This window comes from Biomphalaria glabrata, chromosome 5, assembly GCF_947242115.1.
Source record: "Biomphalaria glabrata chromosome 5, xgBioGlab47.1, whole genome shotgun sequence".
Classification (NCBI taxonomy): domain Eukaryota; kingdom Metazoa; phylum Mollusca; class Gastropoda; family Planorbidae; genus Biomphalaria; species Biomphalaria glabrata.
This window is the reverse complement of record NC_074715.1, coordinates 22,528,846-22,667,157: the sequence shown is the minus strand read 5'-3', so window position 1 is coordinate 22,667,157 and position 138,312 is coordinate 22,528,846. Positions and strand designations below refer to the sequence as shown.

Sequence of the window (138,312 nt, the reverse complement as noted above, 5' to 3'; positions counted from 1 at the left end):
AAAGTGTGTCTGTATGTCATGAGATTTGTTTCTTAGGAGTTCATTATATTTATAGTCTTCAAAGTGTGTCTGTATGTCATGAGATTTGTTTCTTAGGAGTTCATTATATTTATAGTCTTCAAAGTGTGTCTGTATGTCATGAGATTTGTTTCTTAGGAGTTCATTATATTTATAGTCTTCAAAGTGTGTCTGTATGTCATGAGATTTGTTTCTTAGGAGTTCATTATATTTATAGTCTTCAAAGTGTGTCTGTATGTCATGAGATTTGTTTCTTAGGAGTTCATTATATTTATAGTCTTTAAAGTGTGTCTGTATGTCATGAGATTTGTTTCTTAGGAGTTCATTATATTTATAGTCTTTAAAGTGTGTCTGTATGTCATGAGATTTGTTTCTTAGGAGTTCATTATATTTATAGTCTTTAAAGTGTGTCTGTATGTCATGAGATTTGTTTCTTAGGAGTTCATTATATTTATAGTCTTTAAAGTGTGTCTGTATGTCATGAGATTTGTTTCTTAGGAGTTCATTATATTTATAGTCTTTAAAGTGTGTCTGTATGTCATGAGATTTGTTTCTTAGGAGTTCATTATATTTATAGTCTTTAAAGTGTGTCTGTATGTCATGAGATTTGTTTCTTAGGAGTTCATGATATTTATAGTCTTTAAAGTGTGTCTGTATGTCATGAGATTTGTTTCTTAGGAGTTCATTATATTTATAGTCTTCAAAGTGTGTCTGTATGTCATGAGATTTGTTTCTTAGGAGTTCATTATATTTATAGTCTTCAAAGTGTGTCTGTATGTCATGAGATTTGTTTCTTAGGAGTTCATTATATTTATAGTCTTTAAAGTGTGTCTGTATGTCATGAGATTTGTTTCTTAGGAGTTCATTATATTTATAGTCTTTAAAGTGTGTCTGTATGTCATGAGATTTGTTTCTTAGGAGTTCATTATATTTATAGTCTTTAAAGTGTGTCTGTATGTCATGAGATTTGTTTCTTAGGAGTTCATTATATTTATAGTCTTCAAAGTGTGTCTGTATGTCATGAGATTTGTTTCTTAGGAGTTCATTATATTTATAGTCTTCAAAGTGTGTCTGTATGTCATGAGATTTGTTTCTTAGGAGTTCATTATATTTATAGTCTTCAAAGTGTGTCTGTATGTCATGAGATTTGTTTCTTAGGAGTTCATTATATTTATAGTCTTCAAAGTGTGTCTGTATGTCATGAGATTTGTTTCTTAGGAGTTCATTATATTTATAGTCTTTAAAGTGTGTCTGTATGTCATGAGATTTGTTTCTTAGGAGTTCATTATATTTATAGTCTTTAAAGTGTGTCTGTATGTCATGAGATTTGTTTCTTAGGAGTTCATTATATTTATAGTCTTTAAAGTGTGTCTGTATGTCATGAGATTTGTTTCTTAGGAGTTCATGATATTTATAGTCTTTAAAGTGTGTCTGTATGTCATGAGATTTGTTTCTTAGGAGTTCATTATATTTATAGTCTTCAAAGTGTGTCTGTATGTCATGAGATTTGTTTCTTAGGAGTTCATTATATTTATAGTCTTCAAAGTGTGTCTGTATGTCATGAGATTTGTTTCTTAGGAGTTCATTATATTTATAGTCTTTAAAGTGTGTCTGTATGTCATGAGATTTGTTTCTTAGGAGTTCATTATATTTATAGTCTTTAAAGTGTGTCTGTATGTCATGAGATTTGTTTCTTAGGAGTTCATGATATTTATAGTCTTTAAAGTGTGTCTGTATGTCATGAGATTTGTTTCTTAGGAGTTCATTATATTTATAGTCTTCAAAGTGTGTCTGTATGTCATGAGATTTGTTTCTTAGGAGTTCATTATATTTATAGTCTTTAAAGTGTGTCTGTATGTCATGAGATTTGTTTCTTAGGAGTTCATTATATTTATAGTCTTCAAAGTGTGTCTGTATGTCATGAGATTTGTTTCTTAGGAGTTCATGATATTTATAGTCTTTAAAGTGTGTCTGTATGTCATGAGATTTGTTTCTTAGGAGTTCATTATATTTATAGTCTTTAAAGTGTGTCTGTATGTCATGAGATTTGTTTCTTAGGAGTTCATTATATTTATAGTCTTTAAAGTGTGTCTGTATGTCATGAGATTTGTTTCTTAGGAGTTCATTATATTTATAGTCTTTAAAGTGTGTCTGTATGTCATGAGATTTGTTTCTTAGGAGTTCATTATATTTATAGTCTTTAAAGTGTGTCTGTATGTCATGAGATTTGTTTCTTAGGAGTTCATTATATTTATAGTCTTTAAAGTGTGTCTGTATGTCATGAGATTTGTTTCTTAGGAGTTCATTATATTTATAGTCTTTAAAGTGTGTCTGTATGTCATGAGATTTGTTTCTTAGGAGTTCATTATATTTATAGTCTTTAAAGTGTGTCTGTATGTCATGAGATTTGTTTCTTAGGAGTTCATTATATTTATAGTCTTTAAAGTGTGTCTGTATGTCATGAGATTTGTTTCTTAGGAGTTCATTATATTTATAGTCTTTAAAGTGTGTCTGTATGTCATGAGATTTGTTTCTTAGGAGTTCATTATATTTATAGTCTTCAAAGTGTGTCTGTATGTCATGAGATTTGTTTCTTAGGAGTTCATGATATTTATAGTCTTTAAAGTGTGTCTGTATGTCATGAGATTTGTTTCTTAGGAGTTCATTATATTTATAGTCTTTAAAGTGTGTCTGTATGTCATGAGATTTGTTTCTTAGGAGTTCATTATATTTATAGTCTTTAAAGTGTGTCTGTATGTCATGAGATTTGTTTCTTAGGAGTTCATTATATTTATAGTCTTTAAAGTGTGTCTGTATGTCATGAGATTTGTTTCTTAGGAGTTCATTATATTTATAGTCTTTAAAGTGTGTCTGTATGTCATGAGATTTGTTTCTTAGGAGTTCATTATATTTATAGTCTTTAAAGTGTGTCTGTATGTCATGAGATTTGTTTCTTAGGAGTTCATGATATTTATAGTCTTTAAAGTGTGTCTGTATGTCATGAGATTTGTTTCTTAGGAGTTCATTATATTTATAGTCTTTAAAGTGTGTCTGTATGTCATGAGATTTGTTTCTTAGGAGTTCATTATATTTATAGTCTTTAAAGTGTGTCTGTATGTCATGAGATTTGTTTCTTAGGAGTTCATTATATTTATAGTCTTCAAAGTGTGTCTGTATGTCATGAGATTTGTTTCTTAGGAGTTCATGATATTTATAGTCTTTAAAGTGTGTCTGTATGTCATGAGATTTGTTTCTTAGGAGTTCATTATATTTATAGTCTTCAAAGTGTGTCTGTATGTCATGAGATTTGTTTCTTAGGAGTTCATGATATTTATAGTCTTTAAAGTGTGTCTGTATGTCATGAGATTTGTTTCTTAGGAGTTCATTATATTTATAGTCTTCAAAGTGTGTCTGTATGTCATGAGATTTGTTTCTTAGGAGTTCATTATATTTATAGTCTTCAAAGTGTGTCTGTATGTCATGAGATTTGTTTCTTAGGAGTTCATGATATTTATAGTCTTTAAAGTGTGTCTGTATGTCATGAGATTTGTTTATTAGGAGTTCATGATATTTATAGTCTTCAAAGTGTGTCTGTATGTCATGAGATTTGTTTCTTAGGAGTTCATGATATTTATAGTCTTTAAAGTGTGTCTGTATGTCATGAGATTTGTTTCTTAGGAGTTCATTATATTTATAGTCTTTAAAGTGTGTCTGTATGTCATGAGATTTGTTTCTTAGGAGTTCATGATATTTATAGTCTTTAAAGTGTGTCTGTATGTCATGAGATTTGTTTCTTAGGAGTTCATGATATTTATAGTCTTTAAAGTGTGTCTGTATGTCATGAGATTTGTTTGCCTCAATTGTCGTACGAGAAAATGTGACAGCTTCAACTGCATTCTTCTTTTTATGACATATTTTTTTCATCACTGAAAGCAAGCCCTTTTTTAGCGGCCATCGAAAGGGGAAAAGACGCTATTAGTTTTGCGTGAAGTGTCCGTCTGTGCGTCCGTCCCGTTTAAATGTTGTAAACTAGAAAAGATAGTGAAAATCCGACATCATAATATTTTAGACCATTCAAAGTTCTTATGCAACGGCTACTTTTTCTTTTCTGAAAGCGAAAAATCTAATTTTTAAAATCACTTATGCAAGCAGTTTTTCATAAAAATATACCACTTTTACAACTATTCACTATTACTAGTAACAAACACAGGAGGCTCTTTAGTAGGGGAAACGTAGGTCCACCATACTTTTAACACATTTCTGCAAACGGTTTTAGAATTTTTGGCCAAAAATATTTTTTTTTTAAATTTGTATTGCTAAGTTAAGTAAGTTCTGTTATATTAACTACTACATTTACACAAAGAAGAAAGGTTTACTTTTTTTAAGAGAAAAAATCTATTTAATATGCATATAAGTTGGACATAATTTTAAAAAACAATTAATAAGTAGTTTTTCATAAAATTTTCTTTACCAAATGTTTTTTTTCTTGAGGAATAAGAGCTTGTCCCTTTACAAAACAATTAGAGCAATTATATAGTCATTCTAAGACATTGTTAGGCCAGGTTCAATTCTATTTTCACATTCACTTTCACCTATCCTTTGGTCTGTGGACCGCTGGGGCACCACACAAGATCCATTGCGGGGCCCTCTGCGAAACGGATTGCGCGGTGCCGCGTTTGGATAAGGATACGACTAATAAGTGAAAATTAACTTTGTATTAGAAAATAAATTCGTATTTGCATTTTATTCATTCTTTACTATGAACAGAATTACTTTAAGAGCCTTGATTGCAGCGAAGTCATACAGTATAGTATAAAAATTCTGTTTCCTACAAAGATCACGCTCAACAGCAAGAACTACCAAATGTTTCAATCTATCTTCGAGTATTGTTTACCTTCATTAATTTTGATGCGCGAGAAGCTTCTTTCACCTTCAGTGAAGTACAGTAGGGCGTCGGCGCCGTAGGCGCCATTATCCCGTTGGAGGTTAGAAAGGCTTTTATCTAACGACCACGCCTGGACATGGGGCTCTTCACCCCTGTCCTGTCTGAGGGCTCCCAGCGGTAGACAGCCATATCAATTGACTGGGCCAGACCGGGCCGTGCCGCGTACACAGCGCAGTTCCTGGGTCCCACTCGCTATAAGTGGCCGAGAACAGTGCTAACTGCGGGGAGCTTGTCTCATTTTCCTATACTGTAACTGCCACTGTTCCGTGCAAGGACCGCCACTCCAGCCACGGGTCTGATGAAGGCCCCTTTGTGGAACGGCGTGGCGGACTTTTTGGACTGGGTTCAGGGCGTTTCTTCCATCCCAAACCCGAGTGAGAAAAAAATCAAAAGCTCACCCAGGGAAGCCCGGCCGGGCCTGGTTCGCTACTCGTACTTAGCCTATCTAGTTCCACTACTAGACGTTTCCACCGGAGGCGCCACGCTGAGGCAACGGGTAGCTGGAATTCCTCCGGGCTTCTTTCACCAGATTCCACAATTACGGGTATCGGGGTATTGTATGATGCCATTTTTTTTATTGCGCGTACGATTGGCATTTTCCATATTGAATGACATCCCAAAATGCCAATTTTGTCTATATTTCGGGAGATTTTTATGAGTTTTCAAAAGATTTTAATAATTTCCGGATATTTCCATGACTTTTTCGTATATTTTGCAATTTCAGGAGATTTCCAGGAGCTCCTGGTAAATGAGGAGGCCGCGGAAAATCTGTTATAAAATGGTTTAATTTAATCATTTACACCTAGAATTAGCGCGGGACCTGTGAAAGGGCGGGGCTCACTGCTGTCGCATAGGTTGCAGTGGCCTAATGCCGGCTCTGCAAAATAGCGGCGTAAGCTACGCCCCTGGTCGACTGGTTTTTAGTTTATTTCTATGAATGAAATAAACCCTGCGTTTTGTTATGTGATAGTCATAGACATAAATAAATATAGACTGGAAGTAGGAAGTTATTTTTATTTGGGGGAAGTCAAATATGTTTTATGTACTCTATCTATGTGGAAAAAAATGGCGGCAATTGAGCTATAAATTCTTGGACTAACATTTTAGCCAATATATAATTATGATCTTTAGTTTTGAAAAGTACAAAACTGCCATATTCCCAATATTTTGCCTTTGTTTCATAATCATAGACATAGGCAAATATATATAGGTTTGTGATGTGGATCTATGTTTGTTGACACGGCTTCTTTATTAATGTATGGCGGTCGTCTTATCGATTCAAATTATTAGAATTAGTTTTTAGTCAAAAAAAATAAATGAGCAGAACGTGCTCTAATGTTCGTAGTACGATAGGCCAAGGGATAAATTCTAAAGGTGGAAAAAAAATTGAATATTATACACATTAACTTTCAGTTTCAGTAAGTCAGAATAATTCAATGTCACTGACACTGTGACTGTCACTAATTTAATATTGATAGATCTAAATCTAATAAATATGACTAATATTTGTTATAACTAGGTCTAATACTTTTCATACTTTTTACTACTATTAAACTAGTCAGTCTATCATCTATGCATGCAGACTATAGACTAGATCTAGTATAAGTATAGATTATAGATCTAGTGACAATCTTGAATCTAGTGACAATCTAGTCCTAGACTATTTATATACTAACTATAGACTATAGACTAGACAGATTACAATTATAGTTTAAAGCATAGTATAGTAGTATAGTACTAGTAGTAAGTAGTATTTTTTTATTATAGTATCTATATAGACTAGATCTAAATCTAGTATTTAAAACTATTTATAATTAAGCACGATTAGAGATATAATAATACAGAAGGGGTTCTATCAATTATATAGGTTATTTCTGAAAAAAAACAACAACTATAAATACTTTTAATTTTACACTGCTCATAACTGCTGTATAACTCATACAAACTTATGTTTTCCCAAATGTTTCCCATAATAATTTTTACTTTATCGTACAGTCTATATATCTATATATATGTCTATGGTGATAGTCCTTGCAAGATAAATAGATCCGTTTGTTTTGTTGTGCATCGTATTATTACGTTCACAGTTTCTATTGATACATGGTTTTGTTTGGTGTAATGCACAAATTGTAAGACAAATTTCCTTACGGACGATAAAGATTATATATAGATTATTATTATTATTAATACAATTTAAAAGGCAATATTGCTTTACAATAGAAATCTGATTCATTCTTAAAATTTTAATTTTATTACAATAAATACAAAATAAAAATGTTTTCTTTGTATAATTTTAAAATAATGAATTTAAAAAACATATTAGTAATATTATACTATTTTGGGCTATTCACTGTAAAAAAAAAGATTTTTTATAAAATAAAATGCTAAATTTTCTTATTAAAACACATATAGAGTTTTCAATATCGTTGTACTACGAAAATAAAAAACTGAAAGGTCATTCCTTTAAAGATAGATATTTTTATATACTGAAAAGGCGGTCAAATATTTTAATGTATTTAAGAACTACTATGATTATGAAATTTTATGGTCAAATATAGTGATTTTTGCTTTCATTTTGTTTATTTTAGGTGAGATTTTAATACTAAATCTTCACTTACCACAGCACAGCCGAGGGGGATTTGACTTAAAAACCCTCTACCAGGGGGTTTTGAGTTTTAAACCCCCTACCAGGGGGTTATGAGATTTAAAAAAACCCTATCAGGGGGGTTTGAGATACAAATCCCTCTACCAGTGGGTTTTGAGTTTAAAACCCCCTACCAGGGGCTTTGAGTTTAAAACCCCATATAAGGGGGTTTGAGTTTTAAACCCCTACCAGAGGTTTTTGCAGTTAATTCCCCCTCTTCTATAAAACAAAACAAAAAAATGCAAACAACAATCCCCAAATTCCAACAGTACAGTTAAGGAATATTTTGATTTTAAAACCCCCTCCAAAATTTACGATAAACCCCCTCTTCAATATAAAAAAAAGCAAATTACACACTCAAAATTCTATGAGCGTAGCCAAAGGGGTTTTGAGTTTAACCCCCCCCCCCCCCAGTTGGGGTTTGAAGCTAAAAAGTACCTATTCAGTATAAAAAAAGCAAATTACACACTATATAATCTATGAGCGTAGCCAAAGGGGTTTTGAGTTTAAAACCCCCTGCCAGCGGGGTTTGAAGCTAAAAAGTACCTCTTCAATAAAAAAAAAGCAAATTACACACTCAAAATGCTATGAGCGTAGCCAAAGATGTTTTGAGTTTAAATCCCCCTCCTCCAGATTTGTTTTTACTTTAAAGACCCATCCAGATGGTTTTGATTTTAAAATTCCCCTACAGAGCGTTTAGAGTTGAAAACCTCTCTCTTCAATATAATTTTAAAGCAAACTACAGTCACCAAATTCTATGATCGTAGCTAAATGGGGTTTTGAATTAAAAACAAAACAAAAAAAACTTCAGAGATTTTTGAGTTTCAAACCTCTCAGCAGATGATTTTGAGTTTCAAACCTCAACAGATGATTGGACGAAACAAATTGTCGACATAAAATCTAAAGCGAAATACAGACGTGCAATTCCAAGAGCGTAGTCAAGAAAGGTTACACATTTCTACCAGTGGCTTGGGCTCCATTAATAATTGAAAAACACTAAATGTGGCTCAACAAAGACAAAGACAGATTATAGGAGTGAGTTAGAGAGATCGGGTCTAAATCAAAGAAATCACATGCCGAACTGGGAGTCGAACCCTTAGTAAGGTTGTGACAGAGCGTCGCATGAGGTTTTGCGGGACATGTTCTCAAACAAAATGAATTACGCAAAATAAGAGTTGCGGAAACAGCTTGCCGGAAAATGCGCCGAAAGGCGCGAGAGGGTCTAAGTCAGTAAGAATAGCACATTAGGTTTTTGAAATAAACCTTTTTAATAGCAAGATAATGCACTGTAGATTCCTCAGAATATGCATTTTGTTGGCTTTCAATACCAGAAATAGTGCTCGGCGGCGGGGCTTGGCCCCGCGCTGGGGGAGTCTACAAGTTTTCCACTAATTCCAGGAAGAATCTATTCTAGGGCATAATAGACGTCTTCCAAACGGGTCAGAATGTAATAAAGAGTAATTATGTACACACACACACATATATATATATATAATTATTTTCCGCGGGGTGGGGGTGGGGTCCCTTCCAACCCCCCCCCCCCCCGAAAAAAAAATCCTGGCTACGCCCACGATAGATATATAGACTGGCCGATAAAAGATTTTTATGAAACGAAAATTTGTGACTGGCAATCCTGTGTATTTTATTATAATGCATTTATGAGCAGTATAAAAGTAAAGTATTCATATTTATTTTAGCCATAACCTATATAAATATTACAATCTTTTCACTATTATTTAAATCTCTAAGCGAGCCTATAATGTCAATTAGTCAAAATGTTCATTTTTTGTTCTAAAACTGTTTTAATTTTAACCTATTTGGACATTCTGCTGAAGAAATGCCTAATTTCACGAATTCAATGTTGAGGGCTGAATCTTTTTGATGACATCACACCTTGTGTTTCATAACCACAAAAGTAGTCTAAAACTGGGCTAGTAGGCTGCTTGAAATGAACAAGATTATAATAACAAGGGGACTAACACACAATCTATTACTCTGGAGGAGACAGTAGAATCTGTAACCAACAAGAGAAGTATTATAGTTGAGAAACTGCTGTCAAAGCAATGATCAGCAATGCTAGCAATGCATTCAGCTCAAGAGAGATTTCTTTGTCAAAAAATAAAATATATACTTAAAAATTTGCTATATGATAAATGTGGAATTGAAATATAGCTGAAAACAATTCATACTGTCATCAGAAAAGCACTATTTATTTTTTACCTTGTAAAATCCTTCACATCCTCTGTCCAGACACCAGCAGGGACATTGTGCATTGAACCCTTCCTATCTAAGAATATAGGTCGACATTGCAGTATGTCTCTCACAATATTTTTTTTATTATTTTGCTTTTTAGTGATTTGCAGATTTTCAAGTTTTATCTTAACAATTGTTTAGTGCAAAACAATTAGTCAAATATTTTTAGAGCTATAAGCAACTGCAATGCATTTTTTAGAATATAATGTAACAGCTCTTCTTAATGGAACCTTCTTATAAAATATTTTCCAGCATTGTAAATGTAAATGCATTTCCTACATTACAATTAAGATTATTATTATTATTACTGGTATTATGAAATAAAAGTAAAGAATCATATAAAAACATATTTATTTGGAAGCTCTTTAATATCATTCAATAAATGACATGTACTGGCAGAAAGGATAAAAGAGTGCAGTATATTTACTACACAGAAAGACCTTAAATCACAAAATAACTTCTTTTTTTTTGTTGTTGTTGTTTTAAAATAAAAAAATGACTTCTACATTTTTACATTACATAGCGTTATTGCCACTTGTACCTAAAAGTAATTTAACAATTATTTAATACAACAAACTTGACCACCATTTTATTTCATATAAAGTTCAACATTTTAAAGCAATATTTACAATAAAATATTCATAAAGCAAAATACTTTAGATCCATTATTGAACTTTACACAATGCTTTTAAGGACAGGTATGGTGGGATGGTTATCATATGGCATACAATTTGTGGGCCGCATTGTATAGAAATGCCACCAACCTATTCAGCCAAAAAGTTGGGATGGGGGGGGGGTACTTTTTAGACAAGCCAGTCACGAGCATCATCACTTAAAAAAAATTAAATTTGGTTGTTTTTTTTTTTTCAACACAAGGGACGTAATCAAAACTGTCCTACAAACCAAAATATTTTCTTCTGTTATTTCCCTTGCAACACATTTTTTTTTTTTTTTTTAATGAATAAAAAGTTGAAAATTTAACAAATGAGAGAATATTTTATTTGTATGATGGTCTACAAATGTAAATTCGAAATTAACGAAAGAGATCTTATTTAATGAAAAATAGACCAATAGTTTTATTAAGTCTTTTTAGGATTTAAATTCTAAAAAATTAACATAATATGTCCATTTTGCGATATGTAAATATTGACTCTTGCGACACCTAAGACCTGAGTATGTGTAAGCATGCACAAGAAAACCAAACAGTAGTCGTTGCGCCTATTCTGAAAACGATACAGGCGATGGTGAACTCGGATATCTAAAATGTCTTTAGTAAAGATCCAAAGGAGGCAGACGGGTAGACAGCACACACACAACACACACACACACACACATGGAGGTTTAGACTTTCGTTGTTGGCTACAAAGAACAGAAGGAACTTTTTTTTTTCTCTTGTCAGCCTTTATTTGAAACCTCGTTAAGACAAAATGTTCTGTAGGACTAGGTCTATTCTTAGCCCTACTAGCTTGGGTTAACATCGGCTTATTGCAACTATTTACACAGACCAAGCTTAGTAACACGTTTAAGGTGAGTACTGTCTTGGACTAATCTGAAAGTGATAACAATTTGTACTGGCTTCACTCTCCATCCCCCTACGAGTGACCCAGACAAATAGTGCAGGCGTCAAGTAGCAGACGACACGCGATGTCTGTGTTTTGGTATCGCGAGTCTCTCCCACTGGTCGGATAGAAGTGATAGGCAATAAAACTTGGGCATAATTTGTCAAGATGAGACCAAGGAACGCATTTTCGAAGGCCTGAACAATCTCGTCTGCGCCGATCCGATATGGCCTGGGCGATAGCGCATTTTGAATGACATTCCGGGCTGCTCAGATCCGAAATCCGAGAACTCAAAACGTCAAAAGTTGGAAGATGGCCATCGGCCATCGCAACAGAAAGCCTCAGTCTTCTTATCAAAAGTCAGACAAGAGACTTGGCCAGAGAGAGCTGATCTAGGGTTTAGTTTTCGTGAGTTCGTGATCTTGTGCCAGTTGGTCTGTGGCAAAGTTTACATTCTAGACTTTATTTTCTTTTTTTTTTTTTGGTTCTAACATTCAAGTGTAGTCATTATCAATCATCTGGCTTTTAGTTCCTTGGTTTTTGTTTTCTTCGGCTTTAAGTCACTTGTGTGCTACTATTGTTTGTATAAGTCACATACTTCCTTCCCTCTCATACTCACTTCTCTCTCATACTCACTTCTCTCTCATACTCACTTCTCTCTCATACTCACTTCTCTCTCATACTCACTTTTCTCTCATACTCACTTCTCTCTCATACTCACTTCTCTCTCATACTCACTTCTCTCTCATACTCACTTTTCTCTCATACTCACTTCTCTCTCTCATGCTCACTTCTCTCTCATACTCACTTCTCTCTCATGCTCACTTCTCTCTCATACTCACTTCTCTCTCATACTCACTTTTCTCTCATACTCACTTTTCTCTCATACTCATTTTGCGTGAGTAGCCAGCTCTAAGATGCGGACAGTCAAGTATTTGACCTTGTGAGTAAAGTTCCCCTTTCGGAGCTTGCGATCTATGGGGCGGACGATGTGAAGGTCATCTGTTTCATTTGGCCAACGGTTATCGAGAAGCCCAACGGCCAACCGCAATCGCTTACCCCAACTAAAGTCAGGTACCCGTTAGGGTTGGCTGGACTAAGGGGCGCCCCCGAATTTCAAACTAGAATGTACACATTGTTCCTTCCGAACTGCCATGACGAGCCTTGCTAGTTGACTCTGTCCTTGTTGGTTTTTATGAATTAAATTCTGCGTTTCTATATAAGCCATGTCATAGGACTTGCAAACATTATGTGTATAATTTTTTGAATGAGTAACTGCTAGAGATAGAGATTGCCGTTTGTCTATTTAAATCAATAAAATAGTAAAAGTAATAATTGTTTAAAATACAAACGTACTGCATTCCTAAAATCTAACATTTTATTACAAAAAATGAAAAAAAAAAATTTTTTTCTTGTAAAATTTTTGTAACGATTAATTTAAAAAACCTTTTAGTAATATTATGTCATTTGAACTATTTACTGAAACAAAACTTGTATCATCAAATGAAATGCAAACACCTATAGAGTTCTCTATGTCATTGTACTACCAAAATAAAAAACCGAAAGGTCATCCCTTCAAAGGTAGGTCACCATTGGAAAGGATGTCATCTATTTTTTTATTTATTAAAGTATTATTCAATTTAGAATTATTAACGTCAGATATAGTGTTAGCATGAAATGTAGGCCTACTCTTTCTTTTGACTACTAATGTTTTAAAGCATATCAAATGTTTTAATTCAAATAAGGTTCCACATTTTAAAGCGATATTTACAAAACACTAAATTCAAAATTGTAGATTTCTCTTTCAGGGTCACATTTCATTCAAAGGACGTAAAAGTAATTTCGTTGACTTTCATTGTATTGTGGCACGGAAATAGAATGTTGGCCTTTCATACCAAAGGTACAGTGTTCGATTCTCTGAAACGGATTTTTCTTACATTATTTTTTCTTCTTATTTTTAATTAATAAATAACTAAAAAATTGCAATAGATTGTGCTTACCTATTTTATCTTTTTTTTTTTTTTTTTTTTACTATTTTTATCATCATCTGTCTCTTAAAGGTTATAGTAACAAAATGTCTTCCCAATTAGAATCTATACTGAGAAGACATCAAGACAAATGCAGGTATATGGTTTGACTCTTCCCAATCAGAATCTCTCCTGAGCAGACATCAAGACAAATGCAGGTATATGGTTTGACTCTTCCCAATTAGAATCTCTCCTGAGCAGACATTAAGACAAAGACAGGTTTAGGGTTTGACTCTTCCCAATCAGAATCTCTCCTGAGCAGACATCAAGACAAATGCAGGTTTATGGTTTGACTCTTCCTAATCAGAATCTCTCCTGAGCAGACATCAAGACAAAGACAGGTTTAGGGTTTGATGTTGATCATCTAGCTTCTCTATGTCATTTTATGACTTTTGTACCTTTTCAAATTGATGATTTGGACATCAAGTCATGTCAAACAAAATGACAGAACCAGCTTTGAATGCCTTGAAGTTGAATGTCAAGTACATGTATGTGTTAATGTATCTGGTAGCAGAATTTTCATAACAACAGATTCACCATTCCAGGTGTTATACTTTATTCTTTTAGTAATTGTGTTTATTAGGTAGATTCAACATCATCTAATAAATTATTCATATAACAAACTACTTTCGATACATTATTACACCTTACACAATGCTTTTAAGGACAGGTATGATGGGATGCCCATCATATGGCTTACAATTTGTGGGCCGCATTGGACAGAAATGCCCGGGACGATTTTGACACCCAGTCCGTCCATGTCCCTCTCTATCTCACTCTGCCCTCCTCTCTCCCACTCTCTCTCATTCTGTCCTCCTCTCTCCCACTCTCTCTCACTCTGTCCCTCTCTCTCTCAATCTGTCCTCCTCTCTCTCTCTCTGTCCTCCTCTCTCCCACTCTCTCTCACTCTGTCCTCCTCTCTCCCACTCTCTCTCACACTCTGTCCTCCTCTCTCTCACTCTGTCCTCCTCTCTCTCACTCTGTCCTCCTCTCTCTCACTCTGTCCTCTCTCTATCACTCTGTCCTCCTCTCTCTCACTGTCCTCTCTCTCTCACTCTCTCTCTCACTCTGTCCTCTCTCTCTCACTCTGTCCTCCTCTCTCTCACTCTGTCCTCTCTCTCACTCTGTCCTTTCTCTCTCTCTCACTCTCTCTCACTCTGTCCTCCTCTCTCTCTCTCTCACTCTGTCCTCTCTCTCTCTCACTCTGTCCTCCTCTCTCTCACTCTCTCTCACTCTGTCCTTCTCTCTCTCACTCTGTCCTCCTCTCTCTCACTCTGTCCTCTCTCTCTCACTCTGTCCTCCTCTCTCTCACTCTGTCCACCTCTCTCCCACTCTCTCTCACTCTGTCCTCCTCTCTCCCACTCTCTCTCACTCTCTCTCTTTGTCCTCCTCTCTCCCACTCTCTCTCACTCTGTCCTCCTCTCTCTCACTCTGTCCTCTCTCTCTCACTGTCCTCTCTCTCTCACTCTGTACCCCTCTCTCTCACTCTGTACTCCTCTCTCCCACTCTCTCTCACTCTGTTCTCCTCTCTCCCACTCTCTCTCTCACTCTGTCCTCCTCTCTCTCACTCTCTCTCACTCTGTCCTTCTCTCTCTCACTCTGTCCTCCTCTCTCTCACTCTGTCCTCTCTCTCTCACTCTGTCCTCCTCTCTCTCACTCTGTCCACCTCTCTCCCACTCTCTCTCACTCTGTCCTCCTCTCTTCCACTCTCTCTCACTCTCTCTTACTTTGTCCTCCTCTCTCCCACTCTCTCTCACTCTGTCCTCCTCTCTCTCACTCTGTCCTCTCTCTCTCTCTCACTGTCCTCTCTCTCTCACTCTGTACCCCTCTCTCTCACTCTGTACTCCTCTCTCTCACTCTGTCCTCCTCTCTCTCACTCTGTCCTCCTCTCTCTCACTCTCTCTCTCACTCTGTCCTCCTCTCTCCCACTCTGTCCTCTCTCTCTCACTCTGTCCTCTCTCTCTCTCACTCTCTTACTCTGTCCTCCTCTCTCTCACTCTCTCTCACTCTGTCCTTCTCTCTCTCACTCTGTCCTCCTCTCTCTCACTCTGTCCTCTCTCTCTCACTCTGTCCTCTCTCTCTCACTCTGTCCTCCTCTCTCTCACTCTGTCCTCCTCTCTCTCACTCTGTCCTCTCTCTCTCACTCTGTCCTCTCTCTCTCACTCTGTCCTCTTCTCTCCCACTCTCTCTCACTCTGTCCTCCTCTCTCTCACTCTCTCACACTTCGTCCTCCTCTCTCTCACTCTGTCCTCCTCTCTCTCACTCTGTCCCTCTCACTCTGTCCTCCTCTCTCCCACTCTCTCTCACTCTGTCCTCCTCTCACTCTCTCTCTCCCTGTCCTCTCTCTCTCACTCTGTACCCCTCTCTCTCACTCTGTCCTCCTCTCTCTCTCTCCCACTCTGTCCTTCTCTCTCTCACTCTGTCCCTCTCTCTCTCACTCTGACCTTCTCTCTCTCTCACTCTGTCCTCCTCTCTCTCACTCTGTCCTCTCTCTCTCACTGTCCTCCTCTCTCTCACTCTGTCCTCCTCTCTCTCTCTCTCACTCTGTCCTCCTCTCTCTCTCTCACTCTGTCCTCTCTCTCTCACTCTGTCCTCTCTCTCTCACTCTGTCCTCTCTCTCTCACTCTGTCCTCTCTCTCTCACTCTGTCCCCCTCTCTCTCACTCTGTCCTCCTCTCTCTCTCTCTCACTCTGTCCTCCTCTCTCTCACTCTCTCTTTATTTTAATTGCAAATGTTATATACAGTTTCTAAGTCTTGAGGTTGAAAAATTAAAACTTGATTTCCTCGGAAACTGGAATATCAAATTTGGAATAATGTTATAAAAACAAAACTAGATTCCCTTATCAACAGGAATATCGCACAGATAGCCGGAGAGTCAAACTGCGCACAGATAGCCGGAGAGTCAATCTGCGCACAGATAGCCGGAGAGTCAATCTGCGCACAGATAGCCGGAGAGTCAAACTGCGCACAGATAGCCGGAGAGTCAATCTGCGCACAGATAGCCGGAGAGTCAATCTGCGCACAGATAGCCGGAGAGTCAATCTGATCTCAATAAGAACTGACTGCTTAGTTGAAAAAGTTTAGATCTTTATGTCATTGGTTTAAATACACCATGCTGTCTGCTTCCCTAAGGATTGATCGGACTCTCTTGTTAAAAGTCAATAGTTTTTAAACATGTAGCTTACAACATAGTTGTCACTTTCTATTTAGAGATTTAATATAACAGTGTTTCCCAAACTGTGTTCCGCGGAACCCTAGTGTTCTGCTAGGGGATTCCGAGAGGCCTGAGTAGGTGTTCCACGAACTACTGTACAAATTAACTAATAGTCCACCACGGGAATTAAAATCTCAATAACAAAAATAAGCAAGTATTCCGCTAAATACTTAGAATCTGCGAAGTGTTGGGTTGCGGAAAAAGTTTGGGAATCACTGCACTAGAACCTATCTGCTGTTAAATGTCTAAGTTCTATATTCTTTGAGTACTAAAAAAAAGTAATCTGTGTCAAGCCATCTCAGCTCTAGGTCTGTGAAATCTACTGAAACTGTCCAAGTTCCTTTCTTATTTCAGACTCTCAATTGGTCTTGATCACATTGAACAAACGGAATGGGGAGGTGCTGGACGGAGATAGCAGTTAGTGGCTGGATGTTGTCCAGTGCCCCGGGGCACAGAGATTCCTGCAGACACTAGGGACATTGTAAGTTGAGACCTGGAACAGACGCAGCGGAAACAAGCAGAAGTGGGTGTCTGTATGCAGCCCAATGAGTTACCTGCCTGCCACTAAGTGTAGCCCCACATTCAGTTGTCTTCTATGGGCCACTCTCAACTGTCAAGAAAACAAAAAAGAGATGTATACTTCAGTCCCAGCAGTCTTGATGATGTTTTTATTCACTCCACCACCATTGTAGACAACAGAAATGTTAGACTTCCGGCACGCCCATTGTAATGTTCTAATAGAAATACTCTCCAAAACAAAAATACTTTACATCTCGGAATATGTCTTCAAACGTTCAAAGTCTATTTTTAGTTGGTATTTTCGCACCAAAAGAAAAACAGTAATCTGTTCTTTGTTTACTCTTTAATTTTTAAGATCCCGTTAAGTTTTTTCAACCAATAAAGTTAACGAAAACAAAAGAAAGCAGTAAGAAGAAATATAGTGGCGATATAATGCAACCTATACAGAAAAACTTAAGAAGAGGAAGACCGGGAGATATTTTTGAAATAAGTAAAAAGAAATTAAATAATGTCAAGGACGCCATATTGACAGATCATTATTCCCAACTCAATACTCAAAATGAGTTTGTGCCACAAGCGAAACGGCTCAGAAATTTGATTATAGTTTTATTTTATTCTACATCTACTTAGCTTAAGACATTTTTGTCTAGATAAATTCCGAAAAGAAATTTTAGAATAGATCTACTTCATTAAGAAATTTTTGTTTTCACTATTTGAAAATGTTTAACTCATTAGAAGATATATTTTAGTTTTGAGAAGATATATTTTAGTTTTGACTATTTGAAAATGTTTAACTCATTAGAAGATATATTTTATTTTTGAGAAGATATATTTTAGTTTTTTCTATTTGAAAATGTTTAACTCATTAGAGGATATTTTAGTTTTGACTATTTGAAAATGTTTAACTCATTAGAAGATATTTTAGTTTTGACTATTTGAAAATGTTTAACTCATTAGAAAATATATTTTAGTTTTGACTATTTGAAAATGTTTAACTCATTAGAAAATATATTTTAGTTTTGAGAAGATATATTTTTAGTTTTGACTATTTGAAAATGTTTAACTCATTAGAGGATATTTTAGTTTTAACTATTTGAAAATGTTTAACTCATTAGAAGATATATTTTAGTTTTGACTATTTGAAAATGTTTAACTCATTAGAAAATATATTTTAGTTTTGACTATTTGAAAATGTTTAACTCATTAGAAGATATTTTAGTTTTGACTATTGGAAAATGTTTAACTCATTAGAAAATATATTTTAGTTTTGAGAAGATATATTTTTAGTTTTGACTATTTGAAAATGTTTAACTCATTAGAAGATATATTTTAGTTTTGACTATTTGAAAATGTTTAACTCATTAGAAGATATATTTTAGTTTTGACTATTTCAAAATGTTTAACTCATTAGAAGATATATTTTAGTTTTGACTATTTCAAAATGTTTAACTCATTAGAAGATATATTTTAGTTTTGACTATTTGAAAATGTTTAACTCATTAGAAATTATATTTTAGTTTTGACTATTTGAAAATGTTTAACTCATTAGAAAATATATTTTAGTTTTGACTATTTGAAAATGTTTAACTCATTAGAAAATATATTTTAGTTTTGACTATTTCAAAATGTTTAACTCATTAGAAGATATTTTAGTTTTTACTATTTCAAAATGTTTAACTCATTAGAAGATATATTTTAGTTTTGACTATTTGAAAATGTTTAACTCATTAGAAAATATATTTTAGTTTTGACTATTTCAAAATGTTTAACTCATTAGAAGATATATTTTAGTTTTGACTATTTGAAAATGTTTAACTCATTAGAAATTATATTTTAGTTTTGACTATTTCAAAATGTTTAACTCATTAGAAAATATATTTTAGTTTTGACTATTTGAAAATGTTTAACTCATTAGAAGATATATTTTAGTTTTGACTATTTCAAAATGTTTAACTCATGAGAAGATATATTTTAGTTTTGACTATTTGAAAATGTTTAACTCATTAGAAGATATATTTTAGTTTTGACTTTTTGAAAATGTTTAACTCATTAGAAGATATTTTAGTTTTTACTATTTGAAAATGTTTAACTCATTAGAAGATATATTTTAGTTTTGACTATTTCAAAATGTTTAACTCATTAGAAGATATTTTAGTTTTGACTATTTGAAAATGTTTAACTCATTAGAAAATATATTTTAGTTTTGACTATTTGAAAATGTTTAACTCATTAGAAAATATATTTTAGTTTTGACTATTTCAAAATGTTTAACTCATTAGAAGATATTTTAGTTTTTACTATTTCAAAATGTTTAACTCATTAGAAGATATATTTTAGTTTTGACTATTTGAAAATGTTTAACTCATTAGAAAATATATTTTAGTTTTGACTATTTCAAAATGTTTAACTCATTAGAAGATATATTTTAGTTTTGACTATTTGAAAATGTTTAACTCATTAGAAATTATATTTTAGTTTTGACTATTTCAAAATGTTTAACTCATTAGAAAATATATTTTAGTTTTGACTATTTGAAAATGTTTAACTCATTAGAAAATATATTTTAGTTTTGACTATTTCAAAATGTTTAACTCATTAGAAGATATTTTAGTTTTGACTATTTGAAAATGTTTAACTCATTAGAAAATATATTTTAGTTTTGACTATTTGAAAATGTTTAACTCATTAGAAAATATATTTTCATACTTGTTGAAAAATTTGAATACGTTTTCCTGTTTTCTTGTATCTGAAAGTGACAAACTTATTGGATCTCATGTATAACATCAATCACAACAGCAAACACAAGTTGATTGAACAAAATGAATTCAGATTTATTCTATACCACATATAATATACCCTTGTCAAACTGCCAAAAGAGCAATGCACGGATTTGACCTTTCCACCTCACTTACAAGCGCAGTTCGCCACACAAGCTGATCAAACTGCAACCTAAAGTCTGCCTTGACTAAAAGTCTTTGCACTACATTTAGAAATAAAAAGTTGGAAGGAACAAGTTTATAGCCAAAATATTAAGATGGAGAAGCGAAGGAATTCCTTTAGGGCACCGTCCAACAGTTCTGCGTCTGTTAGAAATTTGAAGAGGGGCGAGCGGTAAGTTCCTTCCAGATCACATCGCCCAACTGTAGGACTACCTACTCTGAACTGTACTAACAAGCCATCAAAGCTGGAACGTTCAGCAACCGGAGCAGACGTACACCGGAAATGATCAATGTCAAACCAACAATGTTTTAGAGTTAGCCCCCTTTGTTCCCGCTTTATTTCCAGACACGGATCAGGCGTAGTGCGAGTGTGTATAGTAGAATTAATCTTATTTTCTTTTGCCTCCCTGCTCCCCCCTCGTCTCTACTCACTCCACCCAACCAGAGCCACAAGTTCTTAGCGCCCCCCCCCTTGTTCCGCTCCCCGCCCTCCTATCATTCCTGAGAAACTGGAGACAGAGAAGGGCGTGCTATGTTTAATTCCGGTAATGGGAGAAACATGAAGGCCAAATGATTTATTTTCTCCTCTACAGTGGAGTTATGAAGATAATAGGCGGCATATAGGTCGCTGTGGTCATGTGGTTCAAGTAAGAATAGTAAATAATGTTCCTCTTCTGGTTGTAGTTTGCGCCTTTATTTTCAAACATTACAAAGTCTTAAACGTAAATTCATTGGCGCGGTCAATTTTTATCTAGGCTATATAAAAGAAGTGAATGGTACCAGCTATAAAAAAAAATATCTTGTGTTGGTATCTGAGCATTGTCAATAGTAAAAAAAAAAAAAAAATGTATCGTTCACATATCAATATAGATCCATTAATTGACTACTGATTCGGTTTTAAAATATTTTTTTATCGCTAAAGTGATCAATACATATGGGCTTTAACAATCGATTACTGCTACCTCGAAATAGTTTTTCTTATATCAAACTGCCACCTCTATGAGGACATCCATGTCAAGGGTCCACAAAAATCAGTGCCACATCAACCACAGCAAACACACCATTCTTTTGCCACATCAACCACATTAAACACACCACACAGCATTTCTTTGCCACATTAATCCACCGAGTTCTACACCTACAAAATGATGTAGACTTCTGCACTGACCAAGGCGTCAAGAAAATTTGAATTGCTATTTTTATTCCTTTCTTCTGGTTTCACTTGAACGTTTTGACACAGTCCAAGAGTCCAATAAACTGGATTCATGTGTCCTTCTTGAAGCCGGTGACTGAGCCCAGCCATAAAGCTCCCTGCAGGTAGAATTGAGCTTTTCTCTCAGTTCTGTCCCACTCACTAGCAGGGCGTTGATGGACAAACAAGTTAAGCTAAACATCTCACTAACAACTAGACGAGATCAAGACGAGAAGTAGGTGAGAAGGAGCTTCACTGGAAAATAACCACGGCTCGCCATCACAGTCAGGTCCCTAGCATGTGGTCCACAGATTGAACTAAAGGCTAAACAAAGCCCTGATCGTGGGGCTTGGGGAGAAAAGCACCTGTACCCGGTAAATGTCTTGCAAAACATAGGCGGAAGGGGAGTGCAATGTACAGAGTTGTTGAATTCAAGAGATTGGGTTAAATGTCGAGATGGTTGTTTTTGTGTCCAGACGAGTTCATGATAGAAACATTAGAAGTGAAACAAGTACCCACGCCTGCTCAACTGAAATATCGAAATCTGGAGCTAATGGTGGGCACAAAGCCAATGTTGGAATCGATTCTATTGTATACGAATTATAATTGATTCCAATACTCTGCGAAGTTTCACTTAAGTTCGTAATTTCGTTAAATGTCGTAAATTTGTTGAAACAGCTTTTGTTGCTTTATTTAACAATATCAGGTGACCGAGCCTCGCTCGGATGAATAATTTGTTAAGGAAGGATATATACCCGAAGTCATTTTGAGAATATTTTTGTACCAGGTGGCCGAACCTCGCTCTGTTAAATAATTTCGGAAGGTTATATACCCGAAGTCATTTTGGGAATATTCTTGTAATTACGAAAATGAACGATCGGATAAAGACTACTAATCTGAAGAGTTGTTTTAGTGTTCTGTTAGTTCTAATTGTAGGCCTAATTGTACATGTCGATTAAATTTAAAGTCTTTTAAGTCCTCCTACAGTCTAGACAAACTACAGCTCACGTCCGTCTTATAGTTTTACAATCTATCTTTTGCGTAAAACTATTGTAGGCTTACTATTATTGGCTTGGAAGAAAGTCTTTGCAATGTAACTTCTCTACGTTATAGGGTAAAACATGCACTTAGTGACAAAGTAAAATGGCGCATTTTTTCTTATTAGACTTAAATCATGGCATTAGTTTTCTAAAGAAACGTTTCCGTGGGGCACCTCTGTTACGCCAAACAATATGCTCGTTACCCATACGGGATACGTGCCCTGCCCAGCCTGACAGTCGGACTATAGGAAGTTCATACCGGCTTTTGCCATCCATCCATCCTTGTGGTACTATGGCCTGCTTTTACACATCCATCCATTCAGATCTCTCCTGGCCCTAACTCCAAGCTTTTTACCGAGGTTTATAGTTAAATCAAAAGAGGCTGCAGTGTACTCAAACTCGTTGACCGCTAGATGGATATCATGTTTAGTGTGAGCAAGTAAGGCGTAGAGAAGCTGTGTTATGACCAGTTCCTTTGTTTTGGTACAGGAGAGGTAGACACTGAAGCATGAACACATGGTAATAATTCACCAGCAAAATAATAATAATAATAAGGCTTGTCTTAGAGTCCGAAAATTAATGAGGATTGCAGCTGTGACCTACATATCTTGCCACATCCAGGGCAAGCATAACCATTGTCCGCGATGCTCGATTAAGATTTTCTTTTAGCGTCTGCGTCTGTCCTCGGCAGCAAATTTTCTTTTGGTCTCAAATGTGTATCCGCGGCCTTTGTATAGAGGGAATTCTTTAAGTCCGACAGTTACGCTGGACAGAGCAGTATCCTATATGGGAGACGAATCTTAGACGAACGCATGCCAAAGGCAGTGTTTTTTTTGGTGAGCTAAAAAGTGGTTGACGTAACACCGAAACCCTTAAAAGACCAGCTTATGGCGCAAACTTGACTTAGCTGACATAGAAGAGAGCACATGGTTGCATGCAACCTCAGAACGAGACAGCTGGAGGTCACCAGCAAAATAAACAACAAAGTAAAAGGTATCTACACCGCTCTACACAATTAAAGTGTAAACAACTTATTAAGCACTTAAAACACAATAACTAATCATATATCGGCACATTTAATTTCATTACTTTTCTTTCATAGTTCTATAATAAATCAATCTACATTAAGATGGTGCGCAAATGTTTCATTAGGTCTATTGATTCTTTAGAACTCGTTATTGTTTGCAAAGAAATATTTTAGTGTACTGCGGTAAGCCTAGTGACGTAAGCAGCGTTTTTCCCGTTTACGTCATGGAAAATTTTCATTCATAAAACATTCTAGCCAAAACTAATTTTTCGATAATGAGGCATTTTCAAACCGATATAACGGTCGACCTCGAGTTTTCCCGATGTGGCCAATGAGTTGAGAATTTTTTTCTCACTATTATGCACATACCATGAACTTTTAAAGAAAATCGTTAGAGCCGTTTTCGAAATAAAATTTATATATATATATAAATATAAATATATATACATACATACATACAAGAATTGCTCGCTTAAGAGTATAGGATAGAGAAACATCTTGACACAATTAGTTGAAGAAAACCTGTTAAAATAGCATCAATTTTCATTTTTATAATAATCATCTATTTGATCAACAAATAATTGAGATCAGATCTGTGTTTTCATGATGTCACTACTGGCTGGCTGAAATAAACTATTTGTGCTTTTTAAAATGTCTTCATTTGCAATAGTTTCAGACCCGCTGTCAGCAAACACGTACTGTCTTTTATTTAGTCATTTTCTATATCACTGGGTTGGGCAAATTACTATATAAGTTTGGATCAGTCATGTAATTAAATTTGTGATAGATTTAGACATACAAGAATAAATCTTAAGAAATATTTTTACCAATTGTCTTTGTTTAGCACAATTTCATGATTTTGGCTTTCTCAATACGCTATGTTCCTTTGGCTTTCTCAACACGCTATGTTCCTTTGGCTTTCTCAACACGCTATGTTCCTTTGGCTTTCTCAACACGCTATGTTCCTTTGGCTTTCTCAACACGCTATGTTCCTTTGGCTTTCTCAACACGCTAAGTTCCTTTGGCTTTCTCAACACGCTATGTTCCTTTGGCTTTCTCAACACGCTATGTTCCTTTGGCTTTCTCAACACGCTATGTTCCTTTGGCTTTCTCAACACGCTATGTTCCTTTGGCTTTCTCAACACGCTATGTTCCTTTGGCTTTCTCAATACGCTATGTTCCTTTCGTTTTCTCAATTTCCTATCCCTTGTTTGGACCAGAAAGGGAAGGGCGAATGTTACCATGATCCTATTTGAAATGCATTAAAAAAAAATGTTGTACGACTTGAATTCGAACTCGAGGGATCTAGCCTCCTCAAGCCAACACGGTAACCACTGTGCCAGCGAAATGCTTCTGAAAAAAGAAGGTTTTATGGTCACCTTATGTTAGCGACGACCTAATTCTCTACACAAGGTTTAAAGGTGACTAATTCAACCTATACCACCACATCAGTCAAGTAGAATTTCTTTCCGTTGTTCGATACCAAATAAATAAAAATACCAATTATATTAATTAACTAGTTGATTAATTTTTAAATTGATTCTTGTTTTGTCAGCTACAAGAAATACTTGTGCGAAATTTAAAATTGATCCGAGAGTGTAAGAGAAAAAACGTGTACAAACTCTACTCTAGAACAGGGTGACAGACAGACAGAGTGAGTTTAAGTTTTGTACAAAATGAATTCAACAAGTTTAGACTATTTCATGTTTTATTCTCTCTTTCTACACAAGCAAGGACTACAGTCTACAAGGACAATACACAAATGTTAGCAACTAGCTTCATGGACATTCAACGTTTCTTCAAAATACTTTTAACATAGAGACGAATCTATTTAAACACGGCAAAATGTCCAATGTATCAACCGATGTTTCAATCAGCACGATTTTTAAATATTCATAACAGAATTCTTTAACTCAAAAAAAAAAGTAACTTTTAGAGATAGATTATTGTCAATGTTCAAAATAATTAAGTGGATAAATAATTCTTTAAGACAACACAGTATGGGGTATCTCAAAAAAATCTACAACTGATTACTTCAACAGTTGCTTTGCCGCGACACACGTATTAATCATCCGATGAATTTGAGAATTTGTTTCCTTTGATGATTGTTGACAGTTTGCATACATTCAAAATGAATGTTTTTTTGTGTTTTTTCTGTTAACCAATGGCATGCTTAATAATGATTCCAACTTTTTTAGACTAAAATCTATAATATATGTATTTTTCTTTTTAAAAATAGTTGAGTGATCTAGAAAATAGTTTCATGGTTGAGTGATCTAGAAAATAGTTCCATGTTTGAGTGATCTAGAAAATAGTTCCATGGTTGAGTGATCTAGAAAATAGTTCCATGGTTGAGTGATCTAGAAAATAGTTCCATGGTTGAGTGATCTAGAAAATAGTTCCATGGTTGAGTGATCTAGAAAATAGTTCCATGGTTGAGTGATCTAGAAAATAGTTCCATGGTTGAGTGATCTAGAAAATAGTTCCATGGTTGAGTGATCTAGAAAATAGTTCCATGGTTGAGTGATCTAGAAAATAGTTCCATGGTTGAGTGATCTAGAAAATGCGAAAAAAAAGAGAACTTTTGACGTATAATTTACGCTAACACAGTAACACAATAAAAATAATGACAGATGTTGAAAAAACAAATTGAATGGTCTGTGGTAACTAGTAAGCCAAAGCAATAATTGTTATATCGTTTGGTTCATATTCATTTATTTCCATCATTGGCTTTTTAATAAAAATCACTGGGCAGACAACAAATGTTTCCTGATTAAATATCTCTATCACTAAGTGTTCAGAATTAGTTGTAATATGTCTCGTCATGTGTCACTGTTCAGAATGAGTTGTCAATATGTCACTGATCAGAATGAGCTGTCAATATGTCACTGTTCATAATGAAATTTTAATATGTCACTGTTCATAATGAAATTTTAATATGTCACTGTTCAGAATGAGCTGTCAATATGTCACTGTTTAGAATGAACTGTCAATATGTCACTGTTTAGAATAAGCTGTCAATATGTCACGTTCAGAATGAGCTGTCAATATGTCACTGTTTAGAATGAGCTTTTAATATGTCACTGTTCAAAATGAGTTGTCAATATATCACTGTTAAAATATTTTCCCTACAAATCACTATTCTGAATCAGCTGCCAATTTGTCACGTTCTGCTCATGATAGCCTCTACGGAAAATTTCAAAAGTGAAGTTTTGTGCTTGGACCTTTGAGGATCACCTGTAATAGTCTTTTTGTCAGGGTCACATTGACCAACAGTTGTTCTATGATTGACAGGAAGATTTGGGGCGTCGCTTTCAACGTCACTTCCTTCGCTGAAAGATCTGTAAGTTTTACAATTTAACATGGCGTTATTCAAGTTCTGCCTAACATATTTTGGCTTCGGTGTGTTAATCTCATCCACTGGACCAGAAGGTGGGGAGGATTCGAACGCTTGATAAGTGGCAGACTTTTCTGTCGATGATGTTGACGGTGAAACCGCGGGTCGTGTCTCATCCGCAATGCAGAGGTCACTGGAGGTTTCATCGTCAGATTCTGTTGTGTGGCTTTCATTTCTGCTTGGTACAGCAGACGTGAGAAAATAACTTGGGAAAATGAATGGGTACATATTGAATAGTTTGGACATGTTGACCGTAGGGTTTGCAAAATACGTCGGTGGGGCTGGCGGTGGTGTGGTTTGGGATGGTGCAAAGTGTGCCGGAGAGGGTACATGCTGCTGCTGTACTGAGCCAGAAAGAACCCAGGACGTGATGCCCGAAGCAAGTTGCTCTATCGCCCTTTCCAACTGGCCACCACATCCTTGCCATACGAGTTCAAGGACACTTGGGTTGTGGTTCGGGAAAACCCTCTGTAGCAGCTCTCTGGGGTTCATGTTGTCTATCAACATTCTAGGTTCGTTCATCTTCAGAGGAGTCAGCGTTTGCTGTGGTGTCCTGGCCAGCAAGCTGTTGGGATGTGTAGTGTGGTAGGTCATCTCTGCTCGCCTCTCTCGCTCTAACATCACCATCTCAAGCTCTTTGTCCGCGAAGCAGCGACGTTTCCTCATACGTTCGTTGACAAATGGAGACATAGATTTGACCACTTCCGGTGGAGGCAAAGCATGGAGCCGAGAACGATAGTCTAGAAACAGACACAAATATTTTAGTTAGTCTCATGAATGTTTTTACCTTTTTTGAACACTCACTAATTATGTGTATACTTACTATAGACATTGCAATTGAAAACAAAAAACTTGTATTAGTACTTTTGTATACTCCACTGAGTTGAATGTGAATTTATTTTAATGAACTAAACTCCAATATTTGCATCTTTAGCAATGACAGTGGTGTTGCAACCATGGAGCGAAGGGGTTCATTGCGCTCTAGTCCATGTCAAATGGAGTCCCAAATTAATTTAATGAATTGAAATGTCTCAAGTCTCACAGAATTTCACTTGAACCCATTGTATATCTATTGCTATAAAATCATATTACATGTATGTATACAGCGAAATAGCAAATCAATGGAAACCTTTTACTGTAGCCTGATGGTCATTAATGGGAGATGACTCTTAGATTGTTACCACATCGTTACAGAAAATATACAACAAAATGAACATAAAAAAATAATAAATTACCAAATATTTATTATCTAATTGATTAACTGTTCAATTGATTCATGTAATGTCATCCACTATAAATAATTATGCTCAAGTTCAACTTGATCCGAGAATGGGAAGTGGAAGAAAAAACATGTACGAAACGTAATATGGGGAATAACTCCACACATACAATCACATCTATCAATAAGTAGCATTTCCCTTTATCGATACCAAACAAAATAATTAATTACCAATAATTATGAAACATGACTTTAAAGCAATACTTTACAAAAAAACACGCGCATGTTTTCAGTGACAACTCTTTTGTACAGCCATGCCATGTCACAGGCAATAAAACTTCACAGGCCCTGAAAAGTCACAGGCCATGCCATGTCACAGGCAATAAAATTTCACAGGCCCTGAAAAGTCACAGGCCATGCCATGTCACAGGCAATAAAACTTCACAGGCCCTGAAAAGTCACAGGCCATGCCATGTCACAGGCAATAAAACTTCACAGGCCCTGAAAAGTCACAGGCCATGCCATGTCACAGGCAATAAAACTTCACAGGCCCTGAAACGTCACAGGCCATGCCATGTCACAGCCATGAAACGTCACAGGTCATGAAAAGTTACAGGCCATGCCATGTCACAGCCATGAAACGTCACAGGTCATGAAAAGTTACAGGCCATGCCATGTCACAGCCATGAAACGTCACAGGTCATGAAAAGTTACAGGCCATGCCATGTCACAGCCATGAAACGTCACAGGTCATGAAAAGTTACAGGCCATGCCATGTCACAGCCATGAAACGTCACAGGTCATGAAAAGTTACAGGCCATGCCATGTCACAGCCATGAAACGTCACAGGTCATGAAAAGTTACAGGCCATGCCATGTCACAGCCATGAAACGTCACAGGTCATGAAAAGTTACAGGCCATCCTCCGGATTAATGATTTTTTTCCTGATGACCTAATCTTACTTGACTACTAACTTGTACAAATATGACTTGACTGTTAATTTAACAATATTGCTGTGTGTTTCTAATAATAATTTAAGTAATATATTTTAATCGATACATACTCTATAGAATCAAAAAACCTATCCCTTTAGTGGATACTTACTGGATAGAATCTCCCTGGAAAAAGAATGTTGCTGAAGGCTTCTTAGATTTCTCTGCAGCATCTTTCTCTGTTGCAGCAATGTGGCTGCTGATTTGACTTTAGCTTTAAGAGCACTTGTCATCTCACTGGCTTGATGTCTGGACGAGAAACCAAAATGGCATGTAGAAGAATGTTCAATATATTTTTAATAATAGTTTACTGGCATATGCATATATGTCTGATACATGCATGCAAGTGAGACACACATACAAGTTAATTTTTGCTTTTACAACAGGGATTAGCAGCACGCTAAGGTCAGACGACTTATGGCCGCCGAGCCAAGTATCCAACCTCATTTGTCATTTATAATTTTTCTTTTCACTTTTTTTTTACTAATAAGGCAGTCCTATCACAATATAAGAAAATATAAATAATTATATGCTTCTTATATTCTTTACTGAACAGAAACGTTTAACATATACACCGTTTACGCGAGACGCATCTCTAACAATATTGATTCAAAACCTTTTGAAAATCAAAATTTCTCCGCCAACGCGATTCTTCTTGCCTTTCTTTTGCCAGAATGGTTACATTTTTCCCGCATGTCGTACATTGACTAGACTAAATGGACTCGCTTTACTGAACATCAAATTAAATTCCAAACATTTTAATGTTATAAAAAGAAAACCCGGAAAACTATACGTTCCTTTTTCATTACATTCTTAAAAACCCTCTCGAACCCACTGTGGGAGCCTGCAACGCTCTCCTAGACCCCATCTAACTAGAAGCAGAGGGGCAAAAGAATGTATTTGGGCTAAGGGGCTCCATTAATAAAAGTCTGAGGAATATTGACGTACACTATTGGGAGGTGTGAGAAGGCGCCTGCAGTATATTGTTGCCCGGGTGCCTAGAACCCTCGCTACGCCACTGCTAGACATTCATTTTATAATAATAAATTATGTATTAATGAAATATTATATATATATATATATATCAGTTGTAGTAACATAGAAGTCTAGTTCAGAGAGTAGTTTAAGTTACGCGACATGAGACCAATAGACCTGTGACGTGGCAACGAGCTATTGGTCACCACTGCCCACAGGATGCGAAGTCGGAGGTCAGTGTTTAGGCCTTCTACAACGATGGGTCTGGCGAGACATTTTAATTGGTCAATCAATTAGTCGGTAGCCACTAAAGAATTCAATCTATAGTTTATATGGCCAAATGAAACAAATGTGTCGATCTTATCTGCAAATCTCTGGTGGATTTTAATGGATGATTTAAATTTGTCTAAGAAAAAAGGAATGCATAAAAACCTGCAGTTTAATCTATACCACAATTAGATCTAGTTGTAATTTTCTTATAATTTTGGACAAATGTAGACATACCAGTCACATTGTTTATTTTGTCATTTTCTGATGGACTTTCATTAAAAGTCGCCGTTGTTACAATTGAAAAGACTGATTGACTTGCCCTGGTACTAAAAACAAGTAGTATTTCCTCCACCATAAGATAGAGAACTAGTGATGATAGTTCATACATGTATAAGATTTATGCTGGAAAATAAATGTTTACGAATTTGAATGTCCAATCTTTAAGAACAAAATAAATTTAAATCTGCAGCTTTCTTCTGACATCACAATGCTGCACATGCCTGACATCTTACACCGCAATGCTGCACATGCCTGACATCTTACACCGCAATGCTGCACATGCCTGACATCTTACACCGCAATGCTGCACATGCCTGACATCTTACACCGCAATGCTGCACATGCCTGACATCTTACACCACAATGATCTACATGTCTGACATCTTACATCACAATGCTGTACATGTCTGACATGTCTGACATCTTACATCACAATGCTGCACATGTCTGACATCTTACATCACAATGCTGCACATGCCTGACATCTTACACCGCAATGCTGTACATGTCTGACATCTTACATCACAATGCTGTATATGTCTGACATCTTACACCACAATACTGTATATGTCTGACATCTTACACCACAATACTGTATATGTCTGACATCTTACACCACAATACTGTATATGTCTGACATCTTACACCGCAATGCTGTACATGTCTGACATCTTACATCACAATGCTGTACATGTCTGCACAATGCTGCACATGCCTGACATCTTACACCGCAATGCTGTACATGTCTGACATCTTACATCACAATGCTATACATGTCTGACATCTTACATCACAATGCAGTACATGTCTGACATCTTACATCACAAAGCTGTATATGTCTGACATCTTACACCACAATACTGTATATGTCTGACATCTTACACCACAATACTGTATATGTCTGACATCTTACAACACAATGCTATACATGTCTGACATCTTACATCACAATGCTATGCATGTCTGACATCTTACATCACAATGCTATACATGTCTGACATCTTACATCACAATGCAGTACATGTCTGACATCTTACATCACAAAGCTGTATATGTCTGACATCTTACAACACAATACTGTACATGTCTGACATCTTACAACACAATACTGTACATGTCTGACATCTTACACCACAATAGTGTACATGTCTGACATCTTACACCACAATAGTGTACATGTCTGACATCTTACACCACAATAGTGTACATGTCTGACATCTTACATCACAATAGTGTACATGTCTGACATCTTACAACACAATGCTGCACATGTCTGACATCTTACAACACAATAGTGTACATGTCTGACATCTTACACCACAATACTGTATATGTCTGACATCTTACACCACAATACTGTATATGTCTGACATCTTACATCACAATGCTGCACATGTCTGACATCTTACAACACAATGCTGCACATGTCTGACATCTTACAACACAATAGTGTACATGTCTGACATCTTACACCACAATACTGTATATGTCTGACATCTTACATCACAATACTGTATATGTCTGACATCTTACACCACAATACTGTATATGTCTGACATCTTACACCACAATACTGTATATGTCTGACATCTTACACCACAATACTGTATATGTCTGACATCTTACACCACAATACTGTATATGTCTGACATCTTACACCACAATACTGTATATGTCTGACATCTTACACCACAATACTGTATATGTCTGACATCTTACACCACAATACTGTACATGTCTGACATCTTACACCACAATACTGTACATGTCTGACATCTTACACCACAATACTGTATATGTCTGACATCTTACACCACAATACTGTATATGTCTGACATCTTACACCACAATACTGTATATGTCTGACATCTTACACCCAAATAATGTTGACATATTGATCACAAACATTAATGTAACACCATTAAAATAATACATTCCAGAGAAAAGGGGGAGGGACAGTTTCGCCAACGCCGCGATTTACTCCCCCTTAAATCTTGTAAAAACGTTTCCTGGTCCAAATGTCACTTCTGATCGTCTAGTTGTCAAATGTTTCTCTTATTTCTTGCTGCTCCTAACACTGGAGATATTTCAAAGGTGATATCTCTATCGCTATGACGTTAATGAGTTGGCGTCTAACTGAAAAAAGGAGATATCTTTATATCTGATAAAGCTAGTTTGCGCCGCAATCAAAAGCTACCTGGCAATTTAAAACAGAGAGAGAAAGAGAGAGAGAAGGCGAGAGTGAGAACTACCAAGACCTTCAAGCTGATATCCTAATCTTACAAGACCGTTATCTGCTGGAACAGAACTAATTAATGACAATTTACAATATGCAACTATCTGCGAAAGTTCACGTGAAACGATCATTTATGTTCCATTAGTAGTGGCCCTAACAGTGCGTTCTGAAGTTGTGGCGACTTCCCATGGGAAGGTAACTCTAAATAGAGAAGATAAGACAAAACAGAAATTTATGGAGTTATAGGCCTGACTTCTTTCCCGCACGTGCATTGCAGAACTAGTTTTGTTTTTCTTGTTCGTATGTAGTGTAAAGTCACGTGACTGAACTATCAAAATATTGAATTACACTTTAAATAATGAATTTTAGAGTTCATCATCTTACACAAGGCACGCCTGCAGTGATATAGTCAGTTTACATGTGATATCTACAGTGATATAGTCAGTTTACATGTGATATCTACAGTGATATATTATTTAGAATATAGATGTAGTTAATATAGAGATACGGTCACTATGCATAGGCATATATATATATATATATATATATATATATATATATATATATATATATATAGAGAGAGAGAGAGAGAGAGAGAGAGAGAGAGAGAGAGAGAGAGAGAGAGAGTTTATGGTACCAGGTCATACCTAGAGTGACAATAGCATGTATTCGCAAGTCAATGTCACTATAACACTATTACAAAGCTGGAGAGTTACTAATTGCAGCAAATCAAAACGGAAGTGTCAGTCCTTAGCAGAGTTATCCTACGTTATTATTCATGTTATAGATAAGATATGATAAGATAAGATAAGATGTCTTCGACTATGGTATTACCTTCGATAAATAGCAATAATAAAAATAGTTGAGCTTTATTGTCACATTTTAATGACTAATTTAAAACCATTCAGAAATATCGTTTTCAAAATAAATGTAATTACATTAAATATTTCAAAAATGAGTGTTTTTTTTTTTTTTGTTTTTTTTTTTTTTGAAGTTTCTATCCGTTAGGAACTTCCGCGTTGTCGAATGCAAACAAACCCAAATGGAGGTAACACTTAACAAACTGTAGAATTCACTAACACCGGCCAAAGGCCGAACAATCCATAGAAGTTAGTCGACGCTGATGTTGAATATCAAACAAGATTAATAGCAATGAAGGGAACCATCGAATGTCAGCTACGTTTCTAACGTGCGACTTATTTCTACAATGATGAAGACCGTCTGCTTTTGTCGACTTCTATTTCGTTCTGTCAAAAACAAAAAATAACCTTTTTCCATATTTGAAGACACGTGATTGTCACTAAGTCAAAACTTTCCCTATTTCCGAAACAAAGAATTCATTCCTAATCCATGGCCCTAACAATCCACGAATGAACTACTACGTTTCCCGTTCTTGTAGGATCTAAAACAAATGAGCTCCGCCGCCCTGCTGCTCAAACCCGTTCTTGTATGATCTAAAACAAATGAGCTCCGCCGCCCTGCTGCTCAAACCCGTTCTTGTATGATCTAAAACAAATGAGCTCCGCCGCCCTGCTGCTCAAACCCGTTCTTGTATGATCTAAAACAAATGAGCTCCGCCGCCCTGCTGCTCAAACCCGTTCTTGTATGATCTAAAACAAATGAGCTCCGCCGCCCTGTTGCTCAAACCCGTTCTTGTATGATCTAAAACAAATGAGCTCCGCCGCCCTGCTGCTCAAACCCGTTCTTGTATGATCTAAAACAAATGAGCTCCGCCGCCCTGCTGCTCAAACCCGTTCTTGTATGATCTAAAACAAATGAGCTCCGCCGCCCTGCTGCTCAAACCCGTTCTTGTATGATCTAAAACAAATGAGCTCCGCCGCCCTGCTGCTCAAACGATTTGTACTCTTACACAAACATTCTTCTTAGAGCTTCTTTTTACGCGAACACAAAGTATAACCTCAAAGTTCAGCCTATTTGTTTCAGTACTAGTTAGTCTAAAATATAACAAGGTCTGAATCTAAACTGACTATTGTAGATTCTCGGTTGAGTTCAAAGGATTAAATCAGAGCTGTCAAAAAGAACAAAAAACGTCTGTGTTGTAAGATAGGCTAAGTTTTATTATGGTAAAAACAAAATATAATTGATTTTTCTCCATTATTAAATTTGTAAGAATTGTATGCAGGTTGCTATCACTGTGTTTTTTTGTATCCGCCCCATGTTTGGACACATTGGACACATTGGATAAAGTAGTTTTACAATGGGCTAGTGTCTAGATCATCATGAGTTGTTCTGTAAAATATGACACCGTATTTGAAGCATGAAACGAGATCTAAACAGTAACACCAGATTGAATGAAGTATAGTATATGTATATGAAATGTGTTCATAAGTCATCGATAATTATTGCTAGATGGACTCAGTGGTCTCTTTCTACATAGCAATTTAAATACTTTAAAGTAGACCTACACTTAATGAATTAGCGACTATAACACAATGGAGAATATTCAGGAGCAATAACATAAGAGTCAGCTGCTGAGTAAGAAGCGCAACTCCAGCAAGTTATTTCTTGACTCATGGCTCCATACAAGGCTCATCAATTCAGTTGCTACTAAATGTTTGGCCCAACACTAATGAGGACGAATATACAATTGTACTTTCGAAATCTGGTTTCTGGTCTATGAGATGCAGGAATATTTCTATTCGCTACTAGATCGAAGCCAGGTTAAGATTTCTGGGATGGAATTTGGAATAATGCAAGACGTATGTAGACCTACATCCTACATGCACTGACTTACAGTAACACAATAGTTGTATTCACACTACAAGAACCTGAGACATTTAACTCACAGTAAGTACACACAAGTAGGTAGGAATTAGAAGAAAAAAAAGTTTGTTGGAATTAAGAGTCAGTAACAGTAAGTAAAACTAAAGAAGAATAGCATTTACCTTCTCAGAGCGACTTGTGCCGCCATGATCCGCTGTCTCTCTACAACCAACAGACAATTAGCACATTGACAATCGCGCCATCTGCAGTATCTTTTGTGTCCTTTCAAACAGGAGACAACTCCATGGTTACGGCATCGTGCACATTTAGGCGTCCTAAGTAGCCGCTTGTTACCACTATTAGCTTTTGTCTGTTTTTCTCTATCTGTAGGGTTCAAAGGAAGTTCTTGACCATTGATCCGGTTACCTAGAGGTGAATAATCTAGTCCGACTGTTTGTTCTTTTTCTAAGGAATCGTCAATGTCCAGGATGGCATCATCTTCACATTCCATGTCATCGTCACTCATTTCAGATGACGTCATTTCATTCACCTGCAACAGTGATTGTCGATGACCTGTCATAACATATGGAACCTCGTTGTGTCAAGACTGAAATCATTTCACAGGAAGTTAGTAACGTCCAAACATTATAACAATCAAAGGAACTCACTTTCTACTTTTGGGTCTACAGTTTCTTTCGAAATTTGAAATAAACTTTTAGGGAAAGAAAAGTTTCCTAAACTGAGAGAGCTAATGACAACATGGATGCATTCAAAAACAAAACTTCAACCGTCTGAGTAGAAAAAAACAACTCATGTCATTTTTAGCCGGTGAAAAGCAGCTATTCGTTTTGTGCAAAAAAGTCCGTCTGTCTGTCCGTCCGTCTGTAATGTTTTAAATCTCAGAATCTAGACTAGCTATTGAAAATCCTATTTTGTGTTATTTTGTAGTTCTAGAGCAGTGGTCGCCATCTTTTGACTCCTTGGGTGCAGCTGTACAGAAAAGAGACAAAGTTTTAGAAAGCAACAATAAACAGAAACATGTTTAGCATTGTCTATGTTGAATTGCTGCATTTTGGAGGGCATCAATTCGACAGACGTTGGAATTGGCGATTTCTACGTGTCTTTTTGCCTTCACTAAACATCCTATAGAGGAAACTTTGGTACTCTTGTTACTCCAACGGAAAACGCGTGGATTATAGATAATAAATGTTGTATTGGTTGCTTCTAACATCAAAATTTATTTGAAAAACATGTTTTGATTGAACTGATTAGGCGAAATTATATCAGGTCCAAGAAATTAGTTTGTCGCTTTTTTTTTAAAGAAAACATTAAACACCAGATACTTCCCAACCATGGTATAATGAATCAGAAAGTACTATGTGTGCAGACATTTCCTGAAGCCTTTTCTCATTACCATCGCCCATTTCTAATTGAGGTAGAGAGTAAGCAGATCCTGTACAGAACAAGTTTTGTTGGTTATCGCGAGAAGACATTTTAAAACATCCTGCAAAGATAGCGAACGATCTGAGGATCTAGACATTTTATTTCATGATGAAGATTACTTCTGTCTAAATAAGCTTAAAATCGAAAGCTACAATAAAAGGAAAACTCGATTTTATTTTCTAGGAAAAAATATTTTCATACGAAAATAAATAGTTGCTTTTTTTTTTTTTTTTGCCAAAGATTTTGATAGATAAACTCTAACTTTCCAAACTTATTGAAATATTGTCAAGAAAATAATTAATACATTGACATTTGCTATATCAAAACAACACAATTAAATATGAAGGAAGCTTTACACAGTAGGCTCAAAGACTTTAGAAACAGAAAAACGACGTTAGCTTTTGTTTTAAAGAAATAAAGAATGATACAGTAACAACAAGAATTTGTTCGTCCTTTCATATTGATATTGGCAGCTTAAAAACGCAGTTGCTGAGTTTTTTAAAAAAAAAAAAAAAAAAAATTTGAAAGAATTGTGAAGTTCTAAATTCGATCGTCCTTATGACTATTTCGATTCATTTAGAACTATTGGTAAAGTGGCATTAACGTTGGTCTGCTGCTTTATTTTAGTGGAGAATTAGTGGTTGTTGTTTTTCAAGGTTAGTTTTTTATATTATTTAGCTTTAAATTTTTTAAAATAAATATTATTTTTATATGAGTATGATTATATCAATTAGTATTTAGTGTAGATCTACCATTAGATAAATTGTTACATATTTAGCAAAGGAGAGATCGAGGTTGTACTGTTAATCCTAATTTACATTAAAAAATATCTTCCCTCTCCAGATTTTTTAGCGGCCCCCGAAAGGTGAAAAGACGCTATTAGTTTTGTGTGAAATGTCTGTCCGTCCGTCCGTCCGTTTAGATCTCGTAAACTAGAAAAGATACTGAAAATCCGACATCATAATATTTTAGTCCATTCAAAGTTCTGATGCAACGGCTACTTTTTCTTTTCTAAAAGCAAAAAATCTAATTTTTTAAATCATTTATGCTAGCAGTTTTTTCATAAAAAATACACCCCTTTTACAACTATTCACTATTAATAATAACAAACACTGGAGGCTCTTTAGTAGGGGGGATCGCACTCAGCAATATTTTAACGCATGTATGCAAAGGGTTTTAGATTATTTTTTTTTACATTTGTATTGCTAAGTTAAGTAAGTTCTGTTATACTATTTACTAGATTTACACGAAAAATAATTTTTACTATTTTTTTAAAGAGAAAATATCTATTTAGTATGCATATAAGTGGGACATAAATTAAAACAACAATTAATATGTAATTTTTCATATTATCGCATGAGCTGCAATGTCACACAGATGATACAGAACACTCAATTAAAGGATATTTTTGATGAATTAGAGATTGACCATTTACAAAGCAATTAGATTAATTAGATATTCATTATAAGATATCAGTTAGGCCAGGTTCACATTTAAATTCACATTCACTTTGACCTATCCTTTGGTTTGCTGGACCTCTGGGGCACCACACAGGATCTGTCAACCTGTCTTTTCCATTCTTCTCTGTCATTTGTCTTTAATCGAATTTAATTCTTATGTTCTTTCTGAAAATATTGATACCTGCCTTTTTACCTGATGGGTGGACCACTTGGGGGGCCGATTTTTAAGTTTTTTGTTTCCACACAAACTGTCTTAGTAACCTTGTTTAAAATTGCTCTTTGAATAAACTTAATTTTTTTTATTTGGCTCTTTTAGATGACAAGTTAGCCGACCTCAGCTCTAGAGAAATGAACTATTACAGGCAACATTAATTAGGAAATAGAAAGCAAGAAAGTAATAACAGTAGCACTAGTCTAACACAAGTAGTCATAAACCTAAGGGCTTACCTTCGATCAAGTCCAGTAGGGAATCGGCACCGAAGGCATCATAATCCCATTAATCGTTGGATAGGCTTTTATACAACGACCAGGCTTGGACTAGGAGATCTCCCCCTCCCTTAAGGAGTTACAGTCCTAGGGAGCGTTAACCCTAGGGAGTCACAATCTTACGGGGTCACAACCATAGGGAGTCAAAAACCATGGGCGCCACTCGATTGGATGACATATTTCTGGTACGATTCAGTTTTCAGGAGTATTTTTTTGTCTTTAAGTTGACAGTTGAATACTTTAAGCCAGTGATGCCCAAAATACGGCCAGCGGGCCAGATCTGGCCCGCGACGTGGTTCCATCAGGCCCGCCGAAACGGAGGCACAAAGTGTAGAAATCTCCCTTCCAAAAAAAGGTTGAAAAAATGTATCTTTACCTACATTTAGGCCCTCATTTTTTCTCCGATGGATTGGTATTGTGATCTTTAACATTTGTGTGTTTATGAATTGGAACTCAGAATGTAGACTCTACCAGGAAAAGTGAACCTGTCTGTACTTTTTTTGTTGAACATGATAATAAGCCGACATATTTATTTGATCAAGAAAGTGTCTGGACTGTTTAATAAAACGACAACATAAAAACGGCACTATAAGATAAATATGGCGGCATTATTGGTTTGAGTCGCAAATAAAAGATTGTTTAACTACGCCTAGAAATTGGAGGATCCATGTGAATATTTACCAAAAAGAGACCAAAAAATTTAGTCGGTTGTAAAGCTATCTACACTGTTTCTCACATTTTAAGTAGAGAAATAAAGCTGTTTTCTGACGCTTAAAAAAATATGTCAAATAACCTATTAATTAAGTATTAAATTCACAATTTCTACCAAAATAGTTTCAGAACAATTTCATTTCGTTTTTGAAACTTATCGGTCATGTGGCCCGCGAGACGAGTGTCGGAAATTAAAACGGCCCGTTGGTCGAATTAGGTTGGGCATCACTGCTTTAAGCGGTGGTAAGAGTCCTTCGCCCCAGCAATAATGAGAGGAATTAACTAGATATGTCTCTCTCTCTTTTTTTTGTTCAGACTATAGAATCCACTGACTGATATTTCTTAAAAGCAACACCCTAAACAATGAAGTATCAGTTTACCTGGACATTTGAGGTAATGGCAACTGTTTGTTCCTTTATTCTGTTTTCTGCGTTGTTTCCTTTTTTTTTTTTTAGCTGCACTTCGCAGGAGAAAAAAAAATCTATGTTTTTTTTTTTATTTTAGTAGTTTGTCTGTCCATCTGTATGTCACGTTTAAATTTCAAAAACTAAAAGCTCTATTCAAATCATATTCTGTGACGAGTTATAAACAAGTGCAACGACTAATTTTGTTTTCTGAAAGCGAGTCATTTGGTTTTATAATTAAATATGCCAAAATATATCGCATTAAAACAATATTCAAAAGGACTACCTGCCAGGGGACTAGTACACCATTAAGACTCTAATGAAATCTACAGACTTCAGTTAATGAACCTAGATGGAAGACATTGAAAGACTTTTTTCTTTCTACTTAACTTTCAGGACAGTGACGCTAACATTAGGTTCATGAAACTCTCTATTTGCTAAATCTACACTGAATGTCATATGACATCGCGTCGAACAAATAAATGACTCGACACTCAATGTCACTTGACATCGTGTCAAACAAACTAATGACTCTACTGAGTGTCACATGACATCGCTTCAAACAAACTAATGATTCTATTGAATGTCATATGACATCACGTCAAACAAAAAAATAACTCAACTCTGAATGTCACATGACATCGCGCCAAACAAAAAAAAGACTCAACACTGAATGACACATGACATCGCGTCCAACAAACGAATGAGTGCCAAGTTTCAGGCGATCCTACAGAAATAAAGATTACGTCCTAGCAAGGGATGGGCGGGGGCACAAACCTTTGACTAAGATAACCATAGTCTGAAATGACCAGCCAGCCATGCTATGATTGTCTGCTTCAGTTGGTAGAAGTCATGAAGTCTAACTAAGTAGTTCTAGACATTAGTTCATGCTTCAATTAAACGACCGACTTACTGAAATTCTAAATATTGCGACGTCTTTTATTGCAACAAGTTCACTCTTCTGTGATGCAGGTATCAGCAGCCACCAAGAGGATGAAAAATCCCCTTAAACCTTTAATCTAATAAACATCTCTTGAATGACAAGCATGTGAACTAATGTTGTTGGACTGGCTCTTTCAGTTCGTGTAGTTCTAATAATACCTCAGAAACGAGTGCACGTATCATGTGTGAGGGCAAAGTGAATACATTATTCCAAAAGATCTTATGAAATGTAACATTTCTGTATTTAAAAACTGCAACTCTCAAGTGAGATTGAAAATATGAAATGGCAAATATAAGTGAAACAAAACTCCAAGGTTCAGAGGAAGTGAAGTTGAAACCAAGTCCGCTATGAAATGTGATGAGGACAAGTGTTTATATTTCACAATCTTATCTTGTCCCTTCCATTCATACTTTTGAATGGTGCAACTAGTTGCACGTGCTGGACGCTCAAGTTGAAGACGACAACGTAGATTGGTCAAACCAAACGTCATGTCAGCCACGCCTACCTCTTGGCTCAACCAATCCTTGACAGTTCATTTATCGGTTTTCCACGCGAGTAACATTTGGTGAGCAGACGAACATTTTTGTTTGGGGGGAGGAAGTCCCCCCCCCCTCTTTCTCTGCCATATTATCATGTTTTTACTTATGCCGTAGCGTGGATGAAGAAACAAAAGCTTTTTTCTTTAAAAAAAAATCTCTAAAAGTTCTTTTGATCTGTGGTATTAGAAAGCCGTTGAATATACAAGACCATTTAGATCATCGCCTGAATAAGGTCTTAATGCTAAAGTAAATATCAGGAGGAGGGGGGAACACATAAATACAAGAGTGGGAGCACTTCCTGGTCTAAGACCTGAGAGACTCTAGGATATTGTGTAAATGATGATGGCTGGCATGGGCGTACCCTGCGATAAAGCTCTTTGACATTCAATAAAAATAAATTCAACAAAATTCATAGCAACAAAATCCTTCCAGCCTCACAGGCAGCCTTACCCAAAGCCTCACAGCCTCTAATTACGAGCGGCGCTTTTCTAATTAAACTGAAGTAGTCGGAGTCTGAGTAAGGAATACCATGTTCTTGCATATTTCTGAAAGCACAAACAAGTAACATAAAAACGAGTTTTAAAACCGACAGTTCCTCCTCTGCGTAATACAGAGCAGAACAAAAATGCTGTTAGTTTACTCTTACTAACTAATGAATGACAGATTTTTACCCCCTCCCCCACCCCATCGCCATCCTGGTTAAACTAATGTATAACTCTACTCAGAGTATATACCATTCTAATGCTAAGCCATGCGTAGGCCCATAGAGAGATGCTCCATGATCCAGACTCAAAGACGATTTGGAAAATGTTCCTGAACTTGTGTTTCCAGTTCACTCTTTACTGAAGACAAGCGGGAATACCCGGAGTCCCTAGACCAAGTTTACTTTGAGAAGAGAATGTTTGGAAAAAATATGACGGTCAAACTAGAGTTTTTCCATTGTGGCCAGTGAGCTAATAATTCTTTTCCCAAATATATGCATCAACTGTCAAATTTTTAGGAAAAGCCTTGGGGCCGTTTTCGAGAACCGCATTCGGGTTTTTTTTTTTTTTTTTTTTTTGCTTTGTTTTTTTCCAGTGAAGAATTTGAACGTTGGGAAAAGGAATTGTAAGCAAGAACATTGTTTTTTAAGTTGTTTATTTGTCAACTCTCAAATTTCTATGAAAATCGTTAGGGCCGTTTTAGACAACTGTGTCTAGGCAGGCTATCTATGTAATCACCCACCCATAAAGAGTTTGCAAGCTGAAAAGAGGAAATGTAAAAAATGTTATATGTTAGGTGGAATAAAAATCATTACATTTTGTTTGGTTAATTTATGAAATAGAAAAATAAATCAGATTATATTTTGTTTAGCAATTTTAGTAATTAACGATTAGATTTGAAAACACTTTTGTTTGACAATTTACTATTTAGTACGTAAGAATGTCAAATAGGTTGTCTTGACAAAAATTTAGTTACAATACAATTTGAGTACATTTTGTGTCCACTTTAGACTAGCTCCTGCTACTCAGCACTACAATGTGTCGCCTCTTGTCTCCACACATAGACTGTCTTAGTGGAAACTGAATGTCGATCTACTTCCTCCCTTGAATGGTTTATTGAACTAAGCTACTGATGCCTGGAATGACAAGCAGGTGAGACAGCAGCCTTCAGTGTTGTGAGGTCCATTAGACAAAGGTTTACTGAGTAGACTTAACATAGGAGATGACTAACATACCTTAGTGAATAGAAGCTGTTGATGATTTCGCATCTGTTCTTTATTTCCTAGACTTGATCAAATAGAGAGACAGGGGGTGCAGGTGGTTTACACTGTATTCTAGTATCAACAAATAGGTGCTTGTGTTTGGCGGCTTGCTGTTTGTTTTATCAATTTAATTTGCCAAAATGGTTTGTGTGTAGGGTTGAGAGAGAAAAAAAACTTTACGTTTTTAGATGGTCGCAAAACAAATTCTTTTAACTACGAAATGCCATTTTATTGTTTGTTTGATTGCCTAACTTTGAGTAGGCTACTAAAGTTTGAACGGAAATAGAGATGCGTTCTGTCATGTGACATCACATCAACATATACCTTTTTTCATAAGCCCTATAGTTATAGATCTACTGTTGGGTACTGGTAGGTTACAATTTGTTTGTTTCGCTAAATGTTGTAGCTCATTCCAATTTTTTAAGTAAGTCTATAGATCAGCTACAATCTATAGAGAGAACAAAATCAGAATTAGGAAATGTAACAATCTCTCTCTCTCTCTCTCTCTCTCTCTCTCTCTCTCTCACACACACACACACACATATATATATATATATATATATATATATATATATATATATATATATATATATTTCATTGCTTTAAATTATATATTGTGTGCATCAAAGTGGAGGGAAAATAGGAGAACAAAGCCCTACAAAGGATAATATAGTGTAGGTGGACAAAATAAGCTATAAAAACAAACTATACAAAAAAAATCAAAGGCTGTAACTAGATTGAGATTCGTATTTCTTAGACACAGCCAGATAGTTCTAAGTGATTTTGTTCAAACAAATCTTGATAATAAGAACCCTCGTTCAAATAAAATAACATCTTTCTGAGAAATGCATTGTGTGCTATGAAGGAATGAGAGTCCCAATGATGAAATAGACTAGTGAAGTAAACCACAAAGTAAGAACTGTTGAACAATTGTGGTGAAGGTTTACTGGGCACCATCCCAAAAAGGAGGACACATCCTCCTTTTCTGAACGTCAGGTAACACACGCCAATAATGTACTACTAAATAATCACTAAGTAATCACTAATAACTTCAGAGTGGATTGATTTTTTTGTTGTTTTGTTGAGAATTCATTATGTTCTTAGTGTAAGGCGACCTTAGCAGTGAGCGGGGCCCTGGGCGTGGTCATATTACTCATATTAGGGCTATGAATTTTTCTACGATCGGCTGACGGTGACAGAAAGATTCTCTTTATTGCCCCCCCCCCAATCCTTTTTTATGGCTCGGAGCCTGGGCCCCCACTCGTAAATCCCTTAGGTTCCTCTGACTCTTGAGTGCTGCCGCGAACCAGTGAACTTTTTTAAAATAAAGTGTTAGGCTCCAATGACATAACCCTTGTGACAGTGACATTTGTTTTCAGATATCACAGCCAGTGTTGGTTTTTGTGGCATGATACTATGTGTCTATATCTGAGTGAGATTTCGTTTTATAGGATTTTTGTCTTTACTTTAGAAAGGAAGATTTTTTGTTGCATTTGCATTTACTCACAAAAAAAAAAAAAAAAGATTCGATTAGTAAGTATTGTGTCGCCTCTCTCTCCCTCTCTCTCTCCCCTTCTCTCTCTCTCTCTCTCGCTATTGCATTGAACCTCCAATGAACGCTTCTAGAAGTTGACTGCTGATGAGATACACACGAAGATAAAACACGTCCCGCCCTAGAGACTTTAGGGACCTGACATTTCGTACATGCTACAAGTCACACCTTCTCCTACTTCCGGTTTGTTTCTGCAATGATCTTTTCTCCTGCAGAGGAGAGCGTCTGACACTAAGTGTGCTTTTAAAACAAATTAATAAACACGTGGTTAGACACGTGACCTTTACAGAAACCTAAAATACAGCGAGTTAATTGGAGAGATAGTGTTTACTACCGCCATCACTAGTCACAATAACTCACTAGAGCCGAGTTAAATGGGAAAATCTTTATTGTGGGATTTTTCTAATTACCTATGTCATACCAGTTTTACATATATCTTATTTATTTGATACACTCAAATATCACGTGATAATTTATAGTGTTGTTTGTTTTAGCCTGTACAGCACGATATACAGATAGTAGTAATTTAAAAGAGATCCCATTTATTTATTTTTGGACATGTTGAAATCGAACAAATTCATCTTTGAAATAAAGTAGGCAAAAAATAATAAACCTAGTAGTTGACCAATGCAGCTCGGTACAGAGAACGTTATTACTAGATGTATATTAAGATCAGTGTGAACTAGAGAACCTGTAATGTCTGCGTTTATAATCTTCCTAATGTGTCAAGTTTTGTTCCGCATCAGTTGGACCTCCACAATTTGCGTTGGCTCGCTTCTGGATTCACCACGTGATCATGTAAACTACACGCTCATCTTTCACTTCACGTGCATATATTGAAGAAGTTCGTCAAGACTAAATGTTGTGACTCTTGTTTTCTCTATTTAAACTTCCCAGTATGAAAAGACATTTTTTTTTTGTTTGTGCCGTCTGTCTGTCCATCTGTTTGTCTCGCTTATATTTCAAAAAAATAAAAAAAAGGAGCGAATGAAATTGTCATTCCGCTATCCTTTCATGGTCTTCGAAATAAATTTAATCTGCACATGGAATGAAATAATAAGAAAATAAACTTTCTGAAATAGAACCGGCCTGAAGGAATTCTGATACTTATACAACCAACAAACAAATATATAGACTTTGATGAGAACTGTTGAGATATTTAATCAATTAAATAATTTGGGAAAGCATAATGTATTCAAGAAAAAAAATGCTCCGATGTGTGGATTTTATTTTCAACTGAGCACTAACATAAAAACTATCTCGACATCTGGCTCTGCTCCAGTGTTCATGTTCAGGGTCTGTGGGTCACTTCTTGTCTTCCTGTTGTAAAGAATTGTGTCGAGATATTGATATAGGGAGGGGGCGCGGTGGCTGAGTGATAAAGCGCTTGGCTTCCGAACCTGGTGTCCTGGGTTCGAATTTCAGTGAAGTCTTGAATTTTGAATTTCATTTTTTTTAGGGCGCCCCTTAGTCCACCCAAATCTAATGGGTACCTGACTTGAGTTGGGGAAAGTAAAGGCGGTTGGTCGTTGTGTGGCCACAAGACACCCTGCACGTTAACCGTTAGCCAAAGAAACAGATGACTTTAAAATTATCTGCCCTATAGATCACAAGGTCTGACATTGGGAACTTTTTTTTTTTACTTCTTACTATAGGTCTAGCTCACGACGGGCTCACGTGGTCTTCAAACTTTTAAACATCCACTGACGTCCCTCCCCTCCTGGACAAATACTTGTTGTCACAACATGCAGATGTTACAATGTGTGTTGTGGTGCCGGGGATTTTACTTGAATTAAAATAGTTGAATAAATGACGATCTAGGATGCATAATAAAAGATTCTTTGTAAAAACACAACTCTGGAACTTTATTGAAATATAAAACGTAAGTACAGCTTATGTACAAGTTACAGATCAATCAACACAAAATATCACAAAGGCTTTTAAATTAGAGCTCTTAGAAGACCGACTGACTACTAGGAAATTATTTCATCGACTGGCCTTCTTTTTCCCTCGTCAATTCTCTGGCGCTAACTCTTTTAAAAAAATGTCTTTATTTAATTTCAAATCAACCAATAGATTTGCAACATCATAATTACGTCTTGGGTAAAACCTGAGGCGCTGTTAAGGATTTAGATTTGTGGGGTAATTCCTGAGGCTCAGTCAAGGGTTTATATTTCTATTTACACATAAGCTTTTTGAATGTGAAATATACAAATAAATTTATAATGGCATCTGTGACACTTGTATAGAAAGGTGAGAAGACAAATGTAAGTCATCTATTTATATATACCATTTATTGATTGATGTTCACACTGTCACTAACAGATTGTTCAATTTAAACTTATTTTTTTAATTATGACGTAATAGATTTAATGTCTCAATAAAAGGGACAATGATTAGATATGAATACATAAAGGTCAATTTTATTTTTTTATTTTATTTTTTTTTTTTTTGCAGTCACAGATTCAATTCATTCAGTTGGTTCAGATGCCCCCATTTAAAAAAAAAAATTTTAAGTCATAGCAAACAGAGGAATCTTCCTGTTTCTAAAAGAAAAAAATTCCAAAATTGTACTGTATAATAAAGGCTCAACATGTAGTTTGTTAGTTATTCGTTTGTTGAAAGACGCGCGCATTCATGGCATTGGTTTGTATTTTATTTACAGTTTTTATAATGAGATTTTAAGTCGAATGAATGTTTGGGCTAAAATTGCTAGCAACAAGAAATAGCCTGTGAATCCTACGAGTGATTATACATAGTTTTGAATTTTCTTTCTTTAAATAATATATGGAGCGTCCAACTATTAATGGTGCCCCCCCCCCCCCCTCCGTTTTCATTAGCGCCACAGTGTATTGGTATTTCAATATTTAAGAAAAATGTTACTAAAGTAACAATAGAGTTACCTAAGAGAGTTACTTTGTGTGACAGAAAAGTGTTTCCGAAACAAAATAAACGAATCACTAACATGATGGACATATCATACATAAATAATTAACATCAAATTGAACTCATCCATTTGTAAAGAAAATTGAGTCGTTTGAAGTTTCCTTATAAGTTGTTTCTTCACATCACTGGACATTTCATTAATCTATCTTTGAACCAAAGTGTCACATATTGATAATACTTTTAGAAGCTCGTTGGAATCTTGATGCTTCATTGTGGGCGTTTTCGCCCCCGTTGAAGACCATTGGTCTACGTCTATAGGTCTATGGTGTATAGGTCTACGTCTATAGGTCTATGGTCTATAGGTCTATGGTCTATAGGTCTACGTCTATAGGTCTATGGTCTATAGGTTTACGTCTATAGGTCTATGGTCTATGGTCTATAGGTCTATGGTCTATAGGTCTAAGTCTATAGGTCTATGGTCTATAGGTTTACGTCTATAGGTCTATGGTCTATAGGTCTATATTCACTTTTTTTTCAATGAGTTCCCAGGGCTTATACGGAAAATTAAAGATAGATCTAAATCATGTAATATAATAATTCAACCATCACTATGGTAACGATTAAGACTTTGAAAAGGGGGGGGGGTGATTAGTGGTGAGGCAAAAGGTAAATACGGCACGTCTACATTGTACAAAAAGTTAGGGAGACGCCCTTGTTTAGTCACTTCATCAACATAGACTAGAGAGCAGATTTTTTTCTAAGTTGACCAAATCTTTTTTTCCCTAAACTGTATTCTAGTCAAGTGTATTGACACTAGCAAGACTGTATATCAACAGTTTGGTTGGAAAACCCAAGTAAGAGCATCATCATCATTGTTTTAACACGTCCTAGTACCCAGAGGCAGCTACTCGTTGCAATTAATCCCAGCAAATTCCCTTGGGTCAAGAGGTCACAATGAAATCTAGCCTGCAGCAATATCTCTAGTTTATTTCCATAAAATGCAATTGGATATGTCTGGAGTTATAAGCTAAACAGAAGCAAGGGAGACAAGTTATCGTACTACTCGCTTTAGGGTAAGAGCCGCAGTTACCTTCTCTTGAACCCCAGCTCTCTCCTCATGTGTATTTTTTGTCTCGCCAGGAGACCGATGTGCTTCCCTATCATGGCGATGTCTGGAACAAGCTTCATATCTCTTTTCTCTTTCTGAAAAACACAAGCATAGGCTGTGATTTAGAGAAAAAAACTTAACATAGATCTAGTAATTCAGGGGGGAAAAAACGCATGGTTATGGTATTTTATATAGATCAAGCTTTTCTATAGTATATGAAACACACGTTATATAGTAGGATAAAACAAACTGTTTGGACCACAATTTATATAGTAGGATAAACCAAACTGTTTGGACCACAATTTTTATAGCCTGGACCATCGATAAATCTGAACGACAGTCCAGCGCGCAAACCGCACGACCAGGCAACCATGTCTGCAATGTATATAATGTCTTTCATGTGTATGTGATGACGTGTTTCCATTCGTGCTAAAAAACTTTCTAATGTCTTAATTTTAAACTAACTTTTAAATAATTGTCAAACTACGGCCTTGATGCGCAATTCCTCTACGTTCTCGAAATACACCAGTGACTAAAAAAAACAATTTTATTTTTTAAACATATGACGCGTAGGCTTACATTATGTGACACTTATCACTGTACAATTAGAGTTTGTAGGACACATCACTACTCTTATACTTTATATGACACATCACTGTGTTCTTACAGTTTGTAGGACAAGCTACTTACTCTAATGGCACTAGCAAAGAAAGATGGCCGATAACTATCGCTGACTTTTCCTTGGATTCATCAGCTGCGCGCTCGGAGGTGGGGGGGTGAGGGGGGAGGGTACTGCTGTGCGGAGTCAACGTTCCTACCTTAGATTCTAGTCACTGTTTGTCATTCTACAACAATATGAGCCAAACAGAAAGTCTCGTTTTCTTGCGTTCTGATCTACGAGATTTCCTTCCCCTGGCGTCTACAACGCAATTTTCTCATAATAAGAAGAGCGCATTTCAAGAAAGGTTAAGTTTTTTTTTAAAGTTGGACGTGACGATATTGAAGAGTTTTCTTGAAATCAGAGCTGAGAAATGCATTTTCCTGGCGTCCAAAGCGTATAATTTATCATATTTTTAAAACAATACGCAGGTCAAATTATGTTTTAAAAAGAAGGTCAGATACTTTTTCCCTTGAAAAATAAATTCTCTTCGCGCATTGTTTAAGAAACAATGTGCTGGTTGAATGTTTCTTTTCTTAATTTGAACCTTTTCAGTCAACTCGAGTTACTTGTCGCTCTGAAGTCTTGGGGCTGTTTACGACATTTGTGGCGCAAGTAAACAATTACGACAATCATCGCCTACGTAAACAATGTCATTCTAGACGATTTGTTCTCTTCTCATCTCGTGTAAGCTTAGAAGAAATTTCCTTCAAGGTGTCTCGCCCGCCCGCCCCCGCATGCCAATGGCGTCTCGGGGTACTTGTGAAGTTCCTGACTAAACCATCTGCCCTTGAGTGGTGATGGTCATTGAGAAATGGCTAATGGTGAAAACACCGCTGCCGGCCAAATAGAACGACGCCAGGTCCCGCCACGACGTGGGTGATCCCCCCTGCTAGATACATTAACTTAGGGTGCAAACTGTTCAAGCTAGTACAGCAGCAACAGCTTACTTCGGTGCAGATTTCTAGACTTAAGGCTACAGAGATCATTGGATTACCTCCCGTAACACATCATCAACTACATGCTCTGTGAAGGAGCAGAAGTAACTCGTACCACCTCTTCTCCCCCCCCCCCCCACACACACCAATGTTCTAAAATCTAAAAAGGGAAACAATTCATACAATGTTTCATACCGATAAATTAAAGGAGACTTCGGGATTGATTTAATGCAGTGAAAGGATTTATTTAAAGTGGCCATTTCGCTTCGGGAACTTAGGTTTTTAAAATGTAGACCTAGGTTTTCTATTATAATTGTGTCCAAAGTACCAAACAACTAAAAAAGTAGGTGCATTTAAGGTGCTTTAAATAATTCAGAATTAAATTTTATTTTCTGTAGGAATTTCCCCGTACTACTAACCACTCCGATATTCAGAAACAGCAAGAAGTCTTATTTTGATAAGCTGTCGCATAGAAAAATAGTCCGACAATTGTTTGACATACATGGTTCAACTGCAGCCACTGATTGTTTACACACGTAAGGGTCAGAGTGCATAGGTGTGAGTGTTCGCGCGTCCATGTTTGTGTGTACAAATACAAATGGAGAGAAGGAAGAAGAGAAGAAGTTAGAGAGTTGAAGCACAAAAATGGAGAATGATGAAAAAGGAAATAGCACTTCTATGTTGTTTGGTTTCAGATCTCTTAAAGAATTCCTTTCTTTAATTGTCGGCACAGCTTTCTAGAACATCTGAACACTTTTCTAGACTGATAGAACAACTTCTTCCCATGTTAAGTAGTCTGCATGTGTTACAGGTCAGGTTGGGAAAGCAAAAGGCCAGTGGTCACACTCGGGGAGATAGAGGTGATGGTGAGATTTCCAAAATGGGAGAAGAAAAGGCAAGATCTAATGTCTCCTGGGACATTCAGAGAAATGGGCACCCGTTCTCCCCAGCCTGGTATTTGTGTAAACTCCACCCACCCAATCCAGGTACACTCATTCTGATAGCACCTTTTTTTTTCCCCGTTATTGCATGGATTTTGTTTGGATCTCAAATGTGTTTCCCGGCGACCTTCCTGAGGAATCTCCAGCTGTCTCTTTCAGAGACCGTTCAGTTTGAGAGTATGAGTTTTTCCAAAAATCACTATTGCCTGCTTATCCTTAATGACATTGAAGGAATTTCAAACTTGTCATCATCCTTGACAATATACCCTAACATTAAGTTTTAGTCAGCCTTGAGATGCCATATGTAGTGTACAAAATAAATCCCCAAATGTTTGGCTGGTTGTTTGTTTCTGCCAATGTTCCTTCTAACGATTTGTGTTTGTGGTGTCTTGTATAGAGACGCATGCTTGACATGGACATCATCTGCCAAAGTCGAGAAGTGACTAAATGTGGCTCAACAAAAATGGCAAATACAGATTTTAGGAGTCATTTATAGATCTAGGTTCTCAAACAAAGAAATCCTATGCCAAACTTGGACTTGACCACTTAACTTGAGACAGAGCGTCGCATGAGGTTTGTGGGACATGCCCTCCGACAGAATGAACTACGCATATCAAGAGTTGCGATGACATAGAGGCTAATACAATGAAAGTACAAACAGGGAGGTCCTAGTATAACTTGGCGCCACATTTTCATGGAGACCTCAGAGTAGTGTTCACCAGATGGATAGAGGCTTCAGACATTGCCAGTGACAGATCTTTATGGACACAGCTTGCTGCCCAATGCTTCAAAAGGCGCGGGAGTATCTAAGTCTAAGCAAGTCTAAGTCTTGGTTTGAAGCATATCTTTTCTCAGGAATGGATCGTACTTCAATTTTAATTAGATCAACTTCAAGACAGTACCTTGTCATTGGAATTCTTGTTCAAGTCATAAGCTTTTCTATTTATGGATGCCATGTTCTGACAATTACTTCTGACGGTTGCCCCTGGCTCCTGATTGGCCTCTTGTCTATGCTACAATACTTCAGGCTTCTGTGTTTACATTTGTCTCAGATCTCTGTTTCTACTTTTGTGGTCTGTGTTTCTACATTTGTCTCTTGATATGTTTCTACGTTTTTCTCTACCTGAAGGATGCAATGCCTCTAGCCTCTCATTTTTCTTTGAATGCTTGACCAGTTAAATGGATAGCGTACATTTGAAAGTTTCAATGTGCATCTATTTCTTCCTTGTTTCTGAATGCTTGACCACTCGAATAGAGTAACGTACATTTGAAATGGTCACCGTAATTTTATTTCTCCTAAATTTGTCAATGTTTGACTACTTAAATGGGTAAGGTACATTCAAAGGTGCCAGTCTGTAAATCTTCTTCCTTCTTCATTAAAGGCTTACAAGTTTACAACAGGATTAGCTAGACCCACTAGATAAGGTGGTGGCTAACCGAGTCAGTGTAATGTGGCACACTCCCATCGTGCACTCAAAAATTGACATTCAATGTCTTCTTTCTTTTTTGTTGAAAATCTAGATGAGGCATCAGCTCATCACTCTACTGACACCATGTTATTGTAATAAATGCACGGTGTCTTCTTTGCTTTCACACATCAACTCTATTGAAGAGACTCGAACGTATTATAACAGCAACTCATTTTATTAATAAACTACAAACTTTTCATATAAAATAAAACATTTATTGGTCCAAACAACTTGAAATTCAGTTTAACTACCTTAGTATTACACCTCAAAGTCTACATGATTCTAAGACATTACTAATCTTTATATATAAACGTAAAATGCCAAAGACTCACTGATTCTTTGGAGGCGCGGTAACTGATCGGTAAAGAGCTTGGCTTCCTAACCGGAAATCCCGGGTTCGAATCCTGCTGAAGACTGGGATTTCTTATTTCGGGATCTAATGGGTACCTGACATTAGTTGTGGAAAAGTAAAGGCGGTTGATAGTTGTGGTGGCCAAATGACACCCTTGTTGACCGTAGGCCACGGAAATAGATGGCCATTACATCATCTGCCCTATAAACCACAATGTCTGAAAGGGGAATTGTATTTACACTGATTCATTGATCAAGAAATCTCTTAAACTGGCGTATGGATCCGCGTGAAATTTCGTACACAGGTTCCTATTACGACTTTTTCCTCACTAAGAACCGGATGTGACATACTCGCAACTTGAGGACTGCTACTCGCGAAAAACCGCTAACTTCCTATCAAAACCTTTGTAATCTATTTTCGGTATTTCCCCAAAAGGTCGCAGTTTACATATAAAGCATTTTAAAAATATCACATATTCCGTATTTTTAAAGCATTTTTTTTCATTTCCCTTAAGTCTGATTATTTTTAATATGCCTTACGTCATTTCTGCTTCCCTTTAGACGCGGTCTAACCTAAATAAAAAAAAAACTAATCGTTATAGCATTAAAGAGATGGATCTTTTTCTTTTTTTTTTTTTCGAGAGAGAGAGAGAGAGAGCAAGTAATGGTACTTTATAACACTGTCAAAAAAAAAAAAACAACTAAAATCCCAATAGCATTGAAAAGATAAATCTAGATCTATTGTAATTCGATTGTACATTCAAAAAGGGTCCAAAAAAACAAAACAATTACAATTAATATAACCTATTTGATAATTTATTTTTTTTTATTTAGAGAACAAAATACCACGAGAAATGGAGAAAGGGGAATGGGAATGTGTGCGAAGTTTGCGAAGGACTCACTTTTTGTTGTTGGCGGGAGGGAGGGAGAGAAGGGGGAGGAAGCGGATAAATAAAAGTGTGACTAAAATTAACGGGCCCAAACTATGAGTGCTTGTATGTGTCGGGGGCCCATTATGGAGCGGGTCTTTCCAAATCAAGTCATAAGTCTATGTGGAAGAAATTATAATGCGCAGGTAAGAAAAAAAAATGGGGGTTCCTGAGATCGAGAGAGAGAGAGAGAGAAGGCAACAGAGAATGATTTTTGTTGGCAGACGGAGCGACCTATGACTGCCTACCATCATTAGTGCTGTTATCCTTACGCAGACTGTGTTCTGCGTCTCTAGACTTTAGATAAAGTGACACATCGTTGGACACTCTGCTGCCCAGGTACGTTAAGTGGTCGACGACATTAAGGAAGTGGCCATTCACATTGATTAGTGGAGCTGAGTTAGTTCCTTTGGGGGCACTTCTGGAGTATGCCTACGTTTGATTAGTGGAACTGAGTTAGTTCCTTTGGGGGCACTTCTGGAGTATGCCTACGTTTTACTGAGGTTGATACACTGACCAGGCAAAGCAGCAGTAAGTCTGAGGATACATTCATAGTCTCTACCTCTGAAACTCTTCTATATTTTATTCTTCTAGTTTTTCTTTTTTACTACTATATTGTGTCCAGACTGACCTTTGACCCGGATCTACTCACCTTATACCTGGCTGTACAAAGATTAAAAGATCAATGGAATGATGGGATACTGTATATGGTGAAGTGGCCATCGAGTTAGATGGTATGCGGAAGGGGAGGGGTAACAATCATCAGGTGGAGAACGTCTTGAATATGAGATCATCGCCCCTACCCCATCCCCCTCCTGCCCTGTTTGTCTACACCTTCCTCCAGTCAGCTCCTCAGGACTCACGCCCTTGCATTTTGTTCTCACCTCAAGGGGGAAAGATCAGAAACAGGGTCGGATTTCATCAGTGCCACTATTAGATCGTTGTCTCAGGCGCTTGTGTTTTCTTTATAGACTCTTTGCTTTCTGACTGTCTTTTCTATACACTCTTAACTACTGAAAAATACAATATACAAAGACTTTATGTGTTATTGTATTTGTCAGTCCATGAGTGAGAGAATCAAAGACGAGTGACCTAGCCTGGGCTGGACAAGGGCAATCACCGCGACGGCTAAGCTGATCCCTTGAAGCTGATACCTCAGCTGAAGTGGGGAATACAGAGATGTGTTGCTGTGAATGTAGACATGTGTTTACTTATACTTCTTAATAAACACGTGGCTGCTTGGCCTGCACACGTGATAATGAATTCAGCCAAGGGCAGTCCTATAGGTAGGGTTTACTTTGTACTTTTGTTGGTGCTATAACATTGTACGATACTGGGAAAATAGACAGAGGAACTTGTTAAGGGCATAGTTGCCAAAGGGAAGTAACACTAACATAACTAAGCATATCTTTCAGAGTTATGATTGTATGACTGGGGCTATTTCCCTTTACGTATTCTCATTTAGCAAAAAGTATTATTTTGTAATAGTTCACAAATATTACATACAGAAAAGTATGTCTTGATCTTGTTCAAATGGGTTGTAGTTGCAAACCCATATTTTATCTAAGAGCACAGTTCTAAATAAGGGAGGTAATCATGCATGATGATGCTTCACGTTTACATTAAGCAATTTAACAAAATGTTAGCAAGAATATCGGTAGTTTTTTTTTGTTTTTTTTTTTAAATATATATTTGCAATAGCTTTCCTGGGTGATGTTTTTTTTTTTAAATCAAATTTATGTTCTAATCAATTGCAAGAGATTTTTTATTTTATTTTAAATGGATTCTGACTTGAACAATTTTACCAGGCCATTCTGAACTTAGGTGACATCGATAGAGCGAGTGTGCCTTAGGAAACATCGATAGAGCGAGTGTGCCTTAGGAAACATCGATAGAGCGAGTGTGACTTAGGAAACATTGATAGAGCGAGTGTGACTTAAGAAACATCGATAGAGCGAGTGTGACTTAGGAAACATCGATAGAGCGAGTGTGCCTTAGGAAACATCGATAGAGCGAGTGTGACTTAGGAAACATCGATAGAGCGAGTGTGCCTTAGGAAACATCGATAGAGCGAGTGTGACTTAGGAAACATCGATAGAGCGAGTGTGACTTAGGAAACATCGATAGAGCGAGTGTGACTTAGGAAACATCGATAGAGCGAGTGTAATACCGAGAACCAAACGACGTCTAGACTGTAGATTGATGAGAGAAAGGGTATGGTGGTGGTGTCACCCAACCACCCTGTCCCCGCTAGACTCACCCAATCAGACCAACTCCTCCACTAGATGTAACTTCCTGGTCGTGCGGTATGTGAGCTGGACTGTCTCAATAGTTCAAACCCTGCCCGCTGCCATCCCTTGTCGTACTGAGGGAGGTTTGAACTAGTATGTACATAAATTTCAACTCTGAAGGAACATCCCAAACATTTCACAAACATACATATCTTAAAGGCCATTCTCATTCACACTATGTGATGCTTGAAACTGATCAATAGCAGCCAGTTGAAGGATTGATAAAGCAAGCTAGTAGTGGGCAGTCAGCGCATGGACTTAAAAAAAAATTTTTTTTTTAATTATTATGAACCCAGGAACTGGACTTCAAATTAACCAAATAAGGACAAAACAAAAAGGAAAAATCCCAAACAATGAGGTAATTCCAATGAAATAGTTTGTTCACTGTATGTGAGTTCAGTTGAGCTGAGTTCCACTGCATGACAATGGATTCTATCTGAAATAATATTTTGAATGATCATTTGTATAAATGTGTCCCCCCTAGGTTCAGTCAAGGACAACAATGAAAGAATGCACCACAAATCTCAAGTAAAAAGTGGGTTTAAGTCCAAGGTCCACATTTGGGGGAATAAATCCAGTCCAAAGAAACTCAAAGTCACGGGTTGGAAACAAATTTGTACAAACTTATACAGCATTTTTACAAACATAGTCACTAACTCAATTTAGAACACAAAGTGTACTTTCTACAGCCAACAGCAATGACTTCAATTGATCTAGTCAGCAAAACAAAAGGCAGACTTTTTTTTATTGGCGGTTGAACTCAAGTTTTAAACTATTTAGCATGGTCACATTTTTGTTAGTATCTTTAAGAAACATTCAAGTTGTACAAGTTTACATATACACACATCCAAATATATCAACTTGATCATAACACTGTTTGAACTTTGAACTGAACATTGCTTTTGTCTATCAGGTAACTGTATTGAACAACTAAGCCAATGTGATACTGAATTAGATTTGGGGAAAAGGCAGTAACAGACATAGTCTCTCCTTAACTTCACAGTCTTCAGTTTCAAAGAGGCTCAACAGAGATTAAGATAAACCACACAAGGTCACTGATTACACATCTCCTACTCAAGTTCAGTATGTTAGGCTATTTGGACATTTCAAAAAGGTGTGTTGGCCATATAATGAGTAAAAAAAATGATTTTGCTGTAACCAGATTCCATGGTATACCAATGTAAATAAACCTAAAGAAGACTGGTGATACATTAAATACAGTTTGAATGTAAACTAAGTCTCCATGATATAGAGGAAATATTGTCAAGATCTGATAAACCATTTCAATAAACCAATCAATGACAATGGTATCAATAACCAATATACTTTTTTTTTTCCACAGACTGAACACAATTATTTAAAAGAAAACAGATGTCAACTCCCACTGGTACTCAAATAAATTAAGATGGTATCAATGGTATAACATTACTTGCACAAATTAAGATCTCTTCATTTAGCAAAGTAAAATTGTATAACATTTTTAATGCTAGAATGTTACCATGAATTTCTAATGCCCATCAAATTCAATGAATTCAGATAATTGCTTTGAGGATATTTTAAATTTAATTATATTGAGTAAACAAAAAATGCAGCAATAAAAATCAATAATAAGTCAATATTACCCTGCTAGTCCTTACTTTTGATGAAATACATCAAATGTTGATACAAACCTGATGTTTAATAAAACCCAGACTAGAACACAATAGGTTGACTTTTATAGTTTCCATTTAAAGAACTATTACACATAGTGACAAAGTTTGACATTAAACATTTTCCAATCTAACATCATGTTCACAAATGACAGGACAGACTACAGTTATACCAATCTCAAGCATTTCAGCACAATATTGAGACAATTTAACGAGAATATCAGAGTGATACATTCGCTATTCAGGAATTCATTTTGACTTATATAACTATCAATATGATAGCCTCTTCTAATGACTGTTGGCAAACTTATGACTAAATGTCTGCTCCAGATAGTGAATAACATTTTCAGCTTGAGATTTCTCCTCAACACAAATAGGCAGTCCATGTTCTGGCTCATTCTGTCTAATTGTAGATTCAAAAGATGGGTCCAGAAATCTTTTCACTGACTGCAACATCTGATGCAAAATAAAAATATCATCAATATACTCAAATAAAATGCTTCAGATTGTTAATAATGTTGTAATTCAACAGTTAGTACTAAAAAATCTTAACTTTGAATGATCTTTGAAACATCATGAATAGATTGGTCAAAACCACTAACACACCACTAGAGAAAATGACTTCAGCATTTTTCTATGTTTAGAAAACTTGAAATGTTTTAAGTTATTCATTCACTTGTTTTGAATTTTAATATTGAAAATGCAACAATAACATGGGACATAAACACATGAAACATGTAGACAAGTTTGGAAAGTGAATTTCTAGCTAGAAGATAAAGTATGAAAAATATATTTTGAATGTTTTTACTCATTTAAAAAGTTTTGTTTCTTTTATCTACAAACTGTTGAAGTTTCCAATCAGTATATCAAATATTTTTTTTTTTGTTTTTAAATCACAACACACCAAGATTTAAACTAAGGACCACTGGTTTAACAGACAAGCATTTTACCACATCACTAAAGAAAGAGTAGTTAAAGGAAGTAATTGACCAAGTCTAACCTACTTTTATATTGCATAATATTTACTGTAACAATTTAGATTTGTTTAAACAAACACTGGTTAAAGAGCTTTTCTGTAGGAAACATTGTGTCAATACTGAACATGTAACATTTTTTATTTCTTACAGTTTTATAATACAACTGTACAATGTATTGACTAAGAGTTCAAACTAATGTATATCTTCATCACAAGACATTTTATGTTTTTTTTTTAATTTGTACTAAATTGATGTTAGTATAAAACAGTGATGCCCAAACTACGGCCCGCGGGCCAGATTCGGCCCGCGATGTGGCTTTATCCGGCCCGCCTAAACATGTTTACAATCACTTCATTGAGTAGACAAACGTTTCACTAATATAACAAATGAAACCGATCTTACATAATAGCCATACGTGTTTACGTAGGCCAAATAGTGCTACGGGTTTCTAATAAAACTATTTAAAATGGTTTATTCTCTATTTCTTTTTTTTTTTATATCTATTCGATGATGTGGCCCGCGACATGAGTCTCGGAAATTAAACTGGCCCGCCGGCCGAAAATGGTTGGGCATCACTGGTATAAAAGAAGCAAAATTTTATTTTTGTAATAAATGTGATGAAAGCCATTTTATGCCAAATGAGATTGAACAGTAAAATCATCTAACAGGTTTGTTGTTCATTGTTCTTTTCATGGCCATTTTGTGACATATACTTTACTTTTGAAAGACAAGTTATTCCCACACATATAACTTATATATACTTTACTTTTAAAGACAAGTTATTCCCACACATATAACTTATCTAGAGACATATACTTTACTTTTGAAAGACAAGTTATTCCCACACATACAACTTATTTAGAGACATATACTTTACTTTTGAAAGACAAGTTATTCCCAGAGATGATTTATACAGACAAGACAGTTTCACTCGGTTGACATAACTGGAATATTTTTCAGCCAGTTCATTGGCAGGACCAAGTATCTCAGTGATACTGTTTCTGTATACAACTGTGTAGTCAAACTTGTAGGGTAAATCTGAAGGAAAAATATTTGGAAGCATGATGCATGCCAAAACAAATTAATAAAAAATGTCTATTTATCAACAAGGCATTTACATCACTGCACTGTAACTATTCAATCTAAAAATAAACTTGTGCAATAGCTGCTTTACATTTCGTGGCATTTGAAGTCATAACATACTATTTAAACAAAGTGTGTATTAACTTACTGCATGAATAATCCTTGCTGTGAGTGTCACTGATAGTCAAACAATTAATGTCTGAACAGACTGAGACAGATGTACTATTATAAGGACTTATGATAACACCAACAAAGTGATTCCCACCTTTTGAAAACCAATACTGAAAATGAGAACATGATAAAGAAATTAATAAAAGTGTAAATGGGGAGACTTTGAATCATTGAATGACTAGTTATAGAGAAATGCTTATATATTTTAAATATCGTTATCAGTCATGTTTCTGACAATATTGATAAAGAAAAACATTATTACTGTATTATTATAGTGACAACCAAAATATTTTTTTTTGTATACCAATATTTCAACAATTATTAGCAGGAACAGAGTTATAGGAAACAAATAGCAATGTTAGTTTATTCATTGGCAGAATAAAGAAAATTCACAACAAAAGTCAGGAGAGCTGGTAAACATAAATCACGGATCATTTTTCCCAGTAAGATAAAACTTACTTTAAACCAATAGCTTCTATTTATGGTTAGGAAAAACATTTTTCATGCCCTATTAACAAGACTAGAAGAAATCTTTTATTTAAAAAGTTTAAAGCAAATGTATTGAAAAGGGGATTTTAGCTAATGGGTTAACACAGATGTAGTCACCCCAGCTGGGAGCAGTTTAAAAGTTAAAGGCATTAGACTTACAATTCTCAGAAACATTTTGGATTGGTAAACATTTCTGTGGAATATTAACATTCTCCAGTTACTAGCTCAGTTGTCTGGACATTAAATTTGCTAAAGATATTCCATGATAACTATTACACAGAGATATTAAAAAGGCTTTCATAGCAATTATGTATAGTTATATATCACATATTTCAAATGTTTGATACATTCTTGATAAAAAACAAACAAACATTTACTTGAAATTTTTGTTGTGTTTCAATATCTCTGACAGATGGGTCTGGGCTAAAGGTTGGATGTGAGTGGTACCAGCCCACAACTGACATTCCCATATCTTCTATTTTATCACTGGCTAGTGTTTGGGAAACTGGGGAGGATATCATTTAGAAGACAAATGTAATATTAATATCTAGTCACAAAATGTAATAAACACACAATTTAGAAACAATCAATAATAATTTTAGTTTCAATGCATATCACTTGAGAATGAAAACAATAATAGAAGAAGAAATCTTCTTTTTATCTTATATATTGCAGACGTTACTTCAAAAAGGAAGATAATTATGTCCTACGCATTTCATTTGTCAATCTAGTCATGTATGTTAATCAATGATTTAAACTCTGCTAAGTCAATTTTTCCTGGCTGATTCAGGCAACCCATTCCATTCTCTAATGGCACTAGGGAAGAAGTAACACTTGTATGAATTTGTTCCAGTGTATGGAATAAGAAATGTGCCTCTATCTTTGTGTCTTTCTGAGTATTTCATTAGGTTTTGTTTTTCTATTTGTAAATTATGGTTTAGTGTTTTATGTATTATCTTAGTACAATGTACAATAATAAATAAATGTATAGTCTCAGATAGTACACTGCACACTAATACATGCAAATAAATAAATAAATATTTTTTGATAATTTCCTCAATCTCTTATATATTATATTAATCTATTATCTGTTTGACCAGTTGTTCAACTCACCAGGATCCATTTCACACTGCATTCCAGTGCTCATACTTTTACATGGTATAGCCATACTGATAGTTAACAATCCTGTCTTAGAACAGAAACTACCACCAAGCATGCCTATAACTTCTGTTTTAGATATATGAGCATGGATGTCCATTATAGCCAAGGCTGTATTAAACATTTCGATTGTACAAGGGGCCTGACAGAAACAAATACAAAATTGTACAATGATTGTTAAAAAAATTCTAATAAGTTTAAAATATACAGAATAAAAATTACAAATACATTCATGAAATGTAAACAAATATTTAAAATAAAAAAATAATTCTTTGTTTCTGTTTTTTTTTTTAAGAAAAGATTTTTAATTTCATGAATTCATTGTTTAAATGTTAAAAGTGGAACAATAAAGAAAAAAAGAATGTCTGTGTAAAAACAAAAAAAAGAAAAGCTTTAAAACAAAAAAAAACTTTTTAAAAATACTTTAAAAAAAAAAAACAAAAAAAACAACTAAGCTTATATTAAGTGTAATTGCATCAATTAGTTTGGATCAGTCATGTAATTACAGCTGAGACTCAGACATAATAAATCTGTGCAATTAGAAATATTTTTACCAATAGTTTTTATTTAGCTCTTATCTTTCTCAATGCCTTTCACTTGTCTGGACCAGTTGGAAAGGGGGAGGGAAGAAGGGGGTATTCTGGTGAATGTTTACATGATCCTTTTTTAAACGCATAAAAAAAAATTTTCACTAAGGGTTCAAGAGTCCTCATGGGGACTAATTTAGCTTATACCAGCACATGTCAAGTACAATATCGTTCCCTTGTTCAAGATACCAAACAAAAAATTAATTACCTATAGTTAATTAGCTAATTGATTAATTTTAATTTTTTTTTTATTCTTGTGTTGTCAGGTAAAAGAAATAATTGTTCAAAATTTCAGCTTAATCCAAGATTGGGTATGGGAGAAATAACATATACCAACTTTTTCCAGACAGAGTGAGTTGATATAAGTTTTGTAAAAAGATAATCATAATGATGAAATGTATAAAAAAAAATCTTACTGGTTTCTCCTCACTAAACTTTAGGCAAGGCACCAATTTGAAAGGGTTATAGGTTACTTTGGAAACTCTTGGTACTTTAGCTTTTTTTTCTACCTTCTCATTATTGTGCTAAATAAATGAAATGCCAAATTTAAATTTGTACAAAGGATAAATAATTTTCATATAATTAAAATATTTTAAAAAAATAAAACAATACCTAAACTTTTAAGAAGCATTAACCTGATGCTTACATTAATAGTTTTCCCTTCCAGTTCTTTTTCATCTACCCAAAGACCAGAGTCATTTCTGATTCTCCTCTTTCTAGAGCGCTGTGAACATAATTAAACATGTTATAGGCTACTATTGCATTTAAAGAAAATCTTTGCTTTATAAAGGATTGAATATTTTCTAAACCCATTCCATTCTAAATTTGTCATAAATTTTACACCGTCAAATCATCGTAAAAAGGGATGACTCTTCAAGAAAAATAGGTGGGTTTGGACAAAAAAATTGACACTGCTGCAATTGTTAAATTGTGTGTCTTTTCCAATAATGTTTTGTATAAAAACAACAAATATTAGACAAAAAAAAATGTTTCAATAGGTTTGTGTTTATTTTATTTTTTGTGTGTTATAAAATAAGATTTATTGGGAAAGGTTCTTTGTAAAAGTTACAATCAATTGATATATCTACAGGCCTATTTGTTCTGGGTTTATTTTGTATGAATTGTTTAAAAATCAGTCTGCCTGTGTAAGTCACCATAGCCTCATCTATAGACATTTCCCACTCATTGTTCAAAGTGGTTCTTCAAATGATGGGTGGACTTTCAAAAGAGGATACTAGTCCACCTCCCCTCACAGAATAAATTTGGTGGGGTCATTCAGATAAAAATACATCAACATAAAAATAGCTTCATTTATGAACATGACTACTGCAGGAATACTTAAATTTTAAACAAAATAAATCAATAAATAATCAAATGCAAAGAATATTTCCTCTGAATTTAAATAATTCCTGGACCCCAATGATTGTGTGAATTCAATTGTGCACAATTGAAAAATACTTATTCATGGATTTTCAAAATCACATTATTCTTGTATCAAAGTGATTGTAGAATCATAAATATTGACATCTAAATCTAGATCAAGTTTTCTATTATTTCAAACTCGACATTGGTATGGGTTCCTCCAGGAGATTTGGGTTGCCCCTTAGAGCGAGCAGTGAAAAACAGTCCAGACATGAACATTGAACTATGAATCAATTGACAGAGAAGAGAATTCAACCACTCGCTCGTATGGGCAGGGTTTAAAGTGGAGTGAGGCAGGAGACCTTTTTTTAAAGCCACCAGTTTAGGGCCCGCAAATTTTGATGGCTTGACCCTCCACTAGTCTCCAGAGCGGCAGCTGATCAGTTCAGCATTAGCTAAAGCCCCAACAGACACAAATCCCTACACCAAACGAGCGTGCAGGGGTTAAGTCGATCAGAGCTTAGCATTACCCAGACCTCATCAACAGAACTCTGCACCAGGAGAGCACAATTGCAGACTCTTTGGCCCACCAGGGAGGGCAAATTCCACCCACTGATCAGGCTGTAAGCTTTCATCAAGCCCTGGCTATAATACAAAAAACAGAAATGGAAAAGTGGTTTGAGTGCTGGGACAAGTCCCAAAAAGGCCGTGGAGTCTGGGAGCGCATGAGGCGCCCTGACCGCACTTCCCCGTGGTGGAGGCTGTCCAGGCCTGAGCAAGCTATTATAGCACAGTGCAGGACAGGCCACTGTCCTGTTGGCTCATATTTCTCGAGGATATGGCCAAATTTTGATTCACGGTGCCCCCGCTACAGGGAAGAAGAGGAAACAGTGCCTCATATTCTGTTTGACTTCCCCAGACTTGCTGATCTCCATCTCGATAGGTCTGGGAAACCCAAAATTCTCGACCTGTATGGCGACATTTATGCACTACGCAAGACAGCAGGGTTTCTGTCCAGGGCTTTTGCAAGAGAGGATTTGAGCCTCTCAAGCCCTCACTCTAATGGAGTTTGATGATGATGATTATTTCAAACTCAATAAATTTAGATCCTCAAAATTATTATCTTCATCTGAATAAGATGACCCAGCGTTGTTATTTATGAGGTTTTTCAGAAAATGAAGGCCATTGTTTTATTGATTTTTTTTTCAAGCATTAAAATTTGATCAAATATGAAAAGCTCATTGGTCTCTCATATTTACAAATCCAGAAAAGCTACTAATACATTTTTATAAAGCCATTTATAGACCAAATGTTGCATGTCATTTTCTGCCCTACTGACATTGAATAGGTAGCATCTAGAATAAACTACTATGTTTTGAATGAGTGATATATAAATTGTACTTACTGTAACCTCAGATTTTAAGATTGGGAAAGATGATGTGACAAGATCTTTACTGGGCCCTTTGACTTTTCCATTGGTTCCTACAGGCAGAGATTTGTGAGGGTTGCGATGAGCTACTTGTTCTGTATTGATTCAAAGAAAACTATATGAAACAAAAGAATTTTTAGTAGTAAGAATTCACAATAAGGGATTTAAATATGCTAAAGCATTCCAAAGGAATTGGAAAATCCCTTCAACATCGCTAAGACAAAAATTCTTCTTGGTCTGAAAGAGAAAGTTGTTTTTTTTACTTTCATACTAGCTAAGAGAACATGATGTTCACTTTATACAAATAGTTGTTTGAATACAGCAAATAACAACAAAGCTTACCACAACCAAAGTTAATGGCACCTATACATTCTAGATAAGAGTGAATACGGCCGATACAATTCACATCCCCACAATTCTTAAGCCCTGGCCTAATGCAGGTTTTGTTAAGGTAATTAGGCTTGCATTTTAACCTGAAAAAAAAAAGAAAAAGATATTTTCAGACAATATATATCGCTATTTTCTTTTATTATATACATTCATCTATATATTCTTTTATTGCCAGTAAAATTAAGAAATTTTAAATACAGTTGACTCTTCATAATCAGACACTTTTCAATCCAACACACTCAATAATCTGATGAGGTATTAATGAATACATTGGTGGCTACAGTGGCTACAAATGCATGTTTTAATGTTGAAAGACATTCAAGAAAGTTGTCATGATAGATTGTTTGCTAAACAAAAGATTATTAAAAGATCTTTTAATACATGAGTATAAATTCATACAATACATGTACTATATTATGTATATTTTTAGAATGTAGATTGTGATTTAGTACAGGAAGTGAAAGCTAAAATCTTATGTAATAATAATTTTTAGGTTAATAAATTGTTCTTTTTCATCTATTCTTTGTTTTATACCCTTGAAAAAAATATCTTATTACACCATAAATAAATCTAGATATTTCTTGAATATACTTCAAAGTAAAGCCTGTCTCTGACAATGTGACATTTTCGGTAATCCAACACCCCCCCACCCCATCTCGTAAACACCAGACTATCAAGAGTCAACTCTATACAGAAATTACAATTTACAGTAGGATACCATTTTAATGTCCTAACATACCAATAGTCTATAATATAACTTCTTATCTTCAAGTATCTTTCAGGTGTTTTTGGTGGCCTGCCATCAAAGAAGTCTGCATGAATTGTCTTCTCTTCTTCAGATATGAAAGTAGGAGCTAGAATTTTCTCTTCTTGTGGGATATCAAACTCAACTACCTCACCTGATGATGTCACTAATCCATTCACTAATACAAGTGAAGAAAAGAATGAAATGAACATTCAATACTATGCAACTAGTCACTCCATTGTTAACTAACTTTGTTCTATGTAACTACTTACCAATAGTCTCTGTTTTAACACAATGTTCTACTTCTTCTTCATAGGTTTTGTCCTTGCTGCTATCATCAGACAGTGAGTCTAACTTGTTGAAAGTTTCATTACTAGAACTCTCCTCCTCTGTCTTTGCCACAAGGTCTGGATCCTTTGTGTCACCCAGACAAACTTTATCTGCACATTCTTCCCCTTGGTGGCTGCTGGGTTTCTTAGGAGTCACACTTTTAGTGTTTGTTTCTTTCCCAGAGTTTTCTTTCACAATGTAAGCAGACTTCAACAGTTGTTCATAGACTGAACTAGGGGAGGCAGAACGACTTTGTAAAATTGGATTCTCATCATCATCATTTTCAATATCAACATCAAGTTCATCATCTTCTTCCTCTGATAACTTTGACTCTTTAGTGAAACTGGAGTTACTAATGTCACTATTGCCATTCAATCCAGACAAACCATCTGAAGTGGAACATATACTACTACATACACTGCCTTTTTTGTGAGATCTGCTACTTATGATAGTGACAGAGTCACAAGTTTTGATTGCCTCTAAGTTTTCTAATGTACACAGTTGTTCATTCTTAGATGAGTTTTTCTTGGATTTGTTTCCCTTCGCTCCCTTGTTTTTCACCTTTTTAACAGAAACTGTGACTTTCTTCGCCTGCTTGTTGGGCTTGAAACACTGTTTACTTGGAGACCCTAAGTGAACAGCACCACTTGAACTCAACTTGGGTTTGGAGTTGGTAGTAATTGTAGGTTGCCCAGTTGTGACACTAGCTACTGTTGCAGCTAGTGAGGAGTTAACATAAAGTGGTGATTCTGTCATGGATTTGAAAGTTTCTAATTCCAGCTTCTCCACTTCTGCCTTCTTTTTGGCCTACAAATAGTTTGGAAAATGGTGTTAGCATAAAATGTTAAAATGTAGAGAAAAGATTGTATAGATATGTGACAATATAAGAAAATAATTTAAAAAAAAAAAAAAAGACATTTACTAAACAAAAAACTTTAGTCTACAAATATCTAGAATAAAAAAAACTTACTAAATTTTTCATGTACTGTTGAGCATAATTTTTGACTTGCAGACTAGTTCTAGTTGGAATTAAACTGGCTATTTTACTCCAGCTTCTTCCAAATATTCCCTAAGAATGTCATAAAGTAGTCAGAGAAATATTGATACAAGAGTTATGCTAAATAGTAATAATAAGACTTATTTCCCATGCTTAATAGAGCTACAATGAAACTATTAGTTCAAATACATACATTAATAACAAGACAATTACTCATGATCTATAGAGAAATAATGAAACAATTTCTCATGTTAGTAGAATATACGATTAAATAAACCTTCACTTACCAGACCCTGTAAAAAAGTATTTTTTTCTTCCGGAGTCCATGGACTTCTATTAGGTGTGTTCATCTTACTACTGCCTGCTGTCACCAGGAGAACATTTTTTTGAATGCTGAGATATCTGGAGGTTTTACGCCCACACATATACTGTCTAGATAGTTGAGGAAAAAATACACTCATCTACTCTAATTAATATTTGAAAACATTTTGATACACTTAACCAAGGCTGGATAAGTACAATATGATACCCAACATAACACACACACATACATACACAATGTTTAGAGTTTGATTTTCATTATTAGTGTGTTTATGACCACAAAACAATTTAAAAGAAATATTAAAAAAAAAAAGAGTTAACAAAAAAATTATTTATTTACTAGAAATTAAAAACAAAATTACCAAGTAAACAAGAAACAAATAGTTATGTTAAATATAATTAAGTGCTGAAGATTTGTTTTTAAAGGATACTGTTCTTCTAGCAACATTTTTTCAATGGTAGCTTTTGATTTTTCATCCATACAACTATCTAGAGACCAGCCCTATGAAAAAGAAAAGGAAACAATGAGAATAATTATTTACAACTTAACTATGTTCAAGCAATAAATACATGAATATAAAATTTGTTTAATGTAGGCACACTTTTGAAATATATGCAGGTAGGAAAGACAATGTCTGAACAGTGTGCCTTTAGCTGATGGTACATAGATAGTTTGTAATGCACAGTCATCAACAATCAATTAAATTTGAATTTATAAAATACATTTTTTTTTTTAAATATTGTAATGGAGCAGATATTTTCTGATTGAGTTTTTTTTTTTGTCTTCAACACAGTTTTATTCAACACAGAGTTTTGAGATTCAGTTGAAAAATGGAAGCATTATGTTACTCTACCTGGAAGCATTATGTTACTCTACCTGGAAGCATTATGTTACTCTACCTGGAAGCATTATGTTTCTCTACCTGGAAGCATTATGTTACTCTACCTGTTCTAGCATCCAGGCAGGACTGGTAAATTCTGGGAGAAGATTTGCACTTTTAGAAGGCAATTCATTGGTGTCATAAAACTCTTCGCCAAGTCTAAGAAGAATGAAATAGTAATGAGAGGAAATGAAAAGCTAATAAAGCAGTGACTTTTATATAACAAATTTATATTTATAATGCTTTTTTTTTACATTTTTGAAAGATATATTTGGGTGTATCTTCTATCTAGAGTTATAATCAAATAGATTTAGAAAAAGAAAATATTTTAGAACTTGTGAGGAATCAAAATAAGGAAATATAGCCTACAAATGGTCTATTACAAAAACTTATTGACAATCGTGTATATTCGTGCCAATTCACATTTAGCTAATAAGCATTTCACCAGAAAACTGAAAATAGCCTTGTATGCTATTCCTATATAATAATAAGAGCTCACCTAGTAAAACTGCCAGAAATTCAAACAAAAATTTGTATGAATTTGACATCAAATTTAATTTCTATACCAGCAAAGTTTTTTTTGTAAAATTTATTAGAGGATACTTTTTTTTTTATTTAAGCTCAATGTCTATATGTGACTTTCGTTACACACTGCGTCAACAAAGAATGTTTTCTTTTATTGTTTTTTTTTTATTTAAAAGTGTTCATTCACAGCTGGAAAAGGATTATTTAATAAATTTTTTTTTTGTTGTTAACATTTTCTTTAATTTTTTAGCAAAATTTAAATAATTGTTTTAAATAAGTCTGTGATTGCTTGAAAATATTGCTACTACAGATTCAGAATATATTTGAACAGCGCAGTTAGTAATAACTTAAAAAGTTCTAAAATTATCAAGTAAGATTAAAATCGGGACAGTTCTTAGAAAAGTTCTATAAAGTGTAGTTCAGTCTATTTCTCTAATTCTAGCCTAATATCTTTACTTAAGTCTAAGCATCTTAAGATCTCCAAAGTTTTAATCTGTACTATATTAATATCTTCATTATACATCTAAGATATAAATATAGCAATATAAATTCATCAATTTTGACTTTTTTTTTTCTTTCACTGATAGTAAGGACATCTAGTCATCTTTTTGCTACTTTTATATCATGGAAAATGGATGCTTTTCTCATCTACTCTATATATATAATATACAGAATATATATATAACATATATATATATATATATATATATATATATATATATATATATATATATATATATATATATATATATATATATAACAGGAGAACTATAATTATCATAGTAGCTACACACTACTCTTCTGGTAACTGTAGTGTACAAGTTTCACTGACTTTTACACCATAGAGATATTATGGCGGAAAACAGATTCTCTATTGAAAATGCATTTTTCGAGTTCAATATTCATTATCTCTGAATATAGACCATCTGTGGTATATTTGCTTTTACTGATGGATAGATCTATGTTTCTGGAAGCTTCATTAGCAAAATTTTTTTGAAATTCGTTTTTATATGGAATTTGTGCATTTGTGAATATCATGAAGTATTGCCAAAAAGACAGACAACATTTACTTCTGGATTTATGTGATCCCATTTCAAAAGGTAAGAAACATATTTTAGAAATATAACTCATGTATAAAATACATACTTAGTATTTAAAAATGATTGTTATACACCATAAAGAAAAAAAAAAGTAAATAAAAAGCTTCTTTTGTCTTAATTTTGAAAAAAAATAGCCTCGATGCAATTTTTGAAGTTGTGATGTCGCCAAACAATGTGTACATTTTTTTAAAAATATAAATTACATTTTGCCGATTTTCGTTTCAAAACACTTATTTTTGTATTTCTATCATCATAATTAATTTTTTTTTTTATTTTTGGTTATTTAAAATAAAAAAATATTTATAAAATCTCGTTTTTTTAAACACCAATCAGAATGGAGGTCGCCGGAATTGACTTCATGACCTCCCGTTCAAAGTGCTTTTTTTTTGTGTCATTCGCTCAGAAATATTCGAAGCGATAATTCTAGCAAAGGTAATTATAGACAGAATCTATTACAGATAATTCAGTTCATAATATCAACTGCTTAGTTAATTATTCTGCTTTAATAATAGGATGTCGTTTTCTTCAATAATTAACTTCAAGGACGGGAACACGGGTATCTATCTTTAGCCAGGCGCGCGCGATAAAAACAAACAAACACACGTTTTGACTTAGTCAACCTGAAGGCGCACCTCTGAATTGAGATCTTAGTCTGTAAAAGCTAAAAACTTATAATTTTAAATTAATATCGACTATTACGGCAATTATTTTACTTTAATATTGGTGCATTGCATGCGTCATAAAATCGGCCCGGCAATGCGATGTTTCAGCGCGAGGGGGGGGGGCACATTTTGAACTTAGATTTTAGATCTAAATTAATCTATCTCTAGATCTATAATAGTTTCTACAGATCTAGATCTATAAAGACTAGATCTTAACCATATTTTAAAATCAATCTAGCGAAATGCTTTTAGATTAGTTAGACATAGATCGATCTCTAGGTCTAGGACTAGATCTAGGTCACTGGACTTAGACTCTGAGATTAGATTTAGATTAGTCTAGATCTAGTCATTAGAGTTAATAAGCGTGAAATTATTTAAATATTTACTGATCTAGATCTAAATTCTCTTATCAGGATAGATTAGATCTAGAACTAGATGATTTAGATCTATATTTATATATAGTCATTTCTAGTAGATAGTCAAGTAGCGATGTACACACGTGGATCAAGAATCAAGACCGTAGTGATCTAGTTTCTAGTCTAAGTCTAAATGTAGACTCTAGGTCTTAGATCTATATAATTTATATAGCCTTATATCTACGTCTAAATATAATTCATAGTAAGACTTAGGACTAGATTTTAACATGGAAAAAAATCTGAGATCTAAATCTACTATCTAGTCATTTCTAGATCTAGTAACTAGTACTACTAGTAGATAGTCAATTAGCGATGTACACGTGTGGATCTAGGAATCTAAATGTAGATTAGATCTAAGATTTTATATATCTAAATCTAATTCATAGGATCTTATAAACTAAGTAGGGTTAAATTAGATCTGATCTCTAGATCTACATCTTAAATTACTTAAAGTTAAAGTGGAAAAAATCTAGATCTAGTCAATTATAAACAAGAGTAGAAGAGATTCAATAGACATAGTGACATAGTTAAAAATAACAACAAACACATATTAACCAAATTATAAAAGTTGTTTTTATTTCTTTTCTCAGCAACAGTTACTACAGATACAAAGATTGAGATTATTTGAGATAGTAAACAGAATAGTCAATAGATAGATATAGATCATGCACCATGCAAGTTAAGCTTTATTAGGTCTAACTCTAAGTAGAGTACTCTAGACCTAGATCTAAAAAGTGATCAAGAACTAGAATAGATCTAAATCTTGATAATATTTCATTTAATATTAGATCTTTTCTAGTCTAAAATTATACATATCTATAACCTTTATCTAAAATTGATATAAATAGTATCATGTTAAAACATGAAGATAAGAGAAAAAAAAAAGACTTTTTATTGGTAGGGTGGGCCGAAGAGGGGGCTTATTTATTAATTATAAATACTTTTTAAGGTGGTTGTTTTTTTTTTCAAATGTTATATAAATATACTTTACTTTGTGACATAGTTTTAAGCAAATAATATTGTGAATTTGTGAAATTCATGGATTATTGGACATATCTTCTGTGAATTATGGATTTTTCATTATTAGGGGTAAGTGTGTTTGACCTCATTTTTTTATGTTAAATACTTGTCTGATGATAATGAATTTACTTTTTTTGGATTCCTCTCTTCTTGGGCATTAAAATTGATACATAATATGTCTAAACTGATTATGTTTTTGTTATTTAGGATAATGATAAAGTATAATTTGCAACCTAATTTTTTTTACGGAGGGGGTGGGGTCTGGGGTGGCTCAATTAATTTGCATAAATGACTTAAAAAACTTGTTTTTATATTTTTGTCAAATGTTCTATAAATATACTTTACTTTGGGATATATTTTTCTATAAATAATATTGTGAATTTGTGAAATTCATGGATTATGGGACATATCTTCTGTGAGTGATGAATTTTTCATTATTAGGGGTAAGTGTGTTTGACCTCATTTTTTTAAGTTAAATAATTGTCTGTTGCTTCTGATTTTATTTTTTTTTGAATTCCTCTATTCTTGGGCAATAAATTTGATATATAATATGTCAATAAAAGTAATTTTGAAATTGGTCAAAAAAATGGTCCTTAAAGTAGAATGTTGAGAGCTCAATCTGTTTTCCGCCTTATCTTCTTTTAATTATTATCATTAGGGTTACCAGATACTGCACAACCATAGAAAGACAGAAAAGAGGACAAAGCCTTACAAAGGGAAAAAAAAAAGACTACAAAGAGAACTTTTTTAAAAACTAGGCAGCTTACATTTTAAAATATTTTTCTCTGACAAAACAATTTTTTCTAAAGATTGTTCTGAAATTTCCTAAAAATGCCCCGAAGTCAATGTGTCTAGTTTATTTTACTCTTTTGTCCACCGTTGATCAGCAAAAAAAACTTTAAAAAAAGAAATATTCAGAGATTTGAAGCACCCTGAGTAACATGTTTCACATTTAATAACAATAAACAAACATGACTGTTCAAAAGATGGTTGTGAAAACTCATCTTTCTGTCCCACAAATGATTTCAAGTTGCAATACTGATTATAACAACTAAACAGAGCTGTAATTGACTTTTTTGTGTTTAAACTATTTGAAGTTCAATTGATTTCAATTGTTGGATAATATGACATTGGCAAGCATTGGCATTGCAGTAAACAATCTAAAAGCCCAGTGAAAGACATTTTCAGATCAAGTAGACTTGGGACATTGTCACTTGACAACTTGATTTAGGAGTCATCAGAGCTTACCAAGATCTAGATCTACTATGAAACTAAATTCTAATCTTATTCTGAAGAACTATATAGTATATAGTTAATATAGACGAGTATTTTATACTCATTGACTTCCAACTCTTTTTTTTTTAACTTTTAAGCTTTCTAAAAAAAAAGTTTCTCTGTTCTAGATCTAGATCTACTTAAAATTAAAGAATCTAGTAGTAGATCTCTATTTCAAAGTATTTCTATTTTTACTAAATTTTAGACTGAACTAAAGTTAAAGAATTAGCTCAGATGTAGATACTACTTAGTCTACTAGTACTAAGACTGACTAAGTCAAGTAGTACTACTGAGTACATCTAGACTGACATCTAGTACATTTTAGACTGAACTAAAGTTAAAGAATTAGCTCAGATGTAGATACTACTTAATCTACTAGTACTAAGTCAAGTAGTACTACTGAGTACATCTAGTCTCTCTCTCTCCAGGTTCCAAAGAAAATGTCTGGCCTGAAGTGAAGTTGAAGGGAATTCGTTATTTGAATCATGGAAATGCATCTAGATATCTAGTAATCTAGTCATAGAAAAAAAATATAAAAAAATTATCATTGATTGATTGAATCATGAATGAATTATAAAGTAGATTCTAAATCTAATTATAAATTGAAATTTGAATGAATACATTCCGACGACTCGCATTCATTAGGAATTAGATTATATATCTAAAATAATTCGACATTATGGACAACGAAGATTTAGATCTAAATGAAGACAACTTGTTTCAACTTATTATTAAAAAGTATCACACCAAAATAAGACAAAATCTAATTATGATAAACATACTCTGTTTTTAAGTCAAATTCGCCTTCTACGTCAATATCATCGTCCGCCATTTTGATGCTAGTTTAGAGTCAAACAGAAACTTCCGTTTTAGGAGTAGTCTCCCGTTTCCCTTATTTCATTTGTACTGGATTTATTTATCCTATACTCTTAAGCGAGCAATTCTTGTATGTATGTATATATATTTATATATATATATAATATCAGGTGACCGAGCCTCGCTCGGATGAATAATTTGTTAAGGAAGGATATATACCCGAAGTCATTTTGAGAATATGTTTGTACCAGGTGGCCGAACCTCGCTCTGTTAAATAATTTCGGAAGGTTATATATCCGAAGTCATTTTGGGAATATTCTTGTCATTACGAAAATGAACGATCGGATAAAGACTATAATACTAATCTGAAGAGAGGTTTTAGTGTTCTCTTAGTTCTAATTGTAGGCCTAATTGTACATGTCGATTAAATTTAAAGTCTTTTAAGTCCTCCTACAGTCTAGACAAACTACAGCTCAAGTCCGTCTTATAATTTTACAATCCATCTTTTGCGTAAAACTATTGTGGGCTTACTATTATTGGCTTGGAAGAAAGTCTTTGCAGTGTAACTTCTCTACGTTATAGGGTAAAACATGCACTTAGTGACAAAGTAAAATGGCGCATTTTTTCTTATTAGACTTAAATCATTGCATTAGTTTTCTAAAGAAACGTTTCCGTAGGGCACCTCTGTTACGCCGAATAATATGCTCGTTACCCATACAGGATACGTGCCCTGCCCAGCCTGACTGTCGGACTATAAGAAGTTCATACCGGCTTTTGCCATAAATCCTTCCCAGTGGTGTTATGACCTGCTTTTACACATCCTTCCATTCAGATCTCTCCTGGGCTTTTTACCGAGGTTTATAGTTAAATCAAAAGAGGCTGCAGCGTACGCAAACTCGTTGACCGCTAGATGGATATCATGTTTAGTGTGAGCAAGTAAGGCGTAGAGAAGCTGTGTTATGACCATTTCCTTTGTTTTGGTACAGGACAAAAGACACCGAAGCATGAACACATGGTAATAATTCACCAGCAAAATAAAAATAATAATGTCAGCTAAGTCAAGTTTGCGCCATAAGCGTAACTATCGGACTTAAAGAATTCCCTCTATACAAAGGCCGCGGATACACATTTGAGACCAAAAGAAAATTTGCTGCCGAGGACAAACGCAGACGCTAAAAGAAAATCTTAATCGAGCACCGCGGACAATGGTTATGCTTGCCCTGGATGTGGCAAGATATGTAGGTCACAGCTGCAATCCTCATTAATTTTCGGACTCTAAGACAAGCCTTATTATTATTATTATTTTGCTGGTGAATTATTACCATGTGTTCATGCTTCAGTGTCTACCTCTCCTGTACCAAAACAAAGGAAATGGTCATAACACAGCTTCTTTACGCCTTACTTGCTCACACTAAACATGATATCCATCTAGCGGTCAACGAGTTTGCGTACACTGCAGCCTCTTTTGATTTAACTATAAACTTCGGTAAAAAGCTTGGAGTTAGGGCCAGGAGAGATCTGAATGGATGGATGTGTAAAAGCAGGCCATAGCACCACTAGGATGGATGGATGGTAAAAGCCGGTATGAACTTCCTATAGTCCGACAGTCAGGCTGGGCAGGGCACGTATCCCGTATGGGTAACGAGCATATTGTTGGCGTAACAGAGGTGCCCCACGGAAACGTTTCTTTAGAAAACTAATGCCATGATTTAAGTCTAATAAGAAAAAAATGCGCCATTTTACTTTGTCACTAAGTGCAGGTTTTACCCTATAACGTAGAGAAGTTACATTGCAAAGACTTTCTTCCAAGCCAATAATAGTAAGCCTACAATAGTTTTACGCAAAAGATGGATTGTAAAACTATAAGACGGACGTGAGCTGTAGTTTGTCTAGACTGTAGGAGGACTTAAAAGACTTTAAATTTAATCGACATGTACAATTAGGCCTACAATTAGAACTAACAGAACAGATTAGTAGTCTTTATCCGATCGTTCATTTTCGTAATTACAAGAATATTCCCAAAATGATTTCGGGTATATAACCTTCCAAAATTATTTAACAGAGCGAGGTTCGGCCACCTGGTACAAAAATATTCTCAAAATGACTTCGGTTATATATCCTTCCTTAACAAATTATTCATCCGAGCGAGGCTCGGTCACCTGATATTAGGCTATTACATATCTATCCAGAATTCAAGATCACCACTACCGAGCAACGATCGGTTCCTCGATTAGGCCTCATTGTGATTTCGCACTTTGTTATTACAATGACAGCCCTGAGAGAGAGAAGGAAAGAGAGCGGGCTGTTTCATTTCATTTGACAATTTCTCAGTAAAAACTATACAATGTACATCCATGAACAAAAAAAAAAAAAATTTTTTTGGTTCTTCGTTATATCTCCTATATATTCTTTCTTAACTTCAAAGTAACCTGTAAACTCTAGCGTGAATCAAATTTACTAGGTTCGTTAAAATCTCTGAAGAAAACACACTTACACACTTTCTTCTGAGGCACATAGTACTTGTTGTTTGATCATTGTTCAATGCAATAGTTTTATATGAGGGACAAAGCTATGATGTTTTTTTTTTATTTCTAATTAGTTAATTGTAATACTGTAATGCAACCTTAGAAGCAGCCAAAGGAATCACCAGAACATTTGGTTCTTCCGGTTAATGCCGAACGCGAGAAAATTCTAAGAAACTGGATATGTTAGTCGTCCAAAGAAAAAAAAAGAATTCTTATTCTGCTTCCTCTGCATACTCTTCTCAACAAGATCCAATCTTATGTCTGCATTTCAATCCAAGGATGGACTCAATGAATGGTGGAGGTTTATCGTTGAAACGTTCACATTCAGTCATCACTTGCATGGAGCTTGAAGTTTGTGAGTAAGGGTACAGTATTGACATCAACACTTAAGTAAACAAGAGGGGAAACTTTATATGGAGCTACTATCTGATAAACTCTTTTGTACATCCTTCATTTTCTCTCAAAGCAGAATCTGGCACTGCGGGGGTTGAAGAAGAATTGGATGGACAAAAATCAAAGCAATATCAAGTACGATCCACTCCGGAGAGAACATGTATTTTAAACTAGCTTAATTCAAAACCGAATACTTTCATGTCCCCACAGATACAAAACGAATTTATTTTAGTATTTGATGATCACGAAAACGATATCATGAAGCAAGTTATTGAGTCAAATATTTTACGATCATTATCGACTTGACATCTGAAAGCTGAATTAAACTTCCAAAATTGTACGATACGTTGTTCTGGATAATGACGGGTTTTTTTTTACCAGACAAACAGACAAACAGGGTGAGTTGATATAAGCTTTGTAATAAGATAAGATAAGACAAGTTAAGAACTTAATTTAAGTACTGGCAGAGAGGAAATATATTCTATGGGCGTAGCCAGGGGGGGGGTGGAGTTCAAACCTCCTCCCCACCCCCGAAAAGTATCGGTGGGGGGTCGGAATTTAGTGACTGATTTTGTTTATTTTAGGTGAGATTTTAATACTAAACCATCACTTACCTAGCGCAGCCAAGGGGGGTTTGAGTTTAAAACCCCTACCAGGGGATTTTGCAGTTAAATCCCCCTCTTGTATAAAACAAAACAAAAAAATTGAAACGACAATCCCCAAATTCCAAGAGCACAGCTAAGGAAGATCTTAATTTTAAAACCCCCTCCGAAATTAACGATCAGCCCCCTTTTCAATATAAAAAAGCAAACTACACACTCAAAATTCTATGAGCTCAGCCAAAGGGGTTTTGAGTTGAAACCCCCTTCAGCGGGATTTGAGGCTAAAAAATATCTCAATATACAAAAAAAAAGCTAATTACACACTAAAATTCTTTGAGCGCAGCCAAGCCCATGGGGGATTTTGAGTTTAAACCCCCTTCCTCCTACAGATAGCTTTTTAAAGATTAAAACCCCTCCAGATGGTTTTGAGAAGATCCCTCCCCAATATCACCCCCTCCCCGAAAAAAAATCCTGGCTACGCCCATGTAACTTCTAACACTTGTGATGAGTGCCTACCTGATATAACATCAAGAACAAAAACGATATTGAAGTAGAAACGATGACGTTCTAAAGAAATCATTTAATTGGAAGTTTAAATTCTTCGTTTTGTTTTGTTTTTAATTTTCTATTATTAAAAATGTTAAAAATTTGAGACAGAGACCTATAGATATATATATTATCTCAGTTTTTCTATATTTTGTTTTACTGGATCTCTCCATGAAATTAGTGACAAGTATTATTTTCGAAATTTTAGCTTTTAAGTTAAAAAAAATGATGAATGCACAAAATTAGAGGGGGCGAAGGCGCCTTGGAGCCACATCACACCAAAGACACAAACCATATACTCGCCTATGTACTTAGCATTGAACCATGCTTTTTTTTTTCATTGAGAATATTTCAACCAAAGCAAGCTCGAGTTTCAGTTTATCCAGAAAGATCAACTTTTAATGCATGCGATTTGTCAATTATAACATTAACATTTCTTTCCAAATGAACATTACACCATACTTTTGTTTTTAAAGAATATATGTTATTGTAGAATCTAACTGTTTATTATTTCGACAACCCAAGAAAATTGGACGACTTCATGTTTCAGTATATCTGAAATCTCTGAACTACCAGAAACACCAAAGTGAACACTGCTATATCTATCATGTGCTAAACGTGTCCTTGTAATTATTATATCATTGACCGAATGACGTCATCAAGTTTTTCTTTCTTTTTTTTTTGGCAAGCACTCACTCCAGCAGCGTTCCTAATACAATTTTCTCAAACCCAAAACTGATAAATTGCCCGCGGGATCAGCGACCGCTGAGAAAAGCCAGCCAATAAATGAGAGGCGTTTGGAGCACTTGTCTGTCTGTCCCCTTCCAAACTCCAAAAGTGATTTGTAACTCTCTTCTTAGTTACCGCTATTGATCCGTCCCCCTAGCCATTTCGGATCTGCACACCCCATCACTCTTGGCTCACAGGACGTCTTCATTTTTATTAATTCTTTCCAGCCACGGCTTAACACGAGGCTACATCTTTGTTGGGAATATTATTTTGGAGTTCAGATATTGACGCGCCATTGGTTGTGTACTAGTATTGTCAAGAAAGTAAGGGATTTAGAAGCGATATTGACTCGGCTCTATTTTATGTCATTTCTCAAATATAATTTAAATAAAGAGGGTTTAAAAAGTAAATTTAAAAGTAATTTAAAGACTTGCAGTAGCTGTATTACTATAATCTAATGTAGGCCTACATTAGAAGAACACATACTAGATTGGGAGCCAAACAATTTTGCTCATGTTAGTCTTACAGAACAAATATGTTTATGTTACTAAACAGTGTTCGACATTTCTGTTTTGAGGAAAAATTTTCATTTAAAAGATTTTAAGGATTTAACTTTGTAGGTGGTGTTTGTTTATTTCGTTCAATGGATTCAAGATTATTCCAGGACAGTCTGGGAAGTCTCCCGCCTGGCTACCACGAAAATAATAAACAAGAGATGTACTCTCATTCACTGGCATCTTCCAAAGATTCCAGACACTCCGACTTCAGGTAAAAAAATTATATTTGATAGGGTATAGTGAGATGTATGAGAGTTGTTCAAAGGATGGGGAGTGTCATAGTACTAACAAATTATCTTACATACAAAATTACATTTAGATTACATAAAGGATGAGGACTGAGTATCCAATTTCCTCTTGTTAGAAAAATTATTTTTTTTTTATAAAGGCCTAGGTCATAGTCTATGACCGATGTATGTCCCTTTTAATATGTATGCTTAGTTGTTGTTCTTGTTTGTTTGTTGTTGTTTTGTGTTGTTTTTTTTTACAATACTTCAAATCGTAGCTTTGTGGAAACTTTTTAAAATTCTACCTAAAACCTGGTTAAGGCTAAAGGAATATTGCACAATTGGTTGTGGTACAAGTAGTCAAGGTTGTACTGTTTTATTATTTTAAAAATGTAAACATATATATATATATATATATGCCGAGGACAAATGCAGACGGCGAAAAGAAAATCTAAATCGACCGCCTGCGGACAATGGTTATGCTTGCCCTGGATGTGGCAAAATATGTAGGTCACAGCTGGGGCTGCGCAACCACGGGAAATACTGCACTCCTCACTAATCTTCGGACTTGAAGACAAGCCTTATTATTATATATATATATATATATATATATATATATATATATATATATATATATATCTTTTCATTTATCTTTTACCAAACATATAATATATATGGGCTTAGCCGGTGGTGGTGGTGGTGGTTCTGGGCTCAACCCGAATCGGGAAATGACCCCCCCCTCCATATAGCGCCAGATCCCCTGGCTGGCAAGGTCGTGGTGTATGTCTTTCCACTCATTTCTAGGGGACAATAAACGTCCTTCAAAAGAATGAAGAGATACTCACACGAAAAAAGTCCTGTCTACACCTATGTCGCAAATACGTTTTGTCCGTTCAAGATAAATATTTTCCAGTTTTCTAGCCAAATGTAATTTTTTTTTATCTTTTCATACCTTAAAAAATGATAACGGTCAAACCAGAGTTTTCTTAGTGAGGAGTCAGTCAATGCAGCAACTATTACATTTTTAGGAAAATCATTAGATACGATTTCGAGATCCATGTCCAGGTTCCACCCGGGAAGGTTCCATGAAGGTACGAGTTGAATAGAGGTATTGTAAAAAAGTTCACATATTAAAAGAACAACATACTCCAACATAGATGAAAAATAGACAAGGTTCAAAACATTGGTCTAAGGATAATGACAGGAGCAATCAAAACAACACCCATAAGAGCTATGGAGGAAACCGCTGCCCTGATCTCTCTGGATGAAAGAAGAGAAATAAAAATCCTTTCCCAATTCACAAAATTGGAAACCTTGGAGAGGCACCCACTCAGAACAAAAATCCACAAAACTGGCACAAAAAACCGTCTCAAAAGGACCAATTTCATACAGGAATCTCTAAACCTAAAAAAGAAACACCAACTTGAAAAAATTACTCTGGAATCCTCGATATACTATAATGAATCTCCACCCTGGGACGAAAGCCCTCTTCCTATTATAAGGGACCATATTGAAAACATAAAAAGAAAATCTGATTACAGACCAACAGAGCTCAAGGAAATAGTGAACTGTTTTCTACATACCAATTACCCTAGCAATCAGTGGATCAGAGTTTACACGGATGGCTCATCCCATAAAGCCACCACAAATGGAGGAGCTGGAATACTTATCGAATGGCCAGATGGAGGAAAACTAGAAAAATCCTTTGCAACTGGAGAGCTCTCTGACAGTCACAGAGCAGAAAGGGAAGCACTAGCACTAGCTGCTACCATGCTAGCAAATCATCCAAGTTCCCCTCACAGTCAGATTGTCTTTCTAACAGACGCAAAAACAACCCTCCAAAGCCTGCAAAACTCTGATTCCCCTTATATTAAAAACCTCAGAACAGCACTCACAAAGCTCAACCACAACAGCAAAAAAACTGTCATTCAATGGATACCAGCTCACATACAACTAGCAGGAAATGAGAAGGCTGACACACTCGCCAAGAGTGGGAGAACAAACTCACAAGTAAACTCTGCTCTCTATCCAGAAGAAATGAAGAAATTAATTGTAGATAAAATAAATGAGAAATGGACGAGCTCCCATCCAAATCACAAGAAAGATGATGCTTACTATAAGCTATCCCGACAAGACCAACGTCTAATCTTTCGACTCAGGACCGGACACAACAGAATGCGACAACACATGTTCCGGAAGCTCAAAATTGGAACCAGTGAAATCTGCCCATGTGGAGTATCACCAGAAAATGCCGACCACGTCCTCCAAAACTGCTCTCTCTACCAAGAGGCCCGTATAAGACATTGGCCCCAAATCACCCCAATAGAAAGAAAACTATATGGAGAGCTCCCTGATTTGGAAACCACTGCGCAGTTCATCTCATGTATTGGTCTAGTCATATGAACACTCCAACATAACAATGAGAACGATGAAGAAGAAGAAGAAAAAAAGAACAAAAGCGTTCGCGATTAGGAAAACTAAAAAATAGACGTGGCACTATATTGAGCGCAGTGGCTGAGCGGTAAAGCGCTTGGCTTCCGAACCGGGACCGGGGTTCGAATCCTGGTGAAGACTGGGATTTTTAATTTTGGGATCTTCGGGCGCCTCTGAGTCCACCCAGCTCTAATGGGTACCTGACATTAGTTAGGGAAAAGTAAAGGCGGTTGGTCGTTGTGCTGGCCACATGTCAACCTTGTTAACCGTAGGCCACAGAAACAGATGACCTTTACATCATCTGCCCTGAAAATGGAATTTAACTTAACTATATTGAGCACTATAAAGGTAATGGTGAAATCAGACATTATTTCGGTTATAGTTCTTACATCTAAAACAGATGGACGGACGGACTGCAAAAAAACAAACAATAATGGCTTTTTCCCTGCGGGGAAGTTAGAATAAACTTTAAGAATCAAATTTTCGTTTGGTAATTCGGTAGTTCTGTTTCTGCACAGAAATATAATAATGGAGACTAATAAACACAACGCTGAATACAAGCAATGTCATAGTTAGTAAGAGTAGACATTAAAGTTCATTTTGTTACAGAATATCAGTTCAAGTTTTTTGTTCACCAAACGACCACACACAAAATTAAGGAACAAAAATGTTATATATCTACCGAGATTTCTACAATAACAAAAAAGAAAAACAACTGCTAATTTATAACGTTAGATTTGTAGGGAAAGAAATATTCCACATATTTGAAAGATTGTTACAATGTATAATCTGAAATGTATTTTTTTTAGTACTGTAATCCTATAGTAAGAGAATTCGCTTTCGAGTTTCTCCCAAAGAAATGCAACGTAGTATTCTTAAGTACGCGAACAATGCAGTGCTGCATCCATAAGTAAAACTTAGTTTTCCATTACTACAGGATATTATAAAATGGATGTAGCGACAAGTGCTAAATTTCTTTTAATTCGAATCTGTTCATAGACGTAATAGATAAGCCAATTTAAAAATGTCGATTTAGAATATTTATAGCAAAGTTAGAGAGTGCACATTGAAAGTTTTTAAACAGGAGTTTATACGAAGGACTCCAAAGTTGACATATGCTTTCATCTCCGTTATTTCTATTTAGCTCAATGCATCTATTCATTGGAATCCATGTCGGTACACAGGGGATATGTTTCTATATGCTGAAGTTAAATATTTCTGAAAATCATGCGGCTATCAGAGAACTATTTTATGCATAATGTAAATTCTACTTTTTTTTCCCCACTATATTGCGGTATTTTGCTTTGGGTTGATTGGAATGATTAAGCCTAATCTTATGACCAATTTATATAACAACAATCAAATATTAATAGGTCAAATTTTATTGGGTCAATATGAATTTTTCGATAAATAGTTCAACCTTGCCAGATCTTTTTAGAAATTTCTTGAACCCAATGAGGACTGAAGCATGAGCTTCGAAATTTTTGTTGTTAAACAAAAGCCAGTTTTATATAATAACGTTTTTAGTAAAATGTATATATGTATGCAAAGCAACTTATATTTGGATCTCCATTTCAGTGATCAAGACAGCAGCGACGAGGAACCAATCAAAAGGAGGCTAGTCGACGGTCATAGCGGCAGGGATTTATCTGGACAAACTGGAAGTTTCCAGGACCAAGATTGTTCGTCTGACAGGGACGTCTTACAGACAAATTACCACGGTGGAGATGATGGAAAGTCTAGATCAAAAAAGTCCAACAACGGCCAGAAACATGTACGTCTGAACATCAACTCTCGCGAGAGAAGACGTATGCATGATCTCAACGACGCTCTGGACGAGCTGCGATCGGTTATCCCTTACGCTCACAGTCCTTCTGTGAGAAAACTCAGCAAGATAGCCACTCTGCTGCTTGCCAAGAACTACATTTTGATGCAAGCCCATGCTCTAGAAGAAATGCGACGCATTATCGCATATTTAAATCATCATTCATCACTGGGCTCCATCGAAGCGTTATCATTTCAGCACATGCCCCAATCTAGCCCAGTCTCTAGCCGTAGCAGTAGTCGCTCATCTGACAGAGAGCACCACTAGGGATTTGCTGGATTCTCAAAGAGTTGGCTTTAATACTAGATCTAGAGACCATCTGATTTATTTGAAAATCTTCATTCACTTTGGAAAAATACTTGTCTACGAACTTCGGAGAATGCATGCATGTATATCATTTAATTATTTATGTAAGCGTACTATTCATTTGTAGAATAATTGATCCAGTTTATACAACAGCTATTTCTCTTTAGTTCGCTGAAACTGTATAGATCTAGTTGTGGTGAGATATTTTACAGTAAACAATGCCGTTTGTTTTTAAATATGCACGAGAAAGCATTCAAATGTTCATGTTAATGATCAATTATATAAAGGACAACAACAATAAATAGATCTCATCATTGATCTATTACTACTGCAATACATAGAATCATATAATCTTCATTAACTCTTTCTCTCCGTAATTATTTACCACATTCTGGTGGAATCAACGTAGGTATCGTCAGTTAGGAGAGAAAGAGTTAATGAAATCTCTTACCACAGCAATACATAGATCTCTTCAGTAATCTCTTACCACAGCAATACATAAATCTCTTCAGTAATATTATCACAGCAATACATAGATCTCTTCAGTAATCTCTTACCACAGCAATACATAAATCTCTTCAGTAATCTCTTACCACAGCAATACACAGATCTCTTCAGTAATCTCTTACCACAGCAATACATAAATCTCTTCAGTAATCTCTTACCACAGCAATACATAAATCTCTTCAGTAATCTCTTACCACAGCAATACATAAATCTCTTCAGTAATCTCTTACCACAGCAATACATAGATCTCTTCAGTAATCTCTTACCACAGCAATACATAAATCTCTTCATTTGAATACAATTAGACTATTTTAATATGTCACATAAGTTATACTTGGTCGAGTTGCCTGTTCATCTACTTTCAGAAAGAAAAGAGGCTCTTTAATTAAGATGAAACTATACACTACTGGCAAGCATATTAATTCTTCTATCGAACATGATATTACTCAACTGGTTAGAGCATGGTTAATAGACATTTTCATAACAAAGGTTATTTAAATTAAAATTGAATTTTTATTTGATTCTAAAGTACAAAAAAAATGCAAAGAAATAATATTAAAACATCCATTTTCTTTGTATTTGTCGTGTCTCAATGTGTGCGATGCATAAGAATCATTTTGTTTTATTGTTATGTCTTTGAATCTGTGTGTTGCATAATTGCACTTTTTTTTGTTGTTGATAAATATAGAACTACACGAAACAGCACATTTAAGGGTTATAAAAAAAATTGAGAAAAAAAGTATTTGATCAAAGCTTTTAGAAAAAAAATTGACGGGCAGAGGCTAGTAGGCCCTACAGTCTCTGCATGCCTCCCCCTCTCTCTTTCTCTCTCTCTCACAAACACACGTACGCACGCACACATAGTGACATACACACACAAACTCTGGGCAGAGGTTATAAAAAAAAATGTAGGCCTACTTTAAATTTTAAAAGAATTATGGGTAATGCTGCTCACAATGATCACTAGGCAGGTTTGGTAACCAACAGTGTCAAGTTTGATGTCATTTATATAGGCGTCCTTTGACATCGTCTTTTTTGTTGATTTCAGAATATGTTCATTTTCTTACTTTTTTTTTATGGGCCATTATATCACTCCTACATTTCTGTATATCTCTTTTTAAAATCTCTTTTTGTACCAGTATTTTATTGTTTAAAAAATGTATAACGGATCTTAGAAATCAAAACGTGATTACCATAAGTATGAAAATCCCTTTTACAGAAGATAGGCCTACATTCTAGGCTTGATTGCCTGCGATCTCAACCAATCCAGGACCTGTGAACATAATGCTTGTCGCCTGCCTGAATACGGCCAGCGTGAAACTGATAAGATTTTTTCATGTAGACATCGAGATTTAATTTCACTACTGCATTAGGCAAGTTAGCTTACACTATTAACTAACAGGAATTGGCGCATACATTTTGTTTTACCATCTGTGAATGTATGCTTATAATGAGTTTTTGTTCAAACAAGAAAATACACTTTCTTTTAGGTAAACTCAAAGTAGTTTATGCACATAAAAACACGTGTATAACTTTTATTTAAAATTATTTTATTATTTAACTAATAACATTTTTTTATTCAAATTTAAATTTAAAAAAAAATCCTTCCTCACAGTTACAGTGCATACTTCTAATTACACTGCCCGGTAGGCCTACAATTATCTGCCTGCCCTATTTACTATATGTAGGCCTATACGTTTTTCAAGTCTTTTCATTTAAAATGGTGTGAATGTATTTTAATGTAAATTTAAAAAAAACAAACAAGAAAATACAAAAAATACTTTCAACAAATAAAAAACAAAGCTTATATTAACCGTAATTGTATCAATTAGTTTGGATCAGACTAACAAGAATAAATTTATGCGATTAGAAATATTTTAACAATTGTTTTGTTTAGCGCAATTTCATGCTTTTAGCTTTGCAACACGCTATTATCCTATCAATTGTCTGGACCAGTTGGGAAAAAAGGGAGGGGGGAGAAAGAAGGGGGTTGGCCTACTTATAAGAATATTACAGTGATCGCTTTTGAAATTCATTTATAAAGAAAAAGAGAGAAAATGTTGAACGACCTGGATTCGAACTCGAGGGCTCTAGCCTCCTCAAGCCAACACATTAACCACTGTTCCAGTGAAATGTTTATGAAAATAGAAGATGTTATAGTTACCTGTTGTTAGCTTCAAACTTTAAAGCAAAGTATAAAAGAGACTAATTCAACCGTTACCCCCACATCAGTCAAGTACTTTTTCTTTCTCCTGTTCGAGATAATAATCAAAATAATTAATTACCAATAGATAATTAACTATTTTTTTATTCTTGTTTTGTCAGGAAAAGGGCACACGGTGGCTGAGTTGTTAAGCGCTTGGTTTCCGAACATGGGGGTCCTAGGTTCGAATCTCAGTGAAGACTGGGATTTTGAATTTCGGGATTTTTACGGCGCCCCTGAGTTTACCCAACTCTAATGGGTACCTGACTTTACTGGGGAAAAGTAAAGGCGGTTGGTCGTTGTGCTAGCCACATGACACCCTGCTCTTTAAATGTTGTTCAAAGAAACAGATGACATTAGCATCATCTGCCCTATTGATCGCAAGGTCTGAAAGGGGAAACTTTACTTTACTTTGAAAATTAAAAGAAATAAGTGTGCACGATTTCAGCTTGCTCCGAGATTGGGTGTACGAGAAATAACGTGTCCGTGTACAGTGAGTTGATAGAGATTCTAACCTTTGTAAAAACACACTTGCCTATTTAAACAAAAAAACTGTTCACTTTTAGAAAACATAAAAGTAGCAAACGTACTCCCTTCTTAGCAGAAACATGACTGGAATAACAGTGAGATCAAATGTTTGCTCAAATTGTGGTGCTATTAACCGTAGGCCTATTAACGCAGAAAACAAGGAGCAAGGCACTCTGTTGTTGTTGTTGTTTCATAGCTTTAACATCCTACACACTCACACACTTAAGTTTTATATTTTTAAAAAGTCAATGTAAATATTCAGTTATCACAAGAGTTGCGGGCCTTCTCGTCCAATGGATGTCTGGCTCCTACTTTGCATTACCAAAGGCTTATTATGAAGCACTCTTTACTCAGCCAACTGGAGCGACATGAATAAACGTGTTATGTTGGCCTACGTCTCAGGGGAAAGTACACACAGCTCACTTACTAGTTTGGAATATTTGCTTCATAGAAACTCTTAACGTAACAGAAGCATATTTAAAAAAAAAAAAGGGGGGGGAGAAAAAGCTAAAAGTGAATTATGAGAAACAGACCTACAATTGATCAAATATGTTGAATGCATGAATTAAGAATATTTGTAAGAATTGATTTTCTAAACGATACTTTAAAAGTATTTGAAAAGTCAAAATGTATATTCTCTAAATAATGTTAAATGATAATGATTTTCTCATATCAAACAAGAGAACATGCCTCCTGAGATAATAATTGTGTTTTGATGAAATGATCGCTGTTTAGGCACACACTGAGGCAAACTGACACAATTGGATGCTAGAAAAGTTTTGAAGTAAAACTTTAACGCGTGTGATTCCTGAAGATGAATTTTTCAACTTGAGAAGCTATGTTTACTTAATCTAATCTTTGTATTGGATTCTGAGAGCCAACACCCTTGGGGTGGATGACAAGGGCTGTTATTATTTTATTGATTGAAACATCACCCCCCCAAATCCCGTCGTTTTCAACTTGAGCCAATTTGTTTGGAGATGAGCCGTCTACCAACATTTGGCCTCTTGGTAGCCCCATGGCAGGACGATGGGAAATCAATAATCTTGGCGAGTGTTTAACGTTCCACTTCCAGACAGAGACACAGTTGAACATTGAAAGTGTTGTTTAATGTTCCACTAGCAGACAGAGACACAGTTGAACATTGAAAGTGTTGTTTAACTTTTATTAGTAGACACAGTTGAACATTGAAAGTGTTGTTTAACTTTTATTAGTAGACACAGTTGAACATTGAAAGTGTTGTTTAACTTTTATTAGTAGACACAGTTGAACATTGAAAGTGTTGTATTCTTTACGATTGAAAGTTGCGAAGATTGATGCTAGTTTTTTTTTTTTTTTTAATTAAAGATTAGCTGCATCATACATATACATCATATAGTGACCAGATTGTGACAAGATGGACTGTCCAGTTAGAAAATATGATTTACGTCCACCTCCTCTTAGCCCACCTAAACTGAAAACTGATATGTCAGTCTCGTATTTCAATCATGTTTGTTTTTCATTGAAACCTAGTACAATCATTTGGATACTGAACTAGAACAAATGCCAATCAAGCTAATTTAGGCTACACAAGTCGTGCCCTATTTGCATTGTTGTGTCAGAACTTTAAAAATATCACAGGCCACACAAGTATTGCACTATTAGATCGATCTTTTCAATGTACTCTTCGTTCACCCCAGTGTTGCAATGTAGCCTACGATCAGTCTTCATATGAAAACTCGAGGCAGCGAACTGTGCAGTATCTGATTAAGACAATGGGACGTTTTCTTTGTCCCCGCCTTCGAGTTCCTCTGTACAGATGGGCCGCTATTGAGATGTCATGCTTCTCTTTATAACTCAAACACACACACTCATACATTCTGAATGTCTCGCCTCACGAGAAGTCCTCGCGCAGGGCCATATCCCTAGTCTGTCACCCGACAGCTCTCTTTTCTTCCATTGTACGGTCACGGTGAACCATTTTTTTTTCTTTCGGACGTCGCTTGTTGTTAGTCAAATATCCTCATTGTTAAAGGTAGTTCAAGGAGCAATATGGCCCACCGGAAACTACTTGGCACTACTGTGAATGCCTTTAATAGCACGTGACTTTGTCCACTTGTGTTGAATGAGTTTGTTTTGTTGTTTTTTTTTGTCCATAAATAAAAGCTTATCTGAAATCCAGACCATGGAAACGTGCATGTGCTGTCACTTATTAATTCACATTTATGTTTAGTTTGTACTTTTCACTAAATGCCGAAACAGCGGCTTAATAATTATTTTCAGTTTACTGGCAAAGAAGTCAGTGAAGTGTGTAGTCTAGTAACAGCTTTTTAATTAATGGGTTTTAGTTTATCTTATTTTATATATATGATACTTTTTTTTTAAACAAACCTCTTACTTCAAGAACATAATTTCAAAATTAATTTTATTTCTATTGTGTACTTCTTCCTTCTTATAATGTATTGTTTGAAACGGGGATTGAAATAAAGACTTGAGGCAACTTAGTGATAGGTGAGGGGTGAGTGAATCACGGCCCTTGCGGTTCTATAAATAGGATAAAGCTGGATACATCTTTATGAAGTCATGCCTGTTTCACTGTATGGAGACAATAACTAGAATATAAAATGTAAATTCTGTAAAAAAAAAAAAAAAAGATAATAAGAAACACTAGATCTAGATCTACATGAAGACTAGAATAAAACATTCAAAGAATGTTCCCAGTGAATGTGAGGGCCTATTAAATGTACACCCTATTTGTGGATGTGCGTGTGTGTTGAGGAGGACAATTAAATGTACACCCTATGTGTGGGTATGTTGAGGGGGGGGTTCTATTAAATGTAGATTTTATGTGTGTGTGTGTGTATTGAGGGGCGGGGGGCAATTAAATGTACACCCTATATGTGTATGTGTGTGTGTGTTTAGGGGGGCCAATTAATGTACACCCTATATGTGGATGTGTGTATATTTAGGGGGCCAATTAAATGTACACCCTATATGTGTGTGTATTAAGGGGGGCCAATTAAATGTACACCCTTTGTGTGTGTGTGTATTAAGGGGGGCCAATTAAATGTACACCCTATGTGTGTGTATGTGTTGAGGGGGGCCAATTATTGTAGACCCTATATGTGGATGTGTGTGTATTGAGGGGGGCCAATTAAATGTACACCCTATGTGTGTGTGTGTGTGTGTGTTGAGGGGGGTTCTATTAAATGTAGATCTTATGTGTGTGTGTTGAGGGGGGGGGTTCTATTAAATGTAGATCTTGTGTGTGTGTGTGTTGAGGGGATTCTGATAAATGTAGATCTTATGTGTGTGTGTGTTGAGGGGGGGTTCTATTAAATGTAGATCTTATGTGTGTGTGTGTTGAGGGGGGTTCTATTAAATGTAGATCTTATGTGTGTGTGTGTGTTGAGGGGGGTTCTATTAAATGTAGATCTTATGTGTGTGTGTGTTGAAGGGGGTTCTATAAAATGTAGATCTTATGTGTGTGTGTGTTGAGGGGGTTCTATTAAATGTAGATCTTGTGTGTGTGTGTTGAGGGGGGTTCTAATAAATGTAGATCGTATGTATGTTTGTGTGTTGAGGGGAAGGTTCTATGTCGATCTTATGTGTGTGTGTGTGTTGAGGGGGGGTTCTATTAATGTAGATCTTATGTGTGTGTGTGTGGAGGGAGGAATTTTACAATTCCTCTATTGAGCTTGTACATTTTTCCTGGGAAACAAAAACCTGCCTGGACACAATTGTCGAAAACGGACATAAAGACTTTCCTGCAGATTTTACAGTTCATCTTTGGTATAAGCTGATAGGCCACAATGGGAAAACTCTGGTTTGACAGTTATAATTTTTTGAAGTATAATAATCTAATAGTTAAATTTGGTGTGGAGGTTTAGCCAATCTTTATCTTGAATATACATACGTGGAGAGGGGGGAACTGTTATGTAGGTGATATCGTTCGAACCATAGCTAATGCCTGGGCATTCATCTCATTTTTCTTCAATGTATGAGAGAAATTGTGAGATTGCTGCGTAATATGCCACTCCAGTATACAACAGAGTATAAGCAGGACATTTTCACAATTCTGCCCAACGGAGGACATAACTCTCCTTTTGAAGGACGTCTGGTGTAATCTTTTTTGAGGGTGGTAACCCTGTGCAGATGCACTTTATGCCTTGCCCTCTAATATCCGGCCCTGGTGGCATTGCCTCCTTAAGGGGGTCGCTAAAATGATTCCTAGATTGCTGGTGATTTTCAGATTAAAGATCTTAATTTTAAAATATTTTAAATAAATCATTTGTATTTACCTATTTTAAATTAATTGATTGACTCTTATCATTTATCTTTATTAAGCAAAGAGAAAGGCCAAACCATTATTATTAGCAAGGTGACCAGATATTTGGGGAGTCAAAGCGAGTCACATGTCGATCATGGGACGTAAAATAACAGACTTTTCGAGCAATATTTTTTACAGCAATTTAAACGTTAGTACAATAGATTCCAATGTACACACACGCACAATTGATACCCAATGTACACACACGCACACACACAATAAAAACATAATGTGATATCCATCTGAAAGCGTTAACCTGTCGAGTAGGCCGCTTCTCTCTCTGAATTTTTCGGTGCTCGGCAAAATTTTCATATAAGTTTACGATTGTCGCTGCTACATCTCTTTTTCTAACCAAATCGCGTCATCCGTGTATACTTCGTTGAGGAGGAACCTTTCAAGTTTTCATGCTTCGATCCGTGCATTTCTAAACCAATTCGTCAATGGCAGAAACAGTGGCGTAGCAAGGTACCCGTGGGCCCGGGTTCAAGAATATGTTAATGGGCCCCCCCCCTCCTCCCCCCCCTCCAGTATGACAAATATTTGTGTGGCGAAGAAATCCAGTAATTTGTATGTATCGGTACATTTACCGACATTCCAATGCAAGTTCATGAGCACAGCTTACAGAATCATTTAAGACCATGTTTAAGTACTGTATAAAACAGTGAAATTAATGCGCAAGTGGCTGCTTTTGTTGAAACACTACCTGAAGGCTACCCTACAGTCCGCTCATATTGGAAAATCATCATTGCCTTGGCATCGTAAGTAATTTAAATAAAGATGGTGATATTTTATTACTTAAGAGTACTTGTTCAGTCAATCCTGCAAACTTCTGCTTCTCACAAATATGAAAACCTACAAATGACAGGTTCGTCATCGGAGTTCACAAAACATTTTCAGAAAAAAAAAATGAATTGTGAAATTTTTAAAATTGTCTTTGAGAGCTTTCAACCATGATAAAGAAAAATTGCGCAGATTGGATCTCCTTTAGTATTTTATCTAAAATTGCATTGCCCAACAAGTCTATAATTTTGAATCTGTGAGTCGAGGTAAAGGCTTGTGTTTTTTTTTAAAGAATTCATGGACTGCTAAGACAGTGTCATTGTTATTTATATCACCTAAACAATAATCTTGCGATGACCACTAAATGAAAGGTTGTTGCACTTTTAAGTTCAAACTAACATTCACTATTCGATGAATTACTTTCCGTCACTAATTATCAACTTCTTCAATGTGCTCCTTGTTTACATCATCCGCCGTTCTCAGTCGTTCATGGTGTCTGGAGCTTTGGCAAGTTTGTTGATAAAGTCATTAGTAGTCCTATCTTTTGTTTTTGACGATACAGTTGGAAAACAAACAACATTGGTCCTGTGTCAGGGTATAAACCCGAGACCATCGAGACTAACTGAAAGACTTTCCAGTGCACATACCAGACGGCAAGGTAGTCATTCAAGTGAAAGACACTGATTCACAATAAATGTAATGTAACCCATGGGCGTAGCCAGGATTTTTTTTCGGGGAGGGTTTGGGGGGGGGATTCCCCCCTGACCCCCCCCCCCCCCCGCGGAAAAAAATTATATATATATATATGTGTGTGTGTGTGTGTGTACATAATTAATCTTTATTACATTCTGACCCTTTCGGAAGACGTTTATTGTTTATTGTAGACTCCCCGCCCTTGCAAGGGGGTCTGGGGGAGTTCGCAGCGCTCCCACAGCGCGGGGCGAAGCCCCGCCGCCGAGCACTATTTCTGGTATTGAAAGCCAACAAAATGCATATTCTGAGGTATCTACAGTGCATTATCTTGCTATTAAAAAGTTTTATTTCAAAAACCTAATGTGCTATTCTTGCTGATTTAAACCCTCTCGCGCCTTTCGGCGCATTTTCCGGCAAGCTGTTTCCGACACTCTTATTTTGCGTAATCATTTTGTGTGAGAACATGTCCCGCAAAACCTCATGCGACGCTCTGTCACAACCTTACTAAGGATTCGACTCCCAGTTCGGCATATGATTTCTTTGATTTAGACCCGATCTCTATGACTGACTCCTAAAATCTATCTTAGTCATCTTTGTTGAGACACATTTAATGATTTTCAATTTCGGCAGAAGACTATTCACACTTTATTAATGGAGCCCAAGCCACTGGTAGAAATTTGTAACCTTTCTTGAATACGCTCTTGGAATTACGTGCCTGTATTTCGCTTTAGATTTTATATCGAAAAGGAAAGTTTTTTTCGTCAAATCATCTGTTGAGGGGTTTTAAGCTAAGAAATCTCTGGAGTTTTTTTGTTTTGTTTTTAATTCAAAACTCTATTTAGCTACGATCATAGAATTTGGTGACTGTAGTTTGCTTTAAAATAATATTGAAGAGAGAGGTTTTCAACTCTAAACGCTCTGTAGGGGAATTTTAAACTCAAAACCATCTGGAGGGGTTTTAAACTTTAAAGAAAAAGCCATCTGGAGGAGGGGGATTTAAACTCAAAACCCCTTTGGCTACGCTCATAGATTTTATAGTGTGTAATTTGCTTTTTCTTTTTATATTGAAGAGGTACTTTTTAGCTTCAAACCTCAACTGGAGGGGAGGGGGGTTTAAACTCAAAACCCCTTTGGCTACGCTCATAGAATTTTGAGTGTGTAATTTGCTTTTTTTATATTGAAGATGGGGTTTATCGTAAATTTTGGAGGGGGTTTTAAAATCAAAATCTTCCTCAACTGTGCTGTTGGAATTTGGGGATTGTTGTTTGCATTTTTTTTGGTTTTGTTTTATAGAAGAGGGGGCTTTAACTGCAAAAACCTCTGTTAGGGGGTTTAAAATTCAAAACCCCCTGTAGGGGGTTTTAAACTCAAAGCCCCCTGGTAGAAGGATTTGTATCTCAAAACCCCCTGATAGGTGTTTTTTAAATCTCAAAACCCCCTGGTAGGGGGATTTAAACTCAAAACCCCCCTGGTAGAGGGTTTTTAACTCAAAACTGCCTCGGCTGTGCTGTGTTAAGTGATGATTTAGTATTAAAATCTCACCTAAAATAAACAAAATGAAAGTAAAAATCAGTCACTTAATTCCGTCCCCCCCCCCGCGGGGGGGGGATTTCATTTCGGGGGGGGGGGGTTTGAACTCCAAGAACCCCCCCCCCCTGGCTACGCCCATGCTGATTTGTAACCCTAACCCACTATCTTAAATTTTTTTGTTATAAACCTCCTCCCCAATTCAGTCACGCCAAGTTTCCCTAAGTAACAAACAGAATATGTTGTTTCTTTTGCTTGTTTAATATCTAATTTTAAGTCTAAATCTAGATTTCTAGTCATAGAAAAATGGAAAAAAAAAACACGATGCTTTCTTTAAAAAAAACATCCAAAAAGCCAATCATAGCAACTGTTTAATTAACACAGCGGGGAAAAAAACAAAAGAAAGAATGGGAGAATTGGACCCAAACGTCACCACCAACGCACAGTCACCATATTAAAATAAACCTGATGAAAGCAGTTCCTTTCACTGATTCTAGGTGAAAACACGGGTTAATGTTTTAAAGTTAATTTAAAGTTTGATATGACGTTTAGGACACTTTAACGAAAATTTTCAATGTTTTAACCATTTTTTATTTTTTTTTTACAAAATTGCATGGTAGGGTAGGCCACAATTGGTCATTAGTCATGGGACAAGGCGATATGAAACCCCTACGCGCCATGCAATGCCTTATTTAGAGTTGAAAAGGCCTTTAGCTATTTGAGATATGGGGGGCCCCATATAAGTCCAGATATTGTATGTAACTACTAAATATTTCTTGGAGGCCCTAAGTAAGAGCTTATCTTATCTTCTTATCTTATATAATACAGACGTTACTTCAAAAAAGAAGATGATTACGTCCTACGCGTCATGCATTTAGTCATGCATATTAACCAATAACTTAAATTCTGCCAAGTCACTGGTTTTCCTGGCTAGCTCAGGCAACCCATTCCATGCTCTAATAGCACTAGGGAAGAAGGAGTATTTGTACAAATTTGTCCTAGCATATGGGACGAGGAATGTGCCTTTATCTTTGTGTCTTTCAGAGTATTTTATTAAATTTTGTTTTTGTATTTGAAGATTATGGTTCAGTGTTTTATGTATGATTGCTACTTTACTTTTGAGCCTTCTGTCCTGAAGGCTTTCTAAATTTAGTGATTTTAATAAAGGCGTTACTCTAGTCAAATGTGAATATTCGTTTGTTATGAATCTCACTGCTCTATTTTGTGTCTGTTCCAGTTTCTTAATGTTTTCTTGAGTTGAGGGGTCCCAAACGGAGGATGCATATTCTATTATTAGTCTAACCAAGGTTAAATAACATTTTAGTTTTATGTTCTTATTTGATTTATAGAAATTTCTTTTAATAAATCCTAATGCTTTGTTTGATTTTTTTGTAGTTTCATCAATATGTGGATTCCATGACAGTTTTTCATTTATTATAACACCTAGGTATTTTGCGTTTATAGTCTGTGTTACTGGTTTGCCATGAATAAGATAAGTGGAATTAATTTGTTTTAGTTTTTTTGTTACTCTTAACAACTGACATTTTTCTGGGTGGAAAGACATGCTCCAATTTGATTCCCATTTCTGTAATTCATCGAATTCTCTTTGTAAAATATCTGTGTCTTGTGTTGTTTTTATTGTTCTATATATTATGCAATCGTCTGCAAATAATCTGACTTTGTTCCCGAAGTAATGCAATTTGGTAAATCATTTATGTAAATTAAAATAGTAGTGGACCCAAGACTGTTCCTTGAGGTCCACTACTATTGTTGCATAGAGGTAAATCCGGCCCCGACCCAATGGTTGTTACACCATCGGGTGTGGGCCCCTAAATGGTCGTGGGCCCGGGTTCATTGAACTTCTTCGCGCCATGGATGCTAAGCCACAGGGCAGAATACTTCAAGAGCACTAACATTTTGTCCCTTGATAAACAGAATTTCTGCAAGGAATATTATCGCAATATTGTGTACAAATGAGACCACAGCTTTTGATAATGTTGGGACACTTCTCTTGTGAAAAGAAATATGATTTCAAAGCAGGATACACTTTGAATAGTCTCCGCCAAACGCTTCAGGGTTAACCACCTGCTCTTTTCATAGCCCGAAATTCTCCTTTATTCTAAATCGACGAATTTGCTTTTTTTAAAAAAGATTTCCCGAGATGGGTGTAACACAGAACTGTATCTTCAAAGAAAACAATTTCAATTTATTTTGGGCGAAGCATCTGTGAACGCTGTCAAAAAATGGCATCACTAACCTGCTTCTTTATTTTGTTCATTATTATAGGGACCAAACCTTTAGTAACGATTGCTTAACATTTGCTTCTTGCACATTTTTATTTTGAATTTGGGTCATACATTTTGAAGCAATTTAAAAGTGCAGTCCATTGATCCAAAACTATTAAGCTATTATGGAAACTGTATGGTAGGCTAAAGTAGGCCTACATATAGTGGCTACAAATTGATATCGTACCAATAATTAGGCCTACATGTTAAATTAAATGTAGGATACCTTAATGGGGCTTACTGGGAGCTACCAATCGAAAATTACGATCTACAATCAGCTGTTTGGTTTTATCCACGTGTGCAAAAGAAAAATGTCATCGACATTTCTATCATCATACTTCACTGTGGTTGTTGATTTTTCTTGTCCTCTTTCTAAACGCGAACTCTGTAAGTCCCTGCGAACTTTGATGTTTTTGTGTACGACACCCTGTCATCGACTTGAACAGAAAGGAAAGCAATGTAAAGGAATACTGTATGCTGGAATTGATTAAAAGAATCAGCGAGAACCATGCTGAACAACAACGCTCCTAGAGTCGACAGGAAACGTGCTGAGGTTAGTTTCTGAGAAGAAAGTAGGACGCTGCAAAGTAAAAGCACCACACATGCATGCCTTTAACACTAGAGTTTTTAAAGCAGTGAATAAAAAAGGACCAAGAAGAAAACGCCGAAATGTGGTAACTTTAAAGTTATAAGTTAAAAGACTAAGAAAGATTTTAAAATGAAAGCGTGACAATGATCAGCTTTTTATGAAAGCGGGACATTGGCCATCCCGCCCGGACATTTTATGAAAACGTGACAGAAATTTCTATAAATCAAATAAGAACATAAAACTAAAATGGTTTTAACCTTGGTAAGGCCAATAATAGAATATGCATCCTCTGTTTTGGGACCCCTCAACTCAAGAAAACATTACGAAACTGGAACAAACACTAAATAGAGCAGTGAGATTCATAAAAAAACGAATATTCATATTTGACTAGAGTAACACCTTTTAAATTTAGAAAGCCTTCAGGAGAGAAGACACAAAAGTAAAGTAGCAGTTATACATAAAACACTGCACCATTATCTTCTAATACAAAATCTAATAAAATACTCAGAAACACAAAGATAGAAGATGCAAATCCTCGTTCCATATGCTAGAACAAATTTGTACAAATGCTCTTTCTTCCCTAGTGCTATTAGAGCATAGAATGGGTTGCCTGAGCCAGTTATGAAAACCATTTAAGTCATTGGTTAATATGCATGACGCATAGGACGTAGGCCTAATCATTTTCTTTTTGAATTAGGCTAACGTCTGTATTAAACAATTATATAAGATAAAAGATGGTCCAAACCGGGACTGTCATGCCTAAGTCGGAACGTCTTGTCATCTTATTGTTAGGCAAATGGACAGCCAAAAGAACACAGAGCAAATGATACGGCCCTACTCTGCTAAATTATGCCCAACCTACTCTGAGACCGATAGGACTACAGATCCTTTTTTTTTTTTTTAAGGTGAACATATAGCAGCCATCTTCATTTTCGTAAAATCAGCGCCTTTTTTTTTTGTTTGTTTGACTTTTCTTGAAAGTAAAAGATTTTCTTAGATCTGCAATCCAAAGCGCATAATTTCCTATTATTTCTATATTATCTAAGACAAGACTGGGATTGCTGTCTTATTTAATTATTCTAATAGCGTTCTCAGCAACACTCTTCTATAGAAAGTTAAAGAAAAACGTTTTCTTTTCTACCCAATTGCCAGTGAAAAAAATGTTGTTTATAGATCTATATTATACATACATTGGAGTTCACAAAAATTAGCATTTTATGTTTCGGTTAAAAGCCTCTCAAAATATTAAAAATCTCTGTATTTAAAAACTTTAATTTTGTTTATTTTATTTTGCACTGAATCATAACAGAAAGTTCTTAAATCTCGATGAATATAGTTGAAAACAGAAAATTTGATAAAACCTGGTTAAGTTTAGAAAAGGATAAAAATAACTAGATCTATATAGATTATAGAGGGCAGGTGCAGACAAAATGGCCGACATTATTAATCCTTTAAACATAATGATGATAATCTGCTCTGTGAAAATTATCTGTATGATCGGTGCATACTTATTTTAAGCTTTTATTAAATAAATTTAAAAAAAGAACAATTCATCTACTTTTTTAACGTGTTATTACACACAGCTCATCTGTGGTCAGTAAATCTAACAACTTTTTACTCAATTTGATCATTTTGATGAATTTACTTTTAGTTTTAGACTCTAGACTACAGTCTAGACCACTCTAGTAGTGATTTTAGTGTTTTACTTTTAGTTTCTAAATTTAAATCTAGATCTAGAATAGATCTAGATCTAGATTCTAGTTAGTTTAAGTTTGTAAGTTAGCCTTTTACTTTTATTATGTATAGATCTAAATTTAAACTTATCTTATTTGAGTTATAGTTATAATAATAATAATATTATAATTATGACTTAATAGTAGATCCTAGATGAGATCTAGAGTCCCTAGACCAATCTATACTTATACTCAGTCTATATAATATAGTCAATAGTCTATACTATAAATAATACTGCCTTGCAAGCCAACTACTAAACTTAAAACTAGTCTAGACTGTGACTCCAGTCACACTCTAGAGTGACTAGTCTCTATGACTCTACTATCTCTAGATCTATACTAGATTATTCTAGATCTAGTGATTCTAGTCCATCTAGAAATCTAGATCCAGATAAGGCAGATTCTACTAAATTCTAGATGATTAGTTTTATTAGGTAACTAGTCTAGATTCTAGATCTAGAATTCTAGATTATGCTAGATCTAATACTAGAGATCTATTCATGATATAATTATGATATTCATTGATATTGAACTAATTCTAAGCCATGATTTTTAAATTTTGATTCAGATGATGATCATGAGATATAATCATATAGATCTATATTATTAATCTATATTCATTATATTATTATATATATTCATATGATTACATGATTCTAGATCAGACAATCATCTAGAGATTTACTTGAGTCTTGACTGGTCTTGACTTGAGTCTTGATTACTCTTGATCTAGATCTATAGATCTATATAGATCTAGTCAATCTAGTCTTCTATAATAATAATGTGTAAATGTCATGATAGACTTGAGATGATCATGATGATCATAATCATATCATTAGACTAGTCATTATAAATGATTTATTTAGTTAGTAATTTAGTCTAAACAGTTGTTCATGAAATATAATAATAATTTAAATACAGACCATATATATTATGATATATATATATACAGATTATACACTGATTAGTAAATTAAAGTTAAGTTACAGTATTACTATTTATTATAATACTATTACAGATTATCATTTAAAATTTAAAAATTTAAATCATGATCTAATCTAGATTCTAGAAATATAGAATAGATTTAGACATACATAATAGGTGTATTAGTGTATTGATTTCTAGACATAGATCTAGATTCTAGCTAGGTCTAATCATCTCTCTAAATATATAAATAACTATACTAGACTATAAATACTATATATATATATATATATATATTGTTATAAACCTGGTGGTGGCACAGATGGGGGTAGTGGTGTGTGTGTGTAGTCAGCCGACGCAAATCGCCCCAGGCCAGCGCTAGACGAGCGGTCAACCATGACGAGTTACGACGATCAGCCGAGACGAGTGTCAACATGATGGTTCTTCGGGAAGGATCGACGTCGTGAACAGAGCTCAGGAGTGTCACGAGGGATGTAGTCATCTGACCACCCAGAATGGTCGAGCGACGTTCTGTCCGGTTCTAGAAGGCCAGCAGGGACCCTATATAAAGAGCGAAGGTATCAGAGACCAGTCAGTCACAACTTCCCGATCTACAGTTCGTTACAACGGCTCAGTACAAGTCCGAGACGAGACAGAGAGACCAGTGCAAGAGTTGATACGGTGGAGAGATATTTGTACAGTCTTGTGTTACGTGCTGCCAATTGTACAGTATTGGCTGGTTTTTTATTGACATTAAACTATTACGTTATTTTCAAGCCCAGAGTTGTCAAGTTCTTTAAGTTGGTGGTGTCGTTTGGTGCAATTAGCAGAGAGCCTGGATAGGGAGATTCGTAACAATATATATATATATATATATTACAATTATACTAGATTATATTATAGTCTAAAAATGACTAGATTATCATAGTCATAACATTAACTTATAGATTAATCTATCTAGATTCTAGAATTCTAGATCTTTAATAATTTTCTAAATTAGTTAATTAGTTGATCTCTATGTATTATGTCTAGAATTAAGATTATTCTAGGTCTAGGGTTAATAAAGCAGACTCTTGAGTTTATACTCTTCATCTATATATATTAACAATAGTAATAAGTATTGTTACAATTTTCTCTATCACTGCTAACACAACACAGCACATTGAATACAAGAACTTCAATAAACAATGTGGCGTTTTAATTACAATTACATCGACAGCCAATTCAACACAATTGGCTACACTAACTTCAAATGCTTTCTTGTACTTAACAGAACTGCCTAACTAATCACTACAAGTCTCTCTAGCTCATACAGCTACATTCTCGAGGACTCACAGTATCACATTGTCCTTATTGCCTTGCTGTCATGAACTCAACTGTCCTTTCTTACACACTGTCTCTCGACCATGAAGGCTTTTGGGCGCATGACCATAATACTGGTCATATTTGCATGAACTAGCAGTACTGTCCCTTGTCTATCGACAGCTGTTGACCTGTGTGATTGGCCTGAGTCTTGTGTATCAGTAGGCTGCACACACATTAACCCTTTCAGTCCGCCACTGGAGTTACAACAGTATATATTCGTAGATCTAGATCTAAAATATATATAGCACTAGTGACTAGATCTAGTCTAAGTCTAGACAGTCTAAGGCTAGTCTCTAGATAATAGTTTTTTTTTAATATTAGATTAGAATTTAGATCTTGATCTACTTGTCTTTTAGTTCTAGTGGTTAAAGGGTAACTCTGATTCCAATCATATTCCAATGGTTTTTCAAATTTGAATTACTGTCATATAGATCTAGAATTTAGATGCAGTTGAATGAAATCATTTATATTTTTTAAATTAATCTAATGTTTCATTTTATTATACCATTTTTTGATTTATCAATTGATAAGTATTGAAATGACATTAACTTTTGACTGTTTTTCATATTAGTAAATGTAAAATAATTTCCATTTTTATTTAAACCTGATTTTTTTTTGTTTAATTAACAGGAGGTCAATTATCATCACAGGGCTTCAGGGCCATTGATTCATACTGAAAATGTATGACACGCCAATGAGCCTTCAGAGCTGCTGTGTAGATTTCATTTGTGATAATCTGACTGCTTTGTGTGAGGTGCAGCCTGCTGCCCACTCTGATTTTAAACAGACTAAGATGGTTTTTAAGGATCCAGAAACATGTTTCCATGCCAATCTTTCTGATCAACTCTTATCAACCTTGAGTGAAAAAGGAAAACTAAATGACGAGTCTCTTTCTCTGTTCGATCCCAGTGTCACTGCTCTGCGGCACGTAAATATTCATAATGCCCCAGTCACTAGTCGAGGCTTGCGAATTCTAAAAGGTCACAGGGTGTCACAGTTAGAAATAACTGGCATTAAAGAGGTGACAGTCAATGATATCATTGGTTGTTTGGGGGAGTGGACTCTGTCTAATCTCAGGTTATTAAATGTGAGTAGAAACACTTTTCTAAATAACTCAAAGTTCTGTGTGGTTGTCTCCCTTTCCAAGTTAAGGAATCTGCATACATTAAATGTCAGTTCTACTGAATTCAATCGGCATGGACTTGAAATTATAGCTGAGGATTTACCTTGTCTTGAAGTCCTAGACATTTCATCCACAGAAATTAATGATATATCTCCACTTAAGAAGTGCAAGAATCGATTGAAATCATTGAGTATGTACAATTTACAGCTACACAGAAACTCTGATCCAATAGGAGTTGTAAGTGAACTGATTCATTTAGTGCATTTAGATGTGTCCAATGAGGCCACCAGGGAATCTATTATCACTTCTGTGGCCACTGAGCGTTTCCAAGTGCCAGAATATTTATCTAGATGTGATGCTAATCCAAATTTAGTCTCTTTGGATATATCTGGATCAGCTGATGTTGCCCCCTGTGTTGTGGAGTAAGTTGTTTTTTTTTTTGTCTTAATAAAAATTTAAAATATTTAGTAGTATGTGTCAACTAAATTAGAAAAAAAAAAATTCTTTAAAGGTCTTGATTTTAGAAAACATTCGCTCTGTTCTTTAGATCATTTTTAGATCGGCACAAAAAGTTGAATTTCCTTGGCTTGGCATTAACATCAATATCTGAATATGAAATGTTTCAACCAGAGAGCAGCTGGTTACGCAATCGACCAGATTTAAAGGTAACATCAACAAATTTTGTTCAACTTGTTTGCCATTCAAAACTTTTTTTTATCTATCAATTCAGTTTATCAAAATTTCTTAATATTGAATTATTAAAAAAATAAGCTTATTAATTATTTTTTTTATGCATATATGTTCTTTTATTGAAAAAAAACATGTTTTATTAGAACATATTTGAACATAAAAAATTAAAATTCTTAAACATTGCCAGTAATTTCATAAACATAAAAACAAGACCCCATCTATTTCTGTTTGAAAAGACCATTCTATAATAAAGTAATTCAAGATGTTCAACATTTAAAAAGCACTATTTTTAATATATATATATATCCTATATACTGTGATATTTGATTCTTTAAGAAAAATAATTTTTTGTTAGTTTGCTTGAAATCACATTATGTATTTGCCCATGGGATGATAGTAAAATATGAAAAGGAGAATTTCCTGTTTCAATGTAACTTCAATCCTAGACTCAAGTCATTAGGTGTAAATTATTCAAATTAAATTTGATATTTTATCGTTATTAGTTTTTGAGAAATGAATTGATAAAGAGTTCATTTTTGAGAATACATTAGGGATAAAAAATGATATTGTGCATTAACATTTATCTCTCCTTGTATTAAAGTTTGCAGTCCAATTTTTAGAATCATTGGTAACATTCAAAGAAGATATTGAAACTTATTTGTTCCTCTCTTGGGTGCAGTTTTGAAAAGATGACAATGAAACTTAAGGTGGTAAAGGAAATTTCATTAGCTTAAAAATATCACGAGCAGTTGTTTGTTTTTTTCTGAATACAATGCTTCAATGTAATAAAATATTTATTGACAGATATAGAGTACATTAGTTTTTTTTTACTTTTTGATATTTTCTACAATGATTCATAAGGTTCTTACTTATGTATATAATTTATTTTATATGACCAAAGATCTTATAATTATCCTCTAGATTTCAGGAGAGTACACAGAGTCTCAGATAATAGAATCCTTACGTCGTTATTTGCCAAGAAGTGCATACATGCAGAAAGCATTGTTCAAACTTTTTAACTTATCACAAGGTACAGAAGAACCACGAGAAGACATTATAAAGGTAAGAGGCGTTATACATAAACATAGTGGATTCTATTTAGTTTGTGTTAGAGCTTACATGAACATAGTGGATTCTATTTAGTTTGTGTTAAAGCTTACATGAACATAGTGGATTCTATTTAGTTTGTGTTAGAGCTTACATGAACATAGTGGATTCTATTTAGTTTGTGTTAGAGCTTACATGAACATAGTGGATTCTATTTAGTTTGTGTTAGAGCTTACATTAAATGCTGTTTGTTTGTTTCACATTTTATTGGCATCATCTCACTTTTTCTCCAGCTTGTCTTGCCAGCAATGAAAAGTCATCCCAAATTGCTTTCTGTCCAAATGGCTGCCACTGCTTGCCTGTATAACTTAACCAGAGGAGATGTTGGGATCAAGATTCATTCAGTTCTATTATCTAAATGTGTAGACCTCACATTGACAGCCATGGAAAATTTTCCTAATCACCAGCAGGTCTGTCACTCAGTTTGTCCTCAATGAAAGTCAATGTATGTGTTGATGTATACAAAACTGAGCTATTTTCTAACTAAATGTCTTGTTCTATTGCATTTCAGCTACAAAAAAATGCTCTACTGACAATTTGCAGTGACAGGATATTACAAGAAGTGGTAACATTTTTGACACAAAGTTTAGTCCTCAATTTGAAAATAAAACTATTGAAAGGATCACTTGGTTGTACTAATATTCATCTTTTTTTTTTCCTGCAGAACTTTGACCGGTTCAGATGCTCAAGATTAGTCATGGAATGTATGTGTCAGTTTGATGATGCTTCAATGAATCGGATGTCAGTAGCCATCTGTTCTATACTAGCTGCAAAGGTGGCCTGTTATTTCAAACTTAAAATAGTTATGAAATAAATATCCCATATACATTTTTTTTTTCACTAATATTTATTAATGATTTTCAACAAATATTTTATTAGATTTCAACGGAACAGACAACAATTCTTGGTGCCAAAGCTCGCTATATGAAGAAATTATTAATGTTGGTAGAAGAAAGGCTTGTGATAAGGGAGCTTGATATTACTCTGAGGTTTACACTTAGTGCTCTGTGGAATCTTACAGGTAAATTACACAAGAATTAATTATATCAATTACCTTTACCTATCCCTTAGTCTGTTGGACCATTGGGGCACCAAGCAAGACGTTTTTCTCTATTCCTACCTGTTTTTTGCCTTGTTTAAAACCTTTTTCAATGGTAGGCCCGTCCATTCTTTTATGTTGTTCTCCCATCGCTTTCTCTGTCTGCCTCTTCTTCTTTTTCCTGGTACTGTACCCTGAAGGAAGATCTATGCAAGCCCCGCAGATCTTATAATATGGCCATAGATTTTAAGCTTGCGTTTTTTTTACAATAGTTAGCAGGTCATCATGGGGTCCGATCGCTGCAGTGACCCTGTCTCTAATCTATCAATAATTTTGTACAATTCAGGAGTCACTTGAAATAATTTCTCTAAATGCTAGAATTAAATATTTTATATTTTTTTTTACAGTAATGTCTCTTATTTATAATTGAGTATCACTATTATACAACAATTGCTGACACAAATAGTTCTTATTATAATTTATGATTATGAGACCAAAATAAACAGATATACAGATCATACATCTAGTTGGTCCTAACTTATGGTTTGATTGTTTTTATATGTAATCATAACACATTTCTAATTAGAGTCAAGAAAGCAGCCTAAGCCTTAATCTTAATTTTACTGGTAATATTGACCTATATTGTCACTGGGTTGGTTGTCAGATGAAGCACCATCCACATGTAACGTGTTCTTGACAGAAGGAGGACTGGAATTGTTTATTAAACTTCTACAACTAACTGATGGAGAAGAAACAGAAAGTCATGTTCAAGTGGAAACCAAAATTCTTGGTTTGTTGGTAAGTCAGTTGATAGAATTGTTTGATCATGGTGTTATATTTTGAAGCCATATTATGATAAAATATCATTATTTTTATAGTATCATTTATGTAAGCTCTTTTCAAAAGTTGTCTTATATTTTTTTTGTGTGTCCAGAACAACATTGCTGAAGTCAAAGCACTAAGATATAAATTAATGAGAGAAGATTTCATAATGTTAATAAAGTAAGTTTCTGCGTTATCTTATTCAAATTCCTAATTACTCAATCAGACCTGCCTACCGTTACGCAAAATGCATATTCGTTACGCAAAATCTCCCAAAAATGACAGTCAGTATGCAAATCGCATTTAACCCGTAGCGTTACGCATTTCGTATCCTTTTTTTTTTTCCCCCCTCTCTTGACTACGAGCGGTCACGGAGGTCACGCTAAGCCGTCCTGTTGGGCGGAAGGGGGGGGGAACAGAAAAGTTGGGGGAACACATTGTGTCCAGATCTATACGTTGATTGGTTCTTAATAGCAATTAGATTTAGTCTAAAAATGAAGAACGCGAGAGTGAGGGAGTGGCGGGTTGGTACCGTCAGTTAGCTGATACACACGGTGACCAACGTGACTTTTTTTTTTTTTTTTTTTTTTTTGTAAGTTCATTAGTAGAAATTAACGTATTCATTTGTATAGAAAAAAATATCGAAGTGCTATTGATTCAAAACACATTGAGTGACATTGTAGATATCGAGTCTATATCTAGATCTGGATTCTAGATCTAGATAACTTGTTATACAGAAATAGATCCACGGCATCGGTAACACTTGAGCCCAGATCTAGAGTAGATTAGTAGATTATATTCATTATAAATTATATAGACATAGATCTAGATCCAGATCTAGTCTAGATATCATCTCTATAGTATTGTATTGTCGTATTGATCTAGATTTAGATTGTAGATCTAATCATGACATCGAGATCTAATATTTTATATATATATATATATATATATATATATATATATATATATATATGACAAAATAGTGGATCGCGTAAGTGTTACGCATTCTGGTGCCAAAATACGCATTTTGACCATCAGCGTTACGCATTTGGATATATATATATATATATATGACAAAATAGTGGATCGCGTAAGTGTTACGCATTCTGGTGCCAAAATACGCATTTTGACCATCAGCGTTACGCATTTGGACTTTTTTTGGTAGGCAGGTCTGCTCAATTAACTACTAGCTGATGATTTTTACTTGAATTGTGTTTAAAAAAAAAAGAACTAAAACTTACTGATATATGATAAAACAATCTGTATTAGACTAGCATGAAATTTAAGCAGAATAACAATGAAATAAAAGGATTTGGGGAAAGTTGATCATTGTGGGCACTTAGCAACATTTAAGTAGTCAGGGCTCCTAAATATAGGTTACATTTTTAAAAACTTCAGTTGTCACTACAAGATATGTGTTAGGATGTCATCCAAATTAGTTGATTGTCATTGATTGAGTTGAATGCTTCTTTACTTCCAGGCACATGTTACATGGGGAACACATAGATGTCAGTTATTTTGCAGCTGGAATACTAGCTCACTTATGTAGTGATGGAGATGAAGCTTGGAGAAGTATAGCAGGTCTTGACAGATATGATATTCTAGAGGAATTGGTAGGATACATTTTTTTTTAAGGAAAATTTTATTTTTAGTTGAAATGTGTAGCATGTATTATGTCCATTGAAAAAAATATTTGATGGTGAAAATAATTTCATTCACTGACATTTTTCTTTCACGCATTCAGAAAACTGTTGTATCTAGTTGGGATCAGCCTAAAGCAGAAATGGTGGCTTATAGGTTAGTTTTATTTCATCACTTCTTTTAAGTACCAGTGTTGGACTGTTCCATTACCAAAAAAGTTTCTATTAAATAAAAAGATTTGTTTAATTACTGTATTTTTTTATTTATTACTAATGTAAATTCAATAAGCAGAAGAAGTAATAGTTTCCTAATACTCTAGCCAGGAATGTTCAGTGAGAAGTCTTCTTATTGAAAACATTTATAATACCATCTCAGAAACAGTCCATGGTATTTATAAGAATTTTCTACTGATTCTTATAATCTATTACTTTCTTTTGTCAAATGATTTGCATTTTCTTTTGAGTTTAGGTCTTTCAGTCCATTTTTTCCTCTTCTACAAAGTGAAGACACTCCAATACAGTTGTGGGCTGTCTGGGCCATTCACCATGTTTGTTCCAAAAATGGTAGGCTTTTTTTTATTAATATCATTTTTTAATGTCTAGATCAAAATATTCTGAATAAGAAAATGTGTATTATTATTATTTGTGGAAATTACTAAGGAATATTGTTATATAAAGGCATTAACATAACAAATATTGTAACAATGAAATTTACATTAAGTAGAGAATATCAGGTAACCGAGCCTCGCTCGGATGAATAATTTGTTAAGGAAGGATATATACCCGAAGTTATTTTGGGAATATTGTTGTAATTACAAAAATTAACGATCGGGTAAAGGCTATCAATCCGAGGAGTTGTTTTTTCGTTCTGTCAGTTCTCAATGTAATTGTACATGGCGATTAGAATAGAAAGTCCCCCCAACAGTAGGCCTATAGAAAACCACAGCTTACGTCTTAACGTTTTACATTGCTTCTTTCGCGTAAAACTATTGGGCTTTTATAGGCTTGGAAGAAAGTCTTTGCAGTGTAACTTCTAAAATGGTTACTTTCTGACATTTAATATTGCAATTAATATATTCATTATGGCTCTAAGACATGGACACTTTACAGAAAACAACTAAGACTTCTTGAGTGCTTTCACCAAAGATGCTTGCGCTCCATCATGGACATACGGTGGCAGGACCACACTACAAACAACTATGTCCTTGTTAATGCCAGTATGGACAGTATAGAGGGACTTCTTATGGTCCGACAGTTGCACGTATCCCGTATGGGAGACGAACATATGCCAAAGGCAGTCTTTTTTTGGTGAGCTAAAAGGTGGTCGACGTAAAAGAGGCGCCCCACTGAAACGCTTCTAAGACCAGCTTAGGCATCAACTTTCCTTGGCTGACATAGAAGAGAGCACCTGGTTGTATGCTGCCTCCGAATAAGACAGCTGGAGATCACTCACGAAGGCCGCGGGATACACATTTGAGACCAAAAGAAAATCTGCTGCCGAGGACAAACACAGATGGCGAAAAGAAAATCTAAATCAACCACCTGCGGACAATGGTTATGCTTGCTCTGGATGTGGCAGCCACTGGAAATACTGCATTCCTCGCTAATCTTCGGACTTGAAGACAAGCCTTATTATTATGGCTTTAGTAAGAATCATCAAGTGATGCAAAATTTCTACGTTATAGTGTAAAACATGCACCTAGTAACAAAGTAAAATCGCACATTTTTTCCTAAGAGACAAAAAAAATCGCGTAAGTATTCTAAAGAAGCGTTATTGTGAGGCATCTCTTTTACTCTGATAACTTTTCAGCTTATTAAAAAAAAAGATTGCCAAAAATATGTTTGTCCCCCATACGGAATAAGTGCCCTGCAGAGCGTGACTGTCAGATTATAAGAAGTTCATACCATTTTGCAAGAATATCGCTGATTGTATTGCTGTCTTTGGTGAAGTCGTTCAAGAAGTCTTAGTTGCTTTCTATAAAGTACTCATGTCTCAGATCCACATAGAGAAGTTGAGAGAATCATTGGTTGACACTGATTTTGGTAGACAGGCGTAGAGATTTATCTCGCCAAACTCTCGCTTGGAGGCGTCCAAAAGCACGACTATCCCTGATCAACCTCTCTTTAAAGCAATGCGTCATTTGATACTATGCTTTCCAGATAATGTGAAGTTATCTACCACTTTAAGAGATGTCTATGCGTGGTGATCTTTGGGCGTTTTATTGGGTGACTTCTGGAACATGACTTCTGTTTTACTGAGGTTTATAGGTTAAGCAAAAAAAGCAGCAGCGTGATGAAAATTTGTTGACCGCGAGCTGGATATCATGCTGCCGCAGTGGACACCGAAGGTTCAAAAGCCCCACGCTAATTCTAGGTGTAAATTATTAAATTAAACCATTATAATTTATTATAGGGTTCACGTGGTCTCCTTGTTTTCGAGGAGCTCCTGGAAATCTCCTGAAACTCATAAAAATGTCCTTAAAAAGACAAAATTGTCATTTTGGGGTGTCAATCAATATGGTATATGCCAGTCCTACGGGTGATATAAAAAAAACGGCATCGTCAGCTTTCATTTAATAAAAATGTAATGCAAATATGAATTTATTTTCTAATACAAAATCTTAATTTTCACTTATTATCCTTATCCCTACCCTTACTGGTCCGCGCGCAATCCATTTCACATACGGCCCCGCAAATGTTAGGGCCTCCCTGGTTGTGCAAGTAAGGCATAGATAGCTGTGTTACGACCATTTCCTATGTTTTGGTATGGGACAGTAGACTTCGAAGCTTAAACACATTGCAATAATTCACCAGCAAAATAATAACAAAGTAAAAGCTACCTACGGTTGTGCGCAATTAAAGTGTAAACAATTTTTAAAGCCTTTAAAACACAATATTTAATCATACATAAAGATATTTAATTTCATTATTTTTCTTCCATAGTTTCATAATGGATCAATGTACAATAAGATGGTGCGCAAATGTTTAATTACGCCAATTGAATCTTTAAAACTTTTTCTTGTTTGCGAAGAAATGTCTTAGTGTACTGCTGTGAGCCTAGTGACTAAGCAGTGTCAAGTTTTTTTTCCCATTGACGTCATATAGAAAATTTCATTCATAAAACATTCTAGCCAAAATTAATTTTTCGATAATGAGCCATTTTCAAACCGATGTAACGGTCGACTTCGAGTTTTCCCGATGTGGCCAATGAGTTGAGAATTTTTTTCTCACTTTTATGCACATACCGTGAAATTTTAAAGAAAATCGTTAGAGCCTTTTTGGAAATAAAATTAATATATATAAATATATATACATACATACATACAAGAATTGCTCGCTTAAGAGTGTAGGATTTCCATCAGTGGGAGATCAATAGCTAGTTTTTTGGTGTATCCAGTGTACATCACAGAGAGGAAGTGTGGAGATACATTTTGTATTTCAAAAGTTGAAACATAATTTTGTATAAACTTGTTAGCACCATCAAATTGAGTTTTAAATCTCTTTTGCTTGGTCTGTTTAGTTCAAAATCTCCCCCAATCCTCTTCTCTTTATTTTCATATGGGTTTTTATTATATTGCCTCTACAGTGCATTTTGTTTTTTTTATTTGCTTAAAAAAAAAACAACTTAAACGTAGAGAAGATGCTGTGTTCAAAATGTACCTCCACTATAAAATCTCACTTAAACACTACAACTGGAGCTTACCTGAGGAAGTTGGCTTTTATTCTATAATGAAATAGCTAAAGGAACCAAAAAGTCTTGCCTGTTTTTGTGATGGGTGAATTGTATCTTCTCTGTGATGGTAAAAGGATAAAAGTCATGCCCCAAAGGCCATTATCATTAAAAACCTTTTCTTTTTTTTTTTTCATCATTACATATTTCCATTTGTAAGAGTGAATGTTCTAAGATTTAGAATTGGATGCTTTGTATTTTGCCAGGTAAGCGTTATCTGACCTTGTTAAGTAATGAAGGTGGTCATGAACACATTCAGAGACTTATGACATCTAGAACAGTTGACCCCAAGGTAATGACCATCTGTCAAGAAATTATGGATAAGCTTGAAGAATGCAAGGGCAAACCAGTAAGATACTGTCAAGAAATGGAGTTTTGAATGTTCTTATTTTAGCATTTAATGAGAGACTACTTTGTTAACTCATGTTTGATTGTCAAATCAGAAATATTTTATTGGACATAATGTAGTGCATGCTCTGTTTATTTAGCATAAACATTTATCAATAAACACATGCTCTGTTTATTTAACATAAACATCTATCAATAAACACATGCTCTGTTTATTTAACATTAAATATTGTTCCAAAGAGCTATTACTTTTTCTGTTTTTATTTAAATTTTTTTTTATTTTGTATTTGTATATTATTTCTCTCAAAATAAATATTTAAAAAAAAAAAATTTCACTATAAGATGAGAGATGGACACTAAATGATAACTACATTTTGTGTTCAATAGATTGATATTCATGAAATCTCAAAATGTAACTTTTTTTTCCTGAAGTTTGTGGTGTTGCAAGAATCAAGTACTAAGATAAATAAATGTAATGTTTGCTGTAGACTTTGAGGGTTTTGTCAGACAGTGTACAAGGAAAGACTGCCTACAGGAGGAATTATTTCTTATGACTAATTTTATTACATTCAAATGTATATAAACTGTCAGAGTTGGGGCCCACTTTAATTTTTTTTTTTTTTTTTTGTGGTTTTCAAGAAAATATTTTTTTTTTTTGAAAGGAGTATTTTGTCTCCAGCTTTTGTTCTTCTCTACTTCTAGCCATCCAAATGTAGAGAAACAAGAATGTTCTTTCTTGTGGAATATTTGGTAGTGTCATTCTAGCCATCCAAATGTAGAGAAACAAGAATGCTCTTTCTTGTGGAATATTTGGTAGTGTCATTCTAGCCATCCAAATGTAGAAAAACAAGAATGTTCTTTCTTGTGGAATATTTGGTAGTGTCATTCTAGCCATCCAAATGTAGAGAAACAAGAATGTTCTTTCTTGTGGAATATTTGGTAGTGCAGAAATGTTTTGAAGTCTTCATTTGAATCTTGTATTGGGAGATTGTGCTGATAAATAGAATGATTTACTGATATAAATGAACTTAGGTAGGAAACTCTCATTAGACTAAATAACATTGCTATGTTTAAGCCAGTTGAGTAAATATTTTTAAGGACTTTTGATAAAAAACAAACTTCTTGACAGTTGGAGTTTGAAATGTGTATGCACAAGTCCTGTAGATACATGAAGTGAAGCAATAAACCAAATTAGTTTTGTGACTTGATGTAATTTTGCTGTGGTTTGAAAAATATAAACTGTATAATTTATTTTCATGCAAAATAAAAAATGGCACCAGTGAGAGTTGGTATGAATGTTCTCACTTGTATAATAGATGTATAATCGATGTATAGTCTTCTTTGGAGAAACTTTATTTCCTGACCATAATCTACTCACAACACCAAGCCCTTCAAAACTTGTGTACCTCCTACTTAAAATGTGAGGAAATATGGTGTTTCACTGTTAACATTAGTCCTAAGATAAAGTCATCCAGCATAACTAGAGAGACATGTGATGTGCAATTTTTATAATATTTTTTTTTTCATTCATAACTATTATAATATCATCATTCAAAACATGGAACAGTGTGGCAAAACAAATTTTATAACAGGGTAATGGTGAATGTAATTGTTTCCTGTGTACATAATTAAAAGCCTAAAAACAGAAAGTGGTTTAACTACCAAATGAACTTGTATAGCTCAAGAATTGTCTTGTAAATAGAGCTATCTAGATTTGTTCAACTTTTTTTACTTTGGTTTCTTAACTTCATTGTAGTGGTATCAGTAGTCACATGAATAATCAATCCTTTTTTTTTTAATTTGGCTCTGTCATCATTGTTAGGAGTTCAGTTCCAGAGTACACCTGTGATCTTTTGGAATAACAAGATAGTTCAAGGTCATCTTGTTTCTGTTTAGGTATTGCAATGTTCCACTCTTACATATCTTTTCATTATTCTAAATGTAAATTGTAATCATGTTCTAATGGTTTCAAAGTTTTAATTGATTTTATTTAGTTCAAGAAAATTGTATTTGTTTTTAAACTATTATTGTACAAATATTTGTAAGAATCCATTTCTTGATGAAGGCATCAATTAGTCTGTGATTTCTTTGTCCAACAACTGTATATGATGTGTACACTCAAATAAATATCTTTGTCATTTGACCAATGCTTCAGTGACTTCATTCTTACTAGATTTTACAGCAGTTCTACATAGTCTTAATGGTATGCAGCTAGCATACTTTAATTTTGTTTTTTGATTAGACACTATTCCTACTGTAAATATTTTCACATTTATGTAATTTGAATCACAAATCATGACACCATGTTTCTCAAATATTGAAAACATTGTTTAGAAATAAACTCCCTTCAAATGAGGCATTTAAATAGTCCTCTATAAATTTAGTGTATACCAAAGCGACTAATTTTGTTAGTGTCCTTCAAAGGGGAAAAGCCACTATTAGTTTTGTGTGGTTTTGTCATGTTTGGACCTCAACAACTAGAAAGATTGAATATCCAATTTCATTTTGCAGTTTCTTTTTTAAATGAAATATTCAAGCCACTTTTTTTTTCATAAAGATACATTTTTAAAACGTGTTTATAGAAAAATGGTGGAAGGAGGGGGGGTTAATAAAGAAAAAGAGATGATTTTGTATAATAAGGCTTGTCTTTAAGTCTGAAGAACAATGAAGAATGAAGTATTTTCTGTGGCTATGCGAAACAGTTACAAATAAAAACATGTATATAGATTACCAAACGATATCTTCTGCTACTTACAATTTACCAAATACCCTTATTACAATTCCAGCTCTTACTTTGCAAACTCATAGGTCATGTGTGGACCGAAACGATCTAAAGATTTTCCTTGAAATTTGACATTTTATATGTATCTTTGAGAAAAAAAAACACTACCATTTTGGCCACACATGGAAGACTACGGTTTGACCACTATAATTTTTCAAAATATACCCACTAATCATCTTAAAATTAAATTTGATTTACATCTTTTATTACACATGTTTCACCTGGAATCACCCTACATGACTGAGATATTTCATTTTATTCAATAATAAAGTTGGATTAATAAATAGATGTACATTTTGTGCACTGTCTTATGAAGAAACCAATAATTGGACTGATAATAGAACTTGATTGTGTAATGCTCACTGAAAGGACTCGTTACAATGTTGAAGCACTACATACAAGATAAATAGAAAGAGAAATGATAGACCACCTTCATCTTTATAAAGGAGGAATTGATTTATTTAAAAAAGTGTTAATAGGCAGTTTTTACTGGTATTTATTGGTAGTGTACTTCAGTCCATGAAGACCAAATATCTAAAGTAAGGACTCTTACCAAGGCCATGAATCCTTTGGGTCAACCACCAATTAATATATTTAAACACATTCCTTAGACCAGGCTAACTATATCTTCATAACAATCAGTTCATTGAATACTGTGAATATTAACAATGTAATAATGATGTAAGCCAACCTAACAAACCAATCGTGTGAGAAACGCTTTCATCCTGCACATGCCAATTTGTAAGGAGAGAGAAAGAGAGGTAGGATTGAAGTTGTACTTAATAGCATCTGATTTTCTGCTAAAAATATTGAAACTTGCCTCTTTGTCCAGCAAACAGATGACCCATGGGTGAACCCTTTGTGTTTGAAAATCTTGTTTATAGTACGGGTATGTTCAGCAAATTAAAAAAAAAAAGAAACTAACAAAATACAGTTACATGTATAACAGCTTAAGGGCACTTTTTATTGAATAAACTATGCCGAAGATGCAGTAATTAACCCAGCCTTCTTGTGCACTTTTCAAAGATCCACAGCTTCAAACATTCTAAGAAACTGAGCTAGTGTTCATCTACAACTACATAGGAGCTTAATTTAGTAGAGGCAGAATCCAGTTTGTTTTCAGACTAATTTTGAAATGTTAATTTTTTTAAAGTACATTTACACAAGTTCATGTGAAGTACTAGTGGTATCTTGGTTGGCATCATGCAGGATACAGATTTATAATTGTACTTTTATTCCATTGTTTTTAATTACCTTTTTTTAATAACTTAACAAATCTAATGAATATTAAAAAAAAACAACCTTTTAACATAGTATTTACTTTTTGATAACATGGGATTTAGATTTAATCTTGACTTAAGTTAATATTCTATAAATATTTCCAGATTATTCAATAATCTTGACATTTTAACAGAGAGCTTAATAATAAGACACTATTTTAAAAACAGGTTTTTGGCAGAACATGTTAGTTGTACTGTAAACATAATTTATATCTAACAAATTTTAAATCTAGAATAAAACCAAAGCAACTTTTAGCTGACCATTAAAGAAAGTTATAGATCTAGTACATGGAAACTGACAAAAACATAATCAAACAAATTTTTTTTTGGGAAATTAAGACATTTTAATACAAGATCTACAAAAATATGTTCATAGGTAATAATTTTAAATTACATATTTAATTTCAAGACAGTCTCTATTTCTTGTCTTCACTTTTATCTTTAGTGCCTTCATCATCAGCTGTGAAGTAGAGAAGTCCAAAATTAAGCCAAATATTTAATTAAAAAAAAAAATGTGTTAACTGCTGCTCATGCCCTTTACTACAAAGCCAAAAATAATAAATAAATAAAAACTAGTCAATTAACAAAGTTTGAACATTGACCTTTGTGTCAAAGTAATGTTAAAATTCAGCTAGTCAACCCAGAGGCAAACAAATGATTAAAGACCAAAGAATACCAACCATTTGCTGAAGGAGCTGGAGATTTCGATTGTGTAGCTGGAGAGACTCTCCCTGTTGTTTTGGTAGCTGGGGAACAGTTCAAATAAGTATTTGTAAATATATACTTAACGAGTACTTTACGAGCCTTGCGTATAAACAGTACCGGGTATATCATACAAATTCTGTTTCCTACATAGATCACGCTTAAAAGCAAGAGTTATCAAATGTTTCAATCTATCTTCAAGAATTGTTGACCTCAAATAATTCATTAGTTTAACGCGCGAGAAGCTTCTTTCACCAGATTCCAGTTACGGGTATTGTATAATGCCGTTTTTTTTAATTGCGTGTAGGATTGGCGTTTTCCATATTGAATGACACCCCAAAATGACAACTTTGTCTGTTTCAGATTTTTATGAGTTTTCAAAAGATTTTAATAATTTACGGAGATTTCCAGGACTTTTTCGTATATTTTGCACTTTCAGGAGATTTCCAGGAGCTCCTGGTAAATCAGGAAACGGCAGGAAATCTGTTAAAAAGTCTTAAAATGGTTTAATTTAATAATTTACACCTAGAATTAGCGCGTATCATATGAAAGTGCAGGCCCACTGCAGTCGCATAGGTTGCAGTGTCAAAAGGCTGGCCCAGCTAAATTTTGGCGCATGCTATGCAGCGGGTCGACTAGTAACAATTAAATCAACTGGAAGTAAATGGACTCAATTTATCTGTTATAAAATCACACTAATTGAATGACTTTTGAGTTCCCTAGCATTAAGTGTGAGGGGAAAGCAAAAGATTTAAAACTTAAAATATCAGACACTCATATTAGAAGAGCTTAAAAATTTACATTTACTAATGTAAAAAGGCCAAAGCCCACTTAACTCAAGTACCTGACAGAGCTGGATTGATTAATGCTGGACTAGCTGTACGTGAGGCTGATGATTGCTGTGTATTTAACTGCTGATTTTGCAACTGTTGTTGCTGAACTAAGTTAGCTCCAGGAATGACACTAGGGGTAACAAGTCTATTTAGTATGTTTCTCTCAGACATCTGTAACCTCTGTGTTACAGGTGGTACTCTAGCCAGGGTAGCTGGCAGACGAGAGACATCTTGCTTCATGTCACTCAAAAGCTCCTCCAATTGGTTCAACACTGAACAAAAGAAAAAGACAGTCATTTCAAAACATTATAAACTTTATTTTTGCTTTTCTTCACCCATGAAAACTGAGACATTACACAACTTAGAACTAACCTTTATGTAGTACAGCATTTGCTGGTTTATTTCCTCCTAGAGATTCTTTACTCAAATGTTGGTGACTCTCTGCCAAACATTCTAATTCAGCAAACCTTAAGTTGATAAATGAAATGATCAAGAGTATTACAAACAGAATAAATTTAATATAGCACTTCTAGTATGTTATCTAAATGTTGAACACTCAAGTTACCTGGCATTGAGAGCCATAGCTGGGTGAGCATGATCTTGAGTTAGATTTAAATATGCTGCTCGTCGCAACTGTTCTTCAATAACTAAAGCTTGCTCTAACAACTGTAAAATAGAAATGAGCCAACTGGGTAGATAGTTGTTATCAATCATTAATTGGACTGGTGTAATTCATCTTCAAAAAGCTCCACAAATAAAAAAAAACCAACAAACCTTGAATCTTCTGGCTAGAAATTTATTTTTTATTTCCAGAAAGTTTCCTTTCCCTTGTTCAGATATGAAAGGCTCATTGATAATTTGAAACCGTGGGTCATTCTGAATATCTTGCCAGCGGCCATAACCATGTCTAGTGTAAGTTAAGAAGTTTTTGTATTTAGCATAAAAACTATCAGCTATTTGTTTTTTGTTAGACAATACATAGAGTCACAGCAATTTGTTCTTTGGTACAAAAGACATGATTCAAAGGGATTATCATATGGAGAACCTAACAGAATTTTTTTTTTAATTATAATGTCACAATATGACTAGAAATAAAATAACTTTTAGTTTTCTTTTAATTCAAAATCTGTGTCGGAAATACTTTGTAGGTAAAAAAATAATGTTAACGAAAAAAAAAGTCTACTCTTTTAAGACAAAATATACAGCTGGCTCAAGAAATGACAATCTTGAGAAATTTCAGTTTACATATGATTGCTGTACATTATTTTGCTAATAGTTAGAAATCTTCTATGCCAACTTTTATGTTGGCCTTCATCACAAATTTAAGGATACGTTATAATTCCAGCTAGCAACCAATAGTCATGACGACGATGCCAGACTTCATGCTCTCTTCCTTTGGTTAAAGCTCTTTGTTCATTGGACCACAAGGTATGAAGCTCAGTAAATCCTCCATCAGCAATGTTAAACATAAACTTCTGAAACTGTTCATCCTGTTTTCTAGACTCTTCTGTTTCTTTCTTGTCATCATCTTTGTCTTCTGAGTTATCCCCCTTATCTTCCTCAGATTTTTTATCTTCTTCTTTTTTGGGTTCATCGTCCTTCTCTGGAAATAAAAATAGTTTTATATCATGAGATGTGTACAATGGTGATAGTTTTATATCATGATATGTGTACAATGGTGACTTAAAACGTGGGAGATCAACTCCATTCCAGCTACTGGAATTAGAGCTAAGAGATACTCAATGTTGCTATAGAAAAAAATTAATGATTTTGAAGCAAAAGTTCAAGGTCACTCACTGTCATCTGTAGTTTTCTTTTCCTCAGCTTCTTGATTTATTACAGTATCTGAAAGAAAATGGCCAATATCAAATTAGATTTTTCTACTACTTATGGTTTGTAGATTGTATGTGAATCCTAAAAATAAGGCCTTTGTGTAATTACCTTTTTCTTGTTTAGGATTCTCTGTTTCCATTTTTTCTTCTTCACTTTCTTTCTTCTCTTCTTTCTTCTCTCCAACTTTGTCATCATCTTTTTTAAGTTCTTGCTGTTCATCCACCTCCATGCTTTCATCTTTCTTTATGTCAGAAGGATCTTTCTTCTCATCAGCTACTTCCTCACCCTAAACAACAATGGACAAGAAAAACTTTCATTTTGTGCAGACAATATTGACCTCCTATTGAGCAGGTACTCCATGCAAAATTGATTGTCACTTCGTAGTTACATGACAAGCAGACTAGCTTAAGAAACAAAATGAAGGAAAAACATTCATCCTCATTTATAAAAAAAAAATAAAAAAATATGAAAAGAAATGCTGCCCATCTCTGATACCTATCATGAATCTTTGTACATTTTCACTCAGCTAAATGAGTTTTTGGAGTTTCTAGTCCAACACAATGAAAAGATGTCAACAGCATGTAAAAAATCACAACTAGCAATGCAACTCATTGCAATTGCAAATCAAGCAAATTTATGCCCCAACTTAAACCACCATTTCAAAGTGAAGACTGGACTGTAAAGTGACCACAATTCAATAGACATATTACCAATGTTTCAGGACACAATACAGATGCTAAGCATGTTCAGATGTTGCTCTATTGTATCTGCATTTAAGCATTTTTTTTTTTTTACAATTCCAATTGACCTTAATCTTGAAGCATTTCATTTAGATATAAAAAAGATAAAGTACCTATATCAGAGAATTTTACTTTTTTTTTTTCTTCATTAAAAATCTACTATTAGGATCATACTCATATAACAGAGCCATTGGAGCTCAGGAGAGTTTGTAATTTAAAGTTTAATTTGCACATATCAATCCAGACAAGTTACACTTACTTTGACTTTTTCAACTTCCCCTTCTCTTTTTTTTTCTTCACTTTCTTCTTCCTTCTCTTTACTTTTTCCTTCCTCTATCTTCTCTTTATCTTCTTTTAAAGCATCTTTCTCTGCCTTTTCTGCCTCTGCTTCAGTTTTCAGTTTTTCAATAGCTTCCCCAGCTTTGACATAAGGCATACTGTGTGTGCCATTGATAAGTTCAAACTCTTGAACCTGCAAAGACAAAACTAACTTCAAACTTTTTGTTCAAACCAACTTTAACTATCACAATTGTTATGAGAAATGAGTGCAAAGCATATTATATGATTAAGACAATGAAATGACCAAATATAGCTTTAAATACATTTTACTAAAAAAAATAAAAAATCCAAGACAGCATTCAAATAATTTGTGTAGTTCTTATGCACCAACCTTTTTTCTAACCAGAGACATGATTCCAATTCTTGTGAGGACATGCTGACGAGATAAACCTTCTCGAGGGACACCATCTGCAAAAGACTCAGCATTGTCTGCACCTGGTTCACAAAGATGGCGCATAAACAGTGATACATAAGCCCTGAAAACTTTTTCTGTTTTTCCTCGAAGATCTCTTACCAACCTAATAATGAGAGAAAAGATACAAATTATAAGGAATCTTTTTTTTTTTCCTTGAGTAGATATTTTCAAGCTTGACGATAATTGTTTTTTTAAACGTACCACTGAGAGTTAAATGCGTCTTGAGGAGGCATTCCCCATCTCATGACAGCATTAAGGAAAGCTTTTCTTTGACGAGCATTGAATCCCAAAACCTAAGGATAATGAAAACACTTTTGAAAAAAACACAACAGTGAAATGCAGCTTGTTAATAATAGTTTGTAAAATTGTTAATTGTACAGCTGAGCCTTTAGACAAAACAGTGACTTGCTGTTAAGTTTCATTATCAGCTAATAGTTTATGTTTGTCCAATTGTACAGAGTTTATCACTACCTTCACATTGACAACTCTAGTGATGGACACATTAAAAATTAATCAACACTACAGTGATTTGATTAGTGTGCTTTTCTTAACATTATCAATGAACAAAAAAATGCCAAGCCAAATGTAAAACAGAATAAAAGATTCATTATGTACTACACTTAGATATTTACCTCTATCTGTCCATTTACTCTAGCTAATAGTGGAGGCAAAGGTTTGTCTTTCTCATTTCGTCTTCTACTGCGAGCTGAAAATAGTCATTGGGTTTAAAATATATCAAAGTGTAAGAAATGTCCAAAAAATTTAATAAATTATACTATAATGTTTGTTTGGTAATGCACAAATTGTAAGACAAATTTCCTTACGGATAATAAAGATTATTATTATTATTATATTTATTATATATCTATTTCTTTAAAAAAAAAATTGTGTGAAAATTTTTCAAAATGTGAAATGATAAATAGTATATGTTTAAATTTTGAAACATTGTTTACTTGTGGCTTGTCCTTCTTGTTTGTCATCAAAATCATCATCATCCTCTTCATTCACTGGAATGATCAAAATGAGGTAAACAAAACAAAAAATGAATATAATGAGATGTTATGTACAGTAACCAATAAATCTTCCTACATCTTCAACTTACCTTGACTGAAATCAGAGTCATAATCTGAAATATTTTCTTTCCATGCTTCTTCATCGTGGCCACTCATAGCATCATTATAATTGACTTGTTTCCTGATACGTTTACCCTTTCCTAAAGTTCTGGCCAGATCTTCTTGTTGTTGTTCATAGTGGTGACGTAACAATTTTTCCCAATATGCAGGATCAGCATGCTCTGCTTCTTGTTTCAAAACTTCAGTCTCTGGTTCTTCCTACAAAATGTCAGCACATAAAAATCTAAGACATCTACAATGACAAGGTAAGTCAATGATAACTATTTAAAAAAACAATAACCACTTACTTCTTCCTCTCCTTCTTTAATTGTGTAATTAGCAACTTTAAAGGAGCTCAAATACTCATTCATTGCCATTTCTTTTTCTTCCTGACCAGCTTGAGTTCTGTCCAGTAGTTTTCTAATAGCCTCCATGTCATAGACAATCCTGTCTTCAGATCCTGTGAAAAATAATACAAACAAATGTTTGAGAACCATGCTTCTATAGTGCATTTCTGGACGACTTATGTTACTATTACACTCACCTTCTTTAGCTCCTTCATCATCTTTAAACAGTTCCTCTGTTCCAAACTTTAAAATATCATCTAATTCTTTTTTACTCATGGCGCCTCCTTTGTTGCCTAGACCAGGTCTGACAACCAAATGTGTCAACATCATCTTCCTCTTGGCTACTTGTGTGATACGTTCTTCCACAGAATTACGGGTAACAAACCGATAGATCATGACTTTATTAGCCTGGCCAATTCTGTGAGCTCTACTAAAAGCCTGCAAAATAAAATAAAGTTTGTAATAAATTAAAAGCTTACCATACAGATAAATTGTACATTAAATTCTAAGATAATCAACTATACTTATACCAACCTGGATATCATTGTGAGGATTCCAATCAGAATCATAAATTATGACAGTATCAGCTGTGGCTAAATTGATACCCAGCCCTCCAGCTCTAGTAGACAACAAAAATACAAAAGCTGGAGCTTCTTTAGCTGTTGGAAAGAAAAATATGCTCATAACTAAATATTGATATATAATTACCATGCAAAAGCCTGCAAAATGTTATTAAAATAAAAAAGTTTGATTGTAATAAATTAAATGTTTACAATACCGATATATTGTATGGTAACAGCCAAAACTAAAATACTTACAATTAAATCTGTCAATGGCATCTTGTCTCATATTTCCTGTTATACCACCATCTATTCTCTCATACCTGTAGTTCTCTGCCTCCATAAAATCCTCCAACAAATCCAACATTTTGGTCATCTAAACATAGAAAAAAGTAACTTTTTTTTTTTCAGTACCATTAGTTGTTCTACTCCTTGAGGTATTATTCTAAATCTGATATTTAATCATGGAGCACATCTATATCAGCATATACAAACTAAAGAGGAAAGATAACTGTCAGTGACAACACAAACCTGAGAAAATATAAGAACTCTATGGCCTGTAGAGTAGAGTTCTCTTAACATTTTGGACAGAAGTTCTAACTTGCCACAAGCTTTAATCAAAGCAGTTCCTTCAAATGCATTGTTGTGAGTTCTAGGAGCTTCCTGTTCAATAAAGTCAATGAAGTTGCTTAGCTTTGACATAAAACATCCAATGAGAAAGACTTATTGTTAGAAATATTTGACTACCTGAGCAGCAATAGGAAACAGGTAGGGGTGGTTGCAACATTTCTTTAGATCCATCATGATGTTGAGAAGTGAAGTCTGGTTACTGCCTCCTTTTATGTTTAAAGCTTCATAGTTACGAGCTAAAATGTACTTGTAATATTTCCTTTTGAAAAAAAAAAAAAAAAGAATTTTGTAACTGGGCAATAAAAAGGGTATCTGTCAAGGATTATACCATCATTCTTATTACAAAGTCAATGAAATAAAAATTTTTAATAAAAACTAGTTTTTAGGATTTTTTACAAATTTTTTTTCTCCTTAAATATTTTATAATCTGTATCCTATTAAAAAAAAAACCCATCCTCTTGACCATTTCATTGTTTGTTTGTTTTTTAACATCTATGACAGCTCACTTAGCAGAGCTCAAATTTTACAATAGCAAAATATTACAAAACCTTTAAATAATTATAATTTTTTTTTATTTCACACTAAGTTATTCCCAAATTTCTTCTCCCAAATGTTGATTCCCTAACCCATTTTACAAGATCAACAAGGACCCATTAACCAGAGTGTCAGGGTAAGCACAAAATATTGTTCATACAATTACTCAGTCCTAGTTCAAACATTGCAAGCCAAAAGAAAAGGCTAAATGGTTTGGTTATAAACTTACTTTTGTAATGGTGACAGCTCAACTCTAATAATAAACTCAGACTTGGAAGGCATTCCTTTCAAAACATCAGCTTTTAATCTTCTTAAGAGATGTGGTCCCAACATATCATGAAGTTTTTTCACTTGGTCTTCTTTGGAAATATCAGCAAACTCATCCAGAAATCCTTGAAGATCACTTTAAAAAAGAAAATATTTTAACTAGACCACTAATGTATTTTTTGTAAAGTGAAGACAAAAAGAAAGATCTTTAATATACATACCTAAAGTTGTCTGGTGTAAGAAAATTGAGGAGGTGAAATAGTTCCTCCAAATTATTCTGTAGGGGTGTACCAGTTAACAGGAGTTTATAACCCAGTTTGTAATTGGTTAAAATTCTGAAAAACTAAAAATAAAATTGCTATGCTTAAAACAAATAATTAACCATGTAAAAAACATTTATTTCAACAAATCAATACTTTTTAATCTAAGTTAAAAAAAAAGTGGGGGGGGGGGGGGGGGGGATGTAGTGATATTCATTGTTTGTTTTTTCCTAGCTATGTCCTTTAAAAAATATCAGCTTGATTTAATGTGATACAGATTAGCATAAAAGTAAAAAAAAAAAAAAAAATACTTCAGTTTACAGTTTACTCACTTTGGATTGGTTATTTTTGAGTCTGTGTGCTTCATCTACAACCAAGACTGCCCAATCTACTGAGCCAAGGCAAGCTGCATCAATGCTTATCAATTCATAAGATGTTAGAAGAACATGAAACTTTACATTGCAGCCTTGCTTCATGCGTGATGCCTTAGCACCACCTCGTATGGCATTGTCATCAAATGAAAACTCATGTTCCCTATAAAAAAAAAAATTTAAAAATCAATTTAAGCACTAACATAATATGAAGGAACAGAAATTGTTTTATTCAAGACTGACTAGTGTGGGGAAAAAAATACCTGATAACAATTCTTGAATCTTTGTCTCCAATATATGTGACAACATATAAATCAGGTGCCCAAAACTCAAACTCCCTCTCCCAGTTAATGATAGTTGACAAAGGAGCACTGACCAAGAATGGACCTTTGCAATGACCCTGAAATAATAATTCGTAAACACTTAACACCAATAAAAATGAGTAAGTAATGTACCCAACTCATGCTTATGATTCTATTACATCATTCTTTCAACTAAACACTTGTTTCTCTCTTATTATCCATGTCCTGGTGCAACTATTAATTTTGCTCATTTGTGGTGAAATAAATATAATCAATCCCAATCTAGGAAATATTTTATGATCCAAATTAATTAACAAGCAAAATATAAAATTAAAAAAAAATAAATAAATAAATAAAAAGAGAAAGAACTCCATATTTACAACTATAATGAAAAATGTATTTCATTATTTTTATATCAAACAAAATAATCAATTACCAAAAATTAATTTGATAATTTTTAAATTAATTCATGTTTTCTTAGGTACAATAAATAATTGTGGAAAGTTTCAACTTAATCCGAGAATGGGTGAGGGAGAAATAATATCTACAATTATCTATGGGGACAAAACCTTACATATTTAACCTTATGACTTAATACAGAAGGATTAATTTCCCTTGTTGATATCAAACAAAATGATTAATTACCAGCAATCAACTTTGGTAATTGTTTTTACTGATTCATGTTTTGTTAGATACAATAAACATTTGTGTAAAGTTTCAACTTGATCTGATAATGGGTGTGGGAGAAATAACGTGTTCACAATTTTCACCACACAGGCAAACAGAGTGAGCTGATATAAGCTTTGTAAAAACTATTTTTAATCATTTAAAAGCAAAATGGAAATAAGGAGCTTTTTATTCCATGCTTAAATAATGATAAAATTACTTTCAATAACCTGCTAAGTTAAGTAACTCATTGTTCTGTTGAAAAGCGCATTCAATGACAACAAATGTTTTACAAAAGCCAAGAATTCAAGATTGAATTTGAAGCAATTTAAAACATATAGAGAAGAAAGAAAGAAAAAATAAATTACTTTTAAATTTAAATAGGAGCATCTCTCCAAAGGAAAAGATCATCAAATCAACAAGGAGTATGTTCCTTCAGAGGTAAATATTAATAAAACTAAAAGGCATTATATAATAAACTGTTTTTTTATTCACAAAGAAAAAACTGACTTGTGAAACACAACAGTTAAAAGTTACCTCTTTATAGAGTGAGTATAAAAAGGTTATAGTTTGAATAGTTTTGCCTAGACCCATCTCATCTGCCAGAATGGTATCTGTATTATTGGCCCAAGAATATCTAAGCCAGTTGAGACCTTCAAGCTGATAAGGGTGAAGATTTCCACCAGTTTCATCGAGGTATGGTGGCTGTCTTTCTAGCTGTTTCCGCAACTGAAATAAAAAGTATTTAAAAAAAAAAATAATAAATATCAGCAATCTTTTAACCAAATTAAAAACAAAAGGATCACATAAACCAAAAAAAAAAACAAACAAACAGAAAATATGAGCAAAGTACAACTTACATCTGTGGTTGGGTAAGCTGGAGGCATCTTTGACAAAATGTCATCATCAAGTTCCTTTCTCTCCTTTTTTTGTTTTCCTTTACTTTTTTTACCAGCCTTTTTAGTTTGTACAGGTTCATCATTGCCATACATAACAAGTCTAGAAGTAGAAACAACTAGGTCTATATGGTACTGTCAAAAAATATACAACCCAAGAAAATATTGAAGCAACACGTGATGTTAGAAAATAACAACAAACCTTAGATTCTTGTAGTCATCAATAGCGGCCTGTAAATTGGCAATATCAGCATCTTCTTTTTCCCAGGTGGCTTGATCATAAGGTAAATCTCTCCATTTAACAAGATAGTAAGTACCTTTATCGGTATCCCTGTTCAAAATGCAGGAAAGAGAATAAGAAGCTGCAATCAAAGATGCAGATTGTCTCTAAAGTCTTAAAACACAATAACTAAATATTTGGTTTAACTAAAACGGTACTATTAGAAAAACATCTTTACATGTGATTGATGATCCTATGTATATTGAGCCATTCTGGCCGAACTCCATATCTATAAAATCTATCTTCCAGATTATGTGGATCTTCTTCTTTCATTTTGTCTTTGTAACTACTTCCATCTTCTAGTGGAGGTGGTTCGTCCATGTCCACTCTTCTGATATAATTTCTATACAAAGCTGGATGGTATACATCAAGCTTAAGAACAACAAAAATAATCAAGTGAAATTTACACATATTACAAAGTGAACAGATACATTTTTCACAAGTCTAAATGGCCTAGTAACCTACCTGTAACTCTGATACCCAAGAACAATGCCAATAAGACATATCCGCCCACTTGATAAAAAACTCACGCAGTGGTTTCTATTAAATAAAATATACAAATAATTGAAAAAAGGAATGAAAAATTTTTTTTGATGAAACATTTTAGGAAATAAAAATATAGTAACTACTACAAACAGAATAGATAATTTACAATGCAATATACTGTTTATAATTTTTCTACTACAAACAGAATAGATAATTTACAATGTAATATGCTGTTTATAATTTGAATAATCTTGTCATTCAGGAGGTTATAGGTTAAACCAGTGTTTTCTCAAAGCCTAGATAAAAGAAAATATTCAAGCTCTCCTTGGCCAGATAGAGTGTGTCTTTCACCTTGCACTTTGTGTACTAATCTCTACCTACCTTTCTCAACATATATAAATGAAATGATAGTGCAGTTACTAGGGCCATTCTCCTATCATGCCTATTTAGCTCATCTGCTATTTTGTATTAATTCATGCATTGTAAGACATAAGGAAAGCCTTCAAATGCATACTTAGAACAATTATTAAATCTTTCCCACCAAAGCATTTTATGTGGCCAGTGACACCTACAGAAATGACATGTATCCACAGATTATATTAGTAAAAATACATATTAAAATAAATAATCTTAAATATCTATATAATTTTTGAAACTTCTGTCTATATTTTTTATATATCATCGATTCTAATGAAAAGAGGCTAAAGAAAACTTTCTCTATAATTCTTAAAGGCTTTATGGAAACTAAATTTATTCTATTTGGCAATATTTTGAAACATTCAGGATAAGATTTGAATCATGTTTTTTGCTCAACAGGAGGCTGTCTTTGCTTTGATTCAAATTTGTGTAAAAAAGAGTAATATTTGAATATTTAAGTATTGTTGGATTGGTGATAAGTGTTTTTAATGCTTCAAAAAAAAATGTGTTATAATGATGAATGGTTTATCAAGTATTTTTTATGTTATCTTAGTGGTAAAGCAGTGTGCTTGCTGTGCTTTGAACCTATCATGGTTTTTAAGAGTACAATTTCAAATGACAAAACCAAACGAAGCATCCTGATTTCGGATGCAATTTCACAAATGAAAAAAGAAAAAAAAAAAAGCCAGGAGTTATGGAATAAATTGTCAAAACAGGAAACGGTTTTCACCAAATAATCCTCATTACAATAAGCTGCAACAGAAACTAGTTTGTTGCTGTGCCACAAGATTGTCATTTAGGAATAAGTTTTTCAGAGGGAGAACTTATTGATGGCATTACTCTCTCAAGGAGAACTGTAGTTAGGTGTTGAAAAGCTGATAATTTGATGCACTAACTTCACAATGCAAGTATCGATTATTTGTGGTATTCGATGGCATTGGACAAAAGTACTGGCGAACAGAACACAGCATTTATTATTGATACTAATCACACAAAGATCCAATCTCAGGCCAAGATTTAATCAAAGCTATTAAGATCTTGTTGAAAGAATTGGGTTGGCATGGAACAAGAGGGCAAGTGTAACAATGGATGGAACCTGTGCTTTATCTGGGAAAAACATTGGTTTTGTTACAGCTGATAATTGTAAAATTTAAGAGCAACATTCTGACAATAAACTCTTTTCTCGCTTCTGCATCATTCATCAGGAACATTTGTGCAAAACTGCATTGCATATCAAGCATGTTTTCGACCCATCTGTAACAGTGTTCAACTTTATCAGGGCTACGGGTCTCAACCTCAGGAAGTTCAAATAACTATTTGAAGATTTAAAACATTTAGAAACACACTCACATAACAGGGTTGCTGCACCAAAGTCAATATGAATTTAATACTATCACAGTCATCTACACTCATACGGCCAAGTAGAACCAAGATGCTCAAAGTGGCAAAGAACTCTTGTCAGCAGAAACTTTCTGCTTTCCATCTAGAAATTTAAAACATCACTAGCACTGGCTTCAGTTTTAATTTAGAAAATTTTTGGTGTCTGTCACATCTACAATAAGCAGTGCTGCAGCTGGTGTCATAAATCTTTGCTAAAATGATTGAATGAAGCATGCTAAAAGAGGTCTAGGGCCATAAAGCATTAAAGGGCTACCAACAATAGTGCATCTAATTGATAATTTTTTTAAGAAAAGGTTGCAAAACCTTTGCAATTGAGATGAAGCTTACAATTTCGGCAAACAGCCTTAGAGGTGCTCAAAAGACTGTGTTGATTGCCTTCTAAGCAGTAATTTAAGACAATGAATTTGTTGGGTTAATGGCTTAGCTGTAAGTGTATGACAAGTGAGTCTCTGTGACTGTGGCAGCCCTTTTGAGAAATATGGCAGCCATTTAACAGACTCTAGATTGTGCTTATCGGATTTCAGATGCAATTTAAGTGCTGCTTCACCAATGTTTGAAATGATAATTTGTTTTTTTTTATAATGACAACAAAAAGCTTTAGTGTCACTGACGGACGATTTATTTCTGAAGCCAATATTTGTAGATCTAGAAATCTAGATAGATCTAGATCTACATCTTTTTCAAGCCACGGTCTGGCACAGTGCATTAAACAATGTCTCGTATTTAGGCATTTTAATATAAACTAGGTTATAGAATAGTGAATAGATTGGTAGATCTAATACATTTTTTTCTGCACATAGACTAGAGTCTACTTAAAATATAAGAGAATGATTCTGCGTATCTAGTCACGTAAACTAATACCCTAGATTAGATCTACTATTCTTGTATAAGAGATACTAGATCTAGCTTAGACTTAAACACAGTGCCACAAACAATAAGAAACTAAGATTAGATCTATAAATAGATTACATCTATCTTAAAAACTTACTAAAGTCTGCTTCTTTGGTGGGTCATGGTGAGTATGGTCCAGTTCATCTTCTGTTTTAGGAGGCTCACACCATCTCCAAGTCAGAATTTTTTTTACTTTTCCTTTTAATGGTTTGCACTAAACAAACATAAAACATTAAGAATGATAAAAAAAAATCTTTAATCATCTACTATATATTGATAATTTAAACAGTTTAAGATAGTTGTTTAATAGATAATATTACCGAGCATCTGGGACAATGCCATTCACCATCTGGCACTCCTTTGATAGGTGGATTCAGACAATGTGTATGGTAAGCTGAAGGACACAAGTCACAGCAAAGTAGTTCCCCTCCATCTTTACAGACTCTGCAGAACTCCATATGATCATCTTCTTCCTGTTCTTTAATTCCTTCCCCTTCCTATAGATAAATAACCTCAATTACTTGTCCTCATTCACAGACAAAACTGTAGTAGTTAACAGGTTAGGTAACGAAGAAATTAATTACAGAGAGAAAGAAATTTCTTTTATTTTAAAATTAGTTAAGTTTCGCTTTCAGACCTCTCTAGGGCAGATGATGTTAAGGTCATCTTCTGCCAACAGTTAATGAGCAAAGTGTCATGTGGCCAGCACTTTCCAAAACTAAGGTGATGTATCCATTAAGATAGGTGGACTATGGGCGCCCTAAAAATTCCAATATTCAAAATCCGAGTCATCACCGAGATCAAACCCAGAACTCCAGGTTAAGAAGCCAAGTGCTAACCACTCATCCATGCGTCCCCACTTTTAAAATTACAATGACCTTTTTTAATGGTAATTTTAATTGTCTTATGACACAAAAAAAATCATGTGCAATTATAAAAAAAAACAAAAAAACTCGACAATGACAGCTAAAATTATTATATGAAAATGACATCCATATTTCTGAAGTCCTTAGTTTAAAAAAAAAAGTTGCATTCTATAGAGTACAAAAATATATGATTATGAAGTTAATGGTTCAATCCAATGTATGTTACCCAAAATGCTTTATGAATTCAATGCCTCCTTATGATAAACTGATGCTAACATCTAGTGAAGGTTAAAAGTTCCAGTATTATTCTATCAAATATTCATTCCTAAATGTACATATTATCAATTGACTGAAAGTGAAATGACTTACACAATGAGGACAACTCCATTTTCCCTCTGGAGCTTCTTCTAGCTCTGGTTCAAGACATACAAGATGGTAAGCACGAGGACATGTGTCACAAAGAATTATCTCCCCACCTTGTTGGCAAACTTCACAGTAATCCTGATGTTCTGTCTACAATGAAATGAAAAGAAAGTTAACGAGAAAATTCACAATGAGGTTTTTAAAAGAAAAGTTCTGAAAACACTAGATATCTAGTATATTAAGAGTCAACTTACTTCATAACCATCAGCATCAGGATCATTGGGATATTTGTTGGTCAGCTTGGTCTTCTTTTTCCTACCACCACGACCTCGTTTTGTTTTCTTTTTTCCTGATTTATCTTTTTCTTGTTCTTTCACTAATGCTGCTTCTTCAAGCTGCCTCTCAAACTCTTCATCACTTGTATTAAAACCTTTCTCCCCGTCATCATCCTGAAACAAACAGGGGATATGTAACTACTGTTTCCAGGACACAATCGGAAGTCAACACACTTAATTATTTTTTTTTTTACAGTGAACAAATAACTTACAGAACTATTTTTCTTTCTCCGTCTTTTTTTAGTTGAAAGTTTGATTTTTAAAGGAGCAACAGCCTGTCCTTTTTTAGACTTTGATCTTCTTTTAGATCCACTTTTTTCTTCTTCAGCTTCAGAGTCATCATCATCAGCATCTAGTAGAAAGGACACAATTTATAGCTTTAGTGAAACTAACTATAGAATGGATAAATGACAAGTAAAAGCTTCATTTCAAATAACTTTCAAAATAGTCAACAACATAGTCAAATATACAGTAGAGAAACACATTCAGGGTGGAGACTTGTGGTTAGATCATGGAAAATATTTGAATTCCAAAAACTATTTTATTAAGCTTTGGGATGTCAGATATATACTAAAATTTATTAATTTAACAACTTAAGTGACAAGAAACTGTATTTACCTCTCTGAGGAGTAGCTGGAGAGTCCACAGGGGTCTTCACAGACACAACAACTGGAGCAGGAATATCTGGTGGTCTGTCTCCTTTAAAAGGATTGTTAGCTACAAATTCACGCCACTTAATACCAAGAAGCATAATTAGCTTTTGTTGTGGAACCTGGAAAATAGACCTACTTGTTTAACTTTAAATATCATACACTGCCTTAAATTTTAAAAAATGTCATAACTACAGTGCTAATTGATGTTCTATTATAATGTATGCCCTAGTTACAACAAATCACCTTTGGGTTTTCCTTTGTCAATAGAGGTCTCATACACTGACTAAAAAGTTTATAATTTGTAATTGTTTTGTAGTCTTCTTCAGTAAACTCCATATTGGAATTTTTCATCCCATTTTCTTCACAAAATTCATCAGAACCTTTCTAAATAAAAATTAACAAATTATGTATATATGTGTGTATATATATATTCAACAATATTATTAATTTCCTAGAACTGTTTTGTTTAAATTATATTTATAAATATTTTTTAGTCCAGTAACAGTGAAATATTTTTTTTTAAAGGTCCTGAAAGTCAGATAATGTGTGAGTATATGTAGGGGATACAGCCAATACAATGGAAATTCTACTTTCAGAATAAAAAATTGTACTTGTGCTTACCCTAAAATTCCTATAACAGCAGATGTGATTTTAAACACACATTTATAAAATAACTTTTTTTATGGAATCATGACTTGATAGGTATAAACTTTTTAATTAAAAAAGACATCCATTATTATTATGTAAGGGAAACCTATTTTTCAAATTCCTAATAATATTTTTTTTTTTTTATATCAATTACCTGAGCTGGTCTAGCAGGTGTTACAGGAGTTTGCTGTGATGAAGAAGCTTTTTTCTTCTTATCTTTGAGGGGCTTAAAGCCAAAAGACTTGTCGTCATCTGAACCTTCTTCACTTTCCTAGTTTAAACAACAAAATAAAGATTTTATTCAAGAATTATTTTTAAAAGTTAAAATATTATAAGCTATCGTAGTCAATAGCTTACTACAAATATAACACAAACACACAAAATAACAAATTATTATTTTTGAATTCTTGATTTCAAAAGTGGATAATTCTAAAAAAAAATTTTCATGAAAAAAAAAAAAGCTGAGTGGGAATCTTAAAAAAGCACTTAATTTGGGTCATATTTTGTTTTACCTCAATATCACTGTCATGTTTACGCTTTTTCTTTTTTGATTTCTTTTTCCTTTCACCGCTATCTTTTTGTTTTCTTTTTCTTCCTCTCTTGCTGGGCTGTTTTTCTACTATTTCCTCCTCCTCATCTTCATCTTCCTCTGAAATAAGAATGAAGTATAATAATAATTGAATAATCCCTTTTTTTTCTGTATTTTATTAACAGTAAATATAATTTATGCAATACCAACAATGTAGATATATATATTTACATTTAATTATTATGTTATTAAAATATAAAAGAGAAGAGTTTGTATTTAAGTCTTAGAAATTATTTCTATTATCAAATCCTTACAATCCATTGACAATAATATATATATTGTTTTATCTCTATTATTCTTTTATAGACATCGATGTTATCGAGTGTGTATGTGTGTTCTGTAGAGAGTGATGTAACATACTATTTTTAGAATGTATTCTATGTCCTCTCTGAAATGAGGGAAACACAAGATGTTTTGGGTAAGACACAAATATCATATAGATCTATAAATGGTTTGGGGGATGACCATTAAATGCCATGAGACTTTTGTTGAGCTAAAGGAAATCTAGAAATAGATGTCAATACGACCGATGTACCTCTTCCTCAGACTGACAATCATAATGTGAATATCATCTATAGTACTTAGGATAGACTTGACCCCTATAGTATACCAGAATAGTATTAATAAATGTAAGACTAATAGTAATAGGAGTCGTCTAGGTCTATCTAGATCTACTAAAATAAAGTAGAAGTTAAACTAAAATTTTATGTTAAACTAAAATTTTATCACAAATTTCAAAACAGAGTTAAACCAACGTTACAAAAACTAATTAAACTATACAAACTATCCATAACTTTTTTTTTCTAACAATATTGCATAACTGTTAAACGCACAAGGAAAATAAGAAAAATGGTCATTATGGACTGCACACTACAGTACACTAGGCCTACATGTGTATGTTTATCTGACCAAATTGTTAAAATCAGTCGGACACAGTCTATTTATTTTTGGGCAGGGAGGGTGTGTAACTATTTTAGTGTAAGAAGACAGATCTACGAAATGCTTGACTAACCATGCCAGCGTGTTACTTTCTTGTCTGACCACTCGACATTAAGAAAACACTATTGCATAGCATGCAATGAAAAAAACACATGGTAGTCTTGTAGTATCATCCACTACACACGTACAGTACACAAGGCCTACATGTGTATGTCAATCTGACCAGATTGTTAAAATCAGTTGGACACAGTTCTACTTACTTTTTGGTCAGGGAGGGTGTGGATTAAGATGATTTTTTTCCTAGAGTTGGTTATCTTAATGCTCTTATAGGCCTAACTTTAGATTTAGACCTAGATCTCATTAATAAGTCTAACGCTTCTGCTTCATCTAACGTTTATAAGTTATAGTTAATAAATTATTGTTTGCTAAAAATGAATTGATTAAAACCACTAAATATGGATTTAACACTCTCATCAGATTCCCGCTATAAAAAGAAATTAAATACCATCCCGTGACTCAGAAAAATATTTGAACAACACTATTCAAAATATAGAAGCTTTTTAATGCTGTTACTTTCAAGTGCAGATATTGACTTCCAACAGCATCTTACTTTACCTTGTAAGCCCTCTTCAAATGCAAACTGACAAAATAGACATAGTTGTTAACTGCATTATTATTTTTTTTTTTGATAATCAAATTTGTATTGGAGGCCAATATGAGGAACGCGCAAACAGGGGTGTCCTTGTATAACATGGTGCCAGACTTTCATGGAGGACATCAAAACAGTGGACACCAGTTGGGAGAAGGCTTCAGACATTGCCAGGGACAGATCTTTGTGGAGACAGCTTGCCATCAAATGCGCCGAACGGCGCGGGAGGACTTAAGTCTAAGTAATTTGTTGATATCACATGACCAGAAAACAGGGATGTAGGGGCCTATAATGTGCATTTCAACCGCTACTACACTACACGTTGAAAAGCTTTACAATTTTTAATTAAACTTTTTACTTTGTAACTAAAAAAAATTAATTAAACTTGACATGACTTTAACTTTAACAATTTATTTTTCTAGTTAAATACTTTGGGCAACTTTTGCACTTAGATCTAATTATTTTTTTTAGTTAGGGGTTAGATCTAGTTTATAAGAATTTTTAGTTAAGTCTAACTTTTCAAGACTTTTGCCCAATTTCTAGAATCTATATTAACTATATATATATATATATATACATATAGAGTTAATAGAGTATTAATTAAGTATTATAGAGTCTTATATACTAAATCTATATAGCAATATGTAGGTCTAATCACTCTAAAATTTATCTAAATTTATGTAGTTTTTGATCAATTAATGAATTATTATCAATTTGAATTTAAACTCTAGAGCTAGAATAAAATCTAGATTCTAGATATATTTATCGTTGTTAGAAAATAAATCTCAACAAAAACAATAAGTTGAATAAGCCTTATGGCTTAAATTTGTTACATAACAATAAATTTAAATATAAATTGAATAAAATAATAAATTTAAGCTCTATTTTAGCATTTAGATCTATATAGATCTAGATCTACTATTTAGTCTATTACTATGATTTACTGAGAATTTACTCCATTTCGCCGAATTTCGGGCATTTGTAGTCTCTTCTAGATCTATTTACTAATTCTACGTGTAGCTCTATAATTATATATCTAGATTTGTTCTACATAACATAGATTAGCCTAATTATAATAGAAAATAAAAATAAAGGGAAGTGGGGGACAAATGAAGTAAAGATTATTTTCCTACACATGCCTTCGGTAAAGCCTACGTTACGCTCTAGTCTAAAATTAGAATCTAGACTAGATCTAGGGCTAGAACAAGAACTCCCCCTACCGTACCCTGTAACAATGTCTCAAGTGACTCATTGATTACGATTGAAACTAACCTTCATCAATATCATCATCTCCATCGACACTGAAATCATCTTCATCTTTCCTGGACATTGCCAGTCTAACGTATATTGAATGTCTTAAAACAATAATAAACAAGTCTTTTCAAACAATAAATATGGATATAGATCGAGTTAGAAGCTGTCCAGAAGGTGATTGTAATCGACGTCGCTGGAAAAGCCGCTAAGTAAATGGAACATGCGCATTCGTCGTCAATTTGCCATCCCATAATTTCTAGAATGTATACCATAATTTCTAAACGAAATTCTATCCCATAATTTTACGCTATACATTATACGGAGTAGACTATATAGCACCAGAATACTATAGAAATTAATTGAATATTGGTAGGAGGGTAAAATATTTATATAGTTCCACTGTTCCATACATTTTTTTATTTCACACACACGCACACAAAATCATATTAACTGTTACTCATTAATTATCTTCTAATCTATTAATGTATGTTATAGACATGCGACTTCTTGAAGTTCTTAACAAGCAGGACCGGCCTTAAATGTATGGGCAAACTATTATAGGCAGCTGGTTTATAGGGCCTCCGATTGGTTGGGGCGTCACACAGAAAAACATTTTAAAGAAAAAATTGCGAAACATTGATCACATCTCTAACTTATATGTCTATTAGCCAGCTAGCTCTAAGTCTCTACTATAATATGATTCAGGGTTAAATCACGAATGTTTAGGTCTAAGTAGGCTACTTTTTAGATTACATAGGCCTATATATATATATATATATATATATATATATATATATATATATATATATATATATATATATATATATATATATATATATATATATATATATATATATATATACATATAGGCATATATATATA

The 138,312-nt window shown here is 34.5% G+C and overlaps 5 protein-coding genes across 8 annotated transcripts; 2 read left to right on the top strand and 3 right to left on the bottom strand.

The window, feature by feature from the left end:
- Positions 1-25,077: 25,077 nt before the first annotated feature.
- On the bottom strand, positions 25,078-41,312 carry LOC106068917 (doublesex- and mab-3-related transcription factor 2-like). Of its 3 annotated transcripts, XM_056031216.1 has the most exons (5): positions 40,887-41,312; positions 35,652-36,076; positions 29,098-29,234; positions 26,510-27,514; positions 25,078-25,933 (listed from the first exon to the last, which is right to left on the bottom strand). In XM_056031216.1, the coding sequence occupies exons 2-4, from the start codon at positions 36,047-36,049 to the stop codon at positions 26,541-26,543; spliced, it is 1,509 nt and encodes a 502-aa protein (XP_055887191.1). In that variant the 5' UTR covers positions 36,050-36,076; positions 40,887-41,312; the 3' UTR covers positions 25,078-25,933; positions 26,510-26,540. The 3 variants fall into 3 exon arrangements, with proteins under 3 accessions (XP_055887191.1, XP_055887190.1, XP_055887192.1); XM_056031215.1 differs by having other exon boundaries at positions 25,078-27,514; XM_056031217.1 differs by having other exon boundaries at positions 25,078-27,514; positions 35,652-36,042.
- A 15,713-nt stretch (positions 41,313-57,025) lies between these two features.
- On the bottom strand, positions 57,026-74,756 carry LOC106068916 (histone H2A deubiquitinase MYSM1-like). The gene is made up of 16 exons (XM_056030172.1): positions 74,672-74,756; positions 68,957-69,050; positions 68,442-68,512; positions 67,977-68,121; positions 67,663-67,761; positions 66,635-67,499; positions 66,357-66,540; positions 65,570-65,700; positions 65,204-65,322; positions 63,083-63,160; positions 62,853-62,960; positions 61,805-61,991; positions 61,069-61,196; positions 60,180-60,312; positions 59,826-59,986; positions 57,026-58,427 (listed from the first exon to the last, which is right to left on the bottom strand). Exons 1-16 carry the CDS (start codon positions 74,719-74,721, stop codon positions 58,260-58,262), a joined length of 2,721 nt encoding a protein of 906 aa, XP_055886147.1. The 5' UTR covers positions 74,722-74,756; the 3' UTR covers positions 57,026-58,259.
- Positions 74,757-79,619: 4,863 nt separating this feature from the next.
- LOC106074736 (class E basic helix-loop-helix protein 22-like) lies at positions 79,620-87,324 on the top strand. The gene is made up of 2 exons (XM_056031364.1): positions 79,620-80,268; positions 84,296-87,324. The coding sequence occupies exons 1-2, from the start codon at positions 80,144-80,146 to the stop codon at positions 84,807-84,809; spliced, it is 639 nt and encodes a 212-aa protein (XP_055887339.1). The 5' UTR covers positions 79,620-80,143; the 3' UTR covers positions 84,810-87,324.
- A 12,351-nt stretch (positions 87,325-99,675) lies between these two features.
- Positions 99,676-114,931, top strand: LOC106074737 (protein zyg-11 homolog B-like). The gene is made up of 14 exons (XM_056028377.1): positions 99,676-99,862; positions 102,922-103,836; positions 103,962-104,079; positions 105,026-105,166; positions 105,445-105,621; positions 105,723-105,776; positions 105,876-105,986; positions 106,091-106,232; positions 106,915-107,048; positions 107,185-107,252; positions 108,553-108,685; positions 108,817-108,869; positions 109,182-109,276; positions 112,649-114,931. Exons 2-14 carry the CDS (start codon positions 102,971-102,973, stop codon positions 112,819-112,821), a joined length of 2,265 nt encoding a protein of 754 aa, XP_055884352.1. The 5' UTR covers positions 99,676-99,862; positions 102,922-102,970; the 3' UTR covers positions 112,822-114,931.
- Positions 114,932-117,171: 2,240 nt separating this feature from the next.
- Positions 117,172-137,658, bottom strand: LOC106068963 (chromodomain-helicase-DNA-binding protein 4-like). 2 transcript variants are annotated; one of them, XM_013228492.2, is made up of 40 exons: positions 137,449-137,657; positions 134,512-134,648; positions 134,154-134,270; positions 133,595-133,735; positions 133,317-133,470; positions 132,911-133,050; positions 132,618-132,812; positions 132,370-132,513; positions 131,455-131,631; positions 131,232-131,348; positions 128,405-128,479; positions 128,118-128,311; positions 127,862-127,990; positions 127,624-127,762; positions 127,301-127,492; positions 126,059-126,195; positions 125,757-125,958; positions 125,386-125,507; positions 125,127-125,300; positions 124,481-124,622; positions 124,265-124,396; positions 123,992-124,109; positions 123,708-123,832; positions 123,371-123,611; positions 123,135-123,286; positions 122,817-123,045; positions 122,668-122,721; positions 122,347-122,420; positions 121,916-122,007; positions 121,631-121,817; positions 121,220-121,432; positions 120,329-120,506; positions 120,185-120,232; positions 119,720-119,990; positions 119,162-119,294; positions 118,953-119,053; positions 118,760-118,854; positions 118,399-118,659; positions 117,533-117,598; positions 117,172-117,312 (listed from the first exon to the last, which is right to left on the bottom strand). In XM_013228492.2, exons 1-40 carry the CDS (start codon positions 137,504-137,506, stop codon positions 117,269-117,271), a joined length of 5,700 nt encoding a protein of 1,899 aa, XP_013083946.2. In that variant the 5' UTR covers positions 137,507-137,657; the 3' UTR covers positions 117,172-117,268. The 2 variants fall into 2 exon arrangements, with proteins under 2 accessions (XP_013083946.2, XP_013083945.2); XM_013228491.2 differs by having other exon boundaries at positions 123,135-123,611; positions 137,449-137,658.
- Positions 137,659-138,312: the final 654 nt, after the last annotated feature.

What these genes read in the sequence shown, in the direction of transcription:
- LOC106068917 (XM_056031215.1), bottom strand. Translation starts at nt 36,049, where the DNA reads ATGACAGGTCATCGACAATCACTGTTGCAGGTGAATGAAATGACGTCA. An exon ending in GCACAAGTCGCTCTGAGAAG is followed by an intron (nt 29,235 to 35,651) that starts GTAAATGCTATT and finishes TTTCTCGTCCAG; the next exon opens with ACATCAAGCCAGTGAGATGA. An exon ending in TTCCAGGGAGATTCTATCCA is followed by an intron (nt 27,515 to 29,097) that starts GTAAGTATCCAC and finishes GTCTGTTTCTAG; the next exon opens with ACTATCGTTCTCGGCTCCAT.
- LOC106074736 (XM_056031364.1), top strand. Translation starts at nt 80,144, where the DNA reads ATGGATTCAAGATTATTCCAGGACAGTCTGGGAAGTCTCCCGCCTGGC. An exon ending in TCCAGACACTCCGACTTCAG is followed by an intron (nt 80,269 to 84,295) that starts GTAAAAAAATTA and finishes TCTCCATTTCAG; the next exon opens with TGATCAAGACAGCAGCGACG.
- LOC106068963 (XM_013228491.2), bottom strand. Translation starts at nt 137,506, where the DNA reads ATGTCCAGGAAAGATGAAGATGATTTCAGTGTCGATGGAGATGATGAT. An exon ending in CTTACACCAGACAACTTTAG is followed by an intron (nt 125,301 to 125,385) that starts GTATGTATATTA and finishes TCTTTTTTAAAG; the next exon opens with TGATCTTCAAGGATTTCTGG. An exon ending in GAGCTGTCACCATTACAAAA is followed by an intron (nt 124,623 to 125,126) that starts GTAAGTTTATAA and finishes TTTTTTCAAAAG; the next exon opens with GAAATATTACAAGTACATTT.
- LOC106068916 (XM_056030172.1), bottom strand. Translation starts at nt 74,721, where the DNA reads ATGGCGGACGATGATATTGACGTAGAAGGCGAATTTGACTTAAAAACA. An exon ending in TGCCATTAACTTTGGTTGTG is followed by an intron (nt 65,323 to 65,569) that starts GTAAGCTTTGTT and finishes GAATCAATACAG; the next exon opens with AACAAGTAGCTCATCGCAAC. An exon ending in CAGCAAGGATTATTCATGCA is followed by an intron (nt 59,987 to 60,179) that starts GTAAGTTAATAC and finishes TTTTTCCTTCAG; the next exon opens with ATTTACCCTACAAGTTTGAC.
- LOC106074737 (XM_056028377.1), top strand. Translation starts at nt 102,971, where the DNA reads ATGTATGACACGCCAATGAGCCTTCAGAGCTGCTGTGTAGATTTCATT. An exon ending in CACGAGAAGACATTATAAAG is followed by an intron (nt 105,167 to 105,444) that starts GTAAGAGGCGTT and finishes CTTTTTCTCCAG; the next exon opens with CTTGTCTTGCCAGCAATGAA. An exon ending in ATGATATTCTAGAGGAATTG is followed by an intron (nt 108,686 to 108,816) that starts GTAGGATACATT and finishes TCACGCATTCAG; the next exon opens with AAAACTGTTGTATCTAGTTG.